General features: G+C 39.0%; 1 protein-coding gene across 4 annotated transcripts; it reads left to right on the plus strand.

The window, feature by feature from the left end:
• Positions 1–31,387: 31,387 nt before the first annotated feature.
• strbp (spermatid perinuclear RNA binding protein) lies at positions 31,388–111,570 on the plus strand. 4 transcript variants are annotated; one of them, XM_065965318.1, is made up of 20 exons: positions 32,936–33,167; positions 49,856–49,992; positions 57,803–57,920; positions 75,146–75,326; positions 84,894–85,156; positions 86,258–86,426; positions 88,247–88,535; positions 91,458–91,576; positions 92,489–92,584; positions 92,911–93,022; positions 93,682–93,779; positions 95,079–95,184; positions 96,009–96,092; positions 96,644–96,852; positions 98,145–98,297; positions 98,435–98,569; positions 98,931–99,071; positions 99,471–99,600; positions 100,340–100,393; positions 105,832–111,570. In XM_065965318.1, exons 4-20 carry the CDS (start codon positions 75,324–75,326, stop codon positions 105,924–105,926), a joined length of 2,256 nt encoding a protein of 751 aa, XP_065821390.1. In that variant the 5' UTR covers positions 32,936–33,167; positions 49,856–49,992; positions 57,803–57,920; positions 75,146–75,323; the 3' UTR covers positions 105,927–111,570. The 4 variants fall into 4 exon arrangements, with proteins under 4 accessions (XP_029133920.2, XP_065821390.1, XP_029133919.2 ...); XM_029278087.2 differs by lacking the exons at positions 32,936–33,167; positions 49,856–49,992 and adding an exon at positions 31,388–31,538; XM_029278086.2 differs by lacking the exon at positions 49,856–49,992.
• The last annotated feature ends 220 nt before the right edge of the window (positions 111,571–111,790 follow it).

Consider the following 111,790-nt stretch of genomic DNA (forward strand, 5'->3'; position numbering starts at 1 on the left):
AAAAGGTTCAATGGGAATCACTTACGTTCTTACTTACGTTCTTTAAAAGCTTTTGCTTCCTGGTTTCTTATAAATGTGTATGGTGTAGCTCATAATTAGATGAATATATCAATAAACAGTAAATACAACATATATTACTTGTGTATACATTTATGCTTCTATTACCTCTAAAAGAAACAGAACTAACAAATGCTTATCTCTCATTGAAAAATAAATATATGTTTAAAGCCTTGCACTCTAGCTTAGAGAGATAAAAACTGTACATATCCTATTAAAGGAAACATCATCTTTTGGTGAAGCTACATACATTCATTTGCTTGTTTTGAATATTATTGTTGTTCGCCTGTACAGTATTTCTTCCTCCAGCTAAGCCTGATTTATTTTATTTTTTTAGATTTTCATTTTTGGGTATTTAGTGCCTTTAATGGAGAGACAGGACAGTGGATAGAGTTGGAAATCATGGAGAGAGAGGAGAGGGAGTGGGGGAATAACATGCGGCAAAGGAGCCACAGGCTGGATTTGAACCTGGGCCACCTGCTTGGAGGACGCCACCAGCGCCCCAAGCCTGCTTTATTTTGATAGAGATTTGCAAAGGTTTGCTCCCCTTGAGCACCCAAACAGCAATTGAAGTGATTGGCTTGAGATGCCACTTGTTGAATATAAATTCTAAACTTGTGCATGACTTCAAAAATGTCTGATGTATCTGTTCTGCTTTACTGTGCAAACTGCTTTCAAGACCATGTGTCTTTACTTTTACTCCAAAAACAATGAAGTGTCTTTATTAGAGTGCAACTGTGACCTTTAGTCTGATCCTGCTGTCGGCTGTCTTCGTGGATGGTCGATAACACCGGCTCTCACTATGATTTATAGTGGACTCCACTCAGAACGCTGCAGGAAGGTGCAAAAACCAATATGAAAAAAACTTGCCCTGCCGTGAAAACTTTTTGTAACTTAATGCATAAATACATTAAATGTAAATATACTGAAAGGAATAGAACCCAATACAAAGTTGTATTTTCATGCAAGGGGTTTTCATTACAATAACACCATTGCATAAATATATAGGAATATATTAGTCAATGCTGAGCCAACTTAAATGTCTGTTAGGAGGTTTTATCTATAATTAATGGTTTTATTTATCTTTAAATACTGTAATATGGTATTAAGCATTTGAATAGATGGACATAGAAAAATCAAGAAATAGCACAGAAGAAAAATAGACAAATTATTTTGGCTACAGAACCAGTAACCTTGTCTCTGCGTCTCCCTCTTCCTTTGCGTCATGGCATCTTTGTTCTTTTTCAGTCATTCTAGTACCTGTCATTATGATTGTATACTGTCCAAAGAGAGACACTGCAGAAAAAACATACACACAAAATAAATGAGAGTGAGAGGCGAAAAGGTCAAGTCAACAGCGTTTCACATTGTGCTATTGATGCGGTCAGTATTTGTCAAACATAAAGAAGACAGAGCGCTGTATTATTGACGCCTTGTTTGTCATCAATGAGAAAATGAAAGCATCACACACACACACACACACACACACACACACACACACACACACTCACACACACACACACACACACACACACACACACACACACACACACATATACACGTTTTTCCTGACTTGTGAGGACCATTACAGTACCTAATGTCACATTGTGAGGACCTGTCTCCCTACTGTCCCCATAAGTACAATTTAATTAAACAAACTTTCATATGATATGCTGCTGTTTTGTATTTGATATCTTGTTTATATTTGAGCCATATCTTTTGTAAAATATGTGTGAATTATTAGAAAAGATAACTATACATTATTTGACACAACTGTTCTTTAGTTCTGTGCAAAGTCTATCTTTACAAAGGCCTTACAGTTCTGTTTGTGATGACTTCATCAGACATGTGTAATAGGTGTTTCTTAATGTGATGCAGTCCCTTTCAACACCATCACTAACCAACAAGCATGTGCTATTAACACCTTTTAATAGTGTAATCAACACTGGAAAACTAGAAGTACTGTATGGGTAAAAATTATGGAGCTGTAATGCATGGCCCGAGGCTTTACAGAACCTATTTAAACTCTCTATAAAATAAAACAGCAAGACTGAACTACATTCTAAAGGAGTATGTAACCAGATAAAAGTACTCTCCTACAGACACAAATACAAATGACTTCTTGTGAGATGAGCTCACTAGTTTTAGCCTGAGGAGGAAAATCCTCTGTATATCATTACAAGCCATGACAGCTGCAGCCATGTGTTTTTGCTAGAGCATTTCATTTATGGAAGTATAAAATAATTTACACAAATGTTACACCTTTTTGTTGAGTTTATATATATATAAAAACATAAAAACTCCTCAAAAAAAGTTTGGAAACGTTATTTCGGTCAATTATTTCGCCCCTTTAATAGTTTACTAATTGATGTTGTATCATATATCGTTGGAAAGCCTGATTATTCTCATTTACAACGAGGTATAACTTGTAAGGATTGTACATTCATGTAATGAGAAAACACGTCTAAACGTGTGGGGAGCACCCAAAAAAAAGTGCCAAAATCCCCTGCAATATTGCATGCAATGTTATGTTTTCTGCAACCAACAATTCTCTATACTGTTTCAGAAGATCTGTAAAAAGATCACTAAATTAAAAAAACAACAACACATTGTGGTTGTTGTATCATCACACAGATGAGGTATTTTAAACTAGAATGATAAGAAATGCAGTTTTACATTTTTTCACTAATATTTTAAGCATTTATAGTTTTGACTTTTGTTTATGCAGTTGGCATGTTTAACAAAATATGATTTTCTTTTTATAAATAAAGTCTGTAATAAAAACATATTGTGCACCAAGGCGATACAAAATGAAAATAAAAGGGTTTATAAAGCAACCTGAATTTTAAAGGAAGAACAGGATTCTTTTTGTTTAATTTTTACTAGGTTGCCAGGATTCATTTATTCTGAAATATATTATAAAATGTGAACGTCTTGCTTTGTCTGTGCTTGGAAAAGCCAAATCTGCTGTTTAGAAATGTCTTTTGTATATTAATTGGACAAAGCTGCAGGTCACACAGAGTTACACACATGCTCTGACTCTGCTGAGGCGGCGTTTCACATTTCTTTAGACCCCAGATGGGGTTCACTGGAGCAGTTGGGGATTAAGTACTTAATAATACTTCAGGAAGTTGTTGAAGGATGAGACAGTTCTATTTCACTTACTATGATCTGAAGTATGATTGGCGTTACAAGGATTCAATCCACCGGCCTTCAACTCATTCACTCGTCTCTAAATTTATACAGGCGCTGCTTCGCTTTAGATTTGTAGTGTTGTATAACAGTCACAGGAGGCCAAGTGGTTATAAAAATAATTGAACACAAGCTCATGATTATAGAGCAATAAACTGTGAGGTTTTCACATTGCAACATTGCTGCTTTCTTTAAGTGATCTTCTCCACAACATCAAGGGAGCGTGTGCCTTTTCTAATACTGTGTTTGTATTAAGGCCTGTCACTAACTATTCTTTTTTATTTATACATATACTTAAATTTCAACAATCAACTGATTAAAAAAATCTCAAAAAAATGTCAAAAAAAGTTCTTCCCAAATGTCCAAAGTGTTTTTTTGAAATAGCTTCTTATGTCTACCAGCAGATCAAAACCCACTTTTTTTTCTTTCTTTTTTCTTTTATTTTACAAATGACAAAATACAGCAAACCCTTAAACAATCCCTTAGTTGTATTGTGATACACTGAGCTCTAACTGCAACTTCTTAAATTTTACGTCAGCATTAATAATAGAGAAATGCTTTGGTGCACTCTGTAAATTCAGTGCATTCTTCTGCCATTTTGTACTGACATTTGTTTACCACTAGAGGGCTGCAAAGAACTGAAGTTGCAGTGAGATGCAAATTTGAGTGCTTTATTTAATGTTATCCACTCAGAGTGTATCACAATAGAACTGTGTGTCATTGAAGCAACAAGGATGTTTGACTGCAGCAGAAGAAGGATCTGCATTTACTGTGCAATCTTGTTTTGGTTTGATGCAGTGGCGGTTCTAGACCACTTTTACTGAGGGGGCCAAACTGGGGCCAGTTGTTTTGTAAGAGGGGAACATTAAACCCAGGTAAAAAGTCGACAAAGATGATCGCTTTAAAAAAATATATATTATTCCAAATAATAGCACACATCATTAAATACCATGATTTATATTTGTTTCAGTAACAGTATTTAATACTAGATTGTGAGTCCGGTTGTTGAGTCAAATACTGTGTATGTGTTATGAGGGGGGCTCTTCCTTTGGGAGGGGTGGCCACAGGGGGGACCAAGCTCAGTGTTACAGGGGCACTGGCCCCTGTTGGCCCCTTCCTAGAACCGCCCATGGTTCAAGAAAATATAAAGTCTGGCGTGAGGCTAACAAGATAAATGACAGGCCCTGCATTTTATGTATTATATCAACACTGTTCAAAACATAATAGAACATCATGTTAGCTGTACTTGAAAGTTTTCAAAATCAGTAGCAGCATAAAACTTTGCATGGCAGTGAGCTCGCTGTGGTAAAGCAAGTTTCAAACAGTGGATAGTTAAATCTTAGTGATTGATTTTGTGTGAGGAATAAATCTCAAGTGGGCTGAATGAGTAAAATGATAATTCACAGACAGACACTATCGAGCTTCAAAGGGATCGTGATGATTACTGCGATTGATCTCCCTGAGGTCAAGTTATGAAACTGATGGTTCCCTGGCCGAGGACAGCCGGAGGCAGGTCCTGTCCTAGTCTGTCTGAGCACACTCTCTAATATTGGGTGCAGAAAGATTATCGAATAAGTCCATAAAGGAAAATAATAATCTGGATCATATTGTGGGCAAGAAGTCATGTTGTCTGGTTTATTGTTGCTTAAATATGTCTCCTCTTTTTCTCTTTTTGACACTGAAGAGAAAAAAGAAAATCTTTGTAGTTTTGAATTCTTTCGTGTGCAGTGATCAGCACCATGGACAGTGGTCTAGACTGAAGCAAAAAAAAATGCAAGAAAGCCTCAAAATGAACTGGAAAGAACGGCAAATATACAACTCCCATTAAAAAGGAATTATTACTCTGCTAATGTAGGGTACTTCCCGTTGAAAGGGTTCATGTCCGTTTGCAAAGAAATGGGCTTTCAGTACAAACGGTAAGGGCAAAAAGAGGAGGAATTACAGAAATATTACAGATGTCTTTGTTGGTCTGGCTCAGTAAAAAAAAATGGTTGCTGACATCATTGCCTAAGATTTCTCGAAAGTCCCATTAGTGGTATGACTGGATGATTAACGATGATAATGGACCAATGTAAATAAAATGTTTGGACTTAACTGAATATATCACTTCTTTTACTCTTTCTACAGGTTAAATCAATTCATGTGGAGGACTGTGTATTTCATCAACAATCACTGCTCAACAATACTATCTGATATTAAGCTGCAATTCTGTGTTTTGATGAGTGCTATTTATAAAGCCAGTTATACTAATGCATATTCCTAGAAACTGGGACACAGATAATAAAGAGTGTGTCATTTCCTGTCCTGATGAGACAATGACAGGTTTTTCAATATTCTCAAAGGCATGCCTTAAAAAATCCTGACCTCTCTCCTTTGAAAGCTGGTTTAGATGCATTACAGAAGACCACATTTCTGTTAAACTTACTTCATGTATATGTCTCTACTTTTCCCGACGACTCCTCCATTGTTGGGTGCATCACGGATGAAGAGGAGAAGGAGTGCAGACGACTGATAGAGAGCTTAGTCTCATGGTGGAACAGCAACCACCTGAAGCTCAACATCAGCAATACCAAGGAGGTGGTAGTGGACAACCGGAGGAAGAGGAGGCCCCCCTGCCCCAGTCATCGTCCAGGTGGATGAAGAGGAGACAGTGAACTCTTACAAGTACCTTGGGCTCCACATCATTAGTAAACTGGACTGATCTAACAACACTGACGACCTCTTCAGGAAGTGACAGAGCAGGTTGTTCTTCCTGAGGACATTTCAGATCACTCAGTTTCTTCCAGTCTGCGGTGGCCAGCGCACTCTTCTTTGCTGTGGTGTGCTGGTGGGCTGGCATTAGAACTGATTAGGTCAGCAGGCTCAACAAGCTGGTGAGTAAGGCCCCGTTCTGTTGTTGGCCTATAGAACTGGACAGCTTGGAGACGGTGGCTGAGAGGGACAAAATCACAGCCATCCTGGACAACTCCTCTCACCCTCGCCATGATGAGCTGTGACAGATGGGTAGTTTCTTCAGCCACCGTCTCATCCCCCCCCCCCCCCCCCCCCCCCCCCCCCCCCCCCCCCCCCCAGGCGCAAAACTGAGGGCTTCAGGCACTCGTTTGTGCCTACCACCATCAGACTGTACAACAGCGGCGGGTCTTACAGTCTGTCTACATCATAAACACTGACATGCCCTGGACTCTGTCACTCATGGCATATTACTTCTAGATGCTTAGTTTGATATTTATTGCTTAATTTTGCCACCTTATTTCAGCTCTGTCATTTTATCTCATAACTGGTCACTTTAACTACAATTTAATATGTCTCAATGCTCTGTAAAGTTTTTTGTGTATAATTAAGATCTTAATTGGTGTATAGTTTACACTAAGTAATACTTGCTTGGTTGTAAATACATAGAACCTTTATCTTTATTTTATTCCTATATATTCTTATTTTATTTGTACTCATATGCATGCTCTTGTTCTTGTCTTGTACTGCTGCAACACACTAATTTCCCCATTGGGGATCAATAAAGGATTATCTTACCTTGTGTGACAATCCATACTATCACTGTATTTTCAGTTGAATGAATGCCTGTAGGGCCACAAACACTCTGAAGAGTTTAGGGGCGAATAAAGAATACAAGGAATATAGAAAGATACAAAACACAAGTCTTCACAAAGTGCACTATACTGGTAGTGTACAGTCGAAGTGTCATCAGAACTGAATTCAAAGAAATAATACCTCCCCCCTATCTGTGTATTTGCACTGATTTTTAGATTTCAGCCAAACAAAAATATTTGCCAAGTTTTATTTTTTTTGTAAACATTCTGATGAAGTAATCTTTACTTACAGTAAATATGTATTACTTTCACTGCTTCTGATAGCTCACTTACCACTTTATAAGGGATTTTTTTTAACATATTGTACTAAAAGCATTTCCACTAGTCCTTGATTAAGCGCAAATTACAATGACTTTGGATTGTTAACATTTAGTTATGTGAGTGAGAAGGCTTATCAAGGGTATAAAATGAAAGCATTTTTTTAGCTTCCTTTCTGCCTTTCGCTTATATACACACACACACACACACACACACACACACACACACACACACACACACACACACACACACACATACACACATACACACAAACCCACGACCACACACACACTGTATCAGCTTCTTTCTTATTCCCTCGGCATCACCCGGCACAGACCTTGACCCAGTCAACATGTGACTGTCATACTGAACCGTGAGCTGGAGAATGAAGAAAAGAAAAAACTGTAAAGAACGGAAGGGATTGTTGTTGAAAACAAAGAGGAAGTGTGTGTGTGTGTGTGTGTGTGTGTGTGTGTGTGTGTGTGTGTGTGTGTGTGTGTGTGTTTGTGTGTGTGCATGTGTGTGTGTGCCAAAAAATAAACCTGATAAACAAAGAGCCAGGACAGAGGGAGAGAGGGAAACAAAGAAAGGAAGCGAGCAGATGGTGCCGCGCATCATTGTGAATGTTTATACCCTCAAAATTAAACACAGCTTGAAGATGATCCTGAGTTTATCTCACTTCACTTGTTTATTGTCTATACATCTTTATTCAAGGGAAGTGATCTCGCAACATCTCATTATCCATCTTCATGCCAGTTTTCTCATCAACAGTAGCATCATTTCAAATTATCTCATTGGTGTCTAATCAAAACACGTCATGCGATCATTAAAATAGAATGTCTTGTTATACTGATGATGCAGCTCTATTTCCAGTTTCCTCTAATGGGATATGTGCTTAAAAATTGACCTTTTACTTTCTAAAATTCCAAATTGAAGAAATTCATCAATTGAATGACATTGTGTGATAAGATTGAGATGTTTCGCTTGCTGCAAGTTCTGAAGAAAAAAAATCAGTGTCAAATGAGATGTTAGCCATATGTACAGACTGTTATCACGGATGTGATTCTTCTTCATCTCCTGCATCACTGGTATACAGTATTAAGCTTTAGTGCTTCCATCTAACTCACTTTACTCTGGTATCAGTAAGGGAAGCATTCATGGGCTGCAAGTAGTCCAGGATGCTGCTGCTTGGCTTATTACAGCACGACTGACCACATCACTAAAATTCTTGCTGACCTTCACTGGTTACCGGTCACTATTAGGATTGATTTCCAGATTGATTTGAAGATTGTATTACTTGTTTTTAAAGCCTTACAAGGTCATGCAGCACCTTATATTCGTATGAGCAGTGCAAATCGACCGTGCAAGCAGTCTGTTTCAGTTGCTCCCACAAGAAGGGCCTGAGCTGCCTCTACTTCTTGAGGAAGCTGAGGACAATGCTGAGGAGGTTTTATAAGTCTGTGGTGGCCAGTGTTATCCTGTTTTACTGTTGTGTGGTAGGGCAGCAGGCTGAAGGTAGCAGACTCCAACAGACTCAACAAACTGATGTGCAAGGCCAGTTATGCTGTGGGGGTGGAGCTGGACTCCCTGAAGGGGGTGTCAGAGAGGAGGATGCTGTCTAAGTTGGACAATAAGTTGGTCTTCAACCCACTCCAAGACGAGTCGATCAGTCACAGGAGCACATTTAGTGCTAGATTGATTTCCCAAGGATGTGCCACAGGAGGTCATTCCTGCCTGTGGCCATCAAACTTTACAACTCCTCCCTCTGAGTGTAACACTCTGTCTAACCCTGGACTATTTCACACTGACAACTGTAAACTCCTCCTATTTATATATTATCTATTATTCTTTAAAGTACAATCTGAATCTTAACCGGTCAAGAATCTGTTAATACTGGCCTTTTTATAAATTGCTAATTTTTCCTACAACTCTCTGTGCTTCGTATATAACTCATTTATTTATTTAATTTCTGTGATAGTCTGGGCTTTATACAGTATAGCTTATTCTTCAATAACAAGTACTGTATTTCTTCAACAGTCTCTCATTTGTGAACACTTTACACTACTTATTTGATTCATAGCTATAAAACTATATTTCGAGTAAATGTAACAGCAATATTTCTCCCTGGGCAATAATGAAGCATTTCTGACTCAGATTTCTGACTGATTCTGATCTTTGAACTCTGTAAGCACCTGAACGCTTTTTAACCCCTTGAGTATTTTTTTTACTGTTCCTGAATTTAAGAGCATCTCAGATGATCAAAGTAAACTGCTTTAAAGTCATTGCAGAAAATATATTTATCAATTGATTTTAATACATTTTTATTTTATAGAGGTTATTTCCACATCCATAATCAGCTCATTTAAACGGTTAGAGTGCCGTTCTGTATTGGAATCCTTGTGCTTGTATTTTGATATAAATCAAATTAATCTGTTTTCCTTGTCTCCCAATTCACGGTAATTACCCCAAACACTTGACCTTGTTGGAGGAATCACTTGAAGGGATAAATGGAGTGTTTTGAAATTCAGACGTACACTGTGCATTTTCATAATTCTGCGTTCATGTTCTTTTAAGAGCAGGTTACAATCACCTGCTTGACTGTGTGGATCTGTTTCATGTGACGTTCCTCACTGTTAAACTGTAAACATTTTATATCATGCAAACCTGTAAATGTAAATGGCCAACACACAGAGACAATCCTTGTGAAGGTTTTGTTCCCCAGGTTATAAAAAGCTGTATTTTTCTGCATCCATGTCATTTGTCTAATGGTTCCTTTTTTTTTCGTGCACTGTGACCTAATTTCTGCAAGCATCATAAAAATTTCATCCACTCCATCTATATCATATTGTTGTTTAGTTAATGCACTTCACTGTATTATGCAGTAGTGTACATTTTGTGATGTGACATCACTCTGTGCCTTTGTTTCTGTTTTTTCCTGTATATATATTTTTTTTAAGATCCATTTGTTTCAACCTCATTGAATAAAAACAAGACCCTGATTTCTGATCTCTGTTTCATACACATACAAACACACATATTCACGCACAATATAACATTGTTCAACCTTGAGTGTCCTTCTCCACAGCTGCTGCAGAGGGTGAGATGCAAAGAGAGAGATCGAGGGAGGTGGGGGAGGTGCAAAGTCATCAATTATTTATGGGTGAAATCTAATAAGAGGCACGGGTTTGGATTGGCAGGGAGCGTGTTGATGGATAAGCAGAGTGCCTGTTTGCTGCAACGTCACAAAATGATTTTCCTGAAAAAAAAAGGTGAATGAATGTGAAAAAAATAATGTCAGTCTCTTTATTTAACTTTATTGGTGTTTTTGCAGATCTGCCTGTAAAAGTGAAGTATCAGTAAGCAGCACCGATCATTCTCTCCTCTTTATTAAGATCATTTTTCCAAATCATCTCATGTGATGATTTCTTTTTTGGTAAAATGTAATAATTTACTTTATTCTGTAGTAGTTGTATGTTGTGCATGTGCCCATGTGTAAATGTACCAACAGCTAAAGCAGTTTAAAAAAAAAAAAAAAACCCATTCTTCACAGTGATGAAGATTTAATTTAAAAAAGATGTTCAATTGTGAGACAAAAAACTACATCGCCCATGAAAAGAAACCTGCAGAGCGGCAAATGTCTCATACTGTATGGCAATACCTTTTTTTTTTTTTACATCGACATCCACCAAAGCTCGCCCCCTTACTGGTTGTTTGTACAGACAAGATTAGAGTAGTTAGGCCCTTTTAGTTCCTGGGGACAAGGGCTTATGGGAAATTGTGTACGGAAATGCTGCTAAGAATAAATGACTACGGTCACTCTCAAATGAGAAGACCCACGTTAACCCGCAAGGGAGCTGAAGGCTGGTGTTGTTAGCAATGCTAACTGTTAGCCACGCTCGTCAAACCTATTCGACATGATTTACAGACGGCCAAATTTAACCCACAATGCACTGCTTTTTGGTTTACTTTTCTTGTTCGGTTCAGAATGCATTCTCACCTAGGACGAACAGATCTCTGCTGCCCTTGGAAGCTAACTGAGACCCGTGTTTTTAAGTGGACCAGAGTTTTGTTCTTTTGTCCGCACTAGAGTTGGTTTAAGTAATTCACACCATCCCAAAACAAACAAACTATGTGACAAAGCGCACCAGAGTTCCATTCAAACGGAACAAACGGCCAAGGTGTGAATGCACCCTCATAATGTGTATATAGTTTTTATAGGTTTTTTAATAGTGTTTTCGGTTTATATAGTTTTTCATTGTTTGCATTACAGCTTTTCTTGGGGGAAAACGTCTGTAATTGCAGGTTCAAATATGTTAAGATTGTTTGGTGTCAATTTAAATTAAAATTTTAAAATTTTTAAGTGACACATATTTTTATTTATCTGTATTATCTCTTATTTACTTGACATTCTGTATGATCGACTGTCCCTTTGGTATCCAGGCCATGCAGATAGTTCACTTTTTCTTTTTGGAGGTTTGTATATGAATTTTTTTAAACATCTGCCTTACAATACGACAAAATTTGAAACAATAATGCACATATTTGCATTAAGTTACAGCCTTTGTAAAGGGTTACCTCTCTACTTTCACATTGAATGGAAAAGAATGAAACATCTTGTAAAAATAATGAAACATCTTTGGGTTACTCTGAGTCATCAAAACATTGATTCTTCAATAGAAAGGCTGAAGGTGTTTTCAAATGTCATTTTTTGACGCTTTGAGCAGCACTAATCAGTACACTGTCCTTGCCTTGCAGCAGTAGTGGAAAAAAAACTCTTTAATTCAGAGTTTGACCTTCACGGCTTGCACAGTGCACAGGTCTGTTGTTTGTTTTACGTAGTGCTGCTTCACGACCTCTGACAAACACAAAGTGACTCACAAGGTGATGCTTCAGTCTCATTACCACTTTCCTACTATGTATCGATGCAATTTATATCAAGGAAAGTTCAAAGAATCTAAAGATGAAATCCTGAAAGGGTTTTGCTTAAGACCTGATGAAATAAACTTCTTTGTGAGAAATCGAGGAGAGGGAAGTGAACAGGTGTAATGAGGTGACAGGGAAATGGTGAGTAATGGAACTAATGATGTTTTTCTTGAAATTGAAAGAAATCCCCCCAGGGAAGGTGTAAGAAGTAGGTTAAGTGACTGCTTGTGGTGTAAATTACTTCAGATTATTTGGGTGCATTAAATTAGAAAACATGTATTTCACCTTTATCGTCCATTAGATCTATATATATATTTTTTTTTTGAAAGGTAATATCCATAGGTGTGCACTCTGGTGAGAGATGACACAGAAAGCTACATTAAGCACATCTTATCATACTATACATTAAGTATTTCGCTAATCAGTGTATTTGTCCCCTAAATTACCCCCCCTAAAAAAAATATGTATCCCGTTACCCATCTCCCTGTGTATGTGTGTGTGCGTGTGTGTGTGTGTGCGTGTGAGTGTGTGTGTGTGTGTGCGTGTGTGTGCGTGCGTGTGTGTGCGTGTGTGAAGGATTTGCTGACGAAGGCTTTAAAGTATTGTGTTTGCTTCGTCTGTAATATGGAGGATCAGTGAAATACATACATGACACGTTTGATCATGCAATGTCACGCCTTCACACATTCTCTCTCACACGCACAGCAGGAAGCACACATGTGTTGCATTGCAGATATTAAAGTACAACCTTGAATTTGATTAAGCTTAAATGCATTGGTTTATGTTTTAAGAAGTCGTTGGTGAACTGCTACCATGGCATCATGTCCATAATACCCCCAAATTTAGTATTCATATGTGCTTCAAACAGCAAAGTTGATCAGTAAAACCCTATGTGGTAAGGTCAGAGGAAGAAGGGTTAGGCTAACATTTAACTTAAAGGTGTATTTTTCACCTGAGGTCACAACAGATTTAACTCAAAGGGCTCACAGGCTGACCAGCAGCACACCTGGGTCTCTTGAGTTTTCCTCTATTGTGACATAAGGGCAAACATGAAGCCTGGAAGTCTCCAATTAGGACACAGAGAACTCAGCAAGACAAAGAAAAAGAGCTGTGATACAAACAGATGCTGGGATTTATAAATACATCACCTCTGTACATGTCGCTGGCCCTGTCTTAACCTCTCATCTTGATTTGTGCAAGAAGAAGTCTCTTCTCCCACTTCAGCTCGCATGTCAAATCCAGCTTGACAAGCACAGAGAGCATCTGCAACATGCTCTGCAGGCTGCTGCCTCTAATGATGCCTTCGCTGCCTGCCTATTAAACTCTCCGTGCTCTCCTGACAAGTGACTTGACGCGTTACTTGATCTCAGTGTTCGCATGTCTGTCAGAAAAAGTGTTAGTTTGGAAACTTTCTGCAGCACCCAGAAAAATATTAAAATGTCTGTGCCTCTTTCTTCTTAGTTTTTGACTTTAGCTGCAACAGTCAGGGAGCTTTCAGAATGTTGACCTTTTTTATCAATAACAGGCTATTCAAAGATCAGACATGATTGCCATGAGTAAGCAAGAGTGAAGGAACAACAGACTGTTTAGAAGATGTGAACGTGTTACAAAGTGAGACAATGTGTTGTAAAACATCATTCCTCTTCAAAACTTTACTTCATGCACAAATGGATAGAATTACTTTGATTATTATCCAATTCTGTTATGTTATGTTCAATTTAAGGGATTTAAAAAAAAAAAAAATTGCAGGACTACACTTCAAGTCTTTGACATTAATGTACACAATATTATTTTGGCCAATTAAACGTCATTGTATCTAATTCCATTAATTAATTCCATTGTTTTCTTATTGTGTCTCTTTGTATGATCCAAAATAGGGGGTGGGGGGCAGTAGTAGTAGTAGCAGTTAGTTCACACCCCCATGTACAAAGGCTTTGAGATTCTGACATGTTGCTCCTTTCCCACGTCATTCCCCTTTCTCTCTCCCGCACAAGTTTTTATGTTGTGCATCTTTTTGGGACTTCAGGGGCTCAGTAAAATATGCAGTTAAAGCAACAAGCTGTAGGTGCTCTTGAGCGCCCATCAAAGGTCTCTGAGTGCAACTGCACTGTCTTAAGACACGGTGCTGTTATGCCTTCTAATCTTAATCAACGCACGTTTGTTTACAAGCAGATGATGTGAAGCCAGCAAAGACGTTTCAAGAAGCTAAACAACCATGTCGACTGACAGGGTTCAGTGATATTACCGGATTTTGAGCAAAAAGGACTCTGCAAGCATCTTCAGCCCGTTGTTCGAAATCTGCATGTGGAGTAGGCTTTGTTGATGGGCTTTCAATTAGAGAGGTTAATTTATTACATGTGAGTTGAGATTGGTTTGCAAGGTTCCAAACTTCTCAAGCTAACTTCAAGATCGACAAGGAAAGAGAGAACTTACTGGCGCAAGATGGTTTTATTTATTTGTATGCACACCTGAAACACATCATGGGTTAGATGACTTTCTGCAAAGATGAGATGAGATGACCTCGGCCTCTTGCCAAAGCTACATACTGCAGTTAACGGGCAATCGCGCCATACTGAAAGAGACACCATTCTCCTTGTTGAAAATTCTGTTCGATCAACCTTTGAAACTACTATTTTAAGGTGGAAAAGCTACGTAATAGTTGTTTTAAAACACAATATGTATTTGTGGTATCACTATCTGACACAAACACACTTTTTATACCTCTGTGCTCCAAAAAGATGAATCATGCCGTCATCCTGCCACTCACAGGAGAGAGGCAGAGGTTATGGCGCCTCAGGTGTTCAGATTCATAAAAGAGGGAGTTGATCCTTCATTTCTCCTTTCCTCCTCCTCCTCCTCTATTCTCCCCTCTCTCCTCCCTTTGGTAACCTGAGGCCATGCTGCTCTACAAAACACATTCTCATTTCCACATACATGCTTTTTTTTTTTTGTTTCTTATATCGCTCCTGGTCATTTTGCACATGTGTTTTTCTATCTTGGCAGTAATTTCCTTTTCAAATTCAGTTATACTTGAAGCGCTCACTGCGCTCAGTTCACTTTTAAAAAAACAAAAAAACACATGATAAATGCCACAGAGTAGTAAACAGGAAAGATCCTTTAGGGTAACTGTCGGACTTAAGCCGAATGATTGAGGATGTGAAGATCGCATGTTATGAAAAATTGTTCTCCAGCATTAATCGTCCTCATGTTGATGAGACAAATCAATCATAAACTACAATCTCAGATCAGATAAATGGATTGCAGGGCAGTACTTAGATTGAGGTAAAATAGCACTCATGCATTAACAAAAACACGATTATTTTGTTTGAAAAGCTAAAAGAAAACATTTAATAGTTTAACCAGCATTTATATTACTGACAGGCATGATTTTCAGCCATTGCTCCTTCCTGGTGAAATTGTGTTATGCTGCTTTCTTGTTCAGGACGCTGTATTAAAAGAGATTTTGTCTCTTAAGGGGAAGTTTATTTGCAAAACCAGTGTTTAAGAACAATGTTTTGAGTTGGCTTAAGTCTTGCTTCATTTGGTTGGAGTGAAAGCTTTGATTGAAGGAGTTATTTTATATGTTAACATCATATTTCACACTGTTTTGACTCAACACAGTGTAAATCAATATTGGCACATGTTTACTCACAAGCAAAATATCATGCAGTCTCAACAGTCATTTTTAAATGTTTTCATGTTGCTATGTGTATCTGTGGAGCCGAAGGCACATTTCCACCTTTTCGTGGGAAATAAAGATTTAGTCTATTATTTTCTATTTGATTTGATTTGATTTGATTTGATTTGATTTGATTCTACCCTACTTTATTCTATATTATATATCTTGTAGTTCTCCTAACTGCTGCTTTGCATCAGTTATTGTTTAACGCACTGTGACCCTGCACTCTTTCAAGACACAACAAAGACACAAAATACAACAGTGGATAGCTGACCTTACAAAGTAAAGCAAACAGGAGAAAAACTCAAATTGAGATGATGCACAATGGCCTGATTAGGTTTTTTAATGGGAAAATAGTCCAAAACAAAAAATGGAATCATACACAGTGAATTAAACAAATATTATGTATACTTGATGGTTTTGCATGAGGCAAATCATTTAAGAAGCTCCTTGTGGTTCAGGATTTTTTTTAAAACATCTAAATACAATGCAAAAATATGATATAATATTTGTCATATTGTGTGGTTTTAAACTAAAGTGTATGCTTACATTAGCGGATATACACATATCACATTACTGGTGAGGGAGTACATTTGATACATTTACTTCACTGTAGCTATCCTTTATTTGAACTAAACACCTCAGTCTATAAATCGTTTACATCAGGGTTTTCTTCCTCTGAGGTCAGGAGGAGTGCAGGTGAAGGTGACAGGTAAATCGCTCACAAGCTCATCTCGGATCACTTTTTCTGATTTATCTGAAGATGTGTGACCTCACTTCTGACCACTTCAGTTGGCTCTCAACCCAATTAGTATGAGTGTATTGATCCGAGGCATTATGTTGCCTGTCCCTGGTGGAACTCATCCTTACTCCTTGGGGCACATGTCCAGTAAACATGATCATTGATTACTTAGGTATATTGAGTATGGATTAGGTTGGGGCTTTCAGCGGGAGTTACAATATACAATTACAGAATTGTGACATAAACCTTTTTACCTCATTTTTCAGGATGATTCTTTTTTAACCCTAGCCTTTCCAGTTATGTTTTATAATAGAAGGAAATCACTCAAATGTATAGATTTTAAAACAAATAAAACATTAACCTTTCAGGAAGAAGAGCCAAATTGTGTTGGTCAGGTCACTCATGCTTAAGATTAATAGCTTTTTATTGTCCTGTGTACGCTAAATGGATCATTAATACTCTCTTTTTAAACACAATTATTTTCATTATGTTTGCTAGTGTACATACTTTCTACATTTGGCTGTTTTGAATTTTAATGAAGGCTTTTCAAATGCTTTATTGGTGTAAAAGTATTATCCTCCACTGTTTATTTCACTCTCTGTCTTTCTGGCTCTGTCTTTTTTTCAAACACACATGCACACACACACACACACACACACACACACACACACACACACACACACACACACACACACACACTCACACACATTCACTCTCCTGGTGGTCTACCTCAGTAAAAATAAAAGGAACAGATGGTTTGGTTGTTACTGCTTTCCAAAAAACCTCTATAAATACTTCCATTGCAGGGTTACCGTTAATATGTTTCCCTTTCTGTAAATCCATCCTCAAACTATAACTACACCATTGCTTTCATAGACAGGAAATTTCAGACGCTATTTCATGCAGCCGATTTGCCAAAAAGAATAATAGATCAAGCAGATAATGAGACAGATCAAAAGTGGCCCTCTGCTCTGCAGCTCTAGTGTGATTTACTTGATAATGACTGTGTTTAATAAAGTGCAGAAATAATCCCACTTACAGTAATGAAGCCCCCACTCTGCGGAACTATTTCTGTCTGCTGAGGGTCTTTTGTTGTCGTCCTGCAAATATCTCAGCCCTGACACATGTATTCCACAAACAACGCTGGTTAGCATGACGGAAATTCCAAAACATCTTGGCCTCATTGCAAAGATGATCTTTTCTCCAGCTAAGCAACAACTGTCCGTACAACAGCATTGTTGACAAATAGCAGCGGACCCTCCATGTGTGTATGCATGCCTTCTAAGTGTCTGTATGTGTGTGGATAATAGACTGCTAAAAATAAGATCTCATTGTCTAAATATGCAGTGGTGTTGGGTGTTGATGAAGGAAGCATGTATCTGCTGGACCAGGAGAAAAACCAAAGCTGAAGACCACACAGGAAGAACACAGCTGGGTCTCAGGGGTGGTACAGATTATCTAATTAACTCTAATTATTTTATCTCTTATCTCATTTATATGCTAATATGACATAATACATTCTGTTATCAAAACGTTTATGTATAATTGGTGGAATAAAAGTAAAAAAAAAAAAAAAAAATCTGGTGTTGTGTTACATCCTTTACATCTTAACTCCTAAAAAAAATTATAATTCTTACATGTATAAGTCCAGGAAGTTTTTCTCAATTGGGTTTGCAGGTTGAGGTAAATCTGAGGACATCTGATACATGTGTTCAGTATGTTCTTTAACCATACATGGGTCTAGAGATGTAGACAGCTTTATTTGGCTTATGAGAGAAGTGTCTATGTGATGGAGACACTCAAATGATAATCCAAAAAAAACAAAAAGAAATGTCATTCTCTAATTAGTCTGTGAGTTTTTAAGAAAGCAATAACAATGTGTCTTGCTATTCCAAGAATGTGTGGGTAAAATACAATTTACAACAATTAAAAAGATCAGGAAAGTCCTACACATGGGAGTTGAAGTAAGTCTGAGAGAGAGCGTTAGATGAGGGGAGAGTTCATTTTCACTGCCGTATCTGTACGGTAAAAATTAAGTTTGAGCATGCAGTTGGTAAGCTTAGCTTAGCAAAAAGAACTTGAAACTGGGATACAGCTGCCCTGTCTTGATCCTAACTCTTAGAACACAATACCTCCATCAGCTGTCGGGTGTTGCAAGACCTAAACTGATGACAACATTGAATACACACTCCATAAAAAATCTTAACCAATACAAGTAGTCACGGCGGAGAGAGTTCCAAGAAACATTTACAATGTTTTGTTTGGACAGGATTCACTAATGGCTTAGGGGAGAGGTTACTTGAATTATGTTCAAATTTGAACACAATTATGTTCAAATTTGAACATAATTGGATATCTAACAGTTTAATTGCAATACACATGTTTGGCATGCAATGACGACCAGCTGTTGATACATGCACTTTATTCCAGTCCAGACCGAAAGGTGCAGGTTTGGTAATACTCAGATAAGTGTGTCAAACTATGTTATTCTTTCAATCATTTGAAACTCTGCACAATGCTCTGTATGGATAATTCAAATCAGCTTTCTCTGAGGTCTGAGGTCTGATGCCATAGTCAAAGTTGAAGGAAAGTTTCTGGCCATTTGTTTGGGGATCTAGAAAATCTAGAAGTTGTGTTCCCCACTGTTGTGTTGCACCTTTGTTGCACAGAGCAATGAAGGAACAAAACTAAGCAGGTAAGTTACTTTACAATCTTAGTCTCAAATTCATCCCTTGTTATTGATCCACAAAAGTCTCCTTCTTGGAAAAATAAAACAGAAGGTGAATAAAACTTCTAAAACCCCTGAATATCTCAGTTACGCATTGCGTCAGTGTCTTCTGCTCCAATGTGACATCAGGAGGGGCTGTGAGCTGAGCTGCCGTTTGCTTGTATGGGAGTGCTTAGCTTGTTATAAATGTAGCTTTCCTTTAGTGTTTAATGTAGCGGAGGGAATCACCGGGGCCAAGATCATCTTTAGATGTATCCTTCCTTCCAAAACTTACAGAAACAGAAATAAACACCAGTAAAACCCATTGTCTGTAAACAATAGTGGAATCAGGCTGTGAACATGATTGTTTTTCCTGTTTAAACAGGGTTTTTAATGTAGGTGACTTCCTGTGTTTCTGTGGCAAGCCTCAAGCGGACCCACGATGGGGTATGCCCTATGTTCTCACAGCCCAATGGTCCCACAGCCCTATGTTCCCACATTTCTAAGATTTTTCTCAAAATTAGGCCCTATGTTCCCACATTTCTTTTTTCATAAATGTGTATCAGATTTTATCCTCCTTTCTCCAAATTTGGTAGCCAATTACACCCAATAGGCACGCTCCCCACACAATGAACTGCTAGTTTTTGTAATTTCATATTGGCTTAATTTTTCAACCTGGAAAATCACAATTTGACAGTAAAATCTGTGTCCCTCTGGCTCTCTTTGTAGACTGCTAGCTTAACTGCCACTCAAGCTTTCAAAAGCTAAAGGAAATAAGCTGTTCTTAGCCATGCTCACCCTTTGGCTAAAATGATGGCACTGTCTGTCAGCCTGTCTGTCAGATATACTACCAGTATATCTAAAACCTTCATTTAACTCATGCTAACATGCTGAGCTTGCATGGTGAACGTGGCAGACCACTTTTAATTTATTAGCTGTTTAGCATTATCAGTGTGGCTATGTTAGCGTGCTTGTGTTAATGGTAAGCTGATATTAACTAACAAAATAATAAACTAGGCAATGGGTCTAGATAACAAAAAGCCAAAAACGGAAAACATACGCCTTAACTGTCTTTTAGTCAACTTAAATCGTATAAGGTAAATGTGTTTCATTCTGTTATGTAGTCTTATGTGTGACCAGAAGCTCCCATTATTCTGAAAATAGACTAAGAGGAATAGAAGAAGGGAGGATCAAGTCACAAGAGGGGATTGTGAAACCCGAGAAAGGAAGAAGTAATGAGAGGTTCATTGTGAGAGGAGAGAGACACATCAAAAAAAAGTGAGAGTGTTACAGAAAAAGCAAAATATCTCTGGGAAAGATATATATACCCTAAAACTCATTGGAGGAGTGAAAATTAAGTTTAAGAAAGGAACCAGACGAGAGGAAGGAGGGAAAAAAAGATCTTTGAAAACCTAACAGTAAGAGACATGGAGAGATGAAATGTGGAGGTGACAGATTTCTGAGTGTCTGGGAAAAATGTTCAGCAAGTGTGAATCTAGTCTCAGGCTGCAGATGAGAGGCAGACACATATACAGTGAACCCGTATTTGCACCTAAAACAGACAACTGAGACACAGGTTTGTGACTGGCAAGCTGTCGTCAGTTGCCCTTCTTTTTCATTTGAACTCCCTGTCTCTAATCAGTCAAACATACATTTGTTTTAGACCATTTGAGATGGATTTTTCAACTACACAAATACATGCATTTCATTTGATCAGTTCCTTCTCTTTCTGTTTTTTTTCTGTTAAGTCCTTTTCTATGAACAACAACATGCTTGACCGCTGATTCTTGCAAGAGGAAGATTTCATTTTGATCCGTTGATTACATTGTCTTAATAAAGAAAGTGAGGACAAAGTGAGGACGATTCTAAGAAATCAGAAAATGTTGTGGAGTTTGTAGGACCACAAAGAAGCCACTTTTTTTTTTAAATTAAAAAAGCTATAATATTTTCCTGTAATCTCATGATTTAAACGTGTTTTCTTGTTAAAGAAAAAATGCTGTAACATGAGAAATTATATGTTTCCTGTAGATCACTTTTAATTCACCTGACACTGCTTATTTAAAGACTGCACTCCCTTGAACTCATTCTTTTTACTTTCACATGAGACGGCATTACAGCACTGATGTTTGAAACATCCCATGTGTGTTTTTGTTAGACCATTTATTGAACCTTTGAACTTAAAGATATAACCCTTGTATACCATAACTGAAGTTTCCAGACCAGATTCATGCATCCTGACGCGAGGTCCATGATGCTAGTCCCTCAATAAATGTGAACCCTTCTGTCTTTTTAACAAAAGCTAATCTTGGTCTTTGTGTGTGCAAAAGTTTGTGCAGCCATCACCATTGAAGAGGCTAAGACCAAAATGTTATTTATCTAAAAATGACTGCAGTTATTTCCCAGACAAGCACAAGAAACCAGGGGTGACCAACCAATAAAATTGTGTCAAAATAGTATTTGCAGAGACCCCCTTGAAAACGAGATTTTCTACAAAGTGATCAAATGTGACTTGTCTGGACTTGTCTTTTTATGAAATGTTCCTGCTTTTTCCTTTTTTTTCCTAAACAGCTATTTATATCAGAAACGGCAACCATTTGAATCAATAGAATGATAGGAATAGATCTAAATGTAACTTTGAATAAAAGCTTCATTTTTGCGTTATGATAAATGTCAAACTTCATCGATGTAATCATTTGAGCTTTTCTTAATCTGCTGTCATAAAATATCTCATGTCCTGACACGTTTGTGCCTTTTTGTCCTTCAATAGAAATGAGAGATTGAAAGAACAAAACATTTCTAAGAAGAGGTTATCACTGACAGGATGACAAAAACTATTAAGAAAACATCAGTGGTATTTTCCTGCACATACACTCCTTCATGAACAAACATGCCCATTTCCAAGAGGCGAGTTAATGCAACGAGAAATATATTTTTTATAATTGAATGTGTGTCCGTTTGAACTTTCAATTGGCCACCCAAATATGCAGACACATGCAAAAACACACACACCTCCCTCTGCTGTCTGTTTAAGGAGCGTTAGACAGCTGCCTCTCTAAAACAGAACCATCATTAACACCTTTAAACTTAACATACCAGACTCATAAATAAAAGAAGGTGATTAAGGGCCTGTGGCACATTCAAAGTGGATTTAGCCCCAAAGATGTAAATATCCTGTGCTAATTTTCATCATAGTAGCCCCAGAACACATCCTGAACTGAACCATCATTAGGGAACTAGGATGGCATGAAAGTATATGCAAATGTTTGGGGGCAAGAGAGGAGTTTTTGTCACAGTCAGTCACATTGTACTCCTTTGGATCTCAGTCCAGGGCGTTTGCATTGCATCTTAACAAACTGTTCCAAATTAGAAACATTTCAATTATCAGACACCAGAAATGTGCACCAACATAATAAGCCTAATATAGGCTATAGTACCTCTGCCAGTCATTTTGTATGTAAATTATATGATAGTTTTTATTTATATCATCAGATAATTACCCTAATGCCTATGGTGTCAATTTGTACCATGATACTGTGTGGTGTTATCATAAATAAATTAGAGTACTACATTAAATTATGCTTTTTTTTTTTTAGCATTCAGTAGCTACAGCAGATGGCCTCCCACTGATATTTAATTAATTTCATGGTGTTTCATAGCCTGGATTTAAGTGAAAACCCTGGATCCTTTTCATTTGGAAGCATTACATTACAGCATCAACAAAGATCTGCTTCATATATTCTTCTCAACATGGCCCCGGATGATCAAATGAAAACAATTGAGTGTATATCTTTCAATGAAATTAAATACACAAAAAGTGCATGAACAAGAAGCATGCAAGTGGTTTTGATATTTTTAACTATATCAGGCTAGGTAAGAGTATATCATGAAGGCAATGGGACTGGTAGCAAGGTCTAAATCCCCCCTAAAAACCTATGAGTTACTCCTCATATGCCACATATGACAAAAATGCAATGGATTATATTACTGTACATATATATTGAAGACATTGATCAAATAATAATGTAATTTTGTACAAGTGGTCTGTTGTCCTTTGCTTTTGTGTCTCAAACACAAGGGGTAACAAAATGTACGCCCAATTAACTAAATACAAGGAAAAACCAACTAAACCCAAATTCCCCCCATGACATCACAGCACATGGTCTGCTCCAATAAGCTGGCTTCAGCATAAGATCTTGGTCTGCCGTTGGCCACACCTTTTGCCCAGACCAGGAAGTTCCCTCACCAAACATCCAGGTAACTCAAAAGAAATAAATTATGATTTGTACAATTGAAATGAGTGTTTAACCTTACAATGTATAAACTTTTAATTAAATTTAAAATATGAAAGGCCAAATGCAAAAATTAACTAATTACAAATCAAACGAAGAGCGTAAGCTTTTAGTATGGTCGACTGCAAAATAAACATGTGCTGGTGAACAACTAATGAGGTGAGAATGTGGGTGATATTACCCCTCTGTGGCTCTGGCCATCACAATGACAATAATATTTTATTCTTATTCACCATTTACGGGCCATATTCATTTTGCTATTGCTTGGAAATGAGGGAAGGTGGATGAAGCCAGTGGCACAGATCACAGACTGCTAACCTGGCCAGCAATGAAAATACTAATTTCTAACATGTGGGAGGATGCTGTGAGGCCAAATATGGAAGATAATAAGGACAATGAGTAGGGCGGTGAAAAGGAGAATTGTTTGAAAGGGCTTCATTATTAGGTTAAGTTAGAGTGAGAAAATAAAATACTTCTGTCATGATTTTTCTGGCAGCTGCTAGCCAAAAGAAATGGTCTCGGTCTAGTTGTTTCTAGCTACAACTCGGCTAGTTCAGTCGTGCTGAGTTCGTTGAGATAAAACCATATACTTTTGAAGGCGGCTATTAGTTAGTTATTTAATGCTTTTGGTTGAAAGTAAGGTACCTTGATCAGTAGTTTACAGTAATGTGACATTACTAGCAAGCTGCTGCTAGCTAGCAGGGGTTGGTTGTCATGTGGTGTCACCAGTTACATTTGAAAAATCTGCTATTACATATTATGTGCTCACCACTGAATTGTTGGGTATCTTCCATTTTTTTTTGTAAGGTTGCTTTGATTTGGATTTCAACTGGTCACGACTGTTGTGTGCTTTTGTTATGCATTGGAGAATGTTCATTCTTAATTTACCAAATTTGAGCTTGTGTTGTAGATAAGTGCATTTCAATTCTACTGTCTAAATGCCCTTCATTTATTGTTAATTGTTTTGTCAATATTTGCTAGCCCCTGATATTAACAAACCAGTCCCCTCCATAGCACCTCCAATCACAACTAGTTCATATTAAACACTTTGGAAAGTGATGCTGCTGCAGTTAAAGCACATAATCTCTTTAGGATACTTATGTTGGATTGTTCATCAATATTTGCTAATTCAGTTTAAGTCCTTCGACACAAGTGATTAAAACATCCTGTAGAACATACTAAGGCACTAGGTCGGGGTTTCTAGTGCAGTCTTAGATTGGTTTTAATCTTATCGTTATTTTGCTGATGATACTCAGTTATACCTGCCCATTAAATACCTAGACCAAGGTATGCTGAGTTCTAAATAAAAGTTATTATTACAATAAGTCTGTTTAAACCTTAAAGTATCTTAAAAGTATCCCCAGCTTTTTATCTGAGCTATCACATGATCCAAAACAGTTAATGTGGATTTTAAAAAGCATACTCAAAGATTCTTTATTATTTGATGAAGCCCCTGCAAGCGTCTAGAGAAAAAGACAAAACCAAGAAGATTTTGCCTGGTGAGGAAGGTATGACTTTATGCAGTAAATCATCACAAAAACAACATACCGTGGTTGGAAATTCAGTGTTTCCTCAATATTTTTCCAAGATAACATAACCGTGGCATTAAATCAAATCCAACATCTTCCAAATGTTGCATTGTAAGACTTAAGTTCAGACCTTCCTTTCATACTAAAACATTCGAAAGGACATAATTGCCAGTTGGTGATTATTGTCAGTTACATAAAGTTAAGAAACTGGTGATCTGGATTATTGTTGTTTACAATTTTCACAGTCAAACCTGATTGAAAAGGAAAGCTCTTAGTGGTCAACAGATGGAAGGATTTAGGCAGACATTATATGTTCCTCAAACACACACATATACACACACACACAAAATTTACTGGCAAATGCAAGCACATAAAAACAGATGCGAGCTTTTCTTTTCACATCGTCTGCCATAATGAACATGATATATATATATATATATATATATATATATATATATATATATATATATATAAACAGTGATCGTGATATGAGGTTATTATCACATTTTTAACACCTACTCCCTGCATGAAATAGTCTTTTTTTTTTTTAGCTTGAGACTATTTATTCTAGTTATTTAAAAAAGCATGAAAGGAATGTGGATGTAGAAAATAGGGGCTTTACAGTTTAGATATATAGGAGCCTCTCTGTATTTCTCTATTTCTCCCCTTTGGGCTCTCTCCCTGTTCCTGCAGCTTTTGAAGTGCTTCACAGAAACGTAGATGCGGCGGTTTGGTGGGAATCTCAAGAGATGCTGCGGCCAGATTTGAATTGGAAGGATGTAAAGATGGGGGAAGATGAAAGTACTGACATGGTGTGTAGGATGGAGAAGCAGCGAAGGAGCAGGTGTTTGACAGGAGATGATTGAATATGTGGAGTAGATGTTGGACAGGCTGGATTGATGTCACCCGCTCATATAAAATAACCAATATTCGTCTAGGTTGAGATCAATGCTGCAATCAGAGCTCCTCTTCAGTTTTCGCTCTTCTGTGTATCTCTGCCTCCCTGGCTTTCAGTCTCTATTTGTCTCTTTCTTTCTTATGTCAAAGTCATCGAGTGGCACATTGCAAAGCCAACCTAAGACACCGTCAAATACATCAGCATGAGTAGCTGGTTTCACTGCTTTACATCATCTCTCTAACGGTCTCTTTTAGCTAACATCTGTTCACTCAGCTTCTGTTTCTTTTCCTCTTTTAAAGTCTCTTTGTGTGTTTGGGCAGGGGTACACGTACATAGCCCTTCCAGCGTAACGCCTTTCGGATGCCTTTTAAATGTAGCAACAGTTGATTGATATATAAAATTCTATTTCCAGTTCTTTGCAGCCTTAATGAAGTTTCACACTCATGCAGTGACAAGAATAAGAAGCAGGTACTAGAATGCTGGCAAATGCCAAGACCCAATTTGTGCAACTTTCAGCCTTTTACTAAAAAAACAAAAACAAACAGGGGTTGAATCAAGGAGTTGTTTGACCTCAATATTATATAATATATCAGTGAAATAATGAAACTTAACTAATGGTCCAGCAAGAAACCCTTACTCAGCATTTAAATAGAAGCGTGGACCATGTAAAAGTGTTTTACCTTATGGCAGCATACACATGAATGTAATTATAAATGCAAAAACAGCTTCATTATTTTATATCATGTTTCTTCATGTGATCATTACATTAAGCAACAATTATTGATTTTATCTATTGTTTGATTTATCAAAAACAAATAACAATAAAATAACTATCACTTTTGCTAATTTTTCAACAGACATTTATGATTTTACAGGTTTTTATTTTTCTGTGGGTTTATTTCTGCTGTTTTAATTGACTTTGAAGTTTGATAAACGTTTTTTTTTTCGGTGCTATAAAAAGAGTGTATATGAATTAGGGAGTAATGTGGACATCTTTATTCCAAAAGCAAATTTCACAAAGTAAATGGTCATAAGAAAAATGAAAATGGAAGAATAAAAGTGAAAGGCTCAGTAAAAAAAAAAAAAGAAACTTTAAAATACCCATCAAAAGGCCACACACAGAGCCCAAGTTACAGCTGCTTCATAATATTGTTTGGGATCGATCTACTGATTTGGTGGCCTGAGTTTCAGAAGCATTTTGTTTCCCAACATCGATCATTTTTATAGGGAAGGCCATAGCATGTTTTACAACTAACACCACACTAATTGTCTGTCCATGTTTGTAGGTACAATAAATAAACTTTTTATGGAGTGATATTGCCTGGTTAAAACCCCTGAATGGTAAGCCATGAATGTAAATAGATATTGGAATGATACGTTATTTACTCTGATAAGGATACGCGTTACATTACAATGGCCCCCAAAGGATACATTTGTTTTTCACTTGCCCCCTTTTCAGAGAGGTCAGAGGTCAGAGTCAGCTACAAAACGTTGTTGATACTTAATATGTTGTTCCACGCATTTTCCTTTTAGCATCTCAAAGTTTGACTAAAGCAAACTATTGTGTGTGTTCTTCTCTCTCCGCTGTGTGTTGTGTTGTTTTGAAGATCCCAGAGTATTACTGTGAACAAAAGAAGGTGTCGACTCTTTTAATGAGTTCGTATGTCATGCTGTCATCAACAGAGAAGAGCGACGGAGCTCCAGTTTGACAGCCAAATGCTTAAGCTGCGCCCAACACGTGTGTGTGTGTGATGTTTGGTTATTTGTGTGAGGTTTGGGTGGGGGCAACAGTGTGGTCTCACCTTACCATCACCTGTCACTGACAACAGATGTTCACTCCAACAGGGTTATTTACCCACAAGCCTCTTTTTGTGTGTGTGTGTGTGTGTGTGTGTGTGTGTGTGTTTGTGTGTGTGTGTGTGTGTGTGTGTGTGTGTGTGTGTGTGTGTGTGTCAGAGAAATGACTGGGATTTACTGAATGATCCCCGAATATGAATCAACTCTTCCAAAGCACAGAAATACTCATTCAAACACTTCAAACAAATCCTTCTCGTACAATAGCAGCAATGTGGGGGTGTCGTATCATCATCATCATGTGATCAATTCATGTAGTCCTATTGTCCTCACCTTGCATGAGATGGAAAAGGACTTTGGGTAAAAGCCACTCCAAAAACATCCTTTCCATCAACTGCAGTGATAAAGGTTCACCGTGCGGGCGGAGGGAAATTTCCCTCCGACTTTTGTCCAAGCTCCGACTCATCCATCACACTCCGACAATAGAGATGTCGTCCACTCCCTAGACAGCTGCTTCCCCCCTAGAAGTGTGAGTGTGTGTGTTTGTGGGTATCTGTATTAGTGCAAACATGCATGACGTTGTATGTGTGACAGAATTACAAAAAAAACAACAAGATTGAAGGGAAACTCGCTCTGTGTTTGAACAGTTTAGCGTCCAAACACCTGTTTGACAGCAGTATTGTCTGGTGTTGAATGGCTTTCATTCAGACACTTTAACAGATTGATTATTCCTTTGTTGACAGTGACATGTTCTCTCCTTCGTAATAAATCAAGGCAACTTTATTAATTAGGAGAGAATATTAAATCATTGACTGCACAGGGATGAATGATAATAAGCAAAAGTAAATTGAACAACCAAAACTAGATGGCTGGAATCTTATATAAAAGTCAACTTTATTGAAAGTATTCATGGTGACCCGGGCGGCCTGTGTGCATCCTTGTGTGTGCGTCCAGCTCATGCCATGCTGGCACCACCATCTGCCATGCGTCCAGGTCCTGTCCAACCCAGCAAGACTCCTCACACATACACACACACAACTCCCTGTGTCCAGCCAGGTGGCATCCCTCCAAAAGACCAATGGGTCTGCGACCTGCAGTGCACTATGGTCTACAAACAGAAAGTCTGTCTTTGGCCTTCTGCTTCTGCCTCTTTTTTGAAGTGCACATAAACCTTCATCCGTAGAAAGGCTGTCTGTCTGTCTGTCCACCCGTCTGTTTCTCCCTATGCAATTTGGCCCTTTTCTATGCTTTGGATTAAGAACATACAACGTCTTCCTCACAACATGTTTATGTGTTTCAGAGGACAAATCGGAAAAAAAAAAAAAACTCCTAAGAGGGGTGTCAGATGGCAGCCGTTTGTGTTGGGATGGGGGATGGAGGGATGATGGGGCGGATGAAGGGAAGAGATAGAAGGAAACAGGAGGAGGAGGGGGATTGCTCCGTTCTCTCCTCTTCAGCTTTTGTTCTCGGAGATAATAACTCTCCACCCCCTGACTCCAAAAAACCAAAGGGAAGCCCCTCCAGTCTGGAAGTATGGAGAAACATCCCAGCCTATACTGTGGATGTGAGGAGCTATGCAATTTGGAAGATTCACTGTAAATGTAACAGTTAGTTCTAGAAGTGTGTCAAATTGTGAATGCACCAGTCAATTATAGATGCCCTTAGCTGTCCCAGAAAACACACCCTGCTTTTAATTTGGGCCAAAACTGAAATGGGGGAAAATATAGAGCCATGTCACTGCCAACAGCCTGCAGGCCGTGTGAGTGTCTTGGTGTAATCTGCCAGAACCAATGAAGAAAAGTGCCAGCTGAGAAGAAAGGAGAGGAGGAGAGAGGTCATGCGAAGCAGGTGGAAACAAGTTAACCACAATTTCTGCTCTAATTTAGTTTTTAGCAATACCACTTATTATGGAACTGCAAACTGTTATGGGGTAAGTGTTGGTTCGTCAAATGCATTGGATGTATCACTGAAAACACAGTTCTAGTTGCTGTGACCTGGTTGAGTAGAACAGCATCTGCATCCCACACAAAATCTAAAAATACTCCTCCACCATTGACTGCTACTATGCCGTGGCCTCAGTAGGTAGATGAAGAAGTGTGTGTGTGTGTGTGTGTGTGTGTTGGCTACCCTCTTAATATAGAGGCACAAATGACTGTTAAATCTAGTAAATTAATGGTATATTATGTCATAATGAACCTTTGCATTTCTCATACTATAGCACTGTTATCATTAATGAAGATAATTAAATTGCTTTCTCAAGAGAAATTGTTTAACACTGACCTGATAAGTTCATTATCCCAAGGTAAGATAATTGCATCCTGACTGAGTTTTACAGTGTGGAGTTGTTGCTATTACCTCCATTATTTTTTGTACAGGAGAAGGGGTAAAGAGCACTAGCCTTCCTTAGGTCTTTACATAGAGTAGGTCTTTAGGAAATGAACACCTACTGTATGTACTGTATGCTAACTATTTGTGCCATTGCGTCACTTACTTGGATATAAAATCACGTTAATTTGCAGCTTTAATGCTTGAGAGCTGATATTTTGCCTAAGGTGTTACAGCGAGTAATACGATTATGACATAAATACAAGAAATAATGTGTTGATTGTTGAAGCAGTGCCGGTGTAATGAGATTAAGATTTTGAACATTTGTGTTTTGTATGTTTGTGGGTGTGGATTTGGGAATGTGAATTTGTCAGTTGCCATTCAGAAAAAGGCCAGTCCAGCTTTCATGCAAATGAAAGACTTGTGACAGATGTAACCATAATGGTTAATGATACAGCAGAAAACTGCTCTCATCTACGGTTCAGTCGTTGCTAAAATTATGGTGTAGAGTAGCAACAGGACCTAACCCTTAACCAAAGTATCTACAGAGCCAGATATGATTTGTTCTAACTTCTTCATCTCTTTTTGTTACTTTCCTGTTAAAGTTTTACTTATTCAGAAAGTCTCATTGAAAATAAGAATTTCTCCTTAACATGAGCAGAAAATGGGATGTTAATCCAGCACCGAACTATGAAATCATAATGCATTCTACAACTCGCAGAGTTTATTGGGGCATGAAGTATTTCCGGGCATAATCAGACGTTATTTCCAATAATGTGTTTTAAAGCAGTGGGATCTAAACTTAATTGAAAAAAAAAAAAAAAGCATTTTATGAAGCCCAGCTCTTATTGATTAAGGCCGAAAAAGAAGTACTTGTATTTAAAAGTCACGTTTCATTGAGTTAACATCACACAAGCTTTAGTTCAAGAGTTATGCTTAAGTGCTTTGCTTTGAGCGTTCAGACGAAGAATAAATATCTGGCATAAGCCTAAATGTGTCACTCAGTTTACACATCTTTAAATAGAGTTCACCAGTAATCTCCTTGGTATGTAATTTTGCTTCAAAAAGGGTTTAATATTTATGGAATTAGGATCAGGTCACTAGTAAGTAAATATGTCCCTTACTAGAAATGTATAAAGTGTCAGTAGGCTATATACCCAATTTATCTATAGACTTTGAAGAGTGCAATTTCTCCAAAGTTATAATTAGTGGACTCTGTTTCTTTCACGCACACACACACGCGCACACGCACACACAGTGTGAGAAGGGAAGGGAGGGTTTAATACTAAGGATAGGCTATGAATCCTGCACCAATCTGTTTCTTTCTCCCTCCCTGCATGTTGTGCTGTTCACCGTACAGGTGCGAGCGAACAGCGGCTCCAGCATCTCCGCCAATTAGAAGCACCGAGCGTGACCACGTGAACAAATCCCGTTGTCTAAACTCCCGTTGAGCGGGGAGCAGCTCGGACTGAGCGGCGGAGCTGAAAGCCACCGTGAGAGGGGGAGTTATAACGGCGGGCTGAACGGGAGCAGTGAGCAGGTAAATTGCTTTCCATCTTGGCTATACACTTGTCCTGCCTCCATGTCCCCTCAGCAGCTCTGCGGGGGGCGGGGGGCAGTATGCGGGTCAAATGCGGGGCTCGGGGACCGGATGTTTTGGAATAAATTGGTCGTCGCGTGCGGGTTGATTCTGTGCTCTCCTCCGATCCTGTGACAGGACAAACAGCAGCATCGCCTGGTTGCTCTGCACCGTCTGCTCCTCCCTCCCACCTCCTCTCCTCCCGTTCTCTCCCTCACTTGCCTCTAGCGTGCACATGAGGCTATTGATAGTTGACAGAAGCCTTGTAATCCCTGACTGATCCGGCTGACCGGCCACAGCCATTTGCGAAACAAGAATGTTGATGGAACTTTATTTTGCTTCCGAGATTTGTTTTAATCGGCGACGAGCGCAAAGATTGACGTGCAGGGGAAGTGAGAGAGTCTTCTTCAAGTGCTGCATGCAACCAGGCGAGCAGAGGCAAGCTTTTATAGCTGAATTATTTATAAGGCTGTCTGGGAGAGAGTAATGCTTCTACAGGATGGGGAGAATGACGAGATTCATAGTCAACATATAGACTTCTAGTCTTTTTCTTATAGTGGTTTCCCCCCCACAATCGAAACTAACCTCCAACTGACTTAGTTCCGCTTTTGCTACAATGAAAGACTTTGGAGGTTTCCCCCCCTCGTAAATAGGTCAAATTATGCATCGATATTAGTCAGAACTCAAAACCAATAGGCTGTATAATTTGTCTGACGTAATTTTCCTTTATTAAGCAGTCTATTTTCAATTTTTTTTTTTTTTTTTTTTGAGAAACAGATTGGGGAAAACGTGCCCTGATTTCATCTTGTCAAAGTTGTCAATTCGTCGATTTTCCTAAAATATGAATACTTTTTTTTTTTTAAACAACTTTTAACAGTCAGTGGGACAAAATCAGCTAGGATTAGATAGGCCTACGTTTGGATGTATTAATGCCTCGATTAAACATTTATCATGTTATGAACGATGTGACATGTAGCCTAATTGTTGATAAAATAAGTAATGGTCTATAATAGTAAGTAGGCCTATCCTTGTTAATCAAATTAGATGCATTTGGCAAATAACAGACCAGCAATTTTATTTGTCTATGTCTTTCTGGCTCCTGCCTTAGTTTAAAACATTGGCAGTGTTTTTTTTTCTGATTTCACTTTGCTGTTTTTCTCAAATGTATCCTTAGAAAGATATCTTACATTAATAATAATAATAAAAAAATCATAAATGCAGCACGTTTGCCCTGCCATGTTTCTGCCTCTTTTTTTTTAGCCCTACTCCACCGGAATGAATCGACCGTCGTCAGCGCATGCGTACTCTCTCCGCCATTCATTTGTAGCACACCGCTCACTCCCCTGTTTCTCCTGTCTCGTGCGAGAGCAGAGAAACCAGCAGGCGGCTCAGGGCTCGCGCTTGCTGCCTCGGTTGGCACGAGCAGTCAGTGACTTCTCCTCGTTGCGGTCGGACGGTGACAGCTCACATCGGCTCTCTCGCTTGTCGGACTGAGCTCGGATTTTTTTTTTTTTTTTTTTTTTTTTTGCCTCATTGGATTTCTATGTTTTAGTGGCAGTAGTAGACTCCAAAAGACTTATTACAAACACCGTAAGTTGGTTTATATTTTTGTTATTTCAAGCTGTAATCTTGCCTGTATTTTTGAATGTTTCACATGAACGCTGGCATCCCGAGAGAGAAAATCCTATATACCCTGTAGCCTCTTCGGCTGTTTTATTGAAGTGTTTTTGCTCTTTCTTGACCAATAGGCTGGAGGTTTGAAGTTCATCTTTATCCCACTTTCTTCTAATTGTTTTGTTTCCTTATCCGGTGGCCCGTGTTTACTTTCGCTCTGTTCCTTTGAAAGACCGAAAAGCAACTTTAACGCAACACGCGGTGAAACGTTCACGTTCCTCGTGTTGCGAGGATAACGTTATAATGTTTCCAGTGGAGTGTTTGCGGAAGGTATTTTGGTCGTGAAACAAAAATAGCTGAAGTGTATAATGAACAAAGCGGAGATGGCGGTCAAACTACTCATCTTTTATAGCAGGTGTCTGATATAGCCGACTTCCGCACTGTGCTGCGAGATACCTATCGTTGGAAAACACAATGAGCTCTTTTAAGCCTCAATTTGTGGTCCAATTCTTGTTCGGGTACACTCTTTCAGGTCCTGGTTGTTGAAGTGTGATTTAGTTTTTAGGAAAGCCAGTGTGTGTGGTTTCATGATTTATTTCATTTCCCTCTTTTAACCTTCGCGAGTTGCTGTTTTCGGGAACCACACGTAGGTAATGTAATTGTAAAAGCACCGTTTGACTTCACAGCGGTTTGTTTCCTCAGTCAAGTAACTTCTCTAATGTGTTTATTTATGTGAATTCTTTTTTTTTTTTTTTTTTTTTGAGTGCGCGTGCATTTCGCGCGTGATCGACTGAATGACAGTGAAAGGAGGAAATGCTGAAGTGGCATCTGTTCTTGCTGAACCAGCTTGTTGGCATACCTCAACCTGTTAAGTAGAATAACACCCTTTTTTCTTTTTTTTTTTCTTGCTCTCAACTTGTAAGATCACATCAGGCCAATCAGTTTGTCAGTGTAAGGTCTGCACACCTGCCTCATGCAGAACACTACAAATAGCCGATTTATACTTGTACAAAATTAATAGTTAATTAATAGTTTTGCAGACCTGGCAGCATTTCTTTTGCCATCTAAAAAAAAAAGTGTTGTTTCTGTATTGATCCTCCTAAACGAATTGAGCTGTATTATGTCTCTGCTGTGGTCCAGTGGTTCTCATTAGTCCGTGCAGGTTCCAGTGAGCTATTTTATCAGTTTTTGTGCCCAGTGATCTCCACTTGACTAATGGTCTGTTGCTGTTGGGTTATTTTTGTTTGCTCCACCCTGCTCCACCCTTTTTCATGTGCAAGAGGCGTCACATTCAGCCACACCTGCCTTGCTAAGACAGAAATGTGGGGTGTCTTTGTTTTAATGGCCAGCACTTTCTTTGATAGAGTTGATGTAGGCTATAGAGTGGAAACACAGACTTCTTGTTGCTGCTTGTAACAGCTGTATAATGCTCCTCTTGTGCTGCAATCAATGGACCTTTTTGAATGCTTCGAGAAAGCGGAGGATATGATGTTAATAAATCCTTATTTTTGTAAGTGTGTTTAAGAAATTGAAAGTGATGCTGTTCTGCACTTGTGTGTTTTTATGAGTCTTTTCTGCAATGTACAAATATCCAGAGGCAGCCTGAAGGAGTGAGCAGAGGTCAGGTGGAGAGACTGTCTCTGTGTGTGTGTGTGTGGTTTGAGTGTGTAATCTGCCCCGGGCCCCCATGTGCACTTCCTCAGACTCTTTCGGGTGAGCATTGACTCAGCAGTGAACTCTCTATCAGCATCGAACAGATAAGAGGATGAGAAGGAGGGAGAGCAAGCTGCTATTACAGCATCCCGATGAACAATCTGTCTCTGTCGCTTTCAGTATTTCTTTCTCTAAGCAGGGGTTTCTCTTGGGGTTCTCTTCTACTTCTATTATTTCTTCAGAATTTATTCGATTGATTTTGCTTTTCTGATGCATTTTTTTTCTCTCTGCAGTTTGTCTCTGCTTTTTTCATTCTGTTTTCTTCCATAATTTTTGTTTGTGATTGCGAGTCATTTTTCCTTCTCTTCTTACTTTTACAAATGTTGATGACATAGAAGTATGTGTTTACCCTGTTGCAGTACCTAGTTAAGTTGATTTGACATGATAAGAAAGTAAACATTGAATTTCAAATATCTAAAAACTACAAGTGTGACATGACAAATTTGGTAAAACGTGTATATATATTTTTTTTTTATTTGAGCCCAAATACACTGTTTAAAGGTTGCAACACATACACACAAACAGCACATGAATGGAATGACAAACACATCCACAAACAGACAGTGGAGTGACAGCTGCAAACCAGAAAATCACTGCATTGTTATGTTAATTTGTTTGAGTCTATTTTGCACTCAGTCAGGTATGTAAACACATTTCAGTTTGTTTTAAAACAAGTCCTGCCAGTTTTTTGTTTTTTTTTACAGAAGTCCAAATCAAATCACAAATTTGCCTCAAACAACCTGAACAGCAGCCGAACTAATCCTAATCCTTTTGTGATTGATTTTTTAAAAGGTCTCCAAAAATATGACCTATGACTCCTGAGGTTTGTCGTCTTCACTTGGTCTTTCTGTGCTATAGTAGCCCACCTTAGCAATAAAAAAATCTGTGTGGGTCTGTTTTATGTACGCGTGTGGAGAAGCATCATGCTCCCTCGGCTTCTCCCCTCCTGGTTTGCTTTATGCTCTGTTCTTGGTTTAAACAGTTTAGAATCACAGTAACACACACTCGGTTACAGAGAAGGCTCAGTCATGTCATAGGTTGTCTCTGCAGGCTGTGTGTGTCTGTGCCTGTGTGTATTCTGGTGCCGCTGCCTGTCAGCGAAACAGGAGTCTGCCCACCACTTCTCACATTCTAGCGTACAGCAGCACATTTGGGGGCTCATCTGGCAAGGAAGTGTAGCAATAATCCAATTGGCTGGTGCTTTAGTAAAAGCTTTTCTAATTGGCCGATATGGCAGCTGGCTGCCAAGGTTCCAGTAAGCACAACAGGGAGTTGGGGAGAGTCCCAGTGGTGCTGTGGTGCAGGAGGAGGAAGAACAAAGGGCAGATAGCAAAGCGGGTGCCGCTGTTTTGAATATTTCCCTGCATGGCAATAATGAAGGACCCATCTGCACCCTAGATCCATCCAGCTGACTGTGTTTCATTTTGAATTGTGTTTTATCCAGGAACACACCCCAATACACATACATGAAAAAACACACTAAGACTCACTCCCCTCTGCAGAAACAGGGAACATGGCATGTTTAAGGGAAACATCTTCCAACTGTCAAAGGATCAAAGTGATTAAGGCAGGAATATTGACTGTGCACGCATGCATGTGTTTGTGTGTGTGTGTGTGGAAGAGGGTCTTTTCTAAATAAAAAATGCTTCTACCAGCATCCACTGCAGCCTTTCCTGTTTCCTTTCACCTCTGTGTGGAATCCAGGAATAGCTCAGAGTGACAGAGACGAGAAATGAGAGAGGGAGAGAAACAAAGAGAGGCCGAGACAAGCGTGTGAGAGATGGCCATGTAAGGTCTCCTGCACCACAGCTTGCACCACCCCAAACAAACACTGAACCTGAGATGAACTGCACACGGTTCGGTTTTCTCAAGTCAACGTGAACTCTGACTATGTGCGCCGGCTTTACAATCAAACAAAGGCAGCCTTCATCATGAGGTCTGTTACGGATTTACAGAAATCATAGAGTTCCTGCATGAGGATTGGCTTGTTTGGTTTGTGTTCTTGTTTTATTAATACAATCGCAGTGTTACAGCTTAATGTACCATGTGTGATGAAATAATTCTCATAAGGCCTGTGATATTTAAAAAAAAATTCCAGCATAAAAATAGGCCATAGATACATTTACAGTGTGACAGATTGAAACTGCACACAAGGCAATACAAAGGGATTTACAAATCTTAAACAAAAAAAACATTCAGATTTAAACAAAAATCTGAGTAAAAAGTGATTACTCTTTTATTGTGCAATCAGAACAATGCAAACTGAATTATTATTGTTTTCAGTCCCTTTGACATCAAATATCCAAAAACGATATATTTTTGTATTTAAAGCAACGTGTAACTTTTCTGCTTTATAGTTTCAAATGTCAATTTAACAGTATAATAACTTTCAACAAGAATAATGGCGTCTCTCCCATGTCCACAGGGCGGCCGATCACCTGTTTACATCAGTATGTAACTTTGGCACCGGGGCCAAGGTCATCTTGCAAGAAGTGTGTTCGGCCTTTTACGACAAAAATAAATGCAACCTGTCAGTCAACGTGGTTGTTTTGCTTCTCACAACATCTTTGCTGGCTTCGCACTGCTTGTAAACAAATGCACGTTGTCTAAAGAGGGGTAGACGTAAAAGAGCACTGTGTGTTTTACGCAGTTGCACTCGGAGATCTTCAGGGGCCGCCAAAGCGCACCAAAAAAAGACCTTAAAATTATTGCTTTAAGAAAACAAATTACAATTTGCATTGAGCTCTAGTTTACAGCACCGATCATTCACATGAACAAAAGTGTAGTTTTTAATTATTTCATTGACATGTATCTTTCTTACACATGGGGTTTAACATTGCTTTCCTACCTGTTGAATAATCTGTTGATGGATTCTCATGTTTTAAAAATAAGTATAGCTTATGAATGGAATTTGATAACTTGAATTAGTTGTTGCACACACACACACGAAAACCTCAACACAATTTTTCCAAATGATAAGAGAGCAAGAGTAATGAAGCACAGTTTGAACAAAAGTTGATATATCTGAGATTGAGTTCAATATTTTGTTACTAAGTCAGTCCAGTGAAGAAGAAATTACATTCAGGAGACTTTATCACCTTTTCTTAGCTGAAGGAAATTAATATTGAATATTGACATTTTTACCACCAAGGGAAATTCTCCAGATGGCATTGTAAATCACTTCATGTTGGTAAATGCTGATTCCTTGTTCTAAAACAAGAGACAGAGCTCAATGTAAACGCGGACCTTACAAGAAAACCCATTCACTTCTATAGTGGGTGTACATGCATGTCAAAAACGTTTGAATATTGGTTTAATAAACTGAAAAATGTTTAAACCAGGAAAAACATAATTATACATTTTTCTTTCAGTGCACAATTGAAACACTGTTATGCAAATGAGTGTTCTAAAGTCCACTCTCTCTTTATCCTCCATTTAAATGGTTACCAAAGTTGCTGTTTTGATGGACATATTGGCATGGAGGGTGAAGTTTGCACTTTTTTTGCATTGGTGATTGGTTAAAGTGCAATTAGCTGTACCACAACGATTATTTCGGTTATATCGTCACTAAATCGGGTTTTTGGAAAATCGAGGTATCCTCTTCAAGTTACACCAACCATCCCCTTGGGATGCGGAACTGCGTTTTTTTGCAGTTTCACATTAGCTTAATTTTTCAACAGCGGAGGTTGCCTCTTGGTAGCTGCATGTGTTTTGTTGAACTTGCTCAGCCTCATCTGTACTTTTGTTCATAGAGGAGTGGGGGTTTACTACCCCATCAGTGCCGGTACAATAACCTGGATGACATGTCGATAATCAGAATCTGACACTTCTGAGGCTGAAAGATTGTGATATGCACGTTCACACGTGGACATGTAGCCTACTGAAGCATGGATTGGGTGAAGTCTTCAGTGTGACAGTTTGACAGTTGGATATGGGAGGCCCATCTGCTCTATCACTCAACTACTGAGTCTGCACTGCCTAGTGTGTGTCTTAGAGCTGGTCAATTAATCGAGTTTCAATTTCAATAATGATGCTGTCCTCCCACAATCATGAAAACAAGATTATGGAGATTAAACGATTACAGTGCTGCATGCCATGTTGGGCTCGTTATGTCCATAGGTTTGGTCGTGTGCTAAATGTTTCAAAGTCTTTGTTTTTATATTTTGATCACAAGCGTTCATCACCACCATCTCAAAACATTGACAATTTTTTTTTATTAATTAATTATTATTATATGTGATTATTTTAATGTATTTTATAAAAACTTGTTGATTTACATTTATTTATTTTGAAGTATTTTGAAAGTTAGTGTTTCGAGTATATAGGTCCACTAGATGCACGTGATGCAGATGTTGTGCGATCAATGAGTAATCTTGTTTAATAAACATGATCTCATTATCAATCAAATTTATTTTGATTATGATTTTTGTCAGAATCGAGCAGCCATAGTGTCCCTGTCTCTCTCTCTCTCACTTGCTCTCTCTCTCGCTCTCTCTCACACACACACTCACTAACACTGACAGCACCACTGAACACATATAGAGCAGACATGTTGATAACCAATTTACACAGACCCCACCTGAACTCTGAAGTGTCTCTCTTTTTTTCCATCTCTCTCTCCCACAGAAACGCACATACACACATACGCACGTCTTCTAATGTCCCAGCTCTGCTAACTGCGTCAAAAAGAGCTTGGATCAGGGAAACCGAAGCTTGCCCTCATTAAGGCTTCCTGGAAGATCGGGGTATTTATCCAAACCAAGCAGACCATGTTTGGCGCATGTCTGGAAGGTTGCCAGTTTGAAACCAAGTAGGGTTCAACAAATCTGGTTGAACCAAGTCACTGACCTGGTTGCTCCAACAAGCTGTTGTATGTGGGAATGTTTCACAATTAATTTACAAAATAATTCATTACAAAACAATTTCTTTATAAGTTTGTAATTCAATGCACTAGTTTATATAATTTTCTAAATTCCATTTAATAATAAATTATAACAGTTAGTTGTAAAGGCTATTTCAAGTTTTCCCTGCACTGCAGTATTATGATGTGTAAATGAGCTACAGTACATCCGTCACCCGTCTCCATTCATCTTTGTTGTTAATAAACCTAACGGAGCAGAGATGAGGCTGTTTGGCCTCGATCTGTGCTAACAAACACGAAAACAACTGCCAGCTCTTACAGGTTTTTAGTGTCTGTAGTTTTTAGCGATTTCATAAATATGATCCAGCTCAAGCTTCCTTAATCTGCGATTGACAACAAAACCGGATCATTGCGGTGCAAATTTCCATTTTTAATCCATAGAAGCACTTTTGTTTCCAATATTTCGATATTTGGTATAGAATAATCTATCGTTGCCTTTCACCTCTTAAACGTGAAGGACAACATTAAGACTGCATTTCACGTTAATGTAAAATTGATGAAAATGTATCTCACTTCAAGAGCTATGATAAAATCGCCGTTCTTTGTGTGTACATACAATTTGCGTGCTTGCAAGTGATATTTCCCCCCCTGCTACAATGACCCAGTGACCGGTGTTAGCAGATTGCTGCTTTCATGTTAAGCTGTGGCGTATCACCCATAATTGGTAATGGAGATTATCAGTGAGATTCTGTGAGGTTCTCTGTGTTGGTGTGATTGTGTGAGGGGTGTGTGAGAGATTCTTTAATCTGATTAGGATGTTTATCTAATAAAGTAGGATTTATAGGATTCTTTTGTCTCCTTAGCACACTCAGCACAAACTGACATGCACACTCCCGGAGTAAGTGAAGCTCAAACAAAATGCATGAAAAACATGAAATAGCACATTTTGGACGTTTTGGTTAATGACAAAGGGAAAAAAAATCAAAACGTTTCATTACAGCTTTTATTTGATGGAATATACCTTTGTCCCAAAATGTTGATTTGAAGAAAACCCACTTACAACCACATTGAAGGCTTTTCTTTAGACTACGTTACTCATTTAACCAGAAAACTAAATACCATAATAACTAATACCATCTCAAGTGGTTAGAAACGCAGACTTATACGAGTAAGATTGGTAATTGGTTTTTGTTTGACTTCATAGAATTTAACGTCAAACATATTAATGTACAGAAGATGCTCGCTTGTGTCATATGCCTTAGAGTTTTTGTCCATCTGTGTTTGTTGTGCTCGCTAACAGCACAGGGATAAAAAGTAGAGGATGCAACAGAGCAGCACACACACACACACATACACACACAGGCTTCATGTCTGTGAGCAGACACATAGCAGTTGCTGGGAAGCGTCACCATATTTCTCTAGAGATCTTTCGGAGCCACATCACCGTCTCACTCCAGCACACACATCAGACTGAGTTGCATACACACAGTCATCCACCACTCAACCAGCTGCCGTGTGTGTGAAGCTGTGGACTGAAAAAGGGAGGAAAGGAGAGACATGTGCAGATGTGCATTCATGTTTGGGCATTTTACTTTTACTCAAATTCAAGGTAAAGGTTGAAATGTATTATTATATATTTTGGTTATTATATTATTATAATTATTGAAGATTTGCTGTTTCCCATATTTCTGTCTTATAACTTCAAACAATTCTCTTCTGGATGTTTCATGAATACTTTGCACTAGTTTTTAATATTTGTGGGGCGAGTAAGACTCACATACATATGCTAATGCACAAATAATAAAACTATGTTTAAAATTGTATTTAAAGAATACCTTGTTTTTCTCAGAACACTGAAACATTTACTACACTCCACAACAACGTTGTGTATTCACCGGCTTCTGTGGGAAGTACCGTATGTTAAAAAATTGGTTCCAACTTACTGGCTTTTCATCCCAAGCTCATTAGCGCTGTAGTTGGACAGCTCCCACACAGGTCTCTCCAAACACTCTCTCTTTCAATCCCAGAACACAGAAAACTATTGCAACCACACAACACACCGATGGGGTGAACCTGTGGTTGGAAACTGACAATAACAGCAGATGAAACTAATTTTTAGCTTGGAGTTTTGAGCACTCAAAAGGAGGTCCAATTTAATGATAAGTAAGCATCAGGTACTATCTCTATGTCTAACATATTTGCCCAGACTTGTTCCCCATATATGACAATCACGGTACCACTCTAGCATCAGTTATAGGCAGCTCAAAATATAGCAACATTGTAGCCATCAAAACCAAATTTATTTTGATGAAAAATTAAGATAATGCCTTAGATTTGATGTAAGTGACGTAACCTTGTTTGTAAATTTTAAGTTAGGTTATATAACCTGTCATTTTGTAACATTAAACTTAACTCTCACTTCTATCAACTGACTTAAGTGCAACATCAAAGCAATAAAACTAGATGACAATGTCACGAGCTGAAGCTAAAGGGAAGCCTACTTGGGTTGAGATTTGAGGCCTTGGGCCCCTAACAAGGCTGCCATATTGGATATCTTTTAAGGTTTGGTTAAGCTGCTTCACACCACCATCAGACAGGCAGCCACACTTAACCCCTTGCAGTTCTTATTTGCAGGCTGAGTGAGTGTGCACAGAACATTGTGGTTACCATTTGGGCAACTTCCTTCACAAACAACTCACTGAGCTGGAGACAGGACACCTCAGGACTCTTGAACAGTGTCTGCTAGTGTCCCAGTATCATCTCCTTCTGCATGTCCCCAATCTCAGCAGACCCAGTCACATTGCACTGATATCATGTCAGGATCTTGGTAGCATGAGTTCCTCTTGCAGAAAGCTGCAAAGCCAGAGATCAATGACAGAAAAGACTCAATGACCTGAGCTCACTTTGTGGAAACAAGAGTCAGACAGCTCTCCTAAAAGGGCCGAACAGATCCTCAGCTCATTACTGATAGAAAGTGGTCGTTGCCCGTGGGCTTTTTATCGTTTTCAATAAATGTAAAATTAAATCTAATAAAGCAGCCAGTGTAGAGCTGCTAAACGGAGCTGATATGATTTGTTGCTGTAGCTTCAATGAGCAGCAAATGGGAAAGATAACAACACAAAAACCAGTGATAGTGACTCATGCCCTTTTATCAAAGAAAGATATGTCTTGCAATGCTTTACAATCTGTTGACACTGTAATGTGAGGAAAAAGGAGCTTTCTCTCCCTGAGGTCATATCATATACTTTACTGAGTTCACTCCTGAACCTGAAGATGCTTGTTTCATAGCACAGAGAATGATCTTTCCCTCGAGGCTTCGTCTGTGAACTTGTAACCCTTTAAAAAATGTTTTTTTTCCAGAGTTTTTAAGATGAAGTCCGCAGCTAATGTACACTTACACTCTTGTTCTAGTGGTCAGTGAGTCCATAAGGAATAAAGGGCATTTAAAAGTGTTCCTGTTTGTCCTTTTTTGATAACATTGATCTGATCTGTTGTTCTCTAAAGCTTTGCTGTCTATTATATTTAGTTGGGGATGTTTGCTCTCCATGGTGCTGAAATTCTCCACTTTATTGAGAAGTGAGTAATGATTGTTTTGGTTTAAATTGCTTTTCTTCTAGTTGTTTTTGCTGCGGGAAAATATCTCCACCTCAAACCCTTGTTGGTTTTACGATCAGTCTGTTCTCTTACAAACATATCAAACACAGATGCTTTGTCACAGCAGTCTTTGTCTCATACAGATGTACTGGGTATTCTTCAGCTTATGCATGAGATCCACTGCGCCTTGTTGATAGTGTAATGTAAACCTATAAACAGTGATTTTGACTCTGCTGATTGTTAGGTAGTACAAAGGCCATAAAAGTCAGTTCGGGATGGAGGTCATGAGCCATGAATTTTTTTCAGATCTTTTTTTTTTTTTTTTCCAGATTTATTTTGGGGCTTTTAGGCTATTATCTGATAGTGGACAGAATGGTAAATAACTTGAGGGAAAGGAGCCATGGGTCACATTTAAACCTTGGCCACCCGCTTGGTGGTCTAGCATCCTGTTTTACCTGACGTTTACCTTGTAGTTTTGTCGTACCTTAAAGAATAGCCCATTTGACTTTATCAGAGCATTAGATTGAAAAACAAGAGCCACCTTGTGTGTCTGCATGAGGGGATAGATTGGCTAATCCACATTGTTGGATTCTTGGTGACAAAAGTTAAGATAGTTTGTAATGTGTTGGTATGCTTGTCTGTACTGTGGTCATGGTGCCAGGCTTATTATTGAAATGGCTCTGATCTTGATATAAGCATCCCCATCCTACTCAGGACTACATCAAACCAAGTCCAGCTGTGGCTCTGAACAGCTGGATATGGATTATGTGCCTTGGACCTGGATTAATAGCTTTTGTTGTATTGGTTTGAATATCTAAAGAATATTGGTCAGCTTTGTTGATATCGGTATAACATACAGAAACAAATGTTCAAAATTGTCAGTTTGAGTCCTCAAATTTTGGGTTTATTTTTTTGAGATATTTAGCCATTGTAAGTAAGGTTGGTTCTTACTTTTTTGCTTTTTGTTTGTCGTAGCTATTTGGAATGTAAAATGTGCATACCAGTTTCATCCTCCTCCCCTTTTAATAAAACATTGTTTATACAATTTAACTGCATTTATCAGAGCGTGGATTTAGGAGGGATAATGGATTCAGGTAGGAGTAGGAATTGCCCAAGGAGGAATACTATTTGCTACCAAAACAAATACAGTAATTGACATTTTAGCAATGTTTTGCTTGACAGGGAAGCAAGGCAAAGGCAAATCTACTGAAGTTTGTTGGTACTGATGAGAAAAATCTGATATTTAGCAGTGCAGGCGAAGGTTTAAGTCTTATATATGCTTGAATGGACCACTGTATCCACCAAATGTATCTTCCTGTATCTGCAGCACAATAATGACGGGAGTTGAAGGACCTTATAAAGACTGTTGATCTTGGCCAGAGCTTGATGACATTGTTGCCCTTTTGCCAGTGTGGACACAAATAAGCAAGATTGCACATGGATAGCTCTGAAAATGGGCAATGTTGTTCTTTTAATGAGTCATTGTAGAAGTTATCAATAGGACATAATAAGGCAGAGGATCCATACAAAAATCAGCATTTTTCTAAGGGGTACTATCTTTTTTTTGAAACAAAGTCAGAGAGAATTTTAGTGTTACTGTGTCCACTGTCCACTGATGCAAAATCGCTTTTTGTTATTGTTACTTATTGGTTCGCAATTGAACTTATTGTTTTAAACATCCTGCTGGCTTCCAAAAGAACAATGTGGAACAGCTGTTACCAATTTAAACCGTCTTCTTTCTTAATAAAAAAAAGCCACTTTACTTCCTGCTCCTCAAACAAATGAAAAACAATGCTATCAATATTAGTAAATTCAACCTTTTTCTTTTTGGATACTTTTACAGTATAGCACAATGTGGTTCTAATGAAGGGAGGGAAAGAGAGAACTGAGCATCTCTGGCTTTAGCTCTCGCTGCCAACCCTTATTTTCATTAGTATGTGCCTTCACTCTAGTGTTTTATTCATGTGCATCCTGTTTCAAACCCTGATCTTTGGAGGGGATCTGCTGTAGTAAACAGTCAGTTTAGATTCAGAAGGAAAAATCAATAAAAATGCTTATTGTTTTAGGACAATTTATAAAGACATATACTCAAAAGTTATTGTAATAGAAAAAAGTCTTAACAATTATTTTCACAGTTTTTATTATTGATGTTGTTTTGATCTTATTAGTGACATTTTCCTTATCTCCAATTAATGAGTAGAGATACCCTCAGACCCCTGTGCTGTCTGTTTTGATATATGAAGGTCTTGAGTCTATATTGGCATAAGAAAGTGGTACCCTGCCACATTCACTGTAGCGTTTCAGTGTGAAGTCATTGTGATTTTGTGTCTGTGTGCATGCTGCTATTTCAGCTACTTTACAATCAAGACATTGTTGCAAGTTCTGTTTGATTACATGTTAAAAACTTGTGTGTTCCTCATTTCATTTGCTGGTTATTTTATGCAACAGTTGGGGAAACTGTTGCTTGTTAGATAGACGTTTGTTCCCTGCAACATGAACAAAAGTCACTGTTACCATGAAGGCTTAATGACTGGTTCCTCTTTCATTTCCTCAAATGTTTACTATTCTGCCTCCTGCATAATGAAAGCCTCATTTAAACCATGTGGTCATTCCATCCCTGGTGACTAAGTAGGACTGTTACCAGAAGACAGAATTATATATATTTTTTTAGTCTGTGTCGCTCAAGTCGGGCTCAGTGGATTATGTGAAGGCTAAACCGTATCTAATCTGTGTCTATCTACTCATTTATTCCAAGGAGAGGCAAACATACAGGTTGCAAACCCTATTTATCGATTAAATCGTCTTTTCACCCAGCCCTACTTTTTGCATAGTTTTTTGTTATCCATTCTGCACATTTGTTTCTTATGTATATGAAAAGTTTGTTTCAAACTTTAAGCTCGCAATTACTAAAACTTTAAAAGAACCGCAAGCCTCTCTTCATCGCAAATTGTTGCATGACGCAATACAAGCCGGATAAAATAATTCTAAACTTATTCCAAACATAGTTCTCTACTTACCACTTTAGTGTTTCTCTCAGTGAACCTTAGTCAGTATTTGCAGTCCTAAAGACCTACAGTACTGCAGCAACACTGTATTGCAGCGTTTCTTCATCCAAAGGCCCCCTCAGCTCAAAGATTATGTTACATTTTATATCCATATCCATTAGGATAGAAAATAGCTTTACCTTGATTTAAAAGACTGCAGTGTACCAATGCACCATTTATTGAAACCATAGGTATTTATTTTATACAAATGTTACAAACCAACACCCGACACAATCATTGTCACCCATGTTCAGTCCTGTAATAAACATGTTAAGCCTTTTTTTTTTTTTTTTTTTTTTTAACAACACAAATACAGTAGATGGATTAGATAAATCATGTAACCCTGGAGAGTTGCTGCAGTGCATTACATATGCTGTAGTCAGCTCAAGCTATTTTTGTGGCCCCCAGTCAGCCAAGAAGCAGCCCTGCCCATGTCAGACCAGCCCTGCAGGTTAATCCATTCAGGACTGGAGTTGTTAATCATTTGAAGCTCTGGATTCATATGTTTTTGTATTCATAGGGTAGAGAGGGAATAATCTACATAACGTTAACAATGAAGATTATGAATAAGCAGTGACATGGCAAGAACAATGAAGTAAAGGTTAGATGAATTATTCTGCAGCTTATTGACTTTCCCTGAGATGTTATTTGCATTTTTCCATATTTTTTATTTATTGCTTACCATTTCCAAAACAATCTGAAGTCACCCAGTGCGAATGCGCTTTATATTAATGTGTGTTTCGGTTCTGGAAAACACAAAAACAGTCTGCAAAATAGTTAGTATGCTCATGGCATTCCTCATCAATAAAGATTTTAATTACTGCTCAGGATTGCTGACCACGGCACATTGTATGGTTTATGGGTTACACTTATAGCTGCAGTGTTGGCCGGGGAAGCAGTTAAAAGAACACAGCAGACCATGAAATATTTGTTGCACGGGATTACTTTCGATAGATTAAAAGTGGGAGGGAGAATGTTTTAAAAGAGCTTTACAGCATGTTTGTTATTAAGAGACTGTCTGAAACAAGCTTGAATATTGAAAATAGTTTTAAAATATATTTGTCTGGTTACTCCTTAGATGTTTAACCCATAGTACAGGTGTAAAATTTAACACGTCCTGCTACGATCCAGTATAAACATGAAAGTAAAGTTTATATGTTATTAAACTGAATTTTAGATGAACTGTTACCAGGGCCTCCTCTGTGCTATGAAAACTAGTGTACCTGATACAGATTCAAACACCTGGCTATGGAACCACTCCTATAGCTATAAAAAAAAAAAGAAGACACATATATTTGTGGAAAGCAACTTATTGCTGTCCTTATGCTAACTTTGGCTAACATAACACTCTTCTATCACACCACTGTTGTTGTTGTTTGTTATTGCCACATGATACTTTACCTAAAAAAAACTAGTGATTTTGGGTGGACTCCTTTTTGTTATTTCGTTTCATTTGTTTTATTTCATTCTTTTTATGACGTACAATGTAGAGAAATACTTTTTTTTTTGTTTGTTTTGCCTTTACAAAGAATGAAAAGGTGCAGGAGGAAGAAAAACGTATAAACCTGCCCTTTGCACAAAAAATAGGTTGAAATGATTTTTTTTTTTTTCTTCTTTTCGTTTTTTTTTTACAATACAGTTATGTACTGTGGCCAAAACACAAACTTAAATACATTCACATTTATATACGCCTCGCGTGGGTACGGTTGTGGAATATGATTGTTGCATTGACTTGAATACTCCTTAATACAACTCTTTATGGGCAGTATGTGAGGCCTTTACCAGAACTAATAGTGCATAAAGAATGAGAATGATAAAACAGGGGGAAAATATATGATAGAAGATGGCATTGACAAGTGATCATTGCATGATGGGTCTAATGATTAAGTCTGATTTTGAACCAGGTAAACAGTCAAATTACAGACTGCTTAAACTCATTTATAAACGCATTCTTCCAGATTATCAGTCGGCTTCACCATCGTAACCTTTAGCTCAAGATGTGTCACGTGATTTAACTGCTTCGTAGTTTGCTTGATATATTACTATGCAAAGTGGCAACGTGTTATAGACATTTCTTTCACCTAGTTTGCTGGATTTTGTATTTACAGCAAGTGAAAAGAGACGCACTGAAAAGGCAGAATTGGGGTTAATTGAAAGGGAGGAACTTTGAAAAGGGAGCAGAGTGGTGGAGAGGTTAGCGTGTGTGTGTTTGATAAAGATGAGGATGTGTTTATTAGCAGAGAAAGGTCAGAGAGTATACAAAGTTGTAAGAGACACATGGATGGGAAGGTGGAGATGAGAAGGTGTGGGATGAGAGGACAGACTATTAGAGGGATGGATAGACAAATACATGAGATGGGAGTGCACAGAGAGCTTTAATGGCCTAAGGTGAAGAGACAGAGACTGACTTCTGCTTCACATTGATACCACAGACTGAATCGATGTGTTACCTCTCTCTCTCTTTCTCGCGCTCTCTCTCTCTCTCTATGGGAATTCTCTGACCCAGTTAGCAACTCCAGCAGGCAGCAGCAGAGTTATTTTTACATATTAACAGGAGACAATGGTGTCCTCTGCTCGTCCTCCCCTCATCTGCACGCCTCCTTCTGCTCCTCTCCTTCCTTCTCCATCTGTGTTGTCACCATCCTTTCCTTTCATACCATCATCATGTGCCTCTTCCCCCCCTTTTCTTCACCAGCGTCGTACGCCTTTGGTCCTCTGTCCTCTTCACGGATGTAGAGTATAGCTTCATCAACTCTCTAAATGATCCTGTTGAATGTAATCACTGAAGTCAAGCAGACAATTAAAGTCATAGGAAAGAAATAGATGACACGTTTTTAAGTATTACTTTAAAATTTCAAAAACGGATTTTTAATTACACACTTGGGACTTTCATTTATTTGTTGTTGTTACAATTGGAGCAGAGTGACGAAGAGAGAGAGGAATTCAATGATTGAATGTACGTACAGTATGCCATGATTAAGGTAAAAGAGCCTCTTTTTAAATGTCAAAAAAGTTATGTAACCCCATGGTCTTGTTGCCAGATGAACTCAAATGTTCACTCTTTCACTAATTCCTATATAATAAACACTTTGTAGAAAATAATTCAGCGGAAACTCTGTATGGTGCATATATTTCCCATCGCAAATGACACTGTAATATAACTGCTAAATTGACACAAAATAGTTTGGAGAAATCCATAAATGGATTAAATGGAGAAAATTATGACATTGGCAGTAGGAAGAACATATATAGAATTGCTAATAGAAGCAGAATGGGCATATTGTTGTATTAACTTTGATGCTTTACAACAGAATACAGTATATCGTTATAAATGTCTGTATTGGTTATTATCTCTGTAAGAATCTCTGGAACATCTTCCCTCTATTATTGAATTGCTCCATTTCTTAAAGGAGCAAGAACCTCACTCCTCTCCTCTCCTCTCCTCTCCTCAGAGAGTAAAGGGACTGAGAGTGGTTGCAGGTGTAGACAGGTCATCTATTCCCCTCCTAATGATGATGGATGGCAGGACTGCAGAGAGCGAGAACAGAGAGGAAAGTGGAGCGATGCAGAGAGATAAAGAAATCGCAGAGTAAGAGAACACTATGTTTATAGTCGGCTGCCTGCGGGCAGATGGTGGGAGTTTTACTGATATGTTGATCCTCAAGTGTTTATATCATTTGTGTCATCTACCTGATAGCAAACAAACACAAACACACATATACTCAACTGCATCTCTAGGAGTCCTGACTTTTCTTCGCTGTTAACAGATAACAGAAGGCTAGCAGTCTCTTATATTCTCTTTCTCATTCACTCACACACACACACACACACACACACACACACACACACACACACACACGTGCAACAGTTTCAATAGCGGCATAATTAGAAAGTATTATCTTACTGGAATCACTATTTTATAGCAAATACAGGATTAAAGACGTTAAAGCTACTGACCAGTTAGTATTAAAGGATTAGTTGTGCAGTTTAAATAGTACTTTCTGTCATAAGGTCCCTATCAAGAGGACCACAAATACACAACTTATGATTAATGATGCTGCCACTGTCAATTAAGCAGAGTAAAATCTCTTTTGCCAATCTGCACGAGTCTGAAGTGAGGTCTTTGAGTTCTTTGTTTTGTTCAACAAATATTTCAATCAATAATTAAATGGTTTTAGAAATTGAGCTGCAGTGGCTGCTTTATTGGTTAATAATACTTAAAAGTAAATTAATATATATGGAAAATATTTATCAGAGATAATCAAACCAGTGCAACTCTAGCTACTGAAATTTAAGAATGTATTTCTGATATTTTGACAAAGGGAGCCGCGTCCATAACATAGAAGCTAGAAGACACACATGTGGGGTCACAAGCAATCCCATCCACCACACAAGGTATTTTTCACAGACCGCCCCCTCTCAGCCAGACTCCCATCTCCGCTATCTCACACCTTTCTTTCTTAGACATCCAACGAGAGTGTTAATGTAAGGTTGACAGAAAGGAAGTGTTAAGACCCCATCTGGCAGGGGAAACTCACATGCACGGACACACACACACACACACACACACACACACACACACACACACAGTGCTAAAGTCGCACCCATCCCAAAGTACAGGCAAGAATGCAGGCTGTAGCTATGGCAACCTAGATAGAAGGAAAATGATTGGGCAAGGTTTGCGTTTGTCAAGAGCTACCGAATGAAGCCCAGGGCAAGACTTCGTCACCATTCCCTGTTTGGTACTTGTGTGTTTGTGTGTGTGTGTTGATACAAGAGAGAGTGAGAGGAACACAGGGAGTGGAGACTTCTCCCCCTTATTCCCCTTCCTGTCTGTCCGCCTTTTTCATGTTCTGTTTGTGCCCTCACTCAGCTGTCAGGCTGATAGATCTGGGTTAGCATCGCTCCTTCTTATTGCAGCATGGTCTATAAACCTGAAAAAGGCTGGGGAATGCTGCAATAGGTTACATACACTTGCACTCTTAATTGAATGTAATGAGACACTTCAGAGGGGCGATACAAAGCTGCATGGTTGCAGTGACATCCAATACACCATATAAGTCTGATATTTGGTTGTACACATTTTTTATACATCAATTCTGCATTACTGTTTCATTTCTTTTACCAATAACTATTCTCCACCATTTATTGATGTGGCAGCCAGTACAGAGAGTAACTTCAATAGAAAAAAGACCTTAATGAATGGATTTTGCATGATCATGAAGCTACATGAAGGTACAACGGTAGTTAAAATTATGTTTTCTTTGACAAAAAACTTTGTTCTGTCTTCCCAGCTGTGCTGCATGTGCTGCAGACAACATTGAGAGTATTGTTAACGGTGTTGCATTTTGCTCCTTCAGAAAAATGATGTGATGAAACCTCTTGCTTGTCACCCTATGCATTGGTTTTCTCTATTATAGGCATTGAACAAGACTGCGTTTGAAATGAAGGAGTCTTTTAGTGAAGAAATATTTTTCATTCATTAATCCTACAATGATGCATTAAGCCCACAAAGAAAAATGTGGGTGTTATTATTCAATTAATCTCAATTCTTCAAATGTTTTTTATGACAAAAGAAAAATCATTTTATCTTTGTGGTTGAAGAGAAACTGAATCCCAAAATGTTCCAGACATTTGAGTGAGTGTGTGTGTCTAAATTAGTTTTCAAAATGGTGTCTAAATAATGTGAATGGCTTATATGTAGCAAAAAACACTTTTAGTGGATTGGTAGTATAGTCCTCCATAAGTACAGACATACAGTCCATTTACCATTTAACATGTATCACACCAACCTTCCTCACAGTTGGCTGTCAGCAAGGAAAGACATTACATGTGATGCACATTTATGAAATTGTACACATAAAAATATCTTTAGAAGCTGTTCTTTCCTTGGAGTGTCACCTTTTATTTGCAGGTCCATACAAGATGTCTGTGCCATTCCACCTACACTGCATTAGTGTTAGAGGCACTTAGCACTTCCTATAGGATACAACCAGACCAGTATGTGTCTGTGTGTATTTGCATGTGTGTGTATATATGTGTGTGTGTGTGTGTGTGTGTCTATCTATCTATCTATCTATCTATCTATCTATCTATCTATCTATCTATATAGAGCTAGCTGTTATGCTTATGCTGCAGAATGGGGTAGTGGTAAACATTTCAGCCCGTGTTGAGAACCGAATTGGGGCAAGTTTGCGTGACTTTAGTGACCCTCCGTCTTTAAACACAAGTGTGCCCACTAACCAGCAGCAATAGCTGCAGCTGTATGGATCACATAGAGAGGGTCTTTAGTGATGTTTGAAACAGAGGTGCCTTTGTAGATGTCACATCACAACCAATGAATGGGGCTTGCTTTATGAGTTTATACTGTGCAGACTTTGTGTGTTGATAAACTGAATCTTATTTTACTCTATCATCATTAAGATGCTTGTCAGTGTACAAGAAGTATTTTTCTTTCTTTTTTTGTATTCATAGAAATTCTGTATTTTCCTAGGATCAAGTACAGGTAAATCATTTTAGGCTTATTCATTTTTAAGTGTAGTATAATAGATAAGTAGCCCATTCTCAAAAAAATCAAATTTGTGCTTCAGTGTAACAAGTCATTAAATCATTCCTTTTACAAGAGAAGGCTATTTGGTGTCGCTGAACACTTGCTCCTGGGAAAAGAGAAATGCTGTTGGCAGTAAACTACACTGAAATCTGTGTTAGCTTAAATTGCCTTCGTTGAGGAGTGGAAGGTGGCAGAACAAAGCTGCCTGGGCCGCAGAAATTGGGAACAACAGGCTGAACCTGGAAACTCCCTGATACCTCTCGCTGCGACTCCTGTCAGGGTTGCTAAAATGGACTTCAAAGTGCTCTGTTTCTGTCTTCAAGTCACCTCTCAATCTCTCTCTGCCATGTATACATAGTGTCTCCACCTGGCAACCACCACCAGTTCAGCAGCAGCCGACCCCAGCCTTCACTCTCTGGTTGTTTCCGATTGGAATCTCCAAGATAAAGCTAAACCAGGGAGATCTATGGGCCACCTGCCTCATAAGAAATACAGTAACAAAGAACCACTTTCAAGGCTTTCTCCATTCACTTTGCGTGCGTGCGTGCGTGCGTGCATTGCTTGTATGTTTTTTCTGGGAGTGCAAAGGTGTGCATTTGTGGGTTAAGAGCTTTGTACCCTTATGGAAAGTGCTTCCTTCAGTATTCAGTGCACAGCATTTATGTTTGTACACTGAATGTTTTAAATCAGAGACTTTTCAAAGTGTTCACTGTGTGCACCGTGGGATAAAAAAAATGTAGACTTAGTGTGCAGGAGCATCGCTGTAATGAAAATTATTCATAATGGAGATAATCTGGATTAGGATTACACGTAATATTTTAAACAGAGAATGGAGTATGAGATACTCTCTCATATCATAATTACTATTAGAGTGTTTGACCTATGAAAAAGGCTTTTAGTTGTAATTTTTTTTTTTTTAATTATTCAATAGCCAAGCAATTTAAAATTGAGTGAAATGGTCCATTGTGCTTTACTGAAAGCACACTCGTGTTTCACAGGGAGATCAGCTGATGTGTTTCCCATGACATGTCAATCCAACATCACCTCAAAGATGAAAACAAAGTCTCAATGACTTTGTTTTCACTGAACAAATAAGTGTTTTAATTAATTTTATGATTGTATGAAGAGATTTTAAAATAAGCACTTTCACCTGAGCTCCTGGCTTCCCGATGTTATACCAAACATAATGCAATGATAGCGACTACACAGAGTAAAATCAAAAGTCTCAAATTATTGTATTATTGTAGATAACAGCAGATAACACCTAGACAACCAACCCGGGGTATCAGTAGAACATCCTTACTTGTGATTATGTTACTGAAACAACAAAAAGGTGTAGCACAAGAGAAGAGAAGTCGAACATTTGCTGCATTTGTTATTTTAATGACCAGAAAAAGTCCTAACAAGCTAAATCAGCCAGAAAGAGGATAATAGGATGAGTACAAGTAAGCTTTGTGTACTTGTTCTATAGATGATAGTTTCAGTGATGTTACAGCAACTTCTGGAGATGGTTTGTGGTTAAAATCATAGACTGTAAATATGAATGGGCGAATGACGTCACCCATCTGTTAGGGCTGGGGGCTCCGGAGGCTCACCGGCAGACTAAGACCTGGAGCTGAGGCGGGTTTAAAGACTCCAGACAAACTACTACACCAGGCCCATTTGTCAATCAGGTCAGCTACGCGCCCAGCTATGGATAACAAGTATATTTAATAAAACCAAAAAGGATCCTTTTATTTAAAAAATTCACTCCCCGTACAGTGTGTGCTGTGACATGATGACAATAACTAATTAGACATGTTTCGTTTTTTTGTACCAGGCTGTCAACATGTTAATTTCTGCTGTAAAAACTGGCTTTTTTTTGGATGTGGTGTGTATATGAATTCCGGGGCTGCTGGAGCAAGCCTCAAGCGGACACTCGACGAACTGCAGGATTTTGCACTTGGCTTCATTTTTCAACACACACACATTTTTCTTAAGAAGTTAAGATCAGAAAAGGTCCAGTCCTTTCAACTGTTTTGCTTTAATTATCTATCAGTTTTATGGTTGTTGTTTTGTTAAGTGGAAATCGGTAACTAAATGCTTTAGCTTTAATCATAGTCTGCTATTTTTTCATCTTCCCGTTGGGAGAGTCATGGGGTGTGTTAAACATCTGTGTATGCACATTGCTTTTGTGAGTTTGTAGGTGTGAATTTTCACATGTTAACAAATGTGGGTTTTATCACCAGTATCACTGTTTAAAAATAATGACATCTTCCAGGTTTTGTTTTACAAGCTGATCCACGTTCCAATACCACCCACTGTAGGATGAAATGATGCCTTTGTTTATGCTCCAGTGCACCGATGCTTCTCAGTTTGACGCCAAGCTTCTGATTTCTCACTATCAGTAATTGTTTACAAATGAGATGTGTTAAATAAGGTGATGGAAGGTTTATTTGTCCTTCCTCATGAGCACTCTATTGAGAACATGTGTAAGTTATAGAGGCAATTATCTGACTGTGTGTCTCCATTAACGCCTCTGGAAGAAAGTAGGAAACTGTGACTAAAAATCATGGTTATGTACTCGAACTTTAAATTGTTTTGGCGCACCTGTGAGAGCTGTGGGAATCATTTACCAGTCTTATTTAGATACAAGAAATTAGCATTGAATACCATTGTTAATGTTCATCTCTAGCTTAATAACTTGATTTTCATTTATTATTAATTTGCTTATACTATTGTATTGTTTGTGTGACTCTATCACTTGCTGCATAGCTTTTTAAGGATCCCTTTTTTTTTTTTTTTTTTACACAGCACTGGTTTTAGCTCTCTGTATGGCTCTCTCAGGACACAAAATGCTGAATAATTCATCCTTGTTTGACATTTAAGCTTTCAAATACTGCCTGCTGTTTTTCACCAAAACTGAGACGAACATCAACACTCTCACCAAGTTCAATTTTTTCACGCTCACTCGCATCCTGTCACGTCTTGTTTGGTAGCTGTCCAACTAAACAAGGTGTTACAAAAGAAAGCATACACAATGACACAAAAGGACATGAAATGGAATGTGTCAGTGACAGTCAAAACATAACTCAGACAAAAACAAAGTTTGCAAAGAGTTAAAACAAAAATTATTTTTTAGGTTTTAGAGAAATACAGTGTGTGTTTGTTTTTGCATTGTGTACCATCATAAGCATTGTAATTCAAGTCAGATGTGTGTGCTTGCATGTGTGTGCGTGTCAGACACAGGGTTGGGAACTAGTTTATCTTGCAGGACTATGGCATTAAATCCATTACATGTGCCAACACCCACCTCGGTTATGCTGTATTATACAAGGTGTGACTTCTCCAAACAACACAAAGCAAATACTTCAGCTTGTTCTGCTTTGATTTGCTTGGCTGTGTGACCATGGCTCATAATTGTAGGAGGGTGAATCAGCATCTGTCTGTTGTTTCCAGTTTTTCAGGATCATCTCTGTCAGACTGCTACAATGGGAGGGACATTTAATCATATATTATCTGAGAGCGTTGTATTTTATGCACTATCACAATGGCTGTGTATGGGCAAGCATCTGGTGATGAAATACCTGTGATACTGAGGTAACTCTTCAATGGATTATGATCATGTAGGGAACACGTTATTGCAATATTTTTTAAATCTTATTTTGGGAAGATGGTCAATGAAAAAAACTAGATTCAGCAAAAACATTAAAAATGTATTTTTATGCATTCAGAACAGTGTGTATTTGTAGTTATTACAGTCCTTGTAGCATCAACGTCTTAATTCTACCCTTTATCTCTTTGCTGATTTTGTCCTGAACATTTTTAATTAGGCTTTTTTTTAAACAAATAAACCAATTCTGCTTTCTGCTGGCATGGGAAGTGTGAGCAAAGGCTATCTCTGTAGCATTCAGTTAATCACTTCATCTGACATCTACCCCTCATCAGCGGCTTCAGGCATGAAAAATAACTGCAAAGAAATTATCATACTTATTGCTGATGGCCTTTGTTTGTTTTTAAAGGTCATATAGAGGCATTGGTATTATTTTCTGTTTTGTACTTAGTGAAAAATAACTCCTCCCAATGGTTTTAAACAACTTACCTTTTTCCTGCGTCATGCTGGGAGTTTAAGGATCAATCAGTCTATTGGATGCAGCTTTACTCAGTCAAACATTTCTTAGAGGTATTAACCAAAACGTTCTCTGAAAATCTGCAAACCAGTTGTCGTATGCCTCTCTCCCTGTTTGCTGTTTGCATGGATACTAATGCTGTGATTCATGCAAGTATAAATCGATGTAGCCCAACATGTGCAAATTAAAAAGGAAGGCCCACTTCTTCAGCAGGGTAGCAATTTTCTGGTCTTTGATTGTTGGTTTTCTTCATCCTTTTTTACTCAGACTTTCTTTCCCACCATTTTCATCTTTTGTCCTATTTCTCTGTAGTCACCATCCCTTCACTGCCCTCTCTGGAGATGTTTGCAAAGAGGAGAGGAGAATGTAATATACTTGTAACGATGAGGGTATACTGTGGGCATAAGTGGCTCTGTCCTACGCCGATAATTACTCTTATATCACAGAGATAAAAGATGCACTTGGCAAAGTGCCCTAATGGACGTTTTAATATAAAAGCATTGGTATGCATGTTTGTGCACTTGTGAACTTGTTGTTTTTGTTATGAAATTCCACAATGGAAAAAAAAACAGATGCTTGCCAGACTTTCAAGTACACAATCGTATCTTTATTTTGCACCTCATGTTTTTTACTGCCAGTCTGATGTCAGCTGGTCCGTGTGTGACTTAAGTCAAGCTGAACATGATCCTTATGTGCTGTTGTACTGATGTCAGCTTACCCTTGAACTTTTGTCTCCTCAGGTGCTGAACCCTGCCTGCTCTGACGCCGTGACCACACAATCACACACACGCACAGCAGCTGATAGAGGCTGAAGAAGAAGAAGAGGGCAGATACATATATATAGGAGGAAAGAGGGAGGTGAGTGAAAGAAAAAAACTGAATCCATTATTTCTCTCTCTCTATATATCTGTGTTGAGCTCAGTATTGAGCTCAGTGTGGCTGCAGGATCGGTGGCTCATTGTTTACACAGACGCTCAATCAGCCAGAAAACAAGACAAGCCCTGTGGCAGAGAGGTTGATTCACACCCCTGCTGAGCAGCCGACTGAGTGTGACTGTGTGTGCTTGTATGTGTGTTTGTTGAAGTTGTGTCTTCTGTTATCAACCTGAAGTTCATGCAATGAGTCCAGTTGGTGTCCAGTTCAATTAGTGTGACCAAGAGAAAACACTGGTGTTAGGAAGTCTGTTGACCGTCACACTGCATTTGGCTATTGTTTAGAGAGACAGATTGAAGCAAAGTCTTACAAATAAATGTCTCCTGAGAAGGAATGCAAGATAGTTGAGTTTGTCCATCTGTATTGAAAATGTCTCTAATAATGCCTTAAATGCTATATTGGTTAACTTCCAGTTCACCATCAAAAAATACATGTGTTTTTTAACCCCTCAAAAAAAAACCACACGAATAGCATAATGTATGAAGGCCACCAGCAGTTATTTTTTACAGTTGCAAATATATAACTGATTTCAGGTTATACATGTTGTGAGAATAGCATACAGTAGATTGGAAGATGAAACCCTAGTCAGAGCTCGCAAAATGTTAGCTTCCAAGGTTTTTCAATTGTTTGCTTTAAAGCTAAGTTTATTTACTGAAGGTTAAGACAGCTAAGACCAGTAAAACACAAACAAAGAAGTTGTATGTTAAAATGTGGGTTTTTTTACAATCACTTTTTGGTGAATACACAAAAATACAAAGGGGGGGGCTAGGAGCAGAGCAACCGCTGTCATTAGCTTAGCTTGTTACTCCGTTTATTTTTGGTGTTAGGATTTAGGCCATACACCTATGAGAGCAGAAATCTAACATCCATGCAGGATACTAGTTAACAGCTGCTTCATTGGTATTGTGAGTGGGTATTGTGCAGTATCTGCTCAGACTCATGTCTAGGTATCAGAATCAGTAAAAGGAAGGGGGAAGAAAATGATCCAAACACCTGTATAGAGTTCACTGATATTAGTCGTCATTCTAGCTATTCCTGTCACCCTCTAATGTGTATTCTATCTGCATAAACAAAAAACCAGCTGGCATCTTGTGGTCTTGACTTCAGTTTGAATGCACACGGATGATGCTTTAAGCAAACACTCATATTTTGATCACTGTTGGTCAAAGTTTGTGGTCCGAGCGGTTGCTAAGTTCCCTCACCGCTGTGCTATAAACGGCCTACTTATGTATGTAAAGTAGCCTTAATGCAATTCACCCAGCGGCCTTCTCCACTATCTTCTCAGTGGGGAGTTTTTGGGGTCTGTGTGTGTGTTTATGTGTAAATAATTGATTGCTGTAGAGGTTTTAGTGGATTGCTGGTGAGACTGAACCCAGGCTGGGAAAGCTTCAATGTGTGTAGTTTACACTACAGTATGTCTGATGCTGCTCACTTACTCTCCTGAGGACAGCCTGTTTACGTTGGGTCAGAGTATGTTTAGTTCTTAAAAGGGATTCAGACAGGATTTATCTATGAGTCATAGACTCTCAGAAAAATCCATAGCGACATGGATCGACTGTAACTTTGATATTATATTAATCATTAATGTTATTTATCAAGCATTAGCAAGATTTGCTAGATTTATTTGTTCTATATCACTCCATACTGAAGCCAAATGATTTAGGTCTTTCGCCAAAAAGAAGAAATGCTGCAACCTGTGTGTCTTCTTGTGTTTTTCCAACATTAAGTACTTTTTCACACAAATGCACAGCCTTCCCTTTTTTCCCATCTCCCTCTCTTTTTTTTCACACTTTACTCATCCACCGCTGCCTCCACCACTCTCACTTTATTTCTGCTGTCTCTCCTTCTTTCTCTTTCTAACTTTCCCTTCTATCACTCTGTGTCTTTTTTTATTTCTACCTCATTCAATTTCTTTCCTCATGTGTGTCTTTCCTTCCCTCTTTCTTTTCTCTCTTTCTTGCCCCTTAGCCGCAGTGTCCTTGAGAAAGCAGTGACATTGCCGATGAGCGCAGCAGAGCACATCACTCTCTCGCTCTCTCTCTCTCTCTCTTTCACACACTTTCTCACTGACACTCATTCACCCCCCCCCCCCCCCACACACACACACACACACATTTTGTAGGTTCATGGCTACTCTGTCAAGCAGAACTAGCCCTTACAAGTCCCAATAAATAATTCATCTCCCGTGATATTGGCTGCATTTTTATGCAAATATTGACAAACCTATTGCAGAAGAAAATTGAGACAGTTGTCTCTCTCTATTGAGATTTTTCTCCATTTCAACAATAACAGGTGATGCAAGCAAGTATCTCAAAGTCATGGTCCCCAAATCAGTTGTTATTTAAAAGCTTTTCTATCCATTCAGAAGACGTCCATGTGTCGTACTTAAGGTTCAATTCCCCTTTTATTCTCTTGGTAAAATGATGGGGCATTGAAGAAAACGCAGTTTAGTTTGAAAGCTAAATTACTCTTAAAGTTTTGTCACCGATTTCGGACAAATTACCCTCAGGGGATACTGTAGTTTGCCTGCCAGTGTTGAAATCCGATCCCCTTTGTGCCTCTCCTCCTCATTAAATGTGCCCTCCACTAATCTTGGATCATGACGGCCTATTGTCGCATGCAGTTTTCCGTAGCTTCTGAAATATAGATGCAGTCTGATTGTCTGTGGTAGTAAGATGAGATGTTATAGTCTCTTGATGCTGTTTGTTCTCCCTGGTCTCTGTTTTCCATTGGAGTTCATAGTGTGCGTATTGGGTCACAGCTTTTTTGCCTGCCCCGTTGCATGTTTTTTCTGTTGGAGATCGAGTGTCTTGTGGTTACCTTGCTGCTGAGCTATATATAGAGATGTGTTTTTTATTGCATCTTGATATTTTTTTAGTTTAGATGGTGTTTCATATCTAATTAAATCTTTTTTTTTTTAAAGTGCTATTTTATCTTTAATTCCGTCTTAAGATCTGATTTGACACACGTGCTTAAGTATTTCAGTTTTGCCATGTTCTCTCTCTCTCTCTCTGTATCTCCCTCTCTCTCGTCCTCCTGTTTGTCCCACGTTCAGCTGAAAATGCTTTCGTAGTCATGGCGACCAATCCCAAGGGGAAAAGTTGAGGCTGAATCTCTTTCTCACTCTCTTCTCCTTCTTTGTCTCTGGCCTTGTTGCAATCTAATGCTTTCCTCTCGCACACACACGCGCGCACACAAGCACGACTTGACAGCAGAGGAGATGCTGTTTGTGAGTCATAATGTTGTTTTGGTTTGAGTCCAATTAAGAGATTAATGATGGTGTAGAACTGCATGACCTAATTGCTGGGAAATACTAAACCTGAGGACAGAATTAAGGATGAATTTCATTCTTTATACTCTTCTAATTCCCTTGGCTGTTAGTGACCACGATTGTTAAAGCTCAAACAGTCGGACACTAAACAGAGAAGCAGACTGTTAACCAAAGAGGGAATAGAACAAATGACAATGCAGTAAGGCAGAACAAATTCAGTTGGGTTGTTTTAAATTAAGTTTGGTCTGGAAAATCGCTTGTTTTGGTGCATTGCAGAGTGTGTGACCACCATCTTTGTGTGTTTCACCTGATTACAATCCAAATGTATATTTCCTTCAATTTAATCAGTTTATTGAAATATTAGTCTTTCAGGTTCCAAATTGTAGGAATTTTCTTTTAATCTGTTAATATTAATTATTGGTTTCAATCAAGCGGCAACCTTTAGTTTAACATTTTTTTAATAAAGGTTATCTGAGGCAGGTAATTATAATAAGCCAACTGGAATTTTTTAAAAGGCAAGGAATGTAATTCTGTCAGTTAGTTAGTACTTATAATTATAAAAACATATACTAGTCTTACTTAATGGTACAGTGTTTCATAAGTTATGGTTTGCTTCATGTAAAAAGGATTTTTTTTAAACTTTCAGTCTCCCCTCTTTTCTCTTGACTTCTCTTCCTCTCTTTCTTTCTTTGCTGATTCTTTAACCTTCACACCCTCCCTTGTTCTTTAATCCTCCCGTGTCCCCATTTCCTTCCTTTCCTTCCTTTCCTTCCTTCCTGTCCCCACCTTTCTCCTTTCATCCATATTGTGCTATTCTTCCTGTGCAGTTATTTTCTTCTCTGTTTTATTGTTTCTCCTCCTCTTTTCTCTCTCTTTTTCCTTGACCGTCCGACCTTATAGCTCCATTATATTTCTCTAAATCATTCATTCTCTGTCATTCAACCCTTTGCATTATTTCTCACTCTTTCTGATACATCCTCCGTGGTCATGTACTAAAAATCTCTTCTATCTCCCTCATTCTAACCCTTCCTCCTATTATCCCCTTGTTTCTCGGCTCCATTACATTTTTTTCGCCTTCTCTCCTACTGTAACATCCTCAAATAAATCCCACCCTTCCTCTCCTCTCTCTCCCGTCTAGTTCCTTTTTCTCTACTTCTCGCTCAGTCTTCTCCCCTGAGTCAGACAGAGAGACAGACAGACGGTCAGGAAGGAAGTGTGTAATGAAACGTCCATATCGAGCACACTGCCCAAATAGACCTGGTATGAATGGAGTCACTGATAGGCTCCTGCTACAGCACTGCAGAAGAAGAAGTTAGAGGGGGGTTGGGGAGAAAATAAATCTGCCTAATGTAGCACATATTTTATGAATGCTAACATAAGACAGAATGAGTACACAAACATGTTTGTCTATCTGTGACTCAAAAAGCATGCTTTACTGCCCTAGATGGGTTTTCTTATCTAGTCGGTTGAAAATGAACTTTTCCTCTTCTTTATTTTGCCTGAAATTGGCAGTTGGCAAAGACATATATTTATTTGATCTGCAGCCGAAGTAATCTGCATTCAAGCCATTTCCTGCACTGGTGGAACACACATCAGAGAAGCGGGCCATAGCTTAAAAAAAAGAAACGAAAAATAGGAAAACGCCGCTACACAAGAAAAGAGAGAATGAAACTCCCAAGTCTCTTTGGTTGTACTATTGTATTAATGCCTGAAATAGGGGATAAGCTCACTCAGACACCATCCTATGAATTATTTTTTATTAATAATACTTGATCCTTCATTGTGATTTAGCTTCTCACTAATCCGCTCATCTGCCACCACGCATCACACGACTGCTTTTATTATTGAAAGGGTATAGTGAGAGATATGGAGAATTGACACACCACTGGTATAATTCTCAGTACGAGATTGTGTGTGTGTTGAGTTTGTATTTGCCTGCTCGCCTGCTTGTGTGTGCAGTGGAAGCCCATTAGGGAATTAGTCCACATCTGGATAACCCTAGTTGTCCCCATGCACTTAACATTTGAGTCAAACACTCATCTAGTGGACTAGAATTTAGTTAACTGTGCCAGCATGAATTTCATACCTTTATGTAACCTTGATTCATAATATATTTGATTGTTTTTCTTTTTTCAAATAATATTATCCAGCAAAGCATTTGACAACTGGCCTTTATATGAATGGTAATTTACAGCCCTTTACATATGCATAAACCAGCTTGGACGAACACACAAAAGGACGGAGTATGACAGCTTTGTGTGTTGGCAAACATGAGCTTAGCAATGAAGAGCCTTTCATGCAGGATTAAGCTGCTAACTGTCAATGGAACACACAAGTAGGCCAAAGACCACTGGGATGATATCACTTACGCTGCAACAATCAGGGTCACTGTGTCTGCGGTTGTGTAGGTAGTATGTAAAGCAGGCTCAGGACCAGAAAGTGTGTTGGATGTGGTGGAGTTATGGTGGAAGAAAACAGCAGGACAGACACACACGGACACACACACACACACACACACACGCGCGCGCACAATCCCGGCACAGTAAGACAAGTCTTCTCACAGACTTATGAACTTTGGAGCGGAGGTAGAGTCCTGGCAGGACCATCTGTTTCTGTTAAAATCAGCACAGCAGGAGCCTACCAGTGCTCACATACACACACAAATACATTCACAAACACACTCATTCACAAATACACAAACACACACACTCTTGCAGCATGTTTCAGTTCTGGCTTGATGATAGTCTGTATTGCTCACATTTACACAGGACAGTACTCAAGTGCGAGTGGGAATTTCATTTTATTTTTTAGGTAAATGTAAGGGAGATATATGGATAGATAAAAACAATAGACAAATACATTGATTGATCTCAGTTTGTACATAATGGTAAATCCTCTATGCCTGCCGGAGTTAGTTATGGAGTTCCACATGGTTTAGTGCTTGTGCCTTTTCTTTTCACCTTATTATTTTCTCAATTTAATATCATTGTATAATTGTTATGCAGATGATACTGCACTACATGTTACAATTAGGCCGGATGAATCCCTTTTCCAGATGCTTGCTGGTAGTTTATTGTTGGATCTTTTTTTAAAGTAATATAACTAAGCACAATCTTGACATGCCTATTTGTAAAGTGTCCTGAGATTACTTTTTTTTATATTTTGCACTTTATCAATAAAAGTAGGTGGGTACATGGATAGATGGATGGATAGGTGGAGAGATATATGTGCATATTCATCCATCTTTGTTAATCTGTGACCCTGAGTCTCTCCATTCTGACCCGCCGTCAGCAGGAACTGCACACACATACACACACACACACACACACACACACACACAGTCTTTCTCCATTTTAATAATCGACTGAGGGGAAGTTACACTCCCCCTGTCAATGCTATCTATCTCCCTCACAGAAGCAATGTCAGCATTTTCTCCACTTTCTGCCATATCATCAATACACTGGGCCCCGACCTCTCGTGGCCTGCAACTGGACCCAAATGAAGATAAACTACTAACATCAAATATATAGTTTTGTATTCCCATCTATTTAGGTTTGTTTTGTTACCGGATGAAGATGAAGTACTATATGTCTACAAGAACAAAAAAATGAAGGTAGTTACTAGAGGGTGCTCATCAGTGTTTTCAGATCAATACCTGTGTTTATCAACACTTGACCTCACCTTGTTCTGCTGATGGATCAAATACCATTTTAATCAATAAATCAAGGTATGGTCATTTCTCTAGATGATTTTCCAAAGGCAACTGCATCAGGGCTACGAAAGGATATTTCTATAGTGTCTGATTGTTGTCCATAAAAGACAAACAATCTAGTCCATAAAGGACTCCATGGATAAGAGCCTCAATTGCAGGCTCTCAAAGCCACAAAGACCTCTTAAAAGGTAATAGCAGTGCTTAGTCATCACCGGCCTTTCTTTGAATGAAGGAAAAAAAACATGATAATCTCACTTCTGAATGTAATTGTTAGTGGTGCAGCAAATCAAATAGATATAATTTTGGCAGCAGTATCATTTTGAATGGTATGGGAACATTTTTTACATTACACATTTTTTTTGTGATTTTTTTTGTGATTTTTTTATAAAAGACAAAATACTAATATCAATATCCCATTATAGAAAAGAAACGCTATTTAGGATGACTAACCAAACAAAATGATGTAAAATATAATAAAGGAACGAGTGATTGCTTTCAAGCTAAAAGACTGAACCAGTACAACAAAAGAGATCTCAGATCAATTGAAACAGACCAGGGGTCTCATTTATAAACCTGGGCTACGCACAAAACAGGACCAGTGATGGCACTACCCATGCAAAGTTTGTGAACACAAAAATGTGCGCACCAGTAAGCAAACTCTGACCCATTCCCAGCACATTTTGGAGACAGGAAGAATTGACATCACATACAGTGAAGTGGTGAAGGTATTTTTGGTCAAACTTCACTGGCAGATCCATATGATCATAATCATTCAAACAGTTTCATTTATAAGCATTCACACAGTGAGTGAGCCATATTTGCCTTTCAGTATGAAAAAGATGTAAGATGATGATACATTTATGAACACCCCTATCTCTGTTTAAGAAAATATATTTTCTTTGTCTTACCACTGGTTGTTAAAATCATTCCCTGCTGTGACACCTGCCTGCTCATTTGTATGTATTTTTATTCATGATGTGCTTTGCGTTTACCATATATGGTTGAATGTGGACTTGTAAAGGATGCAATATGAGGCTGAACCATGTGCACACATTTTCAGGTGGATCTTGATTTATAATAGGATGATTACGTGCACATGTGTTCCTAAGGTTTTATGAATCTGAATGATTTATTCTCTACATACATTTTTAGTATGGGTTATATGCATTGTTTTATAAATAAGACCCCAGATCAGTGGGGAAATCATAGTAAATGGTCATGGACTTGAACTTGTATAGGGTTTTTCTAGTCTTCTGAATAGTCAAACAGCTTTTACACTACATGTACCATTTACACTTTATAGAAGTGGTAGCATTTTGGGGTCACTTCGACATATGGACTGCAGGATCTAGGGATCCAATCTCCAATCTTCTGGTTTAAAGACAACCACTGAGGCACTGCTGCCCCTGCAGTCAGTAGACCTATATAATTTGTATGTGTGTCCATGATGATACTGTAAAGAATTACTTATTCACTGTATGATGCACATCTATCAAAATATGTTTGACATTTACATTCAGGATGTGCGCTTCATTAATGTTTCAAAGTCTGGGCCACTAAAAGAAACAATGTAAATGTACAGAATATCAGACAAAATGTATTGTTTATGTATGGCAGTGTTTAATTTGCATTCACTACAGCCCACGCGCTGTGAAACTGTTCCTAATTGAACGGCTTGAATGAAAACCAGCAGGGCTCCTTCTTGTACTGAGGACTTGAATCAAGATCCATTATTTTAAATGAATGTGTAATATTTTAATAAGCCAAACAGTAGAATGATGCAATCTGCAGTAGTGCTGCCTGTTGTTTAAACTATGAATAACTCTCTGTGCCAAATGCTCAACATCAGCAGGGTTGTGGAAATTGGACAGAGAAAACAAAACAGACAAAATGCTCAAATCTGCCAAAAAATCAGGTAAAAGACGCAACGTAAAGACGCTAAAAATAAGAAACGGCAAAGATAAAAAAAAAAAAGTGCCGTACATACCATGTGACTGGTGTCCTTTGGTCTAATGTTCTTTCAGCTTGTGTCAAGCCCTGCTGCATAGTGCTGCATTAATGAGACATAATGCAGAAAAAATACCTTCATAATGTGTCATCCTGATGTATGCGGTTTTTTTTTTCAAGAAGAGCGTGATTCTTATACCTTTGTGTACATGTGTTTTTGTTATTGTATATCGGCTGTCTTCTGTGAGCTTTGTATCTCTGCAGATCAAATCTTTCGAATCTCTGGGCAGGAAAATGTGTCTTTGTCTTGTAGGTTAGCATTACAATTTCACTTATTTAGATGCATTACCAAAGATACAGACTTCTCAAATCTTATAAATGGGACATTTTTACAAACTTTTTCTTTGTTTTTCAATGAAACATCGAGGATCAACTGCTCTATTTAGGAACTTATACAAGTTCTTTTCATTGTTGTATACGATACATATGGTTGTCTAACGTGAGTGCTAAAGCACTTTCCAAGAAAAAAAAGCACCTCAAAGTTTATCAAACGTTTTTAATACCTCAGCTCTCTGAGATTTGTCTCAGAGGTTTGTTTCCTTTGACTTAAATGGTCTCTTCACTACATACACTTTGCACTTGTGGGAAGGAGCATCAGTAGAAGGTCTTGTCATCTCCCAAGCCCCTCCATTGTATGCAAATCATAGTGTTTGGTCGGGGCCCTGTCATTGCTTCTGACTGGGCATTCCGACCATTTTTCAGCCACTATAGTTCAATTCAATTTAATTCAATTCAAAGCTTTATTGTCCTTTAGTTGTACATACAACAGTAGTGCAAGCAAAATGAGAGAGCGTTTCTCATCATCAGGATCCAAAAAATAAAACAAGACACAATTAAAATACACACACACACACACACCTACGTCCCATTGTTCTCTAGATGAGTCATTAGCAGTTTTCTCTGTTATATGAGCCTTAAAGATTTACATGGAACTACAGAAAAGCAACCTTACAGCAAGCAGGTCTTACTAACTGTGTGAAATGCAGGCTCTTCTTCTGACCACATCAGCATGCTGATTTCAGCCTCCAGAGAGGTACCATCAGGCCACCTTGCATCTTGAAAACTTGATAGATATTTTTCACATTGACACCAAAGAGCAATAGAAAGGGAGGGTCAAAGTGTCCCTCATTTTCAGAATGTGTGTCTCATAGTCTCCCATGTCTCTTAGGAAATCAGTGTAGTTGGCATATAAATAGTGGTTTGAATACTTGTTACATTATGCCTTAATAGAGTTAAACGGTCACTAACACTTTAGCTGACAGGTAGTCTTGGCTGCTCTCTGTGTGCAAACAGTACAGATGTACTTACAGACTGTGATGTTATCTGTCAGCCATGTTTCTTTGTCCACAGTGACTCCTCCTATGCAATACAAATATATTCTCAACCAAGTAATATCAGGCAAAGATTACATTTAAATTATTGCTTCTTCTGTTTCGACAGTCTGCTTGCAATCTCAGAGTCTGCTTTACCACACACAGTGTTCAAACTGCTCTGTTGGAAGCAGAAGAATCAATACAAAAAGAGGAAATGGACTGATGAGGAAATTAGATGTTGCACTGTATAGAAGACATTGGGTGGGGGATGGGAAAGAACCCCATTATCATTTGTTAAGAATCTTTTTCCATCAAATTGTCCTCTGCCATCTCCTCTGCACGGATGTTTTGTTCTTCCTCTGTTTCTCCCCACCACTTCTTTTCCAGTAGTCTATCATTCTGACCACTTGTTTTTCCCATCCATAAACGTCTGTCTGTCCCGCTGTCTCCCTCCAGCAGAGATCTATCTGGGCAAACAGTCAGCAATCACCTGTTTACACAACGCGTGCTTCACCACAACAGAGGTGGTTAGAGAGAGGTGTACAAGAGCGTGATTCTGCATCCCTTCTGTTTATTATGTACCACCTGGTGCTCTGGGTTTCATTATACTGTATGTGTGACAAGATTGTGCGTTTGTTTACCCAGGTCATTACCACACTTTTGCAGATGTTTTCCCAGATGCAAACATTATGGCACCGATAACCCAGGAGCCGGCCACACATTTGTGCTAATATAACACAGTGGCTACTCACACTCGAATAGATTTTCAGATGAGTGTATGCGTTTGATGGGTCAGAAATAGCATTGGAGCTAGCAAGTGGAAGCATTCATGAGACCTGAAATACCTTACCTTGAATAGTTGTGTGGGAAAAATCAACCATCAAGCTTCAAAATAACTTCAGAATAACACACAGATTTGACTGCCAGCAAAAATCCCATTTTTCATTTTTATTTACATCTGCTACTTTCTTTGCAAAGGTTACTGTCATGCTAGGTCTGCTTCACGGGAGAGCAAAGAGGTGTTTGTGCAGGTGTGAAGGACGAGGTTGACATACAGTAGCAGGGCAAAAGCTGGAACTAATGCATAGAGCTGCAAGTACATAATGCTAAAGCCTGACACCTCATGAAGGGTCCTTTACAACCTGCTTTTACAAGACATACCAAATTCTTTAATCTAACCCCACAGTTTAGTGTGCACACCTCATATTAGTTCATTTAAGTGCAATAAGTTGAGTATTTAACTGGATATAGTTGTGAAAATTGACATCTCTCAACTTAACAAGATTGAATTTTCTTCTTGACTTTGTTTAATTCCATAAAATGATGAACTATCTTTTGGACTGTTGGTAGATCATACTAGGAATTAAAATACATCACATCGGGCTTTGACACAATTGTGATGGGAACATTAAGAACACAACAAAGCCAAAAAAAATGTTACTTTGTCAATGTTTTAAACGCATACAACATTCTGAATGCATGTGTAAAGAACTGACAAAGGTCTTAAAACATGTAAGAATGTGACTCATTGAGAATCACAGCTACGTGCACTTAATGGAACTGAATTCGAAAATGGATTTAATTAGAGCCCTCCACAAAAATGGCCTTCAAAATGAGTACTACATAGGAAATTGATCCCCAGAATCATGGAAGTAAAGCATGAAATAAAAAGTTAAACCCTTTTTTTTAATTTGTGTTTTTAATTATATCCTGTCAAAAAAACTTGCTTGCTTACTTACTTATTTTTTTCCAGCAACCTGTCTTAGGCCTTCTCAGTAATGAGCTCCTGATGGTATTTGTATGCTCATTTGTATCATTAGATTTGGAATTCTATTAAATCATGAGAATATGCAAATTGTGACTGTAAACATTCAAATAAAAAAACAGATCTGATGAAATCATGACACTCTTGTATTCTTAAGAAACCTGAGGCCACTGTGAATAATGCTTTAAATTTGATAATCCAACCATGAAAAATATGTCAACAACATTTGACAAACTCTAAAACATAGATGATTAAAAATAAGATGAATACAGTAGTAGGCTGGTAATCAAAACTCTAAAGAGAGAATGCATTGTGTAAAATCAGGTCCTCCCACACTAATTAGCCAACTCTCTGTGGCATTCTCCAATCCTCTGTCTTCCTCACCCCGTCTCTTCCGCTGCTCATCTTATTTGATGCTTATCCGATGAGAAAGGTGTAAATTGCTGCTCAGTGCCATCTCAGCAAAATCCCCAGCTCTGCTATCTCTCCTTCATCTTTCAATCACTTCCCATCCCCTGTTTCTCATCCTCTGTCTGATTCTTTTCATCTCTGTCGGGAAAACGGGACGTAATCACCAACCCGTGGTGATGGAAGGACACGGAACAGATGTGTATGTGTGTTTTCCCTCATGCATAAACTTGTAGGAGAAATATATTCATTGATTATGGAAGCAAATTGAGGGGATGGCGTCGCTGTGTGTGTGTGTGTGTGTGTGTGTGTGTGTGTGTGTGTTGTGAGCAAATCTATGCATGAGCCAGCAACAGCGTTAATGAGGCAGCTTTCCTCTTTCCTCCTCTCCTTCTCTGGAGAAAAAACACAATCACACATTAATGACCCAGGATGACGTTAATAAGAAAGAGAAGAGGGAAAAGTGGAAAATGAATTCTGGAGGGAGGAAAAAAAAAAAAAAGAGATGGAGTGTAAATGCAGAGAAGGATGTAATAATTGGTAATGTTGAACCCAACGAAGAGGAGGAAGGCCGCTGGGGGCTTCATGAACAATTAGGAAAGTTAGATTTGAAAGAGGCAAGAAGAAAGCATGCATGTTCAAACATGGCCACTGTCAAACCAAGCGGGAGAAAGAAAAGAGTGGTTTTACTGAAGGCCGTCAAGCAGCAGCAACCTGAAAACATAGTCAACGTGGAAGTTCCCAAAAACTGCAATTCTGGGAGTGGCCACTCGAGGCTGGTTTCTAAAACGAGTCAAACCCCATTAGGTCCTTAATCAAAAAGTCGAATACAGAATTAAACATGTTTACAGCCTGGTATATAAACAGTTTCGGTCTTTGTCAAGAAAAATATTCTCACGAGAACTGTTTTAATTGTGTATAACTCACCTGTAAACTATATCAATGCTTAAAGCGATGCACGATTAGGAATGATGCTGCTAGTGACGTGGCCGCTGCAAGCTGCTATCTGTTAATATCTAGGAATAGGGATGTAACGATTCACTGAACTCACTATACGATACGATTTGCGATACTGCGTTCACTATACGATTCTCTCACGATTTATTCTACAAAATGAGACTAGACAAATTATGACTGAAAAAGATTCCTTTAGGGGTTGCAAACTCTCAGTCAGTGTGGTTTGGCCTTTTCATGTTTTTTTTTCTCACATCAAGGGAGGTGATTGGACCTTCTCATTGTGATTAAATGCTGCATCATGTTGGCTGTGCTATTTGTGTAGTTCCCTGTCTTCTTGCAATATTTGCACACAGTTTTTGTCTTGTCTGTTATCTTCTCACCTTTTTCATTTTCTGTCTTGGGGAAGCCAAAATGCTTCCACGCCTCTGATTTAAAAGACGGTGGTGCGTCCTCAATTTCAAAATCTTGCTCTGCAGCTGCCAACCGCCCCTGCTCTATATCTGCTGACGCTCACGGTATTATTGTGATCCTTTTTTCAGAGTACCGATGTGAATCTTGACAACTTTGAATAGATTTATCACGATTTTAGGGTGAATCTTTACATCCATATGTAAGTGTTTAACAGGAAAATATCTGACCAGCAGTATGGGTAGAACTGTGGTTTATTTACTCGCATGACATCCAAGAAGCTTGTTTGTATTTCTTCTCTTTCTTTTTTTCTGATGAAAAAATATAATATTTTTAATACAAGCACTATTTAGCATGCAGTGTTTACCCAAAGTGTACATGGTTTGTTGGCTCATTTAGGGTTTATAATGCATTGATTATTTCTGGCAGTCATGATGAAAGGATTTCATAAATCTTCCGTGGTGGCTTGCGCTCTCACTGGAGATTTAGTCAAAAGAGCCATGACTGTACTACGTACAACCGGTAAGTCTTCAAAATAAGCCTCTCTAGTTAGCAGCCATCACAAAAGAGATCTTATTCTGTGTAGAACATGAAGGGTTAACTAGCTTCCTGCAAACTAATGAATCAGTTAGGTAAGAAGACTGGTAATGTTTGATAATGTGACATTGATATCCCCTCACTCGTCTCCAGCGCAACCCACTCGTCCCCTCATTGTCACCAGACAATTTGCTGAACTCAACACACATGTTGTCGTCCTTGTGATCCAGGCCTTTAATTATGACTTGATACAAACAACATAAGTATTATCAAGGTGCATAGTGTCTTTTTTTATTCAGGTGTACTTACTTTGATTAAAGTAAAATGAGAAGGAAAGTGTCATGAGAGGGGAGTAAATGGATAGAATTGGTGTTGTTGTTTTATATTGCTCTGATAATGAGAATAGAATAGGGGCTGGCACATTGTTATTATTCTTCCTGGCAGGGACTCTGTGTGTGTGTGTGTGTTTGTGTTCATGAGCTATAATCATGTGCACACAATCCTAAGTGGCCAACCCATGGTGGAAGCAAACTGAGCCCCCCCCTCAAGCGAGGAGTGTTGGCTGTAAGGTAAGTGGCACGACAACAGAGCACAGACACACACACTGTCGCTGCCAGGTGTGTAAGAGGTAATTGTCGGTGTGGCCGACCGGCTGCCAGGGAGAACTGGAGAGAAAATGAGGAGCAGCCTCTGGTCGAGTCTGTTTGCCCCTAGGGGGCCGGCTCAATAACGGTGTTCGCTGTTTATCCGGTTCCCCTCTGCCCCCCTGCGCTGCTCCGTATTCTCCTTTATAGTTTCTCTCTTTGCCTCATTTGCTCGCTGTCCTTGTCCTACTTCCTCGTGTTCATGCTCATTTTCAATTCTACCCCATTTCTCTCTAAATGATCGCTCTCTCTCCCCCTTCCTCGGTTGTTCTTGTTCGTACTCGATCCCACTGAGCGTTCACCGAGCGGATGCTCTGAGAGAGGCACAAATCACACGTGTGTTTTTCTTTTCTGTCCCCTGACAGCGGTAAGATAGAGATGTAGTCTCCAAGTGATGAGATACGCAACAACAGTTAAGGGGGCTGTTTATTTGTCAGGTAGAGAAAACTGTTGGTAATGATGATCAAGATTACAGGTTTTGCAAATCAACCTCAAAAACAGTAATGAGGCTCTTCGCCTAAGGACTGATGGGTATTTTCTAACATTTAATGGATAAACAACCAACTGATAAATCAGGAAAACAAAAGCTTGTGCAGGAAATACTCCTTATTTGCAGCCAAACTATGTTTTTTTGTTTGTTGAGTACAAGTCCTAAGACCAGAGTCAGAATAAGTTTTTCTTGAATGTTGTCAGTCATCTTGTTGGTGTCGTATTTGATATTTCTTTCTGGCTAAATGAGTCATCATTTTACTTGGGTGAAGTGCTTTTAGCTGCATAAACAAAGTACATACCAGGTATGAAGCAAACATTCTTTGAGTAGCAGTACAAATAAGGAGCGTCCAAAGATAAAGTATTTTGCCACCATACTCCATAATAGTCAAATATTCTAAATAAATGTTAGGTTTGGAGTTACAGATGCTTTTTTGCTCCGTTATCCTCCCACCTAAACTGTGTGTGAACGCACGCAGACCTGCACAGCTCTATAAATGTCATTGCTCTGGTCTGACTGTGACCAGATGCTTCTGTGTACTGTCAGTGGTGATACTGTTGACATTTCATGTTGTGAATAGGAACGTTGTGTATCTCTTCACCTCTGCTTGCTCTCCCCTGATAAAACTGGCCTGCAGTGTTTTCATAGCAACAGCAGATGCATATTTACTTTACTGAGCACTAAGATGCACCGAAAGTACAGGTCAGAAGTAAATTGTCATTCAAGGCATGGAAAAGCAAAAAGGTGAATAGGTTAACTTGCATTGAATTTTTTATTCACTTTATTCCTTGTATTCAGAATTTTTAGAAAGCCTTCACATCTTTTTTTTTTCTGTTTTACTCCACCTTCACCGATGCCTTTTCTTCTCTAAGAGGGAATAAAAGCCAGAAAGAGATAAGGTTAGAACCATTACTGTCTCACTTTGTATTGGAAGGAGCACTCTGTAGCTCAATGATCCGGCTCTCGCCAAGCACTAAACACTGTCATTTTAAATCCTGCTCCGAGTTTTGTGCTCTCAATTTGTTTCCTGGCGCCCTCTCTAGTATTCATCACAGGGTGAATCAGAAGGGCTTTGTAGTAAAACACTGTATTTTAGAGTCAAGCAGCAATCCCATTATGATTACTTTACGCAATATAGTCGCTGCTTCTTTTTTAAAGCGGGTGGAAATGTCACTGTTCCTTAATGATGGCCAAGGTGTGGACTCATGGCTCAGGAGAAAGAGCTTTGTGCATAGTCAGCTAGTTTGCATGAGTGCATGTGTATGTCTTGGTCTGTGTGTGTGTCTGTGTGTGAATGGAGGTGGGTGTGTTAGGCTTAAAGTGTGTAACTCTAGTGTATGAGAACAAGTGTATGTTTGTATTACACCCCCTCTCCCTCAGATCGCTGCCAGCTCATGAAAAATGAATGAAATCCTGTATGCGTGCTTGCATGTGCTTGTGTGTGTGCTTGTGTTTATGTGTGGCAACATATCTTTCTTCAAATGGGTCAAATCTTTTAATCACACCACTTTTCTGCAGTGTAAAGATAAAACACTTGCCAGTTTGATTGTTTTTGTATAAGATGGTGAGATCGCATTCTGTAGGTGTTGACACACTGATTGACCTGCCATCCTCTCTCTCTGGTTCTCTATCTCTTAGACATACAACCTCTGGTTCAGCGCTGGCCAGAGAGACAGAGGAGCACATGAGGAGTGGAAACGGCTTGACGGCAACTTCCTGACCGATAACCTTGCTTCTGCAACCCCCACCACGTGCCCCGGAACTCCCGAAGCGGGCGACAGAAGGAAGGAAACGAGTGACCAGCCCTCCTGCAGGCATGGTAATACACTCTGGTCTGTAATTGGTGTGTGTGAGTGTGTGCCTTGTGCTTGTGTTAGTGTGGAGTAAGGAAACAGCCTTTACTAAAGGGGGAAAGAGTTCAATCTGAAAACTTGTTCTAAACGTGTGTGTGTGTGTGTGTCAAAGGGAGACACCTGATAAAGGCCATAGTGTGGACAGGAGGGGAGACCTTTTTGGGGGAGGAACTGTACAGGCCATATGTTTACTTTGGGAAAGAGGAGAAGGAGAAGACAGAAGCATGAAACAGACAAAGGAGGCGTGGAAGGTGACCAACAATAACAGGAAACAAGAGAACACAGACAAGTTGCTTGTGGAAAGAAAGAGAGTGATTAAAAGAGAGAAAAAAGAACAACCAGTAGACTTACTATAAGCTGTCCATTAGTATGTAAATGGTGTTACTTTGAAAATACATTGGTTATATTTGTATTGTTGGATTGCTTGTTAATAATAACACTGATAGGAAATATTTAGTCATAAAAAAGAAATTCACTGTTTATTAATATTTATTTTAGATTTTTCTTCTAGATTAAGAGTCAATCCAATAAAAAAACATCTCATTATGATTAATTAGAACATTTATCATAAGATGTTGGTTGTAATCTGTAAATAATCATAATGAAAAATTGGTTGTATTTCTAAAGTTCATGGTTAAAGGCCAAATGTGCTAATAACTCCTTATTCTAAAGCCTTATAGGTTTAATGAAGGCCAAAAAAAATACAACTTTGAATTGATTGTAAAAAAAAGTCAACAAGTGCATTAAAATACCGGCCATATTGTTTTGAAATCAAAGAGTATTCAAAAATAGAGGTGTAAATGGAAAGTTGTATAACAACCTGCCTGTACTTTTAGTTGCCAACAGGAGCGCTTCTGGTATCCCTCAAACCACCAGTGCTCATGGAAAGGAAGACTTAAAAAGTGGAGGAAAAATCAAGACCAAAAAGGATGGTTTGAAAAGTATAATAGGCCTTACATGGAGCTAGAAACATGTAAAATACGGCGCAGGCTGATTTTGGTCTGAAGTTTTCCTCAACTTTTTAGAAACAATCATCATTATTTCGCTTTTTTTTTTACTAGCACAACATCAATCGTGATAAACACATTAAAAAAAATTCCCACTGAATAGCACTTGAGTTGCATGATGGGAGGAGGAAAGTGCAGAACAGGAAGCAGGAAGCTGTGTTGTTTAGGGGGAGGAGAGGGTGTCTCAAAAGATCAAAGAGCACACTGGAGGGGGAGAATGACAAGTGGAGGCAGATAAAACCATAAAAAAGTAAATGCTGGACAGAAACATGGCAGATAAAAAAAACACAACCGACGTGATAAGCAGAAGAAGTGGAGAGTGAAGAAATGAAGGGGGAGAGAAGGGAGGTTAAGAACGGAGTGAGGTTGAGAGAGAGAGAGACGAGGGATTGATTAATGGTCTCGGCCTGTGACAGTGGGAGCCTTTTCCCTAGGGGATGGGGGGCAGAGCAGAAGATGAATTATTGAAAACCAGAACAAGAGAGGGGGAAGAAGGGAAAATGAGTGCAAAAAGGAAAAGAGTGGGATAGCGGTCTCTGTGGATGGAGAGAGAAAAGGGGGAGAAAAGTAAAGGGGGGAGGAGACGGGAAAAAAGACTGAGCGAAAACAAGATGTTCCTGAAGATGCTAAGGTAAGATGCTGCAGAAGGGGGCACACGGTTGAGCTCATAAATAACCAAGGGTAATGAGGTGTGTGTGTGTGTGTGTGTGTGTGTGTGTGTGTGTGTGTGTGTGTGTGTGTGTGTGTGTGTGTGTGTGTGTGTGTGTGTGTGTGTGTGTGTGTGTGTGTGTGTGTGTGTGTGTGTGTGTGTGTGTGTGTGTGTGTGTGTGTGTGTGTGTGTGTGTGTGTGTGTGTGGCCTGCTTTGATTAGTCTTGAGTTCTGGTGATGCAGCAATACTGTCGGTGACCTTGCCGGCTTGTCACTGCATTAATCGCACAAAACACCAAAACAGTTTCTATATCGACTTTCAGCTGAGTTTCCAGCATGTAACGAATACACATGCCCTCTGCGTTTGTCGGACTCTTCATTCCTTTTTTTATGTATTTTTTTATTTTTTACCTTGAGCTCACACAAACGCACAAGGCCTGAAGCATTACACAGCTTTTTACACTCGCTAAAGCTGTTTTTATTATAAGGGCCTGCAATTGGTTAACTGCACCCTTAACTGCCCTGCAGAGCAAACAGCGTCTTTGTGCACATATTTAAATGAGCCATGATCCAGTCATTCTAGGGAAACTGGCCCCTTCCTCTGCAAATTGGCATCATTGCAAAAAGTGTCAGATTCACAAACACTGACACTTATAGCCAGGTGCAGCAAGACTGAAAAAAATGACCTTCTTGTGAGGCCAGGTGGTAACTCCGCCCCAGTAATTATACAAGATATTGTGCACAATCTTTCCAGACCAGGAAAACAATAGTGACTCTGAATGACTTAAAGATAAAATAGTCTATATATCCAGGGGTGTTGAGGGCTCGACACTTAATCCACATTTGTGGAGAGGCCTTGAACAGTTACGTTTTTTAGCAAACTGCACAGAGCAGGACAACGGTAAAGGAGCCACAAGCTGGACCTGAACCTGGGCTTCCCATCCTGAGGTAGACCAATAACCAGATTGGCTTTCAGAATACAAAAATCTAAAAGGTCTCAAAAGCTTTTGTGGAAACTGGAAACAAATGTATTTACAATATTTTCTCGATCTTCTATATGACATCATCGTATATTCAATTTTTTGTATTCTCTTATTTCCCCTTGTGTAATCACACTCAGTACTGTAATAATAGGCCCAGAAACTGTGTGAAGTCGGCTCATCTGCTTTTAACAGTCGTAACATTTTATAGGGAGGCTATAAACCGTTTAAACAATGCAGACACTTGAAAGGGGGCAAAGAGCATGGATTGATTTTTTTTTTTTTATGTTAGTGCAAAAGATGCTGGGTAAAGTAGTTTGTAGAGGGTAAGTAACAAGTTTGATTGATCATGGATAGATGCATTTTTAAACTGACGACATGTGCTTTATATTTATTGTTTTCTAGGTCTATTTTTATCTGATGTTTATCAGGACATTAAGTGTGCCTATTTTTATTTTGTTTTGCTTGATCTTGCTTATACAGTATATACTGACATATGTGAAGCCTGCTATCTTGTGTCTGAGACCACATGCATTTGGTAATTTGAAATACAGAGGTAGAGAGAGAGAGAGAGAGAGAGAGCAATAAAACAGGATAGCGGAGTGTGGCGGGGTTGGCCTGCCAAGCAGAGTGCAGATAAATCACTGAATGAATTTTTAATGCAATCTCCCCCAGGCTGCTGGATGTTACGGAGACAGCACTGAGGTTTTTTTTATTCTATTTGTGTGTGCTTGTGTGTTGCCTATCCCGTCACTCCTAGCCCATTTTGTGATGGGTGTTTGAAGTTTTGAATTTTCCTTTCTGCTTCAGCTTCGCTTGGTTTCATGTTCGACTTAAGAGGTGTGACATCTTCTCAGACACCACTTCTGAAATTGTTGGCCTGGTATTCATGGCTTTTGTTTGTTTGTTTGTTTTTACTTTGAGAGGGTTTTGGACTCTGTTGTCAGCTTCATTGCACCTGGCCACAAATATTAAGAACCAGTTTGTCTTTATCCCCCCTGCAACTCCTTCCATTGATCTGTCAGCCTTGCATGACCTTGTTGTTCACTTTTGGATTCTCATCATCATTCTTCTGTCATCGCTCTTTCCTTTTTCTCAATACCTTAAAAAATGTTTGATGGCAACCAAGCTCCCAGTATGCAATATAAGACGACCAAGTGCACGTAAACACCTCTTTAGGCCCACTGCCTAAGCAGACAAACATGCAGCACAATATCCCTAGATGCTTCTGTAAAGATAACAGGGCTGTAGATCAATTTGTGTAAGGACACGGAAAGAGAGTTTCCCTGCAATCACAGCTGATATTGTTCCAGTGAATCTTGTCCTTGGCATTGGGTCATGTAATTTATAGCAGATGGCCGCAGAGAGACAGGAAGAGACAGGCAGCGATGGAGAGGAAATTCATTGGATTCTGCTGCTGCCTTTAAAGTGAAATAGCCTCTACTGACAGTGTGTGTGTCGAACCACAACACCTTGAGCTGAAATGGTTTTACTGCAGGCTATTAGAAATTTAGAGGTTGATAGATGAAAGTGATAGAAGTAATTGGTGTATATGTGTGTAAGACACTCTGTTGTACAGTATGTGCATATGTCACGCATGACTTTCATATGTACTGGGTTAAATAACAGATTTCTTGCATTTATTCCATGATGTGTACAAGGTTTTCTTGTGTGTGTGCACATTAACACACAGTGAGTTGTGAATGCTGTGTAATATCATTATGTAACATGCGCCTGCCAGCCGGTTGGTCTCACTGGAGCATGAAATGGAGTGTAATTGGTAAGTGTGCCGTCTAAAAGCACCGTGCAACAAGGCCATATGAAGGTATACATAAACACTGCATGGTGTTTGCTGGTGGTCCGCAGAAAGCTGTGATCAAATAGCAGCAGCTGTATACATCTGTTTGGGATTCGTCAGTAGACAAGCTTGGGTTTGACTAATACATTTTCACCCATTTGGTAAAAATCGTGTTGTGTCTTTCACAGAGCTTTAGGTTGTTGTGGTAGTCACAGCTGTTTAAGTGATTATCATTGAAGCCGATACATTTTTGCTAATAATATGAAATAATAGTGATTGCCTGTTTCCAGTTCCACGCTAAAATAATGTTAGCTTTAGAGTTTTTTTGTAATATTTAATAATTACAGAAATTACACTTAGCCTTCGCTAAAATAAGGTGTCCAGACTTTTTGAATCGAGGAGTCCCAACTGGGTCACTTAGAAGAAGTTAGTATGTCCAAAGTTGCAGTTAAAAGTTTAAGAAAATGAAATGTGCTGCATTAAGATGCAAAGAAAGATATCAGCAGCCAGTTGCAACAGGAAATATAGTTGATTTTAATAGTCCCGCTTCGGACCAGGCAAATAGCCAATCATAGTTTAGGATTTCAGGGTGGACCTTGGGGAGGCCAAAGAGATATGAGAATGGACATCCCCAGACTCCACCCCTGGCCAAAACATTATTACAACTAACATTAGAAATTAGGATTCAGGAACTTCAAAAAGAAAGAAAGATTTAACAGCTAAATTGAACTTTGATTTGGTGTAAATCTGGCAACCAGTAAGATAATAATGCTAGAACCGTTGGCACATTTCTTCCTATGCAGATGTCAAAGTATATTTGTCACTGTTTTGTTTTTGCTTTTTAACTGTTGCACATGTGACCCTACTAGTGTGACTCATAACATTGAACTCTTTAGGTTGATCGCTGATTTTGCAGTTAGACGATCAGACAGGTTTGAAACAAATCCCCAGATTAGTCAGTTAAGAAGAGTGTTTCTGACGTGTTCTGCACTGACTTTCAGTTTTAGCTCTAATTAAAGCGATTTAGATAATCTGGATACACTGTTTCCTTCTTAACAACCTGCCTGGCTCTCTTGACTGTTTATCCCCACAAGTTGGCACTCTGTTGAAGATATTTTTTAACTTGTCTGTTAAAATGTTCTTTGTTAAAAATTCTGTTGTACTATAAAATAAAAACTGGAACATGATTTATGAATTATGGAAACATGTCAGCAGTAACCTTGACCCTGCAAGACAGTTTAACTCAATTTTCACCAGGATCATCTGTAGGTCAATGTGCTGAAATTGGACACAGTCTACATTTGTGTAAGTGGCGATGGGGGATGATACAGGCATCTGGTTGGGGTCCTTTGGGACTGAACTATCATTTATGATTTGTTAAGCTCTCAACCTCAGACAGGGGGAGCATATTGTGTGATTGACCTTGAGGTCATGAACAGGTCAGGGTGGATTCAAGGACAACCAAGGTGTTGTCTTGAGCAGATTGTGCATGGGGTGTGCATCTTTTTGAGAGTCAATCGGTCACCAGGGTCCGAAGAGGTCTTTGAAGAGGTGTCAACACTAGAGGTGGAAAAATATGGTTTTATGAACAACTCGAGAATCTTATCTTCTGAGATTTTAAATAGATTAATAACTTCCAAAAATCTTAGTGCTAAGGCTAGCTCTTTAACTCGGTATGCCAAATGGAGCAGCACGGAATTCAGCCAGTCCAAATCCAAAAATAGACTTTGAATCCATGGATCGTGACCCCAAGAATGGAAATCGAATTGTGAGACACCCAAAGATTCCCAGCCATGGTCAACACAGAACATGTGAAGCATTCAATGTTCAATGCTTAAAACCACACGTTAGGACTCTTTGTTAACCTATTAATCTTAAAGACACTTCTAAAACATATCTGTTGAACAGGAATGATAGGAACAGGAAAAAAAAAACATATTCTTGATCAAAAAGTAAGATATTTACTTCATTACATTCTGAGGAAATTGTAGAAAAATGGTGAAAAATGCAGAATTATCCAGAAAACTGTATCTCAAACTTTCTCATAAATAAGTATGGAGGTGAACAACCCTTCATCACGTCTATCTCTGCAACATTAGCTGACTTATAGTGTCACCTGTCGAAATGTCTGCATCATTATCTGGGTACTTGCTGATTTAGGAGGTCGATTCCTGTCAGCGAGTCCTCCTTAACTGCTCTGATTTACATCGTGATCAGAGGTGCCTGGGCAACAACTCCCCCACGGTCAAGTAGTACCTCCAAGCACACACACACACACACACACACACAGAAAACAGAAACTCTCTTGGCCGTGTGGTTTATGACTGCAGGAGCTCCTATTAGCAACGGCTCATAAAATCTGCAACTGTTGGTCTGTTAAACATTGCTCTGACAAGGCACACTTGTAGAAAGGTACACACACAGGACACACACTCCTGGTTACACAGCCATCTCCTTTTTTTAAGAAAATTTGTGCTCAGGCCAAAATATTTACAGAAGAAGAATAACTTGGAGAGAGTAAAAATTACTCATAAACAGTGCAGAGATTACTTCCCTTATTCAGTAAATATTATTTTATCTTTCTAGTAACCAGTTTATTTTTCAGTTATTCGGAATCCAGAGGTAACACAAGGGGAAAATCATTATATTTCAGTTACATATACATCAAAATTGTTGTCGCTTTATGTCTTTAATAAAAGATTTATTTAAGAAAAGAAAAAGTTCTATTAGTTAATTGTTTATAAATCACATTTTATTTCGCTTAATTTTCAGCAAATTAACATGAATGCATTTATACAACTGAAGTGTACATTTTACATTTATTCTTTAACAATGTAAATTAATATCTTTTTTAAGACGGCATCTCAAGTAACATAAATGTATGAATTTCTCTCTAAATGTTGAATAAAGCTGGGTACGTCGTCTGATCAAAAGGAGGCATGATGCAATGAAACTAGGTACATAAATCTAATTCTGCATCTTCTTTCGAGGTATCTAAATTCACTCCAGCGTGTCACTCCAGCGTGCATTGCCAAAGTGTTGAAGAATCACAGTTGAGTCCCAGTGGGATTGCAGTGTGTCGCCCTGCCAAATGTTTGTGCCAAACTCTGCATATTGAGCTACACAGCCTGTCAGCCTGCAGTCATTGTGCAGGGCTTGTCCTCCCTTCTGTTAATGGCTTTATCTCACTCACTCTGGTGAATGAGAATGTCACCCGTTCAATTAAGAACGGGATAAAGATTGTGTGTGTGTGTGTGTGTGTGTACTTGTGTTTTTCTCTGTGTGTGTGCAAAATGTGCAGTGGTCCTTGGATTTCAAGTAGGTTCAAAGTGCTCAAACTGCACTATCTTTACTACTATTGAAAGGTCATCTCTACTCTCTCTTTGTATATGTGTGTGTGTGTGTGACTTAGCATGCCTGGTGTGTGGTTCTCTTTGACTCAGTGTGTGTACTGAATAAAGGGAAATGTGGCTCTTAGAGATAAGCAGCTTTTTTGAGAGCAGCCTCCTCATGTTGAACTGAGGTTTGCACCTTAGGCTCCCCGTCAAAATAAGATAACCTCTATTGATAAATAATATCCTGTTTCTTCAAATTCAGGTCAACACGCTTTGATGTAAACATACCCTGTCATCTTAAGAGTAAACATACTTATATTTATCTAAATTTAATTAAAGAGGGCTTTTGGAAAAAAAAAAGAGCAAGAGAGAAAGTAAGATGCTGTTATTGAGCGAGTATAGAAAAAAATGAAGATGCCACATGTAATGACATGTTTATGTATACATATACAGTTGGTGTAATAAAAAATGAATCAAGTGTTCAATAAAAGCTTTGGTACTGCTAGCTAGGGGTGGGAATCATTAACGTGTTATTAACGTCTGCTCAATTTATGTCATAACGGCCACCGGGTTAAGTCATAAAGTGATGACATGGTGAGTCAAACTGGCGGAGAACTCTGTTCAGAGTCCTGTATTTTATATATTTATGATATGTCGCACCAGAGATGCAAAAATTGTATCACACAAGTCAGAACGAAGATCGGTTACCATGTCGATATTTTGTCCTACCCCTACTGCTAGCCATAAAGGAAGAACTAATGTGAAAGAACTTATCATGAAAAGTATTTTAATCTTCATATCTTCTGTTATAGAGGTATTTCTGGTATTAATTATAAATTTGGCCTCAAGAATGACATCATGTGTGCTTTGATAATAAATGATAATGCATTGTTAGTGTCATTAAACTAACAAAGGGTTATCTCATCATCTGTTTGGTGCACGAACACTGAACACATGTCCCTGATGCATCAGTTCATTCAAATTATATTAGTTAAAACTTAATGGTCAGATGTTTTAATCATCGCTAACGTAACAAAGTGCTTTTAATTAACCATTTAGCTGCATTAACAGCCTCCCACTGCGGTGCTGTGACATGTGAAGAGAACAGCTGATGCTCACATTATTAGATGTTTGTATATGAGTGTGCATTCACACATTGGCCCATCTGGGTGGTATTAATTGCAGAGTGTGAGTCACAAAAGCCGCAGTTACACCTGGTGCTCTCTATCACATGCGTAACTTTTATCTTTGAATTCAGCTTCCTCTTCAAAAACCATTTAATGAAGATTCTGCACGCCCTCCAAAGCCCTTCTCTGCTTTTCTTTCTTTTCCCCTTGGCATCTCAGACATCCTCTTTTCTTTTTCTTTTTTTGTTAACCCCGTCTGATGCCTCTCACCTGATTTCTTCCTTCTGTGGTTGGATTCCTCTTTACACTTCACAGACAGTATGAAGCAAACTAGAGGGACAGAAGAACTGAAAGATCAGATTGAATAAGCAGGTGGAGAAAATGATGAATTTTAATATCAGGGTCACTGCATTGAGAATTAATTTCTTCAAGTCCTGTCTGCATTAAAGCGAACACACAAAAAGCTGCTTGTGCCATAAATGGTGTTTTTGTCTTTAGTTAGCTTCATTAGTTAGTAGAATACAAAGCTTTATTTGATGGATTAAAAACCAATCTGCTGTTTAAAACCTGTCGCCGGTTTGAAATAAGACGAGGAGGATAACTTTATGTTATTTTCTCATCCTTCTACCAATTCCAGAGGTCCTTCCGTTCCTTCAGCAACGATGACCGCCATGTCATGGCAAAGCACTCCACCATCTACCCCTCCTCTCAGGAGCTGGAGGCTGTGCAGACACTGGTGTCCACTGTGGAGTGTGCCCTCAAACACGTCTCTGATTCGCTGGATCAGAGCAGCAGCGACAATATCAGCCAGGTCAACAGCCACCCGGCAGACGGCACAGAGGAGGACGACCATGGAGATGAGCCCAGTGACAAAACTGAGGATTCGGCTGCAAGCTACAGGTGAGAGTATGGTAGGGCAGAGTAGAGCTGCAGATAAACAAGAAGTTGTTTTCTTTTTTATTGAATCAATAAAATTGTAGAAATGTGATATCATGTTAGAAATGACGTCTTTTAGCTTGTTTAATCTTTTTATTTATTTTTCATTTATTTTTATTTGTCCCGTACATGTCAAAACACACAACAGAAAAGGAAAAATCTGACCAAAAATGCTAAATTATTTTTGACGTTTCTTACTTTTTCCTTTAAAGGCTTTATATGCGATTTTTTATTTTTTTTTATCCTGCAGTTGTCGCCCTTGAGCACCAGCATGAAACCAAAACAACTCGCGCTGCATTGTTGTGTTAGCATGCTAATGCTAGCGATCTTTATTATGCTCGTATCTTCACACTGCATGTAAATTTACCCAAAATGAGCGTGATCTACAAACGCAGTTAAGCAGTGAGTACAGTATGTTATTCTTCTTTTCTCTAGTCCCTCAATTAAAAAACTTTTATACGCTAGGGGATGAGTCAGCCAGCTGTCCTGGCGATGTAAACAAACTGAAGATAGGACTCGGAAAACTCGGAAAGCATCACAGACAGTGGGACTCAGGTGTTACACCCATTGTAGACAGTCATGACTCACAGAGTTATTTTCAGAGGATATACTTGATTTCTACATTTAAGAGTGAAAAATCACATATAAAGCCTTTAAGAACGTTAGTTTAACAGAAGGGGCATTTGGGGCAGGGTAACAAACTTTAGCCACTTTACAGTTTCTGTCTCAGTCTACATGATTCTTCATGAGTCTTTTTTAGTAAGGGTTCACTTCTTCCCATTAAAGTCTTGAATTGCCTTGTCTTATCTTATTTAACCGTCTTGACTGGCACCTTGTAGTTTCCTTTTTTTAATCACACAGCGTTTTCCAAAGATTACATTAAATATTGATACACATTAAAATACTTTTTTTTACACTGACTCCCTGAGAGCCCAGAATAGATTTCTATTTAATAAGTGAAGTAACATCAAAATGTTCAGTCTCAAATTGAAATGACATTTTCCTTACAGATTAAAAAAAAAGCCCATAACCTTATCGCTCATTGATTTTTTACTTTTAAAACAGGGAGTCCAGCTGCGGTGGCGTGCTGTGTGGCGTGATGAGGATCGGCCTGGTGGCCAAAGGCCTCCTGATCAAAGGCGACATGGACCTAGAGCTTGTGCTGATGTGTAGAGACAAACCCACACAGACACTGCTGGACACTGTCTGTCACAATTTACCCACACAGATCGAGGTAAGACACACACATACACACGCATGCTTAGAGATTTCTAGCCTGCATCTATTGTTTTCTCTTTCCCATTCACAAACCTGCTGCTGACAAACGCACAATTGAATCTTAGTGGTTTTATTAAAGCGTCAGTGACTTAATCCAACAAAGTTATGTTTTGATTGAAACACCCTCCCAAGTGTTCAAGATTGAATTTCTTAGTTCAGATCACAATTTATGAGCCCCTGTCTAAATGTGCACTTCCTCCCTGCTATGACCTCATATTTAAGTTTGTGTGTAGGTGTAGAAAAGAAGCACAGAAGGTGGGTAACAAGTAGACAAGTAACAGCAGTATTAAGTGAGAAGTCGAGAAGTGTTTTAATGAGTTGTGACACAGCGTCGCATCACTTCCTCAGTGTCATGTTTCCACATTAACAAGTCACTAATCTGAGAGAAGAGCTGGAAAAGTATTTAACATCAAGAACTAACAGGCAAAAACTCCCCAATCTGGCCTCCTGGAGCTGAAATTATTCAATGAATAAATTCTGCCCCTATGCCTCCTCCCTTCTCGTTCTCTTCAGCTGTTAAGTGGTGTGAGAGGTAGAATGACTGGGAGAGAAAAGTGTGTGTGTGTGTGTGTGTGTGTGTGTGTGTGTGTGTGGGCAGGAAGGTAATCTCATGTCTCGGGCCAGTGACCAAAGATTCAGATTTTCTCATCAGAGCCAAATGGGATGTAGATGGGCCCTGTGCGACTCGCTGCACATTGAAGCTGTGTCAGAAACACCCTGACACAAACTCACCCACACATGTTTTTGTTACTTAAGAGGACATTTCCCTGACTAATATTCATTTCTTTATTCTTATGCTCCACCTAACCATAAAGGCAACATAACTTCAGTGTTTACTGCTGTTCTTAAATTTAAGTCATTTTATATTTGCTTGTTGTGTTAATGTGTGTGTTAGATTAAGTATTAGTGGATGAGGCTGCAGTTTGTTGTTGCAGAATTATTTTTTGCTGCTGTTGCATGAATGTTCTAAGCAGCTGTTATCCCATTTATCTTTGTATAAATGCAAAGGAAGCGCTTAAACATACGAGTGTGTCGTGTAACAAATGTGGCCACTGTGTGTGCTGACATGAATTCATTTACATCAGTAATCATCGGTCCTGACTGCAGAGGTCAGCAGTAATTGATTCCTCCAGAATGTGGGCTGAATGAAGAAGCACGGTGCACACACAGATGGGCAATTTTACAAATGGATGTCAGACCATAAGAAACAACAGATAGAGAAATGTGAACACAAAGAAATATACCCGCATAGACAAGAGCTTGAACCAGTTGTATTTCATCAAATGATCATCATCATCCTCTTTTTCCTCAAATGTTCATTTTTCTTTATCTCAGCTTTTCATAACTTGTTTGCAAATAAAATGTTATCCATGTTAATAGTGTGCTATTAGACCTACTTAGTTGAAAACTTCTGTCTGTCAAATTAGGGATATTTTCTGCTCGATATATTTATTCAAGAATATGGTTTACTTCCCCAAGAGAAAAAGAGTTGACTTAATGTTAATCTACAGCATCATAGCTTTTCTCACATTTAAAATTCTGCTTTAGTTCAGGATATTTGCAACTTTCATAAAAAATAGCCCTGTTTGAAAGAGTCTCCAGAAAGTATCTACAGGACTGATAAGTCCTCCAAATGTTCTCTCATGGACATATTACTAACTTCCTGTCATACTTGGTGGTGTTGTTGCAGCAGCAGGCTTAGATATATTACGCCTCTGTGTCATGTTGTGGCCTTGGCCTCTGACCACCCAGTTGTGTCTGTTTGACACATGACAGAAGCTGACAGAAGAGAAATACGAGGTCACAAGCTCCTTGCCCGAGGCGGCCATCTTGGTAAGAACTACAACAGAGCCCAAACTCACACTGAAAATTACCCTCACCTCGCCGATCATGAGGGAAGATGAAGAAGAGGAGGAGGAGGAGGAGGAGGAGGAAGAAGAGGAGGAGGAGCAGTTGGAGAATGGGGAGGGAGCAGAGGAGGTGGCAGAGGAAGAGGAGGGGGCAGAGGAAGAGGCGGAGGAGGTCCAGGATGAAGAGGAGGAGCAGGAGAAGAAGAGCGGGCGAGGTAGGAAAACAAAAATGGGAAGCACACAAGTTGTAGGTTTTCCTTCTTTTTCAGTCCTTACAACACACACACAGGAACACACTCCAATAGAGTTTCTGCTTTATTTTGTACGTCATAGAAGCGTTTTGACCTCATTAGCTGATGCTGATATAGACTAATACCAGAGCTGACACACAAGAACCGCATACTAAACTGGAATTCAGTCTAATAACAATCTTCCCTCCCCATCCCCCCAGTTTTCATTGGTAGCAGAAACTGGTTATAATTGGTTGTGGGAGGCGGGACTGTAGAGCAAGGCCAGCAGGGCAGGGAAATCAATAACTGAGCTGTAGTAAGCTGTCCATCCATCCTATGGCTCCCATCCAACTAGGTACTCAGGTCTTGCAGAGAGATGAGAGATAGCCAAGGTTAGCCATACATCATGGCAGACCGCCTGTATTTTATGTCACACACCTAGCAGAACACACACACACACACACAGTAGTATTTTTCCCCCTAAAGATATAGATACCTGTCACTTTGGGTGTCTAATTGCTCGGATTTTATCTGGCAGCTAAGGAGGTTGAGGGATGTGAGCCTGTCTGTCTAATAGGGTCACATCTTTAAAGGAAGGGTCTGACACTGTGATACATTAACACCTGCATTTGAAGGCACAAATAGCAGTGGTGTTATCCAGTGTCAGCACCTCTTCTAGCTCTCTTAAACCATTAGCAATATTCACATGGTGGCCATTCTCCTCTTAAACTACACTCTCTGATGCTGTCATGAAGTCTAACTGCTTTATTCAAAGGTGTTATAGGGAAACTATGTTATGTAGGGAAACTGAAAATGTCATTTTAACAGTTTATTGTTTAATTGATCAGCCCCCTGGAAAGTAAATGATGAATGAAAATCTGGAGTATTAGCAGGCCACATTTCGTGTAAAAATACAACAACAACAACATATTTATTAGACCAGCTGAGGAGTTATCAAATGTATTTTTACATTTTTTTAGTATATTTTTTTTTATACCTGATCTCCCTCTGATTTTAATTTCCTATTGTCTTAACTTAACTTTTGAGTTTTAGATTCATCACAAAGTTGTAAACTTGTCATATTCTCAATTTGTTTGGACAACCTGTAGCACAGCAGTAGGACATAATGGCAGCATTTGAGCTCTGTTTCCTGAGATTGATGTCAAAAATGGCTGCCTCATGACTATGGTGATATGCCCTGGCCTGCTCAAAACGTTTTAAGCAATGTGTAGGTGACATATTTCTGAAAGACTCCGAAGGTTTTGCACAAATCATGCAAAACACATTGAATGATAGCAAAAGCTGTGCGCACAATGTTTCCATAAGCTCTGGCCGATACGAAGGAATTAAGTATTTCATGCAGGGATTTTATTTTACTCCCATACAGCTTGTTGACCGAGTAAGTGAGGCTCCTCTGAATAAGAACACGATAGCAATGAGGTTTTTAAATCAGACTTAAGGAGCAGACACCGTAAGTAACACTGAAGCAGATTATGATTTTAAAAAGAGCGTTTGAGGAAACAGCAGAGTGACTTTAATGATCCACTAGCAGCAGAACGGTTCCACATGCAGCTGCGATCACTCTGAGAGACCTTTTTAGATTAACCAAAACATCACCCTGAATGAGGAATACACAGCACTGCATGCATAAGTCAGGGGAGGAACATGATAATGTGCGATAGATGTTCTTGTGCTGCTGCCACACATTAAACACATCAGACATGTCTACTTAGTTCCTCTTGAGGGAAGTAATATCGTTTTAATGGAGAGTGATAGAAAAAAATATTTACCTAGTTCTGTTTACTTTAACACCCAAAAGGCTCTTTAGTGTGCTTTATTTCACACTCACACAGATCCCTCTTTAGAAACCCCATGTGGCCGCTCCCATTCACACACAGTTTGATTCAGCTTGCCCTCCATACCAGAGTTTTTGTAGCAGAATGGTTGAGAGTGTAGTAACTCCACCAGCTCAGTGTGTTGGGCGGTATGAATCAAACCCTCACATAGAAAAGCTGAAGAGTGCTCCTCTTTTACCAACCACAATGCTCTGTCTGAACCCTGCCTTGACCCATCCTGTGTTGTGTTTGTCCTCAACGGGGTCAAACTATCTTAGATTCCACTTTTCTTTTCATTTTTTAGATCTACTTTAGGAGCGCTTGATTCTGTGTTCGCCCCGACAGGAATTGTTTTCTCTGCACTGTTTCTCTATGAGTCTGTGAAAATCAAGTGCACCTTAAGTAATCCAGAAGGCAAATAAACACCTATTTTGACTCCTGCCTGGTGCAGACTGGATCAAAATATATGAAATCCTCTTCAAATACATGAAGGAGTGATTGATTTACCCTGCTGGGCTTAGTGAAATGTGTGCATCCCAACAACGCACATTAAATCAAACACTCCTTAAGTATTTGGATGGTGTATGTTTGTGGGGGGCTTTCCATCCCACAAAGTTGTTTCTTTCTTTGTAAACTTGAATGCTCTCCCATTAAGTCAGTGACTGGATAGATTTCAGCTATTTAACTACTGTTGAAAAGTTTGTGCAATTTTCAACATGTGAGTATACATGGGGCAGGGCATCCTGGGTATTTAGAGTGTTTAGGATGCCAACATGTAATGCATTTAACACATGTTAGTTTGAGCACGCTGTTGAAAATGACAACATGAAGAGAGCGAGGATTTTTTATTGAGCATTCATAATGGGAGAGAAGCAACTTTATGGCATGAAAAGCACCTTGTATGTAACCAAAATATCCATGCATGTGTGTGTGTATGTGTGCATTCACTCACAGTTGAAGTGTGTGTCTGCGTACATTCACACGCGCAAAAACAAATTCAAACACACACACTCAGACCTGACGTGTGTGCGTTTCATCTTCTCTATATTGGGTTGTTATTGTTTTGTGGCAGTGTTGGGTGCTGCTGCGCACAGAGTGGAGGCTGAGGAGGAGGAGGAGGAGGGGGAGGTGCTGGATAGACACAGATGTCTGTTGGCCCTGGCAGCGCTGCGACACGCCAAGTGGTTCCAGGTCGGCACCCACTCACTTCCTGTCTTCCTGCCTGATGCTTATTGTAGCCTGACGATTTTAGCCTAGGGGGAAACACTCACCGCCAGTTAATGCATTGGTGCTTAGTTTGCCCACCCAGTTTACATTAACCAGGATTAGATATAAGTATAGAACCATTGTTATAATTTCACTACTACAATTATCCTTAATTGTTATAGAATTGAAGACAATATGACCAATATGGTCATTTTTTTAGCACAAAAAATGTCAAATATCAAACAATGGTTTCAACAATTTTGTAGATTTGCTCAATCTTAGATTTTGGTAAAAGTATATTTTTGTAGTAATACCTGTGTGTATCTATATAAAGTGTTATTTAGCACCAATTTTTTATGAACTGAAAAACCAGTTGAGTTTTAAAAGGATCGTAAGGCTACAAAAGCAGTGGTTTATACTTGTTTTTATTTTTGCTATCATGTGAACCTGCCTGCTCTGTAAAGTATGTCAATGCTTCCCCTTTGATTCCCCTCCCATACCCTTCCCCATCTATCTACCCACTCACTTAACTTACTGACCAAAAAAAGTACAGAATTACAAAAACAAAGTTCAGACTGTATACATTTTCTAGAAAAAAAAAAAAGATAAACAGAGTTAGTCATTTTCCATAAAACCTGTTTTGTAAACTAAATTCAAAATGTTTAAATCATGATATTAATTCTCTCTGGGAGCTCATGAAGAATATTAGACTGAGGCAATCACCTCATTATGTGGCTTAGTGGTGTTCTGCAGGTTGTTATCTGCATGTCTTTGCACAAATACCACTCCTCTTGTGCTCAATTTATCCTCTTCCTCTCTCTTTTTCTTTTCATTCTCCCTTCATTCATTTGTCCATCGTCCATCTTCCTACCTTCTCCATCCCTCTACATCTCTCAGGCTCGAGTGAATGGACTCAAGTCCTGCGTTATTGTTCTCAGGATACTTAGAGACATGTGCAATAGACACCCTGTATGGGAACCTCTCAAGGGATGGGTGAGTCTTTTTGCTGGAAATAATCAGCTCCCTTGAACTTTAATGCATTTTTATGCTTTGTATTTTCTGAATAGACACAAAATACCTTCATTCTCCCTGCTGTAATGAGGGGTTCATTTTTCTGTTGGATTTTGAAAAAATGTGCTCTAATGTCTGCATAAATGAACTCTGTATTACATAATACTTGTATGCTAAGGAATCGGTTGCACAGCAGAATATAGAGCCTCATTAAGATATTAATGAAGGTCATGCTGGTTTTCTTGGTCAAGAATTTGGTTTTAAATTTGCATGTTCGACTCTGTTTCTGTATGTGTGTGTTCTTGCAGCCTTTAGAGCTTGTCTGCGAGAAGGCAATTGCCACCTGTAACAGACCTCTGGGGGCGGGAGAAGCCCTGCGTCGAGTCATGGAGTGTCTGGCCTCAGGCATACTCCTACCAGGTACAGATTCATGTTGAACGGATGCATGAATATTTAAAATAATTCCTGGCACTGCCTGTGAATGACACAAAGAAACATGTTAAATTTAGGCTGATGAGATACGTCAATGGACATTTTTGAGCCTCTCTAAGAGAGAGGTCGATAACCAATGACACAAAGGCGCACAACTGTCTGAGGAAAGACATTGTTATGGAAGAATCTGAATTAGGATCATTTGAAACTTTGTGAATCCCTGGGGAAGAAAAACTATCCAAAAGTGTGTAAAATGTGAGTTTCTTTTGACTAAATTAGAAAATTGCAGATTGGATGCAAAAGCCTGACTTCTGACAGCAGACAATTTTTCAATGTTTTGAAAAAAGAAAAAAGGTCAATTCATTAAACAAAACAAATTTTAGAAAATTGACAAGGCAAAAGTGTGTTCCAACATCTTTGACAAGATTAGAGTCTTTGGACATTTACAGTTAAAATTTAGCAACTGGTCTGACAATTTATCGCTACTGTTGTTGGGATTTCCAGTCAGTGAAGCCTAATTAGATGTCGCTGAGTGGCCGTGTCAGTACACACACACACACACACACACACACACACACACACACACACACACTAAAAGTGACAACACCTGACTTTGTGTTTATGTGTCGTCTCCTCTTGCTCCCCAGGTGGTCCAGGTTTGCACGACCCATGTGAGAAAGAGCCAACAAATACACTATCAAACATGACCGACCAGCAGGCAGAGGCCATTACCTACAGCGCACAGGTACACACACACACACACACACACACACACGTTAGCTTAAAGACACAGTTGTTATCACCCAGCTGTTACCGCCCTGAGCTGTCAGTGTATGGAAATCAGTAACCACATGCCCATTACCAGACAGAACGAGCCTATCACCACCTCAACCACACGATGCACACACAAATACACAAACACACAGGTGTGAGCGTGCATGTGTCTCCTGAAATAGCCGTGTGCTGCTGCATGTTAATGATCAGTGTGGGAACCTATTTCCATTGCAAGCCATAAATCCATCTCTTGACACCCCCGAGGACAGTATTTGTGTGCGTATATGCTGTCATGTCCTTCCTCACACACACACACACACACACACACACACACACACAAATGCACACACAAACACACACTAGACTGAGCAGGGCAGCCTCTGAGACGCATGGCTTAGTGAATCCTGCCGACCATTCTCTTTGAAGGCAGCTTGAACATGGCTGGAATGTCAATAGGGATAATTGTATTGGAGCAGATACAAGAGCAGATAGGAGAGAAGGAGCTGTTCTGTCAATGAGCTACACAGTCTCATGAATATCTGACACTCTACCTCCCTAATGGATTTATATGAGCAGAGCAGCTTGGTGTGCAATTCAGGTTATCTTTCTGATTGTTTGGTTGGATCTGGGGTGTGTACGGAGGATGGAGAACGATTAAATAACACTCCCACATACTGGTCAGCCTATCTTCTCATGTTATTCCTATTACAAGAAAACCCATGATTGTGTCAAAGCAGATTGCATTCTGCCTTTTTTTGCTGTCAACGCAGCAGTTGAAACTACTCGTGGACAATTGCACTCAGACTACAAACAAACACCAAAACCTGGTCCCTCTCCTAAAGATTCTTGATTTCTGTGCTATATCTATCAGAAGTTACTTTTCAATGTTGGATATTGAGTGCAGACTGCAGGGCATTCACTTTCAGTACTAATCAGAGTGTAAAGATTGCATTGGCCCCTTTAAGACTTTCATTAATAAGTGAGTCAGCTTGAGCGTGGAGTGCTTTAGGACAGTGTTTGGAATTAATTTCCAGAGCTGTGGCTTGAGATTTGATTTATTTATTTTTGAGGGTGTTTCGGGAAACTCACAGTTTAGAGTATGATAGTACTCACCAATAACAGTCTATAAAATGCAATAAAGAAATGTGACATGAGATCTCAAATGAACTTAAATGAAATACTACTTATTTATGTCCATAATCTAAATACATGTTTAATTATTCTTCCCATCTTCTGTTTTTTCCTCTATCTATGTGCATGCTTTTAACAGCACTCCCTCAGACTCATGGCATTTGGACAGATGTACAAGGTGTTGGAGATGGATCCTCTTCCCTCAAATAAACCATCACAGAAATACCCCTGGTCGGATAAAGAAGGTGTGTGTACCTGTGCGTTTATGCCATCTACCTCAGCCTGTGTATATCTTTCTTCCATCTGGTATATCCTCTACATGTCTGTCTTTTCTTTTCAGGGTTTCATTCATTTCCCACCCTGCTTCTTAAACTGTCTGTGAAGCTTGTCTGATGGTCTGTCTGCCCTTTTCTTACATGAAACGTTCTGTAGAGTCTTCCTGTGGTCATGCAGAGGGTGGTTGTGCATAGTTCAGACTCACACATAACATGACCTTTCTGAATGATTCTGAGTGTTTTTTTCCCCCTACACAGCAGCACTGGTTGCACTGTAAAAATTCCTGTTGTGAAGCATCACAAAAATACAAATAAGCTTGAGATTTGGTGTACCAGAAACAAAATGTCGAAGCCTTGCAGGAGTTTCATGCATGAATGTTTCTGCCATGTTTCACAAGTGAGAGTTGGCAAGTTTTCAAAGCGACTTTCGCCTCGAGCCTTTTCATGCCTCATGACACCGCCATGGAAAGTTGCCAGAGCATTTGCAGATTAAGGTGCATGTAGGAAAGGAGCTTATATGCCTTTCTCGTGGTTTGACTGTTTTGCTGGTCTGCCCGCTGCTGATCATGTCTGAGTTTATTCCTCTAATGGACCCCAAAAATTATAGTTGCTGTTACTGAGGTAACAACTAATGGGGATCTTATCTTAATAAATAAAGAAACACTTGTATTCACAAATTGCTAGTTTTGTGCCATCCTTCTCTGTCACACACCTGAGTGCCTTTGGGTGTTCATACCAATAGCTCTCATAATAAGAGATTGATTAGTAACTCTCTGCATGTTCGTTTCCTCTAGGCTTAGGTCTGAAGAGGCCGTACGAGGATGGAACAATGGATGACAAGGACCTCATCAAGAAGATGAAGAGGAATCTGAGGAAAGGTACGAACAAACAAACAGAAAACACTGGTGTAGGGTTATAATTGGAATGTTTTTTCAATGCAAATCATTTTAAGCGTTGTTGTTTTATAAATAAATGTGACATTGAAACATGGTTCAACAAAGTAATGCAATGCATGCAGATTTGTCACTATTTCTCTTTCCCCCTGTCTACTTCTCTGTCTTCCACTTGCCTTTCATTCCATGGAGGCAGATCAATAGTATCGATTGCTAACATTTTAGTAGGCCACCGAACCATCCCCAGCTCTTTCTTCATACAAGCAGAAGGTGAACCACGACTAATGGTGACAGAGCAGCAGCTTTTAGATATTGGCAAACAAGAGGATAGTGATTGAAAGAGAAGGAAAATAGAGAAGCGCCTTAATTCTTCAAGGGATTGTGCTGAGACCCTCAAGAAAATATGATTGACTTCATACTGTCTCTCTGAAGTGGCCCAATATGTCAAATTCTGCCTGGATAATTGATACATCACCTTCAATCCTTTATTAAATATATCCTAATCTGCTTTTCTTCCCCCAATTTGTTTGCATTAGTTCTGGACAGTAAAGCCATAGACTCCAACCAGCCAATGAACGCCCTGATGCGATTGAACCAGATCCGGCCGGGGCTGCAGTATCGCCTGCTGTCCCAGTCGGGCCCGGTTCACGCACCTGTCTTCACCATGTCTGTGGATCTGGACGGGACCATTTATGAAGCATCTGGATCCTCGAAGAAGACCGCCAAGCTGCACGTCGCCGTCAAGGTGGGAAAGAAAATGAACCTGGTGATAATTAAGAATTAAAAAAAGAGATGATTTCCTTTTTTTGGCTACCTGGTCTTCTAAGATTCATCTGTGGCCAAACCTGTGTGTATCTATAAATATGTATGTCTCTGTGTCTGCCTATTGGTTTCTGTGACTGTGTGTGTGTGTAAGGAGGGATGGATGGAGGTGGGCAAATCCATGTAATCCCTAAGTGGTTGTGAACAAAGAGGCTCTCTAGAGCACAGAGCCGAGATAATCCGCTATCGGCTCTATTCCCATAAAAGGCTCTTTCTCCCCATCTCTCCTACCTTTTTTTTACTCCTCACCACTCACTTTCTTTCTTTCACCTTTTATCCTTCTTTCACCTTTTACCCTTCTTTCTGTCCGTTTCTCTCTTCCTCCTGTTCTCTCTTGCTCACTGTAGTCGCAGCTTCAGCAGCTGTAGCACAATCCCACAATGTGGTCGAATGAATTGTCCTTCTTCCTTTTCTTCTGCTTGTGCTTCATCACTTTTCTGTCTAGTGTACTTTTAAAGAATAACATTGGACTTGTGAATCTATGCAGCCTTGTGCTGAAAGGGTTTTATTCTAACTATACAGGGAGTTAGATTAAACCCAGTCATGCTGTGGTGTCGCTTTTTGTTATGTTATGTAGTATTAATGTGGTGGAGGGTTGTTAGACTAGCTAATTTACCATTGTATATTTTTCCCTTCATGCACTGCGTTACATTCTTTATGACCTGGCAGGTCTATGACTACCATATAATTTGTTTCAACAGACTCATCACACAAACTGACATAAATGTATCATTTGGAATTTCCTGTTTCAAATTGACCTTAAATCATTTTATGTGCTTTTCTAAATAATTAGTTTTAATGTTACATGTTTTAAGGACACTGTCATTCAACTAGCTAAATACACAAAAAAAATGTCCACACTTCTGTGATAGAGAATACTGCTAAATCTTCTGCCATCATGTATATTTCAGATTAGCGTCTGTTTGTTGTTTTATGTTTAAGTCCCTAAAACAGTGACTATCAGTAATTGAGGACACATAACATTCAGGAGATGTAGGTCGAGGAAAATAGCCAGATATGCCTGATCATTAGGTCACTTTAGACTTTCAAATAAGATGTAACAACACGTCGAAAATCTACTTATTCATTTAAACGTGAACAATAGCAAAAATGCAGGATTTGTTAGTTTCTTAATCAGGGCATCTATCAAAGCAAATGAATATGTCCTGTGTCCTCCAAACTCATTTTTCCTTCATCATGATCCTACGTCTCCAGGTTCTTCAGGCGATGGGCTACCCAACAGGTTTCGACTCAGACCTGGACCCCATGAGTTCGGATGAGAAGTCGGACGGTGAGGGGAAGAGCGAGACGTCATCACATCACAGCAATAACCAGACACACTCCACAGATGGCTCCAACACACTGGAGGTGAAACATCCACTAATGCACAAATCCATACACTCAGTCATAAACTTGTGCATCATGCTTCTTTTCTAAACTGCGTTGCTTTCTCATAAAGCTATGAAGTGGCTGTTGAACTAAATGACTTTTATTTCACTCCCCAGGTTCGAACTCAGGGTCCCATTCTGACAGCGAGTGGAAAGAATCCGGTCATGGAGCTAAACGAAAAGAGACGAGGACTAAAGTATGAACTCATCTCTGAAAGTGGAGGCAGCCACGACAAACGCTTTGTTATGGAGGTGAGTGCTATGTGTACTGATGGATAGAGATGATAAAACAAGAGTGTGCATTTTAGACACCTTTAAACCGCTAACCAGAAAAATGACACATACGGAGAAAAAGCCACACCGCCACACATTGAACAACAGGCTGTTCTCTGGTACAGTCAATCAGTCAGCTCGGTTCTTGGAGCAGGCCTATTCTCTGTGGGGTGTGTTGTTTTCCGACATGCCTGGCTGCTCCATCGCTCTGCTGATTGATTAGCAGGCCTGCCTGACAGCGGGGCTTCTCTAAATAAGCCATCCTGTTCAGCCAGACTCGCCGGCTGAGTTACTGATAACTGATAAGTGTGTTTTTGTGTGTGGTGTGTGTGCATGTTAGGTGGAGGTCGATGGGCAGAAGTTTCGTGGGGCGGGCCCCAATAAAAAAGTAGCAAAGGCCAGTGCCGCTCTAGCAGCTCTGGAAAAACTCTTCTCTGGTCCTAATGCAGCTGCAAACAAGAAAAAGAAGATACTGCCTCAGGTAAGGAGACACACTTACAGTACACACAAGTCTAATGCATTAACACACACCGAATAAAACAAGATGGAAACAAAGCAGTCTGGAAATGTTTTCATTGAGAGCCAGTCGGTAATGGCAGCAAGTTTAAATGTCTATTATCACCGGCATCAGCTCTGTAGAAAAGTGTGACTATTTGCACTTTGTTCAACTAATGGTAATCAATAGCACTTCCTTTAGCAGGTGTCCAATAAGCTCAATTCTTGACAGCTATCAGATCAGCACTCTTGTACTTTTGTCAATGAGGATGATCAAGTAGAAGCAGATTTCTGTAACCAATATTTCTGTATATCTGTTTACCTCTGTGTCTCAGTTCTGTGTGTGTATGTGCATCACTGACACATTATGTGTTACTGTGTCCAGACTAAAGGAGCTCTGGCGGCGGCTGCAGCGGCCTCAGCAGTAGCAGCTCAGGTAGCCAGAGGAAGAGGAAGAGCAGCCCTGGCAAGAGGAGCTTTCGTCAGTGCAGCCGCTCCAGGATACGTCACACCAGGTAGAGAGAGGCCTCTTTCAAGAGCTTATATATAAAGCATAGCTGGTTTTATTTCAGTGCATTCTAATGCCTGCATGTTTTTAAAGAATTGTTGCTCAAAATTGAATCCTCACATAAGGAATTTCCTGAATACTGAATAGTAATCACTTACTTTTACCACCTATTGCCACCAAGTATATCCATTCTATTCAGACAGTTGTATTTATTTATATATTCAGCACATATATTTGTGCATCGTTGGCATTTATTATTCTGTTGGCTCACTGTAAGAGTCCTGACATTTATTTTCTTCTGCTGGTCTGTTTTCTGATAACAATAAACATCCATTCCTTTTTCCCCGCAGTTTCATTAGAAATAAAACAGCCTTCAAAAATACCCTACAGAAGCATGCACTACAGGGGATAGTAGCTGTGATTCTGCATGACAGTTTAATGCGGTAAACAGTATTAACCACAGAATCGTGCTGAAAGAATCTCTCACAGATTTTCTGGTAAAAGTTTTTAGCTTGTTATGAAGCTCCAATAACACAGAACCCTGTCCTTTGAAAATGAGTGAATGGGAACTTTTTTTTTTTAGGTTTGTGTTTTGTTTTTTTCAGGAAACCAGTGGAGTTCCACTGAACTCCACTATACCTAAAACTTTCTGCTCACTTAGATAAACTCTGTGAAGATGTTGCAAAGTGCTGCTAGGAATTTAACAAGTGCCCAATTGAAATTGTCTGTAACCTCTTCCCTTACAGGCTTTGGGACACCATATGGCTACAGCCCCGCTGCAGCAGCTACCCCAGCATACGGTACGTGCTTCATGTTTGTTTTGCCTCTTACCTTCTTCTGTTAACAACAACCGCACCCCAAAACATAACTGCTAACCATCTGTGGGTACATTAATACTTCTTCAGTAGGTTTTTTTTTTCTTCACTTTCTTCCATTTTAGCTTAAACCTAGTTGGTGTATGTTTTCAAGCAAATCTGTGCTATGGCTAAATCCATCATTTGTATCTTTAACTGCTTGCTGCTGCTCGCTACCTCTTCGTTTATGGTTGGACCCAAAATCTGTCAAGACAGAGCTGAAATCAGTCCCATGATGTCATTGTAAAACTCTTAAAATCTGTCATTATCACAGTGACGCACACACATCTACTTTGGCAGTCCTTGATTGGCCTCCTCTCACCAACAAAAAATGCTTTCTGGTCTTACATAAACTCTTACACACTATCTACGGCGCTGTCTTCTTCATTTCTGTTCAGATTAGCAAGACGCAATGTGTGAGTTCCTTGCTTTATTCACTATTATTTAGACACAGTGGCAATGCTGCTCCTGTCACGCTTCTGCTGCTAAGGGTTAACAAGTCCTCAGTGCACAGTGGGCACTGGGATCTCTGATACACAAACAAACACACACAGGAATAAAAGACATTTACAGGCCAAACATCATATATACCTATATGTCCCTCTGTCGCCTTAACAGACTGAGCCTTGTGAAGCGTGTGCTCAAATGTAGCATTGGGAGGCCTCGCCGTGCATCCTACAGCTCAGAGTTTGAATGGGTCTTATGTGCTAGAAGAAACTAGTCCTGGGCCCCATGCAGATGATTAGTATCCCCCCGACATCCATGCATATGAAGCACGCCTTAGTTTTTCTGTTTACGGTGGAGCTGAAACTCTGTGTTCATATGGGGTGTTTCATTTCATTAGCTGGCATCGCTCCAAGATACTTTAAAAAAATAACTCTGAATTCAGAGGTGATTTCTGCTTACACTCAACCAGCAATTTAAGTGACTGAGTGAATATATTTGATCAGATATTTTCTGTGGGAATGATGAAGCATAAATATGAGCATCTCTGTCTCAGTACTTAACTGTACTTGTCACATATTGTGGGACAATAATTTCAAGCACAAGTTAGCCTGAGCTTTCACCTGAGCTGTATCCTCCCACAGACAATATAAATTGAAATTACTTTCTTTAAACTAGAATTTAACTCAGAATTAGGGCAAGCTCACTATTTGTGTCAGCACTAAGCATGTCTGGTTTGTCTCTGATGGGCTTTGATTATTTGATAGTGGTCCCAAACCTTTTACCCTGCGTTAAATTTGGAGACAAACCAAACCGATCAAAAAACCAAGAAAGGAAGTAAAACTTAAGAGAAATTAAAAAAATACATTTTACTCATGATAACACTGATAACTTCTCCTTTGTCTCTGGAAACAAAGCTTTCATCCTTTCCCCTTCCTTTTTCTCTTTGCTCCTGCATCAGGCTGCTCTCGCTTAGAATGCATTCAAGAATACTGCTGAGTTCACTAAACACTAAAAGATTTACAGTGCCGCACAGAATATTACTTTGAAGAGCATAGATATATGTATCATAGAATGCAGAACATCCTATCACAGAAAGTAGAACAAACAACAATATATCAAAGACCAAATCAAATGTTGTCATATTTCACCAACCATCAAACATAGTAAGTTACACCATTTAACACAGAGCCTTGTACCCGAGAACATTGAAGATTATAACTTAGAACATGACAAATTATTATAGCTGCTGTAACTTTATAACACAGAACACACTCACACTTTACATTATTGAACGAAGTTCAGTCCATCATAGAGGAGTTCACCATTAAAGGACAACATTTACCTGAAAAACATAGAGCATAATCATAACAACATGGAACATTATAACACAGCACCAGGAACTATATACCATGTAATGTTGAGTATTATATAATAGAATAAAGAGCTCCTTCACTGAACGACACAGCTGTTGTTTGTTACTAGAGAGTAGAAAAGATTACCGCTTCTTCTCAATCAACTCCAGTTAATGATTTTTCCAATTGATCACAACTTGGGTCTTTAATTTGCGATTTTGGTCTGTTTTTCTTCACCGGGGTCATTTCTGAGATGTATAAATCTATCAATGACTCACCCAAATTTGTAAAAAAAAAAAAAAAAAAAAAAAAAGGCGAACCTAATAATATTGTCATGGGCTTCTTTAGGTAGTATTACAGTCACACAGATTCTGAGAAAAGCAATGAATTTAAGAAGCGCTACACACTGGGGCTAAACTGTTGGCTTGTGATCACTCTTGTCCCTTCAGAAGTTGCCATGTTCACAGATCTCAGCAAATAACTGCATGATTACAATCTATGTTTCATACAGACTAGAAAAATGAGCTGAAATTACAAAAACAAGACCCAAGTTGTACTAACCTGAACTAAACTTTGGCCTTTTGTTTTCTTCTATTTAACTCTCAAGCTCTTCCTCATCCTTTCTCTAACCACTGATGAAGAGTTTAAACACATTCACATGTGTTCTCACACACTTACACTCCCTCCTGTTTGTGTAGTGTCGGGTCATTTGTTGGACCTAGAATTAGTTTAGTGTGTAGCGTAGTGAGCAGAGGAACACTTGGTTATTTGTTGCCCTGGTCTCATGCAGAGCTGTGCTCTTCTCATGTCTCCCCTCTAGGTTTGCCCAAGAGAATGCTTCTGTTGCCTGTCATGAAAGTGCCCGCCTACCCCGTCCCCCACTACCACTTCTTTTAGCAAAGGAGACACAAGCACCAGACTTATTTTTTTAAACACATACCAAACCCTTTTTCCCAAACCATACAGTTAATTTTCTATAAGGGAAACCCTGGTTTTTAGTTTTCTACTTCCTCAGTGATGGGGTGAGGTCTGAAGATGTAAGCTGAAGATTTGTAAAGGCGCTTTTTTGTTTTTATTTTGTTACTGTTCGTAAAAAAACTTTTATGTCAATGGAAAATGCTGCAGGTTTAAAGTTCTTAAGAGATAAGCAAAAACTTGAAGGATTTGTACTGTGAATTGTGTCCTCATTCTCTAAGTGTATATCAGCCTTTTTGTTTTTATGTGTAGGGAGAGGATTGCCTTTGCAATGAGTCACACAACACATTCTCTGTAAAATAGTAAATAATAAAGTGAGCTGTGTGAAGGACTCATTGATAAATATTATTGTTTAAAGATGAATAAAGTTGATCTGTTATTAAAGCTGAGCACTGCCTTCTGTATATCGGAAATAAGGGATTTCACTCAGTAGATTGAATTATTAGGAGCTTTTTGGGTTGGATTTTCACTTCTTACAGTAGCTTTTTCACTGTGGAATAATTTACAAATACATTCATCATTCAATCGTCACACAGTGCTCTGACCTAAACTTACATTTAGCTTTAGTATTCTACACTCATACATTCCCACAGATTGAATTTCAATCCCTCAGATTATCTCGGTGCCTCTTGTTACATCCTTTTGACCCTTTAGCTTATGGATATTCAGAGAGACGGGGAGCAGACAAAGGATGAATTAAAAAAAAGCTATTGTCGGATCCTGCATCTTGTATTCAGCTGCACGATCTCATTACCTCATGTGGATTCATATTTGGCAGGTTTCCCACAGCTACCAGAGGTATCACCTACAGTAGAGATCTTTTAATATGTATTCACACAAGCCAACTACAACTTAATGCAGCAGACTACAGGGCTGTACTTGATTTAATTTGGCATAAAATGCTGCCAAAGGATAAGGATGTACCTTCTACATGGACTATATCTAAACCTTCATATTTTAGCACAAGAAAGTTACCCATGTGAATTCAAATCTTAATACATGTGTGATTATGTTCGTTTTTCTATTTCATTTTTTTCATTTCATTGCTGTTTTGTCTTTTTTAAATGTTTTACCCCCCCCTAAAAAAAACAAGCAGCCCCTACTGAGCCACTCAAACTAGGGCTCAAACTATTCTAAATCCTAATTTGAAACATAAAGGTTTGTTGTAAGAATAAACTACTGTGAAAATGTTTATGAAAATACAATATTTTGAAGACGTTAGCTTAAAGGTCTGAAATGGAGAAAAATTAGTCGATCCCATTAAGACGGTCAGTACCAGTCGAGATTGAGTCATGTTGGCCCCCTCACACCTTCTTGGTCACCCCACCATCGAGAGATTACCCACTGATGACGTCTCCATGGTTACGGTTATGAGGCGCAGCCATTGGATGAGAGGACCCACTATTTTATCCAATGGTTGGTTAAGCTCCATCAAGTTTTTGTCAAATCTTTTGAAATTAAAAAGGTCTACTTCAATCTCATACGATTGATCTCGATTTCTGTTTATATTTTCTGTTATACATCTGTTCATGTTTTTTTTAGTTCACAAAAAGCTGAAACCTTAGGGAGAGTGTATACTTCGAGAACTAACCTGTGTTTGATCTTATATTAAGTCTTTCTTTGCTGCTAGCGTCTGACACAAATTATTATTAGGCTTTTCTTCAGCTTGCTACCTAATGCTAATTAGTGGAACAGCAGTAAATACAAAATATTGAAGTATTGTTTTAGGAATTACCCTTCTCCCCCTTAATGATGAGTATTTGACTAGATGTTTGATACCCTATATCCATGACTTTATGCTGAATATGAAGCTAAAGTCAGCTGTTTGTTAACCTAGCTTAGCATAAAGACTGGACAGTGCAGATGAGCAGTCATTATTTACATTTAAAGTGTAGGACATAGTTAAACTATTCAACAATAGTTTAACTATGCTAACTCTCATGGCTCCAGCTTCATTTTAACCTGCCGGAACACTTCAATAGGAAGTCAATAAATGGCTCTGTAAATTAACCCTTTCATCTTAACTCGTGAACAACACCCAAGATCATTTCTGCCTCCAGGTTGGGAGTCAGCTGCTGCCCCAAGTGAAAGAGTTCAAGTAACTTACATAGATAGCCATACGTTTCTATTTTCATGTCACAAATTGAAAAAATATTTATCAAGAACAGACAAACATGTTATGGATGTTAGTTTACACAATACACTAAAGAAGGCATTTAGAAAAAAACAGGAGACATTCTTCTAATTATCTAAATTTGAATTGTGCTTTTCTCTCTCACCAAAAAAATCAATACTTGTTTTATTAAACATACTGGCCATTCCTATTACTGTTATTGGTTTTTATCTTTCCACTGGGACATTTACGATATCGCCAAAATGTATTTTTGAATTCTTTTGAAAAGACTTAAGTAACATAAAATGTTCATTCCTTGGTCCTCTAAATTGCCCCTGTATCCTGCAATTGCATTCAATCATTGTTAAATCCATATGGTTATCCAAAAAGGAAAATAAATGTATGTATGAACTCATTCAGACATTTTTAGATCTAATATTCAGGACTTTTAGTAATCACTCCTGCTTTCTTTGCCTCTGTTCTTCATCTTCCTGCAGGCGGTCTTTTCATTGACAATCCCTTCTACCAGCCACGGACCATTGCTCCTTTTATCATCCATCTGGGTCCACAGGATCTCTTCTCTGACTTCTAGAAGCAGCAAGCTTGATGGATACTTTCTCCACACTTTCCTGTCTATCATGCCGGACACGTGATTTCCTGTCTGTCCGAGGTTGCTGCCTTCTACCCAGGTGTCGGACTCTCGGATCTACAACTGTTTTGGTTTGATCAGATCACTGTCTGATCTGCTGACCGGAGACGCATCAAGCTCCTATCTCTGTCATTTATTCTCTACTCTCGCCCAGATGCAGAGAGTAACTCTTACACGAAGCAATATTCGGATTTTACGAGAAAAGTTCAGCTGCGACTGCTGTGCGAGGCTGGGCTAGTTTTTCTTATAGCAATACACGTGAACTCCTCTCTTTGAGCTTACTTTCTTGAGAAGATGTGAATGTCCGATGGAGTTTTACCCCACACAGCATTGCAATAGCTCATTTTGATTGTATATTCATTGTATGTGTGTGTACGTGTGGCTTTAACATGACTATATACACATATATGTACGTATGGTGTATGTTTCTATAACGATGTGTTGACAATAATATTACTATATGAGGATGTATTTATGTAAATATTCTATAAAATATAACTATTGTTGGTATAAATTATTTTAGAATTATAAAGTGAAATGTAACTGTTATATCACAGTATAGCTTTCTTCCAATTTTATATACACTGAGCAATTGAAGCTAGTCCTAGAGGATGCAATATTATCTTTGGTATTCTATTAACCTGTGCTGTTAGAATAATATGCTTCCTTCTTTCCTTTCCTTTCCTTCCTGCTTTTCCTCTCTCTTTGATGTCTTTTTGAGCCTTTCTGAGTATGCTCTCTGCTGCCCGAGGTTTGTTTACATGGCCCCGGTCCAGAGGTGCTCACTACTGAACACACTCATATCCTAATCTTACACACAATTTTCCTGTCAGAAAGCACATTTTCTATAGTCTCACTGCTGGCAGGGATTACTGTTGTTACAAAGTACGAATACAAAGTACAGTACTGTAAATGTATGATATGTGTATACTCTGATGTACGCACTCCTCCCTCCACCATCAGCACATCTTAGCGGATACACCCATCATCTCTCGGAAACAAATGTCAGCTCTGTCCCGCTCGCCTTAGGGACCAAAAAGCACAGTTCATGCGCACCCGTTTCTGTTCCTTCTTTCTGCATAGAAAACACACACACCCTTCCCTCCAAGGGGCACATTTCAGTGTGATGCTGCCAGACACCGAGACATCAAGAGAACCTTGAATTTGTCGTATATGTTCCTGAATTTGCATCACATCTCAGAACTTAGTTAGAGCTTTAAGCAGGCTTTTAACATGGATAGGATGATGGAATGGTACCTGATGAGTGCAGACTGATTGCTTTCCTAACTGTGTCATTATTCAGAGAGAAAAGGTTGGACGGTGCATCCAAAGTTGCAGCCCTCATGGCATCCTGTTTTTGGTAAGGAAAGAGACACCTGTCAATCAAGTAAACACTCTCAAAGTTTGGAAGGCACAATGTCAACTTTTCCACCAAGAGACACATATGACCAAGCTAGAGTTAGCTTTTGACATCAGCATACCTTGTAAGAACGTTCACTATGTTATGAGACTGAAGTTCGTTTTTTTCTGAGCATTTGAAGCATGGTGTCTGATAAAAATCTTTAATCGAACCAAAAAAAAACAAAAAAAAAAACATGTTTATTGCATATGATTAGTTGATATTTTAGTGGGACTGCTGTGGTTTAGCACATATCAAATTGGTGATTCAACTCAGAAGAGATATATTCCACTAAGCTATAGCGTGCTTTACGCAAGTCTGATGTTATCTGTGAGGCTTTAGAGCCGTCGCTGACATATTTCTCACGCATGTATAAATGCATGTGGTGCTTTCACCCTGTTCATTAGTTGTTTTGTATTTTGGCCCTTTGATAGAGATGAGATGTCAGACAGCGGAGTGAAAAATCAAACAGAATGTGCATCAAAAGGCTTTGATTCTCCTCACGCTTGCCTTGATCTGGGCACCAGCTTGATCTGACATGTTTGTGCCGGCTTTGATTCAACAAAACCGATGCCTGAGAATGAGACTGAGGGCTCACCGAGGCCCTAAAGCCAATTTTTGGAAAACAATAAGTCAAATAAGAAATGTATTGTGGAACACCACTAAGCTGACAGTGAAGAAAATGTGTGGATTTCACGTAGGATGGAAAACAAGTAGCTGTGATTTCAGGATTTTTAGGTCTAAATGAAGGATGATAGGTGCTTGTTTTCTAGTGGTGCTCTGTATCTTGGAGCAGCGAAGTCACATTTATCAGTGTGGTGTCATAATTTAGGAAGAAAAATGTGTCGGCCACCTTTAACAATTGGACATATCCAGTGTGTTGTTTGACTATTTCCATGTCTTTGTAGCATCATCTTCTATTCCCAGGGCAAAGTTGTTAATGAAATCTGTAACACAAAGCGCTCATGAGTTTAAAGTTTAACTGGTCCTCCTTAACCTGTTGTAATACCCGCGCTGCAGCTCCAGTGTCCTTGATCAATATTTCATATTGCTAAGCTTTGTTTACAAATGAGAAAACATATCTGGCTGGTGTTTAAATGAGTAAATAAAGTGCCAGGATCGTCTTCCTTCTCGAACATGGAGAGGTATTAAGATGTTAAAATGTCTTAGAAACTACACCCTGCTTCTTAGAAAGTCAGCTTGTTAACAAGAACATGTTAACATGTTTTTTTTTTACCTGTGAATCTTTGCAGTGAGTATCTATCTTTTTAGTTTCTGTGAAATCTCCGAGCACGTCTATCCGCCTCTAAAAGTCTTGACATTTCTGCCCTGACTTTTCATTCTCCTGTGGAATTCACATGGAGGTGAATAACTTAGAGCCTTGGCCATGTGGAAACAGAGCTTCTCTATCAGCGGAGAATTTCTCCTAATTTCCCCTCTGCCCTCTGTCTCTCTCCCTGCCTCCGCCATCTCTGTCCAGATGTCCCACATTAATAAGGCAGACAGTCATACCTCAGTGAGCAACCTTTTCATTTCCCCTTCCAACTACACAGACACGCAGGAGGAGTCACCCCGACTACTGACCCTGTCCTCTTCCCGCTCTGTTAGGCTGGATGGTCGTGTATGGAGGACGGCTGGTAGAGGGAGATTTTAGAGAAACACAGTAGGTCTAAAAAATTTTTAAAAAAGGCACAGGCTTTGGTTTGGTTGATCAGTATAAGCGAGGGATTTGTTGTTTCCTGTTTAGGCAGTGTCAGTTTTTCTGTGTTTTATAGTACACCAACATTACATTTTATCACCAGAGAATCCGCCTGAGTGATGGTGTAAAAAGAGGCCGTTTGCATCCAAGTTTCTTGTTGTCTAATCAGGGTTATTGCAGGTTAAAAAATAGAACTATATTTTCTTGTTCTCAGAGAGTATGTGATGATATAGAGAAATATTAAAAACAGAGAGGAAAGAGAAACTAATGACGCTTCATAAGAAACCTCAAAAAGAAAGAGAAAAGAGGATCTGCATCTTCCGGCAGCGTTTCCCATCATATTGCACCATCAGGAAGACGACAATCCACGCTGTCAAAACAACATAAATGTGACTTATTATTCTCCCCGGTAGAAACCAGCTCAAAGTAGCCATATTTGAAGTCTTGAACAGGAACGTTCAATGGCAAAACTTGATTTAACAATATTTTTTGTGTTGGATTCGATTGCCATTTAGTTTAGTGAAACATGTTCTTCTCTTCCTGCTCCTCTGTTCTCCATTATTGTCAGTTAGAAATCCCTATATCACAAGAAACAGCAGCAGCCATTGTGCTCACAACACCCTCCCCCTCCCTGCACAAACAATGCCTCTCTTTGGGCGATCAACAATTACACCTGTACATCTAAGAAGCACAACACACCCACACATTGTTCTCAGGGCCACCTGACACACACAACATGTATGCAAATAGACGAACACACACACAAAAGCAAATATGTAATCACTAATGTAAATATTCCAACAATAAGATCTTAGCGCATAGAGACAGCATGACATTCTTTGCTCTGTGGTTTGTATGTTACACGCAAGACTGTACTGTATGTAGTGAAGTCACACAGGTGGTGAAGCCATGGTTGAACTTTAGGAATTGAGCCATGAACAGAGAAAGAATATTGTCCCATGTCCATGATTAAAAAAAGCTGTCTGTGGAATGGATTTAGCTTATGAGATTGCTTTTTAGAGAAACAGCCGTCATCTGTGGACAACTCAAGCTTTGCTGTCAGGAGAAAAGAAGGACGAATGCTGTCATCAAAAGACTTCTTTGGCACCAAATACTTGGAGCTTTTCACATTTTAGATGCTGCAATATGTTCACTAGTCAGAGCGTTTGCTGTGCTTTCATTGCCAGGTAAAGTAGGACTTTTAATTTGGAGATGGTTTGGACACAGTTTCCCCCTAAAGGCTCCTCTTCATCCACCTGCCAGGTAAAAGATCCTAAACACAAAGAGAAGGAAAAAATTATTCCAGTCATGCTTTTGGGGATCCAGTGTGTTTTTTTGTGTGATGGGTTTTATCCAGACACCAAAGACTCTGAAGCCTTTGTTGCACAAATCTGATGATCCCTTCAGTCTCATAAGGGAGAGACGGTGCTGCATGTGATCTGATTTTCAACGTCTAGACGGTTACAAAATGTCAGGTACAAAAAAACAAAAAAATCCACCATGGTTATGAAAGAAAAACGATCTTTCTCATTCTTGTGTTGGCATAGAAAGCGTGGTTCAACATCTGGGACTACATTTATGTGGATGCAGAGTAAGAACAGACCTAGAATAAGCCGGAAAGTCCATCCGAGAGTTGAAAATAGATTCAGGATCACATTTCAACTGCTGAGGCAAAGTCAACCCGACTAACTGCTTAACAGATCATTTTCTCCAGGGTGTGTGTGTGTCGAGGGGGTGGAGGGGGTTCGTCTGGCAAGCACATTAACTGGAGGGAATGGGAAGAAAACACATATACACAATATTGCTATCACATTTAGCATGTTGTTGCATATTTTGTGGTCATGTTCCACTGATTGTTTAAGCCCAATATCCTCCTGATAAACGATCAAAGCATTTTGGTTGGGAATGTACACTGTTGTTCTAGTGATTGTAGAGTAGAATGTATTTACTCATAGAAAGAGTAAACTTGCTTTTTTGTAGAGAAGCATATATACAGAATATATATGGATACATACATATATATACATCTATATATCTTTTGAGCTATACTTGTGTGTGAAAGTTGTTTTCGGGCGCATCCCCCATATAAGAAATCCTGTGTTGTGTTTTCCCCCTTTTCCAATTTTCATTTATGTTTCAACGGACGTAGCGTCTTATGAGTGACGCGTGTTTATGTTTTCCTGTAAATATGATTTTTTTATTTTATTTTTTTGACAAAAAGGGGATAAAAGAAACTGTTTTAAGGTGCTGCCAATGAAACTATAAAGTGATATCTGTCCACAGAATCTGTTTGACCCATCAAATTATCAAAGTTTTGTGAAATGTAATGATGACAGGGTGAGAGGCTGAACAGAGGCCAAACGACAAACCATGAAGGTTATTTTGAGTCGCTGTGGTAGCAACATTCATACAGTGATGATCTGTGGTCGTCACTGTTTTCGACATAATCTATGCTTGATGAATAAATTGGAGAAAGTGCTGAATCTCTATATGTGATCCTTTTTTTTTTTAATCTCTGAGAAATGAATTGTGGGTAAAAGTTTAACAACATAGTTTTAAAGACTGAATAAAAAAGGGGACCAAAATATGTCAATGTTAAAGACAGTAGATTAATAGTGCAGACATGATGCAAAGTATAAAGAACATTTTGTAAATGTGAAAACACTCTTCTTTCCTTTTTGCAGTAGTTTCATTTCAGCTGTAATAGAG

Source organism: Labrus bergylta, chromosome 17, assembly GCF_963930695.1.
Source record: "Labrus bergylta chromosome 17, fLabBer1.1, whole genome shotgun sequence".
NCBI lineage: Eukaryota > Metazoa > Chordata > Actinopteri > Labriformes > Labridae > Labrus > Labrus bergylta.

Excerpts from the sequence above, each read along its gene's own strand:
- strbp (XM_029278087.2), top strand. Across the intron at positions 91,577-92,488 it reads GACACGCCAAGTGGTTCCAG|GCTCGAGTGAATGGACTCAA; the intron begins GTCGGCACCCAC and ends TACATCTCTCAG. Across the intron at positions 92,585-92,910 it reads GGGAACCTCTCAAGGGATGG|CCTTTAGAGCTTGTCTGCGA; the intron begins GTGAGTCTTTTT and ends GTGTTCTTGCAG.